The sequence below is a fragment of the Cygnus olor genome, chromosome 4, assembly GCF_009769625.2.
Source record: "Cygnus olor isolate bCygOlo1 chromosome 4, bCygOlo1.pri.v2, whole genome shotgun sequence".
NCBI classification, from domain to species: Eukaryota; Metazoa; Chordata; class Aves; order Anseriformes; family Anatidae; genus Cygnus; species Cygnus olor.
This window is the reverse complement of record NC_049172.1, coordinates 49,000,551-49,144,729: the sequence shown is the minus strand read 5'-3', so window position 1 is coordinate 49,144,729 and position 144,179 is coordinate 49,000,551. Positions and strand designations below refer to the sequence as shown.

The 144,179-nt window shown below is 39.6% G+C and overlaps 5 protein-coding genes and 2 long non-coding RNA genes across 21 annotated transcripts; 4 read left to right on the top strand and 3 right to left on the bottom strand.

Annotated features, from left to right (window-relative positions):
* Positions 1-27,538: 27,538 nt before the first annotated feature.
* On the top strand, positions 27,539-34,245 carry SRD5A3 (steroid 5 alpha-reductase 3). Its single transcript, XM_040554913.1, has 5 exons — positions 27,539-27,868; positions 31,097-31,248; positions 31,664-31,858; positions 33,234-33,356; positions 33,848-34,245. Exons 1-5 carry the CDS (start codon positions 27,660-27,662, stop codon positions 34,105-34,107), a joined length of 939 nt encoding a protein of 312 aa, XP_040410847.1. The 5' UTR covers positions 27,539-27,659; the 3' UTR covers positions 34,108-34,245.
* Positions 34,246-34,692: 447 nt separating this feature from the next.
* On the top strand, positions 34,693-44,622 carry TMEM165 (transmembrane protein 165). Its single transcript, XM_040554912.1, has 6 exons — positions 34,693-34,989; positions 35,958-36,183; positions 38,752-38,927; positions 39,729-39,911; positions 42,756-42,861; positions 43,686-44,622. The coding sequence occupies exons 1-6, from the start codon at positions 34,789-34,791 to the stop codon at positions 43,760-43,762; spliced, it is 969 nt and encodes a 322-aa protein (XP_040410846.1). The 5' UTR covers positions 34,693-34,788; the 3' UTR covers positions 43,763-44,622.
* Positions 44,623-49,384: 4,762 nt separating this feature from the next.
* On the bottom strand, positions 49,385-112,853 carry CLOCK (clock circadian regulator). Of its 9 annotated transcripts, XM_040554905.1 has the most exons (26): positions 112,713-112,834; positions 106,836-107,046; positions 103,262-103,364; positions 100,616-100,703; positions 95,464-95,525; positions 85,522-85,635; positions 82,962-83,052; positions 81,188-81,247; positions 80,635-80,783; positions 76,296-76,387; positions 74,767-74,856; positions 73,171-73,291; positions 72,487-72,600; positions 69,459-69,577; positions 65,680-65,762; positions 65,362-65,468; positions 64,556-64,703; positions 64,257-64,332; positions 63,237-63,378; positions 62,744-62,844; positions 61,753-61,842; positions 60,711-60,869; positions 58,924-59,130; positions 57,596-57,804; positions 57,038-57,314; positions 49,385-54,802 (listed from the first exon to the last, which is right to left on the bottom strand). In XM_040554905.1, the coding sequence occupies exons 7-26, from the start codon at positions 83,006-83,008 to the stop codon at positions 54,620-54,622; spliced, it is 2,574 nt and encodes an 857-aa protein (XP_040410839.1). In that variant the 5' UTR covers positions 83,009-83,052; positions 85,522-85,635; positions 95,464-95,525; positions 100,616-100,703; positions 103,262-103,364; positions 106,836-107,046; positions 112,713-112,834; the 3' UTR covers positions 49,385-54,619. The 9 variants fall into 9 exon arrangements, with proteins under 9 accessions (XP_040410839.1, XP_040410842.1, XP_040410837.1 ...); XM_040554908.1 differs by lacking the exon at positions 106,836-107,046 and having other exon boundaries at positions 103,271-103,364; positions 112,713-112,853; XM_040554903.1 differs by lacking the exon at positions 106,836-107,046 and having other exon boundaries at positions 112,713-112,851.
* LOC121069132 lies at positions 73,298-77,757 on the top strand. Its single transcript, XR_005819288.1, has 3 exons — positions 73,298-74,225; positions 76,160-76,259; positions 77,579-77,757. It is a non-coding gene; the product is annotated as an uncharacterized LOC121069132 (long non-coding RNA).
* On the top strand, positions 85,521-93,916 carry LOC121069131. The gene is made up of 3 exons (XR_005819287.1): positions 85,521-85,637; positions 89,640-89,642; positions 93,878-93,916. It is a non-coding gene; the product is annotated as an uncharacterized LOC121069131 (long non-coding RNA).
* A 2,877-nt stretch (positions 112,854-115,730) lies between the features above and the next one.
* PDCL2 (phosducin like 2) lies at positions 115,731-125,292 on the bottom strand. The gene is made up of 6 exons (XM_040556608.1): positions 125,068-125,292; positions 122,602-122,722; positions 120,834-120,924; positions 118,146-118,289; positions 116,348-116,556; positions 115,731-116,000 (listed from the first exon to the last, which is right to left on the bottom strand). The coding sequence occupies exons 1-6, from the start codon at positions 125,071-125,073 to the stop codon at positions 115,837-115,839; spliced, it is 735 nt and encodes a 244-aa protein (XP_040412542.1). The 5' UTR covers positions 125,074-125,292; the 3' UTR covers positions 115,731-115,836.
* Positions 125,293-126,525: 1,233 nt separating this feature from the next.
* NMU (neuromedin U) lies at positions 126,526-143,905 on the bottom strand. Of its 7 annotated transcripts, none has more exons than XM_040556401.1 (10): positions 143,224-143,905; positions 140,283-140,341; positions 136,542-136,589; positions 136,386-136,445; positions 135,207-135,236; positions 135,050-135,100; positions 132,939-133,013; positions 128,017-128,070; positions 127,420-127,459; positions 126,526-126,862 (listed from the first exon to the last, which is right to left on the bottom strand). In XM_040556401.1, the coding sequence occupies exons 1-9, from the start codon at positions 143,627-143,629 to the stop codon at positions 127,424-127,426; spliced, it is 819 nt and encodes a 272-aa protein (XP_040412335.1). In that variant the 5' UTR covers positions 143,630-143,905; the 3' UTR covers positions 126,526-126,862; positions 127,420-127,423. The 7 variants fall into 7 exon arrangements, with proteins under 7 accessions (XP_040412335.1, XP_040412340.1, XP_040412337.1 ...); XM_040556406.1 differs by lacking the exon at positions 143,224-143,905 and adding an exon at positions 142,849-143,111; XM_040556403.1 differs by lacking the exon at positions 135,050-135,100.
* Positions 143,906-144,179: the final 274 nt, after the last annotated feature.

Sequence of the window (144,179 nt, the reverse complement as noted above, 5' to 3'; positions counted from 1 at the left end):
GCAGCTCATGAAATTGAGTTATTTATGCTATTTTTCTTACAGGATCAATTTTCTGATGTAACTGGCTGCTGCAACGCACGCTGTAGAGCTCATATGAAAACCCCACATTTTTTTTGTTTCATGGCAGCTAGGTGTCAGAGCACAGCAATGGGGGTGTCCCTTGGGGAGCACAGAGCCAACCTCAACAGCTGAGCCTGAGCCAGATTCCTCAGCTCAGCCCAGGGACTGGAAACATTGAGCTTTAGATAGTTTTGCGTGATGAATAACAAAAAATAAAAAATAAAAATGAGGAGAGTTTAAAAGTAATGAGAGGTCCAGTATCCCCTGCTACCTGCAGCCCATCTCCTCCTTCCTGCTCTGCATGCCTGCTGCTGTGTCACAAGGCTCCATGGATGTGGTGTCTGCCTTGCAGCATGCAGTTTGCAGCTTACTGCCTATGCTGGAAAAGATATACCCCAACATACAGTTTGAGGACAAATCCGTGTTCAGAAATGCGTATTTTTTTCTGCCCAGGTGTTTACGTTGGCAACCATCAAGGTTGCAGTTAAGTGCTGTTGGCATCTTAACAATGCTATTTCATCTCTGTGTCATACTCAATTTGGATTAGAAACTTGCAATGTTTTCTCAAGAAAACGTTCAAATCTCCTTTGGGATTTCTGCTCTTTTGCATTTAATGTAAACTGCCCGTATGTTTGGATGGGAAGTGTACAGGATCCTTCTCTTTTTAAAACAAGATTAATTTAAGTCCAGCAGGAAGAGCTGAACTATGGAAGAGTCTATATTTAGAATATTTTCCTTTTGTGTACAGCTGAGTGCATTTCCAGATCCCTTCAGTGACCGTCATGTTGCGGACAAACACAAAACACGTCCCACCTTGAAAGTCATTCCAAAGTCAGGAGGAAGGCAAGAAAAAAATATTTAGCTTCAATGATCACAAAACTTGGGAAGAAGTTTCTTCCTTCCGCTGAATGCAAATATTCATTGTTTGATAGCACAGTTGTTGATCCACTTAGGATATTTTGTTGTGACTGTTAAAACTAACTCACAGATGCACAGAAACATTGAATGATTTAAGTTAGAAGTGACCTCTGGAAATCCTCTAGTTCCCTGCCCAGAGCAGAGTAAGCTTCTAAGTTAGATTTAACATAAAAATTCGATCACATTGCTCAGGGCCTTGTCTAGTCTGGTTCTCAATATTTTCAAGGACAGAGATTTCATGGTCTTTCTGGCCAACTTGTTTAAGTGATTGACGAGCCATGTAGTGAAAAATTGAAAAACTGCTTGAACTAAGTATAATAAGGAAAGGCTCATTTGGTGCTATATGGAGAAGAAAAGGTCCTCAAAAATGCAATGCCAAATGGGAAATTCAGTGTTGTCAGCAGCATAGAGCTACAACTTTTATAATTTAAAGAAAGACAGAAAGACAGGAGTTCATTCAGCACATGCTCATGTTTCTGCTTTCTTTTGATCCAGTCCAATAGTTCTAGAGAATTAAATTTGCAGTCGCCAGTGGTAACATTTTAAAGACCAAAATCACCTTAACAAATATTCCTCTCCTCTTTAACAGAAAAGAACTGGGCTCTTGAAAGAGATAATCCTGAAAAATGAAACAGTTAAATTTCTGTTCAACTGAAACTGATTTAGTTTTAAACTCTGATTTTTATGCTAATCATTGTGGTTATACTTTTACACACGCATTTTCCTCATACTTATTATGAATAATAAAAAGTATACTTGCTTGTACAACAAACAGTAAGACACAGCAGAATAAGTGTAATCTTTAATTACTTTAGATTTCCATGAATCTTACAAAATCAGTCAAGCACCGAGTAAGATGGTCAACTAGCAACAAAGTTATGAACATGTGAAATCCGAAGTCACATCCACTCCAAGGTGCCCTCGTTAGGTTAATTGTCATCTTGCATACAATCTTATAGCTTAGTGCTCTATCGCCATTTCCTGGCTATTTTTATTCTCGCAACTCTAGCACATTGGTTTTCATATACCATGCCACAAGTTTGACTGTCAGGATACTCACTTTTTGGAAGTTACTAGAAAAGAATTAGCTCTTTTCTTGAAGAGGAGAAAAAATGTGAAACGTGGTAAAGCTGAACAGGACCTCAAAATCTTATATCCATTTTTAGGGATTGGATAAATTGTAATTACTATCTGTAAAGAAAATAAACCCTTCTGTGAGAAGAGCAGATCCTCAGTCTACCAATTTATAAACATGTCAATAATGTTTTTGGAAGGAAAAATGTCATGAAAAGCAATTGAGCTATCCCATAGTGAATTGCTAAGGAAAGAAAAAGACTAGCAGGCACAGGCTGAAGACTGAAGGTCAGTTTTGATTTGCTTCTGGAGTTGAAGATTTCAGGAGCAAACGTCTGATCAGCGCACAGGTACACACAGTGGATGGGATGCTGGCCATCGCAGGCAACCACACTGCCTACAGCTATGGGCAGTGAGCGCCCAGCTCCATGCTTTGTGCTCTGCATGGCACATACCGCTGGGTGGAGAGGGGAATAGTTTATCTCAGCGTTGTTACAATTATGTCAGAAAGCGTGCCTGCTAATTAAATACAGACTTAAGGGGTGTAGTTAATAGGACACTGAACAATGTCTGACAATTTGCACAGTTAACAACAAACTCAGGCTGAGCAAGCAATTGAACTACTGCTTCTAACGTGGTAGTGTGCAAAGGGTCCAAGCAGGGATTAAATCCTCCTTCGGCTAGGTACTGTGCAAACAGAGAGCAGAAAGAGAATCCCTCCTCTGAGTTCACCACCTTGAGCAGAGCGCTGCCAATAACAGTATCGTTTGCAGCTGGGCCTCGGCCATGTTTTCCTTGTTAATTAGCAGGGAAGCAGCAGTCAGTACGAGCTGAATTGCACAAGAATCTGGAAGCTGGCACTTCAGAGGAAAGTACTGGCAAGCGAAAAGTAAAGGAACAGCTTATAGTTCGGAAGCCAGCCCTCACCGAAAGCTGCCAAAAATCATACGAGGTTAAGCTGTGACTGAGTGACAGTCCAGGAAGAACAGGTACTGCAAAGGAGAGCATGGAGTGGCACACAACAAGGAGTTCAAGTAATTAAAAAAAGATTGCAGAGAGGGAGATTGTTTCAGAGCAAAGATAGCAATTTTTTAAAACTATTATTCTCTTAAATGCTTAGATCTTATTATGGAAAGGCGTGAAAGGAGGACAAAAAATTCAACAGTCTGTTTCAGGAGCCACCTGGCTGTGCAGGGGGCGAGGGAGGCAGAAGCCCAGGAGCACCCAGCCCCAAGAGCACTGTGGGGCTCGCTTCTTGCTCAGCTCCAGCTTGCCCCCAGGCACTGCAGACCCGTCCCTGACCGTCTCGGGTCAGGTCCCCATGCTGGCACGTCCCCCCTGCCTGAACCAGAGCTGCCTGGGGCATCTCCCAGGGAAAAGGCAATGCAAGTGCAGCCAGTGCCGTAAGCAATGTCACTGCAAGCAATGTCAATGTCACACAAGCAATGTCAATGTCAATTTCTTCAGAGAAAAAAAAAAAAAAAAAAAAGGACATCCCTAAAACTAGAGAATAAAACTTCAAGTTTTCTTATCAGCTTGCTGTTCCTGTCCAGATGTTGTATTTCATCTACTTCTCTCTTCCTCCTTTTAAGGGGGCTGCTAGGCAGATCCCAAGGTTAGTACTGCTGACCCCCAAGTTTAGATTTTCCCTTGGACCCATGCGATTTTTGTTGCTTGTTCTCTAGTGTGGTTGCCACAGACTGCAATGGCTGCCCTAGCCGTTGAAAATCCAGCTCCATGCTTCGTGTCCAGTATGGCATCAACTGCCACACGGAGACAGAAATTGTTTGTCTTAGTATCACTGTAATTAAGTCACAAAGCAGATTCCAGTACGGGAGAGCTGGTGTAGTGGCATCTAAGTTCAGCCAGAAGAAGGACATGAGGGATCTCAATCCTGGTGATGATAGGCATGCTTTGGTCGTCTCCTGCATACACAGTTCTCAGGAAAAAAGCCTTTGCTCTGGTCTTTCTGGCAAAGCATCTCCTGCAGAGGAGTGAGTCCCAGTAGCCCAAACAGCAAAAAACCTTTCTGGGCAGTGGCAGGAGAAGGACAGCTGGAACAATTTCCATGCCCTGAGAAGTCTGTAAATATCACTGAGTATTTCTTCTTTGCACCATGGAATTGAATCCCTCTGAGCTGTTCTTTAGAGGACAGATGATTGAGCGTGCAGGCCATAAGGCTGCAGTCATTACCTGTGGCCTCTGTTCAAGGACAGAGGGTTTGTAGCCATTTTGCTGCCATTCTGCTGCGTTACAGGCAAAAAGTATTACTTCTACAGAGGTAGAGTTCATTGAGACGTGCTTCAAGAGGCACAGTGGAGACACTTCATATTACCTGCCCTTCCCTTGGCCCTTGTCTGGGGGCCTTCAGGTCTATCTTCAACCAGTTCCAGAGCACTGGATATGGTAAAAAAATATACACAACACCCCGTGAAATTAAATCTTTACCATAAACAGTAGATTCATTCATTCCTTTAGTCCAGTGTCAGATTTACTGTTCTATCTGCCACTGTTTAAAATTTTAGAAAGCATTTTATGAAATACAAGCCCACGAATACAGTCAGAGAGAACGCTACCTTCTAGGAGTGAAAACCCTCCAGCTACCATAAAGTCACAGAGGTCTGCTGAGCTGGGGACCTGCCTTGCATTTTAGCTGCTCAGACTGTGAGGACACAGATGGGAGCTGATGCAGGAATGATAACATTGCAGGAGCAACACGTGAAAAGCACAAAGTGGTTTCACAAGTAGTCTAGAGGGCATTTTTTACACTTATCTGATTAACGATGAGCAAAGGGCGTGAGATGCACTGGAAAAATTCCTCTCTGCTCTCCGCGGGTCCCTGCGGCGTGATTTAAGGGAGGCGCTGAGGACACGCCACCTCGCGAAACCCTTCCTGGCTGGGAAGGTGGAATCAATTAGCACGCGAGATGTGGACTTAGGGAGAAAAAGCCTCACTGCGAACACCCTGCAAGGGAGGTATGGGCAGGGCTGTTTGCTCACATGGAGCCTGTTAGTTACACAAACACGGGGAGGGAAGATAGTGTTACAGGTGAAATCCTGCAGCTCTTCTAATGAAAGTGAATGCGCTCCCCTTCCTGTTTTTTCTGCTTATCCCTGCTAGCTGGCCATTGTTGCACATCGACATGTACGCTGGTCGAATGCCAGTGTTCCCCCTCCTATTCAGCACAGTACACTTGCTATCTCACTCTGATTTTGACCCAAAGAAACTGCAAAAGAAATATTTTGACTTTTCCTGGGAGCAACATCCAAGGTAGCTCTTTGATGCGGATGAGGGCTGCTTTGAGAAACAGCTAGGGAAAAGAAACCCAGCGAAATCAGATCAAAAATGGCAATTTTGGAAAGAAAAGCATGCTTATTTAATTTTTTTTCCCAATGATCTTTGACCTTCCCATTTACATTTATCTTCCTGAGTTTAAGAAGGAAGCGGCGTTACCAATTCTGAAAAAGTAAAGCTCTTCAGACAAAGTCCTGGGAATATGAACCTCTGGGGAGAGAAGAGTTGCTTTATTGACAAAAAAAATACAGCCTCTTTGGTGAACGTTCATCTTAATGCAAAGCCAAGGAATGAAATTCTCTTCTCTGCCACGGGGTCTTGTGATGAATAAATATTAATTCTGTCTGTCTGATGTGGTGACACCCCTGAACACACAGGCTGTGAGAGAAGGGAAACAGATGAAGTCAGTGTTAAATTCCTTTTCGGAGGATGTAGTCCATGGGCAAGAGAGATCATCTTGGCCTTACTGGGGAGCAGAGTTTTTCCACTTCTTCAAGTGGCTGTCATAATTCTTAAAACTCAGGAGCTGGCAGTCAGTGCCCAGGGCACAATCTCTGCCAAGGCTCCCAAATGATGCAGGTGCTGGGTGGAGATGGTCTATGCCAGCAGCTGACACAGTGAGGAAAGGCTCCTCTGTACCTTGGCAATAAAGCCTAGATCAAATTTTCAGGTCATGGAAAGGGGATACTTTTCTGAAGATGTTCAATTTTCCCAAAAAATATCCCTTTTTTTTTTTTTTTTAATTGGACAAATATATATCTTGAATTTCATTCTTTTTTAAATTAGGGGGTGACAGTTTTCCAAATGAAACCCAGCACCTTAAGACTGGAAATAAATATATTATTGTCTTAGACTTGAAAACAACTAAACTGTTTCTAGCCCAGCATTTTTTTAAAAGTATCCTGAAGCAGACAAACATCCCGGACAATACCAATTCAAAAGACTGACATCTGCAACAAGGAATATCAAGAAACATTAGTAATAACTAATAGTACCAGGCAAATAAAACTGCATTGCTCCAACCTGTAAAATCTGACAGCAAGTAGGGTGGAGAACCCTGAAACATTCCTCTCACCACAGAAATACAAAGACCAGCAGTTTGCTTGCTTTTTGCGCGTGTGTGTGTGTGAAACTATACAAAGCCTGACATACTTTGAAAACACTAAGGGATTTTTTTCTCTGAGTTATCAGCATAAGCGACATTGACCTTAATATCACTGCATTTAAGCTTCAATCTTTCAGGCAGCAAGGGGGAAGAGCAGAGTTTCTTGAACAGAAAGCAAGAATTGAACATTTGAATACAGAAGATGAACACATTGAAGAATACATTAAACAGGGGGTTTTAACACAATCTCTTTTTATCTCTTCAGCTCCGTAACACAGATACGCTGAGATTTGGGTGAAATCAAACTGAAGAGAGGGTGTAAGAACCATGCTCCTTTGCACAGGGTAAGTACATGAAATATTTAGACTCTTGAAGGAAGAGAATGGGTTAAAAATTGAAAACATCCCTTAAAATATGGTTTACCTGCAAGGATTGGGGCTGCATGGCCCCAAGGTTGCACTGGGAGCTAAAAATGTGCTAGAAAGAAAAAAAATTAAAAAAAGGTAAAATGGACTGACCAAAACTACTACAACTCAGACCAACGGTGTGGGTCAGAAGAGGTATCATTAATAGTCTGAAAACTCTTGTTGCTCCATGGGGTATGGACCCCAAAGAACGGCTGCAAGTCTCATCAGTAAATAAAATTTCAACTAATGGCCCTACTTTAAACATATTTGCCTTTACTGACAGATCTTAAGTTGTGAAAAGTAAAAAAAAAAGACTTCCCATTCCTCCCAGAGCTGTGCAGTTGATGAAAGCATGAAAGTAAGAGCCACGTTCTTTGTATGACAATGCAGGAGAAAATAAAGGAAATGAAAAAAATAATATCAACTCAGCACCATCATTTCAGAACATTTTGGCATATTTTATTATTTCCTCTTAACCACGCCCCTTCCTTCTTATCTCATGTATAGGCCTATCTACGGTAATGTTTTAAATGAAAAACTTTTTAGTGAGCCAACTGCACCTTTCTCCAGGGAGTTCCCACTTAAATTCCTGATAACACCAAACAATGGGACTTTTTTCAAAGAGTAACAGAGTGTAATGAAAATGACATAAATTATCATTTAGAAACTGCATCCCTTTGAATGCATTTTTCCTTCCTCATTCATAGGCAATTTTTTTCTGGAAAAACAAGCTATGGCAGACCTTTCCACAGAGTAACTTCATTAAGCCAAAATATTAGCAGTAGAGGTGGGGTCCCTCAATTAATATTATTTTCTCTTTCATATTTAAATTGGTGTTTATAAAACAAAGAGTTAGGGAGCTGAGTGACTCAGGAGCCAAAGCTTTCTGGGTCTTTACAGCAATCAATTAAAAATGTAGCAGAGAGGGCCCAGATTAAGTTACTGCAGGCTTGATTCAGCTGTCCATAAGTCGCATTTAGTACCTCTCAAGATGCTCCAAAATATTCCAGTAGTCTTCTCCAGAAAGGGGTGAGTCTCTTGAAGGCCATGTGTCATAGCTGCCAACCCTTGGAGATGCCCTTGGTAGACCAGGGTATTTCAAACGGCACCTTAAACCTGTGCTATTAAATAGGAAACTCTGTCAAGCTCTTACTGTCCACATTAAGAGCACTATGTTATTCAGACAAAGCCGTAAAGAAGGAATACGTTTTTATCTGGAACCTAATTTTAAGAACAGCAAAACGTTAGACTTTATCATTATGATTCAGAAGATTAAACTGGTGTGGAAACTGGTGCCAAAGTATGATGGTAATATTCCTCCTATATGTCAGTGTGGAATTATGTATACTTGAAAATATGTCACTTGTGCTAACTTTCTTCATTCAAATACGAGAATTGGAGAGGTGTAATTGCTTAAACCCGTTCCTCCTAGCCTTCCTTCAAAGCTGTGCCGTGTGTCAGGGGTGCTGCTGGAAACCTGAAGGAGAGAAAGGAGAGATTTATGGAAACCAAAGGACTTGGTGTGGCACATCTTCACTTAGGAGTAAAGACAGTCTTTACCATGTTTTAGCTTATTCATTACTTAATTGAGGTGGCTAACTTAGCCTCAAAGTGTTAAAATCAGGTCCTCCAGACTTCACTGTACATATGATGGGGGAGAATGTTAACAAGGGTGACTTAGTCCTCTGAAAGCAGGCTTGTGAATTCCCTATGAAGGTGGAGGCAGGAGGAAGGTGTCTCTGAAAGCCTCCAGGAGCAGATCCTGACCAGTGACCCAGACCTCTCCTCCCTGTGCACTGCCTGCACCTGGCAGGAATGTGCTCCTGGTGGGCAATGGGCTCCACACAGGTTTGGTGCCCACTCCTCCACCATAAGGCCAGGGATGTCCACATGTCCCAGTCAGGCTCTGCTTTCCTTTAGGCAGCCCCCTGGTTTTGAGGGGTTCTCTGGCAATTTGATCATTTCAGAAAGGAGATAAGGCTAAAAGCATTGATGTAGGTTGTTAACACCATGCTTATAATTTCTGGCTTCAGCAGAGAGATTATTCCATCCAAGAGAGTGGGATCAGTGCAGGATTTAGGCAGACCGAACCCTATCCCAGGTCTTATGCTGTTTCAGCTTCTTTAGTCTCCTGCCAGGCCAGCACAAAGATCTGCAGGAATCCCTTTTTGTCTAGCTTCACACATGCTCACAAATGCCAAAATTAACAAATCAAGATTCCAGTAAATTCCAGATAAGCACATCTGAATTGCTCCGTCTTATGATAATATTTTGCATCTTTCTCAGAAGAAATACTTGCATATTTAAACAGCTCAGCAAAACATCTCCAAATCAATTTCTAGCTCACGTCTCGTTTCCTGAATCCAAGATTATGGATCCAAGTGGGTTCTCCCCATCACTCCCCAGTCAGTGTCATTTGGTGCAAGGGGAAATTAAGGAACTGGGCTTGAATGGTGTCAGGCAGTGGAAGAAAGGGACTGTGGGTCTCAAATACTATATATGCTGCCGTCAGAAATAGGGAAAGAGTTAGAAGAAGCAAAGGAAGAGAAAGAGAAGATACATTTCTACCCTTTGAGTAAGACTCCTGATATGTTCAGTGGGACAGCCTGTCTAGCAAGAACATTACGTATTCAAAGCATACCACCTGGGTGAGACCAGTGCTGAGAAATCTGTATTTTTTCAGCCTCATGAGTGAGATGTGGGCATCGTGCCCCTGCCAGGACTGAGTCCCTTTCTACCACTTGCAGAAAGAGCACTGGTGGAAGATGGGGTGTAAGATGGGGTGACTGGGGGAGCATTGTGCTCCTGGGCATTGGGGCTGGCAGTCCCACTAAGTCCTGTTAAGCCCTTCACGGGTTTGAGTTCTTGGTTGTGGTTTCCAGTGAGTCTGGAAAAACACCCTTCAACATTTTGTTTAAATGCTTCCCTCATTCCTAGCCTTCCTCCTCCAACAATTATAAAGGAATCACAAAGTAGGAACTTTGGAGTTTCTTAAAAATAGCTCCCCTGTGTTGGGGACAGTGAGAAATGCTGGGCAAATCACCAAGTGATGAAGACCTAAATCCCTAAGAGCTTATACATTAAAAAGAGTGGTTAGAATGTCAAAATAAATAAATATAAAGCTGATTTTGCACTCCAGGATTATGTTTGGGAGGGAAGGTTCTGCTCCTGTCTTACACAACCAAACTTAAAAAGAAAACTCCCTGTGAAACACTGCTGGGTTTCTGCAGAAGTCCAGACAACTCTGCTGGGCGGGACAAAGCTTTTTTTGTTTGAGGAAAAAGCTCCATTTGGAAGATTTGGAAGCAACTTCTGCTCTCAGTTTGCAAAGTGCAAATCAGGACAGTTTGTAACAACACCAAGCTATTGAGATGCATGGAAGTATTTACATAAGTAAGGTAAGCAGGATTTGACCCAGCGCCGTGAGCCCTGCAGATAGCATTGTCCTGTCAATTTTCACTCCCCACAGCAATGAAGCCAGATAAATGGCTTCCTGCCATATGGCATCACCTTTTTACAAGGGATCGTGTGGACCTCGCCACTGGCCTCTAGATGCTTTGGAGGGAAGATCCCACTTGGCTTCACAACGTAAATCTCAAAATGTTTTCCAAACCTGCCATGTAGTACGTGTTCTCTGCTGAAATTTATAAAGATGTCCTATGTAATGTACCAGGAAAAACAAGAATTGTGTGCTAGGTGTAAGGTTCAGTGTTTCAGCTCTCACCACTTGGAAGGACAGAGCTCTACACATGATCTGTGTTGTGATCGCTTGGGATCATCATTGCCTCCTCTCATGGGGCACAGACCTGTACATAGCAGTTTGAGATATTTGGGATGCCTTCACGGCACGCACCAGACCAAGTTTTGAACAGCTTATTTCATCGTAGGGCTTAGGCCACCAAATGAACAAAGTTTGTTGATAACAGTTTTGCTTTAGTCAGAGAAGGTTTTCCCCAGTATTTTCCAGTCTGTCCTTTCATCCATCCATGGACGCTTTCATCCTCTACTGCCCTCAACTATAACTTAGCTAGCTGTGATATATTTCCTGGCCATGTTACACCAAAGAAGATCAGAGAAAATAAATGGAGTGGTATTATTCCAACTTGACTCAAGAGAAGAGCAAAGCTCTAAGGAAAGCACTTTTCCCCTTTTATTTATGAAATAAAACTTGAGAGTTTCACCCCTCGGGGAGGGATTGCTTTATATCCTCACCGTATGTAAAATTTACCCTGCCAAGAAGCAGCTGATAAACTCGAATCTCTCCTCACAGCGTGAACTTCTTAATTCCTCTGCCTCATTTGTTCATCAGCACTTTATGAGAAAACAAACAAAAACACTGACTGTTTGCCCATTGTCATCAAGGGCATCTGAACACTTCCTGCCGGGAGAGGTGGTTGCACCACCCTTGGAGCAGAGGCGGCCACATCTTTCTTATGCCTCTTCATTTACAATGGCCAATCTACAAAGCCGGAATCCCAGGGAGCTTAATCAAAAGGCAGAAGACGCCCCAGGGTATGTGTTATTGTCTAATAACAGTGAGCTGTGCACGTTGTTAGCACCAGCACTGGCCTAGTGTCAGCATTTCTGCGCGCTCGGGCATCCCTCGGAGGAGTCTTGCTGCTCTTCCAGGACAGAAATTGTTACAGATGTAAAAGCACGCTATTACAGGAGTGCAAAACATGGTCTTTAACGAGATAAAAATCTAAAATAGATCCCCAGTGTTCCTCTCTGGTAACAGTTCTCTCGTGTTTGCAAAGAACATTTACGCTTTCTTCAGCTCAGACCATTAGCTGCTACAGAAAACCTACAGGCTTCATCTGAAGTTCACTAGCCAAAGTTTCAATGTATTTTCAAAGCACACTTCTGTGAGATGCTCAGCACATTTCCCATAAGCCATCCCTCAAATTAGGCAGCAGCATACATCCAGTTGCTGTATGATTAACGTGGCTTTATCTCTCCAAGTGCCTTCCTTTCTTCCTTCAAGCTTTTTCTTGCAGTCTCTGATAGTTTTTTGTCACCATTCCCCCTCAAATGTGTAATGTTTTTCCTCGTCACTTTGTCCATTTTAGCAGTCCTTTCTTTCATCCCTCCTTTTTAGCTTTTACTGTGCCCGTTTGGGTTATTCGATTCCACTTCCAAACCCTTGTGTTGAAGCACACAAGAAACAAGGCCGTTCTGCACCAGCACCAGGTACCGTGGAGCAGGACCCTGCAGAGCATCAGCGAGGTGTTTTCTCTGCATCTCCCCTTTACATCAATTAATTAATGAACAAGGATCAGAGAGGACAGACCTGTAACAGGACAGCCCAGTATCCTGGACAGACTCATAACAAATCTGTCAGTCATGACAGCTGAGTGCTGAGATGTGTGTCCAGTAAATGTGTTATCCTATTTCTCTGGTGCTTTTCCTCTATAGCCACAAAATGGGAAGACATATGCTCATGCATATGCCTCTGCTGATGCTGCCATACTCCTACAGTATACATACATACAGATAGCAAGCTGAGCTGTTCCAGCCTCACAGAACTGTTGGGAAATCTGGTGCAGAGAGTACTTTTTCCAGCTGACAGACCAGGTCAAATCCTCCTGTAGAGAAGGGTTTTTTTTTTTTTTTTTTTTTTTTTTTAATCCAAAGTCAATTATAAAATGTTTTTTAAGGGATTTTGCAGTATAGCTAAGTGGGAAACTGGGGCTCCTGTGCAGTTTTCAAATCTCCCTCTTTTAAAGTGTAGACAGTCTGGCACAGAGAGATTTTTGCATTTTAATATTAAAAAAAAAATCCTTGAACTTAAAAAAAATCCTCCTATTACCACCTACTAGCAACCAAATTTGCATACATACACATGCACACAGAGCCACAGGTATAAAAAATAGAGTACTAACAAATCTAACAAAAGGCAGGCGCAGCTCAGTCATTCTCACTAACTTGGTTTCTTGTGCTGCCAGAGACCATTTCAAAAGGCAAACTCTCATCAGATATTGGGGAGGGAGGGAAGGGAAGGAAATTCATGACAGATTGTGCTGTGAATTCCTAAGCCTGAAGTTTTGTTTGTGATTTATCATTGCTAAGCCTTATCAAGCACTGATTGAGTCTTTCCTCTCTCAGCCCTTGAGGGTGGCAGGCTCTGGTCTCCTGTGGTTCCCTCCCGGCCGACCAGCTTCTCTAAATGCTAATCAGATGATACGAACCCTTCTGTGATCTTGTGAAGGGCTCTATCAGCAGTTTGGTAGAAACACCGTAATGTAAAAATGATACTCCCCTGTCATCCCCGATAGGTGTCTGCCAGGAAGTAGGGTAGGAACACCACATCAAATGGCTCATATACTGTCAGCTCCTGTGGGTATCTGTCCTGGTTTCAGCTAGAATAGAATTAATTTCTAAATAGAGTTAATCTCTATGGAGTGTCAGGATGTGGACAAGTACTTACCTAACATGGTTTTGCAAAGAAAACAAAAGTTTATAACTCATGATTTATTTACTTTTTTCCTAAACTGAATCAAATTCAGCCTAAACCTATGCTGTTTCCAGACAGTATAAATTTGGGGCCAAGGGTCCTAGCAACTTCAGTTTTCTCTTGGAAGATACTGTAAGCATCTACAGGCATGAGAGAGAGCCATTTCCTGACACATAAGCAAGCAAGAAATTAGTGCTTCTACAAACACAGCTACACACCCAAACACCTATTCCTCAGTGCAAACTGCCAAGCTAAGAGCAATTTTTCTTCTCCTCTTGAGGGGAAACATTCCTTGTGAAGGGGATCTGGCTGGTAGGAGAGGTATAAATGTGTTCCTTCCCTGGCCAGCTGCTGTTCAAGTAGTCCTTGGAATAGAGAGTGGCCAAAAGCCACCACATGAGCCCAGCCACCACATGAGCCCAGCATCAGGTCTGCCCAGCATCCCTGCTGATGCATCCATGGAGGGCTTCCTTCACTGTGATGACAGACAGAAGATGGACAGGCTTGTTTGGGCACTGCCTGGGATGTAGGTTCTCTGAGGACTTCTCGAGGAGAGCTTGTGGTGGACATTTTCCAGGTGCCAGCCTCCAGCCTCCTCAACAGGTTGAGCCACTGTGTGCAGGTTTCTAAAGCTTTCAGAAGCTTTAGAAATGGGATCTGAAAAGCTCTGCCTCTCCTCCTGACAGCCAGAGAAACCCAGCACATGCCAGGGCTTCACATGCTGGATTTGGAGATGTGACTCACGGGCAAGCTCAGAAACTCCTCACCCTCATCCCCATCCTGCACAGCGATTCCTGCATTGCTGCTGGCTGGTGGGGTGGCTTCAGAGCATGGTCACATATGCTCCCACATGAGCAATAAGAGGGGCTTGGGCTGGGAGCTCCTATAGGCTTGGAGGTCCATGGCTCCAAGTCCATGGGGCTGGTTGAGTGTTCTGACCATACCCATATAGCCCCCATAGAACCGATATCCAAATTAATAATATATAATATAATCTAAACACTGGGCACTGCCTGCCCTCCCCAGCACCTTTGCAGGAGGACCGGATCTCACTCCAGAAACCTTCAGAGGCACCCACATCCCTCAGCTTCCTATGGAGGCAACTGCAGGCACAAGCAGGATTGCCTGTGTGGTCATTCCTTTACGAAAGAAGACAAACATCAGCAGGAACTTGTGATAACCCTTTCCAATTCAAAGATTAAGGTAAGTTTTCTGAGAGGATGGTGTTGGAAATGAAGCAGCTTCAACCTGCAGAGGGGCAAGTGTGGTGGCCCATAGCTCACAGTGCAGGAGATGCTGGGGAGAGAAGCCTGGCTCCATCAGCGCAGGCAGACGGGGTCCTGGAGCTCGATTTCCCTCCAGAGGTGTAATGCAACCAAGGGGCTATGAGGGAAATGCCTCACTAGCTGTGCAATGCTAGTCTTCATTCCAAACACAAAAATGCCACAAAATGTAATTGATTCCTTTTTGCTGTTCCTGTTCAGGTTAAAGCTAACTTGGCTTGCTTCATTGAACGTGTCGAAAAGTTTCAATCTGGGGTCAGTCAAAAATAATTTATTAATTCCAGTTTGTTCAGAGAGCAAACAAAACTGCCCCTCTGTGCACCCAAAAGTAATGTGACAGCCTTTGCTGGAGGAAAAAAAAAAAAAACACAACACATTTTCCAGTGTGGTAATACGCCCAAAATACCCCCCAAAAAATCAGCTGAATTTTAGCTATCCAAGCTTCATTAGTGGCAAAGCAGTTTCAGATATTAATTACTGCTGGCACTGCAGGGCCAAGTTCAGTTCCCTAAGCTTTATCCAGAAGTGTAGGAGACTATGGAGATACGACCTGATATGTTTATCTTTGTGAAGCACGCTCTCTGCCTCGGTCGTGTGCCAGATGTTGCCACAGCTGCAGGAAGTTGTTTATCTGCCCTCACGACCTTTCAGAAGTGTCAGGCGATGGTAAAATCATGTTTTTATTGAGCATCTCTCCTCTTTAACTGGAAGGTCTCCACCAGCAGTTAAAATAGATTTTAAATTCTATAAGGAAGTCAGGGACTGATATTGCAGAGCTCTATAATCTAATTATATCCTTTACTGTGTGCTCACTGTAAGAATTTTCTTTAGGGAGCCAGCTTGGAAAAAAGACTGACTGCTTGAACATCTGTGGTAGCTACTGTTACCTTTTCTAAGTCTCATCGGTCTGCATGTTTATTACTCTATACACCTCTAGATATTAGATTATTGTGACATTATTCTGGAGCTGAATTAGCCTACAACTGCGTTTTTCAGGACTCCTACGGCATCCAGTTGCTCAGTGCTCATGGAATATCATTTAGATGTGGACTCCAAGTTCTCCTTGATCCTTTGAAAATGTTAGTCTTTACAGGGTTCCCAATGAAAAGGAATACAGTGTGCCAGATAATTCTGCTGAAATAAGTTCACAGCTGCAAAAGACAGATCAAGAGCATTGTCAGCAGAGCTAGATACTAATATACATTGATTGATCAACGTTATGGTGTAAGTGATAGTCCTGAGCATGGGAGAAAAAGGATTAAGCAAAATACAAGTGGTATGTATCCATCAACCTTATCACTCAGGAGAAAAAATAACAGTGTCATTAGCTAAGTTTCCAAAATAGCCCAGTTTCCTGCTTGAAAGTCAATCCTTCAGAAACAGGTTAAGCCTTCATTTTGTTATGACATGCTGGTAAAGTCACAAGGGTGCCTTTGGTCTTTTTCTGTCAACATTAATGTGCTAAGTGAAAATCATTGGTCAAGTGAAAATCATTGGTCAAATGGAAAATACTCAGTTTGTTCATAATACTTTATAATTATCAATGTACCTTTGTAGTCAAACAGCAGTTGTATCACAGAAAGATCTTGATTACCAAAGAGAGTAAAAGAATTTGATAGTGCTTTGTTTTCATGTTTTCCATTCTACTTTTAATCACTTCATTTGAGCTGAATTAACATAAATTTTGGTAATTGTTTATCTTTTGCATTTTTAAGAATAAGCAAGGCAATTAATAGTAATGTATTCACTTGCATACTGAATCTTCCCTGTAACATTAAAATCAGTGCATGTTCATTATGCCTGCTGGTGCTGTATTCAATTAGCTACTTCTGACTTAGCTGGTAACTTCCAGACATTTGCAGTAGCCTTGTTTAGACACATTTACTAGGTGCTCGTGACAAAACCACAGAGCCTAAGATGTTTTAAAGCTCTGAGTATGTCCCCATAAAGATGCATCTGCTTCTGAAGGTTTTACACTGACTAGAGGTCAGATTTGAGAATTACATAATTCTTCACAGCAATCTCATTTGTTAGGGCCCAAAGTTAATCTGTTTACATTTGGATTCAGACCTGACTTTCTTTTAAGTTAATTTAGTGTTCTTGAAAGGGATCAGCTTCACAGGGTCAGGGGCAAATATCTTATTCAGCCACAGAGAAACGACAGCTCAGGTAGGAGCAGCATAAATTCCCCACCTGTTCCTACTGAGCTGCCTCATCGCTTTTACCGAGACTCATCCTAATGGGGCTAGATAGACAGATCTTGCTCTTTAGCCATTTTGGCCTTGGAACTTCTACCTAGCCTTTGGGAAAGGTGCCTGCTAGGAACAGCTGTGGTGGTGGAACCATGCTGTGGATACCTGCGGTATGGTATGAAGACACAATAATTCATTTCATCAAGGCTCCAAGTAACCACTAAATGGTCAATAACTCTCACCAGTGATACCGGGACAGAGTAAGCCTACAATTAAGTTCTTCCTCTAAGATCTTCTAGTTCCTGACTGGAAAATTCCTCACTATGGGAGACCAAAGTATAATTAAGTCCATGAAGGGAGAGGCTGAAGTCACACAAATTCAGCCTAGAGAAAAAGTGCCAGCTCTTCACCTGTGAGGATAACCAGTCACTGGAACAACTTACCCAAGTTGTGGGAATTCTCCACCACTGAAAGTTAACAAGTCAATAGTAAATGTCCTTTAATTACCTAAAAGATGTTCTAGTTCAAAATTCCAAGGAATCCACAACTTTGCTGGCATAGATGAACACAGCATCTTCAGAGTCCATGCCACTGTCAAAACTGAAGTCACAAGGATTCATTTTGAAATCTCTTTGCATGGTCCTGTTTGCAGGCACAAATTGGGCTTTCACTGCTGGCTTCTCTGCCTCACAAGATATAAGACTGATTTTTAAAAGTGCTCCTTTCCAAAATGGAAAATTTTAAGAAAAATAAATACCATAAAATAGTGTTTCAGACTGATCAAAACCTTTTGCTTTATTCAAACATAAAGTTACCTTTCTGATTAAAACTATTTGGAATTAATACTATACAAGGAAAAAGAGAAAAAAAAAAAATGAAACAGAAATGATTTACTCTTTTCTCCAATATCGTGAAAGTGTACATATTTTCACAAAACATTGCACATTCAATGCATCTAAAAAGTGTTCTTAAAAATTAATCATTGGGAAATTTTGGCTAGCTCTAGTTTCAAAAATACAGTTTGAACGCTCTGGACTTACTGTTCCTTTCTCTGTACAAAAAAAAAATAATAAATTGTACTTTTGAGAGCAATGCAAATTGTGATGCTAGCAGAAACTCAGGGCTGGACCTTCTATATGCAATTTCAAGGGATATTTTATATGCACCATTACTGATGTTCAACAACTTCTCTAAACATGAACCATTTTAAAAATTAGTGTTCTGATCTGGATTTTTGTTTTGTTTTGCTTTGTTTCATTAAGAAGCAGTTAAAAAGTTGAACAAACCCTTTCATGTCTCCTCCCGAGATTTATCTGTTCACGTCTCTATGGTCTATATTTCTTTTGTTCACACCGTAAATCTCGGTTCCAAGCCAGATATTTGTAATAAGTCTATAAAGAAAACAGAAAGAGGTGTGGTAAGTTTATCAGCTTGAACCACACATTTAAGTTTCTGGTGTACATAAAAATTCCAGACTTAAGTCTCTTGACTCTCCCTTCCAAAACATTTCCTGCTTATTTTTTTTAAAAAAAAGAGAGAGGGGGGGAAAGAAAAAGAGAGAAGGAGGTTTTGTACAGGAAAAAAAAAAAGTTTAATTAAAAAAAAAGAAAAAGATATTTAGTAGCAGAATTCATCAGATCTGCAGCAAGTGTGTGTTCATGTTAGCCCCAGCAAAGCTCCAGGCTGGCAGCAGAGCCCACCACCACCATCTTATTTCGGCGCTGCTGGTGGGCAGTGGCAGGGTGGCTCTGTGTTGGTCTTACAAGTGGGGATCCAAAACTCTGAGGTGGAAAAATGAGCACTACACAGAAAGCCCTTTGTTCTTCCTCTCTGGCATCTCAGAAATCCTGTATCATAACAGCTTAGCACTAGCCACAGAGAGACTTGAGGAAATAACAAAGAACTACACAGAGTTATTTTCATTTCTTCCTAAGTAGCCTCTTCTAATTCATCAGATCAGTTTCCAAGGCTCTTTAGATGTAAGTGGAAACAAATCCTGCATGCAGATAGAAGGAAGGAAGCCAGCAGAGAAAAGCATCCACTGGCACAGCATCTTTAGGTGTGACAATCAGCACAGCAGCACTCCAATGCAGGCGTTGTTCCAGCACTTGTACCTGGAAAATAAACTGTTCTGTTCCTGAAGGTCTCGAGCAACTTGGAAGCCCTTGGCTCCATTGGGAGGTGAATTAGGCAGGACAGCGGGCTAAAACTCTCAGTATTGGGGTAACATGAAGAAATAGAAGTTAGATGTGGGATTTTCAGAAGAGTTCATCGAGCAGGTGGAAGTTGAATTTAACTGAAGGCTGAAAATCCAGAATCTGACAATTTCCACCCGGCTCTCTGAGCACTGGCAGGCAGGGCAGGCACTGCTCAACCTGATTTTGGCAAAAGGCAGCAGCCTCTCCTGTTTAGATCTTCACCATGCTGTGCTCTGTCCTCCTGCCCAGCAGTGCACCTCGCCCAGCCAGCCCACCAGGCCCAGAGCCACCACGCATGATGCTCGGTGTGTCTGTCCTCTGCCCCCACAGCCCGGCCAGGACAGCAGGAGACAGGGCCACTTAGCTCTTTATAGAGGTATAAAAGGCCAGCAGCACAGCAGAGGTCTTCATCACTTGTTGCCCTGTGCTCGGCCTACTCTGAATGCTGCCTCAGACCACCCAGACGAGAAGGTTTAGCGATCCTACCTTGGCTGTATTTCTTCTCAAGTCTCTGCTGTTTATGCAATCCACAACCCTTAATCCACCTCTTTTGACCCTTTGCCTTCCTATGGCTCATGCTGTACGTATGGCACATGCTGTACGTATGGCACATGCTGCTGCGAGCTTCTGACACCTTTCTCCAGTGATCAGGTGCGACAAGAATCAGGTGTATCAGAGCCAGCAAATGCTATGTACTCTCAACATGAAGGACAGAGGCCTGTACAAGCACCGCATCCCTATTGCTACAACAGTCTTCTTGTTGCTCTCTTTCCAAGGGTTTTGAGGCCCGTCATGTGGAGACTTCATTATAACAGCAGTCAGATGTGTGGAGAGCACAGCCTGTGTCCTCCTAGGTACCAGAGCCAGCCCTGCGTGACCTTCACTTTGTTTTGAGTCCGGACAATACGAATATTTATTAACTGCTCTCTCGAGCACCCTGGCTGCTGAACAGCACACAATGATTCTGGCAAGCAAGATGTGACGTTAGCCAAAGCTGCTTTCAGTATCTGAACACAAAGGCTGAGATTATTTATTGTCGGAGACCCCACACGCCTCAATCATATCTGCTTGTTCCTAATGGTTTATTTTTCTAGCCTCTGGTTCAGAGAGCAACAGAGTAGTTTATGCCAGTGCAAATCTTCAGGCACGGCACTACAAGTAATTAACTCACACATGACCTTGTATTTGCTTTCACCGCTTACAGACTTTTTCTTTTTTAATCATTTTCCCAACTGTGTGCACAGACCCAAATGAAGTGGGCACTGGTATCCTTGCCCAGCTGCATCACACGCACCCCTCCTGGCCTCTCCCACGTGCACCGAACCAAGCAGGGGATTTGCTCTGGGAGAAGCTGCAGCCTAGTTTTCAAAGTGCAAAGAGAAGATGAGCCTGGACAGCAGGGCTACATGTGGCAGTGTCCTAGCTTCTTAAGATTGTCTCTGAAATCTGTGCCCCAACTCAGGCTTTAATCCTGCACCATCATGCACATGGCAAGGAGTGCTCTGCTCCACTACCTACAAACCACCGCAGAGAAATTATCACTGATGAGCTGCCTCTGAACGTGCTCGCAGCATGCAGGGCTCTTCAGATGCTGTTTCTGTCCCAGCTGTAGTCAGTATTTATCATACCTCTATACGAGTTTGTGGTGTTAATCCTCTGATAAATATTTATTGAGAAAATTATTAATACAACACTTTCCTGATAAATATTTACTACAGATATTTTGTCAGGAAGCACACTGGGGGAAAAAAAATCCTTTAAAGGCTGTTACAAAAAATCATTTAGAAAAGCAGGCCAAGATACAAATCAATCGAACAGCTGGCAAAAAAAAAAAAAAAAAAAAAAAAAAAAAGGAGTATACATATTAAGCATATGGCAGCAAGGGAAGTAGTACACAGCAAAGGAAGGATTTGCCAGTATAAAACAAGACGTGGTGAGCTGAAGTGGCACTGACTCTGTTTCCACTCCAGATTTCATTCAGAAGTAGACTGGGATTTGTAACTGAAAGCTCCAGATAAAATTAATTTCCTTTGAATAAAATCACATGCTCCTGCACAGAGATTTTCATTTGGAAATACTGAAAAGGGATGCTCTGTCTTTCGCAGCCAGCAGTAGTTTGTCTAATTTACAACCCACACACCAAACTTGAGCTCAGACATATTTAAGATCCAGATCTGCAAAGTTAAGCTAGCAGTTTGAAGCGCAAACCATATGATAGTATCTGTGCTATTGTCTTTTTGCCCTTTATCACAGTGTATGAATACTCGTATTAATAAGAAAGCAAAGACGTTAAATTGTCTTTCAGATATTGCACTGAGTTAATCAGGAAGAATTAATTTGCCACAATTATATTTATACAATATGAATAAATGAAAAAAATGAATATTCATAAACAGCTTTCATTTCCCCTGTGACATGTTTAAGTTTAGGAACACAAATGATTTTCTACAGCTGTTTTTACAGCTGTTAACTGTAGTTAGTAGTTGAAAACCTGAATTTCTTTCTAGTCCCAGGTCATGGACAGTGAGGGTTCCTTGAGCCTCTCTATCTTTTCCAAGGCAGAATCACCATTAAGTATGAGCAGATATATGAATGAAACTTATATCTTCATATTTTTGCAAAATGCAGCAAAACACTGATAGCATATGAAAAAATAAATAAATACATGAATACACATCTGAATTCTGGAATAGGAAAACAGTCCAGCGTTTCTATGTAAAGAAGAGCCAATATATAGCCAAGATTATTTTACAACACATTTCAGGGGGGGGAAAAAAAAAAAAAAGGGTAGTTTTCAGTCCTTGCTGCTGTGAATAACTCCCTTTAGCTAATGAGTGGCTGAAGACCCACTGCCAGAACTGTACTCTTTATGACCTCTATGGACCATCTTGCAGGCTCCTTAGGGCAGCCTCTGCAGAGCTTCTCCAAGCTGTGTACATAGAATAAGCTGTTGGTCATGCTTATGCACATTACAATATGCAGACTGTGCTTTCAGGCTAGCCCTCTGAAAGAAAAGCAGCCTCAAAACTGGAAAGGGTCATGGACTGGTCCTCAAGATGTGCTATAGACAAATTCACTCTCTGCAGATTGTACTGAAGCAACTTTCATCCTTCTAGAACAACCCCCTCCTTGTTTTCCAGCTGATTCTTATGAAATAGGCTCCAGCATTACATTACTTTCTGTTCAAAGTCCCAGAGAGGGTAGGAAAGGGCCACTAATTCCATCTATTTCCGCAGAGTGCATAAAGCAATGTACGGGTCTTTGCTTCCTTGAGGAAATTTTGACCCTTCCCAATTGCGAGTTCTAAATATTAATATTACATTTCTCTTTGCCTGCCAGGTTCACTTGTAGCTTTATTTCCAAATCTATGCTGGAGTCTGTCTGTTCCAGGAAAACCCTTTTCATTTTGCAAGCACAGACATTCTGGCATATTTCTAAAATAACATAAAATTATATATAGATGACAGTGACAGGTAAGCACAGCTTCCACAAATTCTTTGAAAATTTATGTGCAGAGATAGACAATTATTTGAACCCTCACTACTATTAAGGGTCTGAATTCTGCCCCTACCAAGCCCTGGGGTTGCATCATGGATCGGTGCCCTTCAACAAAGAAAGTAATAATGGTGCATCCCAGGGAATTGTAAGTTGCCTGACCTGCTCTCTTTTTAACCACCACTTACCTATAATCTTAACTAAAGGTGTATTTATTTCTCAGTAAGCTACTCTGCAAATCAAAATGATTCTATATGAGCTTTAGGTAGTTTTCTCCCTTGCAAATTTCCTTAGGTTAGGATACTCTTGTGAAACCTCCAATCCAGGTTCATACAGCAAACAGCAGCTCGCCCAGACTCAGCCTTCACAGCATGCAGCTAGCCAACGACCAAAACCATATCATACATCTTCAGAGCAGTAAGAAAGCCGGTTTTATTCCCAGGTTGAAACTCCAAACGGTCTCAGATTCCAAGCCTACCATGTTGGAAAGACACTTATTAGCTGTGATCAGCGGAAAATCATTAAATAATATAGCTGAATAGTGAGCAAGTCCTATTTCTTAGCATCACATCTCTAAGAGATGTAAAGTCACACCTTGAAGTCCATGGATTTATGCGTATGAGTTCTGCACTGAGAGCCACATAAACATAACACTACAGCCATTTCCTCACTTGAGAGTGACCATTTTGGATTTGCAGAAGACCGCAGGGCCTACCAAGCTGTACGTGATATGGAAGTGCAGATTTTTGCATCTCCCCGCAGAGCTGCTCACGCAGCACACTGCCAATGCCAGTCTCACGAAGTGCGTGACGTGGGCGCTGCTTCCTGCCCTCCCACGAGCCCGGCACCGATCGGGCATGGGACTTCTCGTCTTATCTGAGAGCAATTCCTGCTTTCCATCAGCTACTGAGAACACTCACGTTTTCTAACTGGAAAGCCACGGACATGCAGTCACCCTTAAATTGTGGGAAGTGCATTTTGGAGTAAGTTTCTCACATCTCGAAGCATGCCTTTTTTGTGTGCTCTGTGATTTATGTTTTCTTGGCCCCGCTATCTTGGTATTGTCTTCCAGCGATTAAAACCAGTAGACACAGGCCAGTATTTTAACCTTCAAAATGTAGCAAGCTGATGGCTTTCTTGGTTTATTTTCCCACAAATCACAAAAGTGCTGCTAATTAGTTGAGTCAAGGAATGTTTTTACTAATTAGAATCCCCAGACCTTCCAGTACTAAACAACTTTACAGATTACCATGTCCTGTAACCGAGTATCAAGATTTTAGGGTCTCCACCTACACTGGCTTTAAGCGTGTTCATAAATGTCTGACAGACCATGGCCTCAACTGGTACTTTCAAGATTGCCCTTGTCCTAAATTCGAGTTGAATCATGTCCCACAGAGATTATGAGGACACCCACCTGTAGCTATTTTAATCACAAAGTTTTGGGGGCTTTGTTAGCAAATTAAAATCTACCTTGGAAAAAAATCTGAATGAACCAACCAGGAAAAAGTATACTGAATAACTGAATAATTTCCCTATCCTCCCTTACAAATAATTAAAATAAAATAAAATAAAATAAAATAAAATAAAATAAAATAAAATCACCACGTAAAATCAGTTGGTTTGTCTATCGAGTCCAGAGTTGCAGTGAAATCTGCTCTGGGCTGGCCAGTGAACGATACTCATTTTTGTCCCTCACGGAGATGAATTCTTTGGAATAATATGATGGTCTGGGCTGAAAAGCTCCGAAGCAAACCTCCACTCTCCCACCCCTACAGGCATTTGATGAAGCGCTGTCAGACATTATAGCTTGCTGTGGTCCACATGAGTCCAGCTGTGGTACATAAATATCAGCCTCATCTGTTCTCTCTGGCATGTTCCCTACAGTTCAGCCAGCCACTGACCCTCCTGCCCACCTTCTGCACAGCATCTTTTCAGACCTTCCATCCATTCTCCCCGGCAAACAAATTTTGTTATGACTGATGTCTCACAGCAATGTATAACCTGTCAGGACAGGTCTTCTCTAACAGGCAGGCAAGTCAAAGCAGTTACATCTCAAGACGACTCTCTTGCATGCTCTGTGCCTTTTTGAAAAGTGATGTCTTCTAATCTCACTGAAGGCTTCTTTTCATGAAACACATCAAAATAACACTAGATCTAGGAGCATAAATAACTAATGGCCATTTTTATTCTGAATACTTCTCTTTCCATCAGGAAGATCTCCACTTGGGAGGACAATTCAGCTCTACAGCTCAGTTCTACAGCTGAAAGATGGCTGAGCTTTGGAAGGAAAACCCTGGCACTCTGGAGGGACCTGTCCCCACTAGGAACCAAGCTAACTAGTTTCATCTAGTTTCTGGATGAGTCAAGTTAGCTGAACTCCACCCATTGAGCTGAAAAAAGTGTCAAAGACCTGAGAAGAAATATTTTCAACCAAAAGCAGCCACAAACAACCGTACTTGCCCAAAGTTTTCATATGGTCACAGCATATGAGCTGCTCAGGATGTCCAAAGCCTGAAGCGACTGCGAGCTGACAGCTCCTGCAGAGCTTCAGGCCAAAGGATGGCTGGTTGATGGCACCTCAGGCTCTTGCTGGCAGTTGGGCAAGGTCCAGTGCAGGGCAGGTTCCTTTGGCACTCGAGAAACCAAAGGGTGTTGGTGCCACCTAGAGGGACCAGTTGCATAAAAAGTGTGAAAATCACCGCGCATGGACACAATAGTGTGCCTGAGATGTACAGTGTTAGGGAAAAAAATCCTAAAGAATGGTTCTTACCACTGTGCAAAAATTATACACAATAACAAGGAGTAGAAGAGTACAACTTATATAGAAAAGGTGTCGTAGTCCTCACTACAACTTGCAAATACAAATATAGAACATATACTTAAGACAGCCAACTGCCAATTTCTCTCTCCTTCAAGCCATTTCCCAGGCTCACAGCTGTACTCCTTCTCTTTCTTCCTCCACTTTCCTAAGCCCTGATGAAATAGCCAGCAATCTAACCACATTTTGAGGTCAGATCACGGTTCCCTGTGCTGCTGAAGCACCGTATGCCACTGGAGTCAGATGGCAGGAGTGGACCAAAGGACACAGTCAAGAAATCCGTGGAACTGCAACTTCACAGCCCTTTGCCCATCACCAGCTTTGCTGAAGACTGGCACCTGCCCACTTAAAGCTGCTCTGCAGGAGAGCAGGAGCAGAACAAACACCCACAAGCAAGGAAGAACCAGTGCATAAATAATGTCATCTCCTTTCCTCCTCCATTAAATCTGCCACCTGCAACCTCTGATCCACTACAGCAGTGATGATAACTCATGGGGACACTATGGGGCTTGGGGTGGGATGCTGATGGGTGGAATCTGAGGCTCTTTCATGGTAGCCTAAGCATCCACATGTGGGGTTGGAAAGTTTGGCATGGGATGGCCAATGTCCAGGTGACAACCATCTCCAGGGAATGGCAGGTGTACGAGCTCAGTCTGCTCTCAGTAAAACTTGTGGTAAAGTTTATGATGGATGCAGATAAAATCAGCTCTTGCCCTTACGCTAAAATATTCAAAAGTTAGTCTGATGTTATTATTTTTTTAATTTACAGGATTCTGAGTGAAGGTACCAGCCATGAGTTTTTTCTTAAAAATGAGAGTAACAGCAACATGTTATGTATTTAGTCATGTGTTTACCTTTTTCTCATGCTGTTTATCAAAAACAATTAGGCATGAAATCCTCAAACCAGACTTATGATTCAGTTATACTGAATTTGAAAGAAAAATAGACTCAGTCCTGAACTTTGACATAAATTATATTGACATTAAAATATTTATTATAGCACATTATGTGTATATAACTATAGAGCTACCATCATATGTTTTAGCATAAAATGTGAACTTCAGTGATTTTTTCCCCAAAGCAATATTATTGATGCTATAACTGGTTTAGCTGAGCCTGTGCTGCCTTGCAGGATCCACTGATAGGATGGATTAACACAGTCATAAATGCATCCTTGAAATTATTTAGGTTTATACCTCTGTTTAGGAAAGTGCATCAGCAAAATTTAATTTTTTTTTCTTTAAATTAAGCCTGATCTACACACATGATAACACATTACATGTATTTTGCACCTGGCTGGGATGCAATTAAAGTGCTTATAATGACATAATTCAATCCAGTATAGGAAAAAGTCATCAACATCTTTAAAGATAGCTTTTGAGGTACCACTCTACAAGCACCCAGACAAGGCATGTACTTCCACTGGGCAACTTCCACTCAAAGTCAAAAACCCGTGTGTACTCTAGGCTTGAATCTCTGTCAGCTACATGGTGGTTGCCATTGCTTTATCCTCCTGATTTATTGACTTTAGGATGGTTTGGAGTAGCACTAAAGACTGAAAAATTAGGCTAGCACTAAAGACAAAGAAAATTAGGCTGCTCTGTATTTAAAGGCCTTGAAATATTGTTCAGCTATTTCTTACTGACTTGTTACTTTACTCCAGATAATACCAGAGTGACAAAAAGAGGGATGCACAGAGGGGTGTGGGCAGGCCATCTTCGGGACGAAAGGGAGCTGTTTCCCTGTGGTGCCAAGCTGTTCTGATGTCTTCGTTTCTCAGAATGAAAGAAAGGCAAGGAAAGGCTTTTCACAGAACTACAGAACCGAAGAATAGTTGAGGTTGGAAGGGACTTCTGAAGATCATCTGGTCCAACCGCCCTGCCGAGCAGGATCACCTGCACAGGGTGGCATCCAGGCGGGTTTTGAATATCTCCAGAGAAGCAGACTCCACAACCTCTCTGGGCAACCTATGCCAGTGCTCTGCCACCCTCACAGCAAAGTGTTTCCTCATATTCAGCTGAAACCTCCTGTGCTTCAGTTTGTGCCTGTTGCCTCTCGTCCTGTTGCTGGGAAAAACTGAAAGGAGACCGGCTCCATCCTCTCGACACCCTCCCCTCAGATATTTATATACGTTGATGAGGTCTCCTCCCCTCAGTCTTCTCTTTTCCAGGCTAAGCAGCACGCCCTTGACCCTGTTGGCCACCAGGGCACACTGCAGCCTCACGGCCAGCCCGCATTCCCCCAGGACTCATTTCAGTCACGGACCGACGAAAATGGCGATATCCGCCTAAAACAGGCCGGGCTGGGCCGAGCCGCGCCGTGCCGGTGGGCGGAGCGGGGAGGGCCGGGGAGCCGGGGCCATGCCGGCGGGGCTGGGCGCCGCCTGGGCGCTGCTGGCCGCCGCCTTCCTGGCGGCGCAGCTGCTGCACCGGGCCCAGGCGAGGCGGCCTGGCGGTGGTGGCGGCGGCACCGCCTCGGGCCTCTTCCAGGACCTCATCCGCTACGGGAAGACCAAGAGCGGCGGCGGGCAGCGCCCCGCCTGGCTGCGCCGCTTCCAGGTGCCCAAGAGGTGAGCGGGGAGGCGGCGGGGCCGTGCCGGGGCTGCGGGCGGTGTGGTGGCTGCTGAAAGCCCCTCGGGGGCTTCTGCCGTGCTCCTTGTGGGGGCTGCGGGTGTAGGGGGGTGTTACAGGTCGCAGGAGAGATAGGGCACAGGCTTAGGGAAGTAGTTCAGTACGCAGTGAAATGCTGTGTTTTCTCCTATTGCGTGAATGCTATGTGCCTTATGCAACATGTATTTCAATTAACCGCAAAATAGGATATGCAAAATGGAGTGTTAATACTCAGGATATTATTAGAAGCCTAAGTTTGTTTATGTCCTTTTCAGGCGTACTGGGAAGCTGCCCACAGATGCTATGATATGGCTAAGTACATACGTTCTCATGGGATGCTGATCTTCTGTGAGGCTCTGAAAATCCTTTACTGCAGAGCAGAACTTGTTGACGAGTCAGCAGACAGAAAGAAGCACATTGTACTAGCATACAATTGTTTTGGAAAAGACTTTGAGCGGAAGGATGTGTAAAACTCTGCTTCAGATCAGGCTTGCTGAAATCTCAGATGTAAACTGAATGATTCTGAAAATGCATTATATGTTTACTCTCTGTCTGCCTCAGTGTTTAATGGCTTCTAAGGAGCACGCTTATTTTTACAGAGTTAGCCTCAGTTTTTTGAGAAATTATTATTCTCTGTTTATGGATAAGGAACATAGAGATGTCCTGGCTATACGTACAGACTGGGCGACGAGACGCTGGAGAGCAGCCCCGCAGAGAGGGATCTGGGGGTTGTGGTTGACAGCAAGTTGAATATGAGCCAGCAGTGTGCCCTGGCAGCCAGGAGGGCCAACCCTATCCTGGGATGCATCAAGCACGGCATTGCTAGTCGGTCGAGGGAAGTGATTGTCCTGCTCTACTCTGCGCTGGTGCAGCCTCACCTCGAGTACTGTGTGCAGTTCTGGGCATCACAGTACAAAAAGGAGGTGAAACTGTTGGAGAGTGTCCAGAGGAGGGCGATGAAGATGGTGAAGGGCCTAGAGGGGAAGACACATGAGGAGCGGCTGAGGTCACTGGGCCTGTTCAGCCTGGAGAAGAGGAGGCTGAGGGGGGACCTCATCGCAGTCTACAACTTCCTCGCGAGGGGGCGTCGAGAGGCAGGTGACCTGTTCTCCGTTATCACCAGTGACAGGACCCGCGGGAACGGTGTCAAGCTGAGGCAGGGGAAGTTTAGGCTAGACATCAGGAAGAGGTTCTTCACCGGGAGGGTGGTCGCACACTGGAACAGGCTCCCCAGGGAAGTAGTCACTGCACCAGGCCTGTCTGAATTTAAGAAGAGATTGGACTGTGCACTTAGTCACATGGTCTAAACTTTTGGGCAGACCTGTGTGGTGCCAGGAGTTGGACTTGATGATCCTTATGGGTCCCTTCCAACTTGGGATATTCTATGATTCTATGAGATTTTAATCATGCAGGGTCCATATGCCCCAAATTGGAATAAAAGCCTACTCTCTTGAACCCCAGTCCCATGCAGTATCTGTACAAACCTTCCAGCAAGACTAGAGCAGGGACCTGGAAGTTTGGCCACCTGAGTGTAAATGTGGCTATGCAAACATACTGTGGGATTGCTTTCTGAAATCAATTCTTGATCATAGAATATTCAGAGTTGGAAGGGACCCACAAGGATCATCAAGTCTGTTGTTGTCTTCTACCTTCAGGGTTTCTTGATAAAATATACCACAGGATACTGATAATAGCGTGTTAATATAAGTATCTGAGCGCTGCATGAACAGTCTAACAAGGCAAAAGAACTGTTGTGTTAACCAAACACACATTTTCCTGAAACAGATGCTGAAACAAACAAAGGAGAAGACTTCTCCTGTGAAGACTTCTTAATAGATATTTTTAATAGGATAAGAGAGGGAAATGGGGGAAAAATCCCCACCTCTCAAGCTTTTTATACGTTACTGGGATCTCATTGCTTTGATCACCTGAGATTCTTGACCAGAACTAGCCTTTGACTTGAACGTAGGCATGACAGGAGCTTGCAAGTCCAGAAGGACAGGATTGGGGTGCTGCTTAACCCAAAGACCTGATCATCCCTGACATAACTTTGTTATCACTAGCATAGTTTACATATGTAGCTTTCAAAACAAATATTTAAAAAGGTTTTGTGACACAACATATTATTCATGGAAGGGTTATATTGTCATATCTTGGTTATCAAGCTTCTGGTCCCAGAAAATTCCCCCAGATGCATTTAGGCTGTGCGGTATCCACAGCAAAAAGAAGGGTTCATAAAAGCTTTGGTTTAGGTGCGGTGTATTGCAAGGTGTGGTATTCTTGAGGTAGGATCTCATTTGGGTTGACCTTTCTTCAACAAGTTTCTAACCACCTCTTCTTAGGGAAGATGTAATCTGAAGAACATGGCTTTTTCGGTGAATTGGTCTCAGGCTCTCAACATCTACAAAGCGATTCTGTTACTGCGGTATTGAACCTGTAACCCTGCTGGCTGAATGAGGACAGAAGATCCTGAAACTAACTCCTGAGATTTTCTATTTCCACTCATCTGCATCTTATTTCCAAACAAGCATTGTATTTTCACTAGCCCAGACTTTTTTAAACTTTGCTATTCCATCTTGTCAAATGTTCTGATTCATTTCAGGTTGGTTTGGCAAACGCATAAAATTCCTCTCTCCTTGAGGGTTGACACGTAGTTACTGTAGTGTTGGATTGCTCTGTAGGTCAGACACATCCCCAGAATAGTTGAGATTGTTGAAAGCTCACCAGCTGCGATGGTCAGGTTGTTCTGGAGTGTGCAAGGAAACTTGCTGGCTTCTGACTTGGCTTCTGTATTGCTGTTGAGCAACAGCATGGAAATGCCCAGAAAATCATTTCAGATGTGCTTTCAGTGGTATAAACTATGAAGAAAATTTGTGTAAATCATGATTATTTCTAAGCATTGAGGAATGTCTTTGCAATGCATGGGTTTACACCTTCTCTTGGTGTAGCTACAGTTGCCGAGGTCAACTAAGTTAGACATATGCTGCCTGTTGTTTCAGGCAGCATTTAAGGGAGGCATGCTAGGCTTACACCTGCTTGGTACAGCTGAGTCCTGAGTTCTCTGCTCATTGATTGTTGAGACGAAAAGGCACGCACTGACCATCAGACGAGCATGTCCTGCAGCTACATGTCCAACTAAGGAATAATGAGAATATTAAGTTTAAGGAAGATGATTTTTGTTCCCACAGGTGGTTTACTCATTTCTATATAGTTTCTGTACTCTGGAATGGCTTTCTGCTGATCGAGCTTTTCCAAGCTGAGTTCCTCGGAGCAGTACTCCCACCATGGATTCAGCGCTTGCACAGTGCTTTTGGCAGAGATTTGCAGAACCAGAACGCAGGCAAGTATTCCAGCTATTGTGAAGCAGCCATATAAATATTACAAAACTGCACTACCATCCTTTGCTGGATAAGTATTCTTTTTGTGCTACTTCATCAGCTGCTCTTAAACTAGGCTCCAGGTGACGTTCCTGGAGTACCAAGTCCCTTTGTCATTAAGGTAGAAATCATTCTAATTTACAAATATAATAGCTTTCAGCACTCATTTTAGTTGGAAGGGCCGTTTTTACCTTCTAGATGTAATCTTGTGCAATCACTGTGGTCAGCAGTGCCTCAGATGTGCAAATATTTTTCCAAGTGTTAGGTTAGTTTAAAAAGAGGATAAGATTTTGCTGTGGGGAGGGGAAAATCAGCTCTTTTGAAGGGGTAAAATTGGTCCTAGCTATCCCTAAATCACTATTTTTCATTTGCAAGCAGATAGTGAACACTTCTCTGCACTCTTGGTTCTCCTGCTCGTTTGGCTGCATAGCTTTCGAAGACTTGCAGAGTGCCTCTGTACCAGCGTGTTTTCCAACGGCGTCATTCATATCGTGCAGTATTGCTTTGGACTTGGTTACTACATTGTTCTTGGCACAACTGTGCTATGGCAAGTGCCTATTAATGTCAGGCATGGTAAGTACCTGCTTAGTTATTACCAAAGTTGCATTTTTTGCTCCCTTTTCTTTCCATTGTGGCCAACGGTTCACTTGATTTCATAGAGGGCTTGTGTGAGAAGCATGTTAATTGGTGAGAAGTAAAAATAACTCACTGGCATAGTCCAAAGTAACTGCACTTCAGTATGTTGCATAATAATCAACTGGTATTACTCACACAGACTCACGCTCGCTTGCTTACTCATTTTTATGTTAACCACCACTGTTGTTCCCTGAAATTCACTGTTTTTCCATCTCATGGTAGATAATACTTTCAGGAGCATTACAGGTCAGTTTTGCCATTAAGATCCATTTGCTTTAAGAAAGAAAATAATTGGTGCCGGTTCTCAAATACCACTACACAACTCCAGTTGTCAAAATGGAGTTCGCTTTTTTGCTGTAGGCTTTCCTAGTAGGTGGGCCTACTGAGTTGGGACCGTCTTGGCCAACTCTTTTGCCTTCCACTGAGAATTCCCCACTGCTCTGCCTTACATCAATCAGTGTCATCTTTCCCTTGGTGCTGTAATGTCTGCATTAATACAGCAGTAATTTGAATTATATGACCTATGTCTGCCAATGCATTCCACTGAGTCTCCCAACTCAACTGCTATTTGCTCCTCTGCACAGATAAACCATGAGCTGCAACACTTCCACTGGCTGTAGCGCTTCTTCCATGACTGATTTATGGAAAGTGGTTGTTACCAAGTATGTAACTTTAGTGAAGTTTTTAACCACTTCCAATCACATCAGCTCCTGTTTAATCGGGTTATTTGTAAAAACAACCTTCAGGTCATCTATGAGTAGATAAAATCTTTTTTCATCTGCACCCGTTTTCTACTTTTCTCATCTTGTAGATTCTCAGAGATGGTATATTGACATGTACATTGGACCTGATCCTTAATACAGTGTTTTTGATGGTTTAAGTGTTTTACAGTGTGTGTGGATAGGTGAATGTATCTATGTATACCAATCCCTGTGAACAAGACGTACAAGTGTACTTATGTGTTGACCTGAGACATGACAACATCTTTTGTTAGAATGGTAAGAATTATAAACAAAGTTGAATACTGAGGTTTTTGACTGCAAATTACGTATCAGTTATATGTAATAGTATACTTCAAGCTACTGGATTAAAAACTAGGTCTTTGATATTTTTATTGTAGAGCAGTTAAAGGAAAGGAACTAGTAGCTGAGTACTTAAATCACACAGGACTCAAAAGCATCTTCCAAGTAATTAGAGGCTCACTACTAGAGTTTTGTAAGACAATAATGTACAAAATAGGCATGCAGTGTTTTGGGACAGTGCTTGGGAAGGTATTTACTGGCTTTTTATTAATGAAGCATATTTCATTTAGGAAAAGAAAGTTCCGTGCAGATCTGCTGGTATCACGTCGTAGGAATTGCGGTGTACATTTGGGCCTCTCTTCACCAGCACAGATGTCTTGTGATTCTAGCTAATCTTAGAAAAAGTAAATCAGGTAAGGTGTTTCATTTCTCTGAGCCATTTACTTTCCTACTTCTTTTCTGGTTGTTCCGATAGGCTTCTGTAGCTTCTAACACCTTAAAAACAGTATTTTTTAGTAACTGTAGTGTGGGAGCCTTTGTAAGACTTTCACTAGGTTAAGTGAAGCTGTTTGGAGAAGAGATCGGGCAGCTTGAATGTTCAGAGCTTAATTCGAAGGTCTGACTTATGCTATCCTAAAGACAGACAAACAGCCACACTTAGGACTTGTGTCACTCCTCTGAGATGTCACTTCTTTTTCCATGGGGGTTAAAAACAGGCTTCCTTACACTGTATTTATGCAAACAGCCAGAGGTGATACCTTATTTCATTGAGAAGTACAAAGCTGAGAGATCAGATGGAGCTGCATGATAATAATTTTAATGAGCGTGTTGTTCTGTAATTGTGAGTAGAAAAAATTGTTTAATGGATATTGTTCTTAACTTACTTCTTTCCGTTCGCTTGCAGGAAAGGTCATAAGTCTGAGCCACAGTATACCTTTTGGAGACTGGTTCGAAAGAGTTTCTTGCCCTCATTATTTTGCAGAACTCCTCATATACGTGTCTATGGCCATCACACTTGGACTTGACAATGTGACCTGGTGGTTTGTAGTCATGTACGTTCTTTTCAACCAGGCGCTGGCTGCTGTTCTGTGTCACGAGTTCTACCAGAAAAAATTCACCTCCTACCCAAAGCATCGGAAAGCATTTGTACCATTTGTTTTTTAAAATGTGGCTTCTAAAGTATTTTTTACAGACTGGAAATGTTTTCAATGAGGGAGTGAGCAATTTACGTTTTAATAAAGCCACGGTAAAATTGCACATTTTTCTAATTCTAAAATTAAAAGCTGATGATTTTTATGATAATCTGGTGCGTGTTGCTTATTTTTGTGGGGAGATGTAAGGTATATATGTATATCATGCAAGCCATGAAGAGGTTTACTGAAGACCTTAATTAAAATTGAGGAGTAAGGTATATATGTATATCGTGCAAGATATGAAGAGGCTTAGTGAAGACCTTAATTAAAACTGGAGAGAAGCTACTTGAGTCTTTTCTATTTTATAATTACATGTTGCACATAAAACATTTCTTGTTGTGTGGTAAGTGAAAATATTTATCTACGTGAAAACCGTGAAGAGAAGGGCGGGTGCGGGGAATCATTTGAGCCGTATTTCGTGCCTCGTGAGGTACTCAGGCGCATTTTTATTCCGTTTTTCTCCGTTTGTGGGCGTTCTCGGAGCGCCCTCCCCGTGAGGGAACCTGGCTGAGGGGACGGGGGCGGGGCCCGGCGCAGCCCCTCCCTCCCTCGGGGCGCGGTCGTTGCGGGCGGCGGTTGGGCCGCTCGGCGCTGCCGGTGACGCGGCGCCTTTAAGAGGCCCGCAGCAGCGCCGCGCCGGGCCTCGGCCGCCATGGGCTCCGCGGCGCCGCGCTCCGCGCCGGGACGGCCCCGGCCCCTGCGCCCGGGCCCGACTCCGGCTCCGCGGCCGGCCCCGGCCGCCCTGGCGCTGCTCGTGCTGCTGGCGGCGCCCGGCGGGCTACTGGCGGCGCCCGAGGAGGAGCCCGGCCGCAACAAGGTGCCGGCGGCGCAGGAAGAAGCGCAGGGAGCCGAGGTGAGGCGTTGGGGTGGGGGGGACGGATTTTAAATCCTGACAGAAAATAATCCGGGGGGCCGTTAGGAGAAACCTAACGGTCAGGGGATTCCTCAGCCAGATGATCACGCACAGAGGGGGGAAGTTGCATACGCACCGCTCGATGCATGATGGATGAAAAGTTTAAAAATCAAACCCGAAAATGTACAGCGCTGTTAAAAGCACAGAAATTCTGTCACGCTGCGATCTGTCCCTGTGCGTGCATGTGTTAACTTTCTCGGCCGCCTCTGGTCAAACGTGAACATCAGCCTCCTTGTTTTGGGTCCTGCTTTTGATGTTAGGTATCTCAATCTTCTTAAAGTAAACACTAATTATTAAGGAGAATCTGGAACGTGCTGGTCAGGTTTAGCCCCTGGGAAGTCTGAGAGACGGTTTTCAAGAAACAAAATACACCCAAAAAAGTTTATGCAAACTTGCATAAAATGTTAATGTGGTTGAGATGCTCGGGTTCAGCAAGAGAAGAAAGTGATCCTGACAAACATTCAGAGGACTTCATGTTTCTCCTAAGCTATCATAATTGCTCAATATCTGCTTGATAAGTTTAATTCTTACTATTTGCATCCAAAAATTGCTTGTTTGGTCGAGCATCGTAACATAAATAGGCACGCACTGTAAAGACAGCAATACTGGAGCTGAGCTAAAGCTGCTTTCCCCTCGTTTCACTGTAGTAGTGGTAATAACCTGCGTGCTGAAGTACTGCCTTAGTAATCAGAGCAGGATCTTCTGGCTGAGAGACTGACTCTTAGTCCAAGGCAGGTGGCCACCAGTAACGTGTTAATGATAATTAATGCTGCACGAAAGGTGCACGCTTGCAATGCCACCCTAGGCTGTATGATACGGCAGGAGAAATACCGAGCTCAGTACTTCCAGGAATCAGATGTTCAAGCCTAGTTAACCCGTCTTCGTTTTGTTTTGTCTCTCCCTTACAGAAGGGGTCCTCGGCTGTTGCTCCAGTTCACCTCGTCAATGAAGAGTCACCTGACAAGACTAATTTGGGCTTTATTCATGCATTTGTGGCAGCTATATCAGTCATCATTGTATCGGAGCTGGGGGATAAGACCTTCTTCATTGCAGCCATCATGGCGATGCGGTACAACCGTTTGACTGTCCTGGCTGGTGCTATGCTTGCCTTAGGACTGATGACGTGTTTATCAGGTTAGCCCTCGTAGTGTTTTGGTTTGTCTATTAAAATGTACAGGATAAGTATGTATTTATCAATACATCTTAACTGAAATTAAATTGAAGGTAGTAGGTATATGCTGTTTGTGGAGGTATCTTTCTGTTTTGAGGAGATTCTGAAGGGTTTTCAGGGGGCTGTAGCTCAAATCAAGTATTTAGGTTCATAACTCTAATTAGGTGTTTATACTTCCTAGACATATATATATGCACATAAGGAAAAGGAGTGGAATTGGAAGCCTAAAGTACTTCCTTGGGTTTTGTGCTACTATATTCCTTTCTATTTTTAGCTCCCGTGAAATTAGTACATCTAAAGAGAGTGTAGGGGTGACTTTTTTTCCTCCTAAGGTGAAAGATTCTTAACACGATGCCAGATTTCCCTCGACTGCCTTGTATCCTCGTATGTGTAGCTGGTTGGAAGCTGTGCAAGTGGAAGATTACATTCTGTCCTGATCCTTTGCGGTGCACGGTACTGACAGAGCAAAGAGCTGGAGGGGAAGCGAGGTGTCAAATGGCACTTGCGGAACAAGTAGCTCTGGGTGCTTACATAGCTGTAATTATAAAATGGAGCAGCCTTCAGGTATATCAGATGCAGCATGTAGTTTGTTGTATACGTGCTCATTTCTAAATATGCCTATTACAGAAATACTTTAAGTAGTGTTCTTTGGTTTATACACTCTGGAGACAGCCTATGAACTGGCTTCAGGCCTCTCTCCATTTTCCAGATGTATAGGCACTGCTCTGTGTTGCTGTATGCATTGCTGCAATTATCATTGCGGTCTTAGACCAGTTTCCATTCGCAGTGTGTAATGGCAGCATTATGAGAGTCTCTGCTATTAGTCACAACGTTCTCTGAGAATTGTTCCACTGCTGCACTGCTTGCTTCATTTAACTTTATTTAGTATCATAGGTGATGGTGCACCGTGTGTATCTTGTGAGCTCTCTCTGCCATCTGCCCATTACAGCCCTCCCTTTTTGTATATCAAGTCTTCCTTCGAATCTTCCTTTCTTGATGCTTTTCCATGAAAGCTTTCATTTCTAATTTCTTCCCTAGTTTAGGGGTTCCCAACTGTTTTTTTCTATTCAGACAGGAGCTGTCTTTCTTCCCTCTCTCTGCCCTTGTTTCTCGCAAACACAGCGAGCTGTGTTTAGAACTTCCTGGCTTTTGTTTTGTTTCTGTTTTTTCCTACCTAGATTTCATGAAATCCTGCTCATTTAAACTCACTAGCTCCAAATAATAAGTGTGTGGGTTTGTTTTTTTTATTCCAAGCTGTGCTTAGAAGCATTTTTACCCTTGTGACGTAACAAGCTGCCTTACCATTCTGATTATTTCATTGTTTTTGTGCTTTGTGTATGGTAATTAATGCTAAAACCATCTTTCTGTGTAGTTCTTTTCATGGCTTTAATACAGTATTTTCAGTCTTTAAAAACAAGTTTAGTTGAAATTCTTCTGTTTATTTGGCTATGGAACTTACCATGTTCTTATTCATATGTGTATGTACTGTGATCACTGATAGTACAGCCTAACTTTATTTTGGTCTGATAGTCATACTAGGGTTAGAGGCAGTGTGGATGGATTAACTTTCAGGTTGTGTAGTAACTTCTGAACCTGTTTTGAACTAAGGTGGCATGTAATACGCTTCCATGTAGCTGCACGTGCAGTAAAACAGCAGAGACAATTAATTTTGTGTGCGTGGTCCAAACAGCTGTTTCCTCTTATTTACACAGGCCTTTTATGTCCACAGTGCCTGAATGCACATTTCTTCTTTTTGAGAGCTAGTTTTGGCTTGGTTTGATCACCTTCGATACCCATAAAAGTAGATGCTCTGAGATGCTCTGTGGAGATGTTCTTTAGTCTTTGAGTGGGATCAGTGCTTTTATACTAAAGGACAATTGAATTTTGTCACCTTGCATGTTTATGGGGAGTGTAGGGGAGAGAGGAATAGTAACGTGTAGGTATTTGCACTTCGCAAAAGGAGAAATGAGTGAATTCAGGCAACCGGATTATTTGCAGGTTTGTCTAATAAATAAGAATAAGGTTTGTCTAATAAATAAGAATATATCTTATTCTGACTTTATCTGATAAATAAGACAGGTCTGAAATAAAAAGTGATTGCAAAGAGATGCCATCCAACATGTAGCCATATATATAAAAAGATTTAACTGGTAGTGTATACCATGACTAATCTAACATGGTGATAAATGAAATCTCTTGGCCTGCTTGGAGAAAAGCAGGATTTGTGTAGACCTTAAGTGGAAAGATAATTTTGCTTGGACTGACTCTTTTGAAAAGCAGCACATCAACTTTGTGTACCTTGTCTCTGTGTTAATAGACTTCAGTCTCTAGTATGACCAGTAACAGCTGGAGTTTCTAGAGTGTTGTTGTCTTGCAAAAATAGGAAATGATACGAAACTGTTTTTTTTTTAAAGCATTTGTTTATCAGTGGAAACTTGAATCTCAGACTTTGCTAGTGAGCATTTTTTAGGCATGGGAAAAATAATGATATTTATGCTTAATTTTGAAAATACACGTTTGTTTTCTTTCAGTTTTGTTTGGCTATGCCACAACAGTTATTCCTCGTGTGTACACATACTATGTGTCAACTGCGCTGTTTGCAATTTTTGGCGTCCGAATGCTTCGAGAAGGCTTGAAAATGAGTCCGGATGAGGGTCAGGAAGAGCTGGAGGAAGTTCAAGCAGAAATTAAGAAAAAAGATGAGGAAGTAAGTCAAAACTGTCTGTGAATTATGGCTAATGAAACAGTTACAGCTTTCCAGTTGCGGAACAGCAGTGTGTTTGGGGTGTTCAGCCATGTCTGGGATTAGTGAGAGTCTGCACAGCACATGTGTGGCCAGCTGGACAGAAGTGGGCCTCGGGAGGCTGTTTCAGCAGATGATTCTGGTTCTGTGGCATATCCTACTTCTGTGGAGAAAAGGGGTTTTCTCCAGAGAGCCCATTTTTTAAAAAGGCATGTGCTAGCAGACAGAGGGCATGAACAGTTGTTCTTTCGTCACTTTCACGGTCAGGTAAAATAGCATTGAGGTTTGTGGTGCTGCAGCAAAGGTCTCTTTTATAATAACTTTATAAATAAACTGGTCCACTTCTAAGGAACGGTGTGGAATAGTAATATTATTTCTGTTAAGATTTTTTTTGTCAATTTTATCAAATCCTAATTTGAGAGCCACCACTTTTGAAGTGGTGTCTGTACCTGTCAGGTTGTTGTACCTGCTTTGGAACAGGAAGGAATCTATAGTTTGAAGTCAGGTATTGTTCCTGGTGTACAGCAGTTACGAGCTTTAAGATGGACAACAAGTGGAAGTTAGAGGTGATTACAGATATATTTGTGTGTATAATAAGCATTTTAAAATGCTGTCTAATATAAATAATATGTTGCTAATGCTCAGTCAGTGGTAATAGCATTCCAGATATTAAATTACTAGCTTTACAGTTTAAGTATTTCATTTAGGTTATTTAGTTGATATTTCTAATCATATATATTGTTTTTTTCCCCTTGTCCTCTACAGCTTCAGAGAACTAAACTGTTAAATGGCCCAGGGGATGTGGAAACAGGGTCAAGCACCACTATACCTCAGAAGAAATGGCTACATTTTATTTCTCCAATCTTTGTTCAAGCTTTTACTTTAACATTTCTAGCAGAATGGGGTGATCGTTCCCAATTAACAACCATTGTCTTGGCAGCCAGAGAGGTGAGTGTTGCAGAATGCCCCCTGTGCTTTTGCTGTCTTTGGGTTGCCTGCAGATTAGTGGGGGCAGACAAAATATCCTTGCAGGAGGTGTCAGAGTCACACCTGCTGCTTTATTGTGCATTAATGTCACAGCTGTGCTGAGGGAGACCTGAAAATAAAGGCGTCGAGGCTCTGCATATCATTAGAGCTATTGTCGCATGATTAGGACTGCACAGGCATTTCTGAAAGTAGTTGTTTTATATCATGCAGCTGAATACAGTTGTTACTTGGTATCATGTAGAAAGAGATGTTACAGAACCTCTTTCTTTGATCTGTGAGATCATACAGCTTTAACACAGTAGCTTTAAAAGGAGACCTTCCTCATAGCAAACTTAAAACTGTTAAAAAGATACTTTTTAAAAAAGAAATAAATGAATTTGTTATGGTGTACAGAACTAAAATTCCAAACAGCTTTACAGTAATACTGTAAATGAAATGATACTCAGCATGATGATCAGAATGTATGTAACTGTAATACACTTATAGGAAAATCAAGGCTTATAGTCAGCCTTTTAATAAACTCAAATAGTTTGCCTGTGCTCTCTCCATTCATTGAGATGATTTACTTTTTTTTCCTAGGACTCATGCTTCTTTCAGCAGACTCTCAGACCTTCTCCTGGGGCTGTGTAATGAAGGAGGCTATAATCAGTAGGAACCTCTTGCCTTTACTGCAGTGTAGGGAAGGTGCTTAGAGTTAATGAGGCAGGGAACAGCAGAGGATGATCTCATTGTTCAGGCAGCTACATGCCATCTTGGGGAAATTAGGAATTATTACTACTGCCTCTGCCAAAGTTTTTATAAAGTGTTGGGTAAGTTGCTTAAGCCCATCCTGTCACAGGTAGTTGTTGAACTCTCTTTTGCATTTTTCTGACCACCCTATTAGGAAGTGTCCGTTGGACTCTGGTGTGATTTGTGAAGGTGCTGAGCATTGCAACTAAAGTCTGTGGATGTTGAGCTTTTAACCTATAAAGTCTTTCTATAAGTGGCATGAAAACAAGTACTACAAAAATGAATTTGAGATGTCTTAATCATGGCTTTCAAAACCAGTGAATGATTGTGATCTGGATCTCTTATGTTATCTGTGGGATCGTTTTTATACCCCTTTCGTAATGTATTCAGGTGAATTCTTTGTAAAGTACTAAGATATACAGTAGAAGTATTACAGAAATGCTTACGAGGAAAAAAATTATACAGAGATTGTGAGTAGTGTGGTAAATCAGCTGTGAACATACATTCTCCAATGAACTGAAAGCAAAATACTCTGACTGCTCATTAAGTGAGTAGCGTCCATCCTGTCACGAGTGAAACAGGGTTCCTTTGGAGGGGGAAGAAAAGTCATAATTTAAACTGTGTCAGTGCATAAAACAGGAGAAAGATTTAAGTCTGTCTTAATGAGCCTAATCCTGAAAAGAGTCCTTAAGAACTTCATTTAACACCTTAATAGTTTTCTGCATATAGGAAATGTTTGTCAGTCTAAGTGTTTGAAAGGGAAACCAAAGAAATTCTATCCCATCATGTTAGACTGACTTTCTTGGCAGTATCTGAGCATTTCTGCTACTGAAGATACTACACTAATGGAAGTCATAAACTATTATCTCCAGGGACCGCAGTCAGGAATGGGGTAGAGGGAGGGCACGATCCACCTTTTGCTAGAGGGCTGTCGACAGCATAGAAACGAGGGGTTCCAGGAATATTTGATTCTGTTTCCAATTATGGAGGGAAGTGTGTTCTGCTGGCTCAGCTCTACTTCCCTCCTGGGCTTCTTAGTCAGTAGCTTTCTGTTCTTTGTCCACTACTCTGTAGCTTCTCTCACTAGCTTCTGGTTTTTGATCAGTTGGTGTTTGTTTTCTTCACATCAGATCACCTCCTGGACAGTTTTCCTGTTCCTCTGTTAGAGGCTTCATGTGTTCCTCGTGTGGAGGCAGTAGCTTTTTCTGCTCTCCGAGCTGGAAGTCTCACTTTCCTTCCTGCAGGAGAGATTTGCAGAGGACTTGACTCCACTTTCCCTAGTGCAGCAGAAAATCAGGCTCTTATCTAGCCTCCTTTATCTGTCATTAAGAGATTCGTTTTCTCTTTCTAATGCTGAGTCTTCTGTTCTGTGAGGCTTTTAATATACATGCTGCCCTTAACTGTGCAATTTGTAAGCAGATCTCAAACGTCTTTAAGTAGTAATTTGTTACTGCAGTGAGAAGGTGCTCATTATGCAAAGAGGTGAAAGCATTTGTTGACAATACATTTTGAAAGCAGTTTGTTATCCTCCAGACCGAAATTTTATCCTACTCCCCACTTCAGTTGATTTGTATTTTGGGGCAGGGAGCTGCAGTATAGAGCGCACTCTTGTGAATCTGGACAAAGGAGCTGGAATGTTTTAGCTACTGAAAACATTCATTTGCAGTTCATGAATTATTTTTTTCCCCATTCTTTATAATTAGGTTGGTGTTCGTCCAGCTGATGCATATTGTGTTTCTCAACAGCTGCCACCTTACCTCTAGAGGTTACTTAAATCACTCTGCTGTACTTAAACATTTGTGGATCTATATTTAACCACTTAAAGATGCTTCTTGGTTGAAACATCCCACATTAGTCACGTTTCGATTTAAGCCTGTCTCATGAGCTGAAGTATACTGCTACTGTTCTTTAACACAACGATAGATGCTGGAGCAGAGTGAACACCAGGGAATGCTCCACATGCTTCATCCTGCCTAACCAAGCAGCCAAGTTACAGGCCTGTCATGGTAGGAGCTTGTCATGGGACTAGTAGGCTTTCAGTTGCACTGATGTTTCCCTTTTGTCTTTTCTCCTCAGGATCCCTATGGCGTGGCAGTAGGAGGAACGGTGGGACACTGTCTGTGCACTGGTTTAGCAGTTATTGGAGGGAGAATGATAGCACAAAAAATTTCTGTGAGGACTGGTAAGTGAAAACGCATTCCAACTGAGAAATGTATTAATGCTGGTAATGTCTATAATGTCAATAGTTACATGCTTGGGAAGAGTGTTTCTTGAAATTTCTGTGAATTCCTTCTGGGGTTTGGGTCTGTGTGCTTTCTGTAGTTCCAGAAAAGGTGAGGGGGTGGTGGGGTAAACATCTGCAAAAGGCGAAACGCATATTCTGCCTCCTTTGTTAAGGCAATAGATGATAGACACTAATCTAACAATGATTTAATGTGCTCTAAATAAGCTCAGTGTGGATCTATGGCTGTAGGAATGGCCTTATTAGGTTAGACCAAATACCCATCTAGCCCATTAGCTTGTTTGGAGTGGTAAAATGGGCCAAAAGCAGTGATATTGCCCCAGCCTCCAGCAGCTTGTGGCGCTGTAAGCAGTTAATGGTTTTCATACAGTCTCTTTCGATACAGTTAAACTGTTCTCAAAATGCTAATCACTAATATCACTTTTAACTGATGACTTGCTCCAGCTTGAGAATATTGGATCTTAATTTCCTCCATATAGCCAAATAACAGTAGGAATCAACCTCTCTTACACGAGCTGAAGTAATACAAGTCAAACAAAGCTTCCTTCTAAGGACTGAAATATATTCTTGTAAATAGAATTAGACAAGGGGGTGGCACATGGACATCCTGACACTGAGCTAGAAATAACGTCTACTGTTTGCAGCATAAATTGTAAAGTAAGATTGTTTTGGGAATCAGACGTCTTACAAATAAATAATGTGTCATGGAAGATACTTAACTTTCTCGGTGTCTAATTTCTTTTTTGTTTATTTTTCCTTTTCAGTGACAATCATAGGAGGCATTGTCTTCTTAGCTTTTGCATTTTCTGCACTATTTATAAGTCCAGACTCTGGTTTTTAAATTTTTTCATCACTACAAAAGAACAAGGATTGGAAGCATCGAGCAGCTATCCTTGTGTGGTTTTGTATATAATGTACAGAATTAGAGTTAAACAAGCACTGAAGATGAGACACTGAACTTTTTATAGCAAATGATCTGTGGGATTGACGCATTTATGGACAGCTTCTGCGGTGGAGATCTGCTTACTGTCTGGTTGTATATTCAGTGGTGCCTGCTTCCTTGGCAGGATTTGCGCGGCTCTCTTGTTTGCTGGACCTGGCTCAGCTGAGTTTTGAGGACCTACATCAGAAATGTTGAGGCTTCTTTTTTTTTTCTTCCTCTGTTACACACTTCCACCTCTCTTCAAGAGCTTGTTCTTAAGTCTTCTCTGAAGCAGACCACAAGTGTTTTGTTCCATATTGCTTTAACAAAGCATTAAAGAGAAAACGGCTGACTCCCTCTTCCGAGGACTTGGGTTCCAGAATGTGCCTGAGGCTGGATAATCTAAGCAACAAGAAGCCTGGGAGCAGTTCCTATACCATTGAGTGGCCGAGCCACCAACAGAGCATTTTATAAATTTAATTTAGAGGGCAAACTTCTTAATCAGGGATCTATATCAGGAAATCAGTGTCTGGTGATTAACAACCTACCATGTTCGATATGCAAGCTGTCTGAAGCTACTATTATTTGACTTTTTTTCTCCTTTTTCTGAATTTTAAAACATTAAGGTATGTGGAAAATAATGAAATGGTCCAACGTAACGATATTCCATTCCCAGGATTGAACAATAATGGAATTCTTAGATTTAGATGTGTTCATATTTTTCTTCTTAGGAATAGAAATGTAATCTGGAGGAGTATTAATAAAACATAGTGTCTCCATTTGAGTTATTTTCAGTATTGTTTTTGACAGTTCCCATAATTCTTGCCACAAAGGTTAAAGTAATGGTTATATATCTAAGGCTAGGAAAGTTTATAAATTTATTTTGGATACTGTTATAAATGCCAGTTATAAAGACTTTAAAAATGTTGACAGCTTAAGATGTGTGGATTACTGAAACGTGCTTTTCTCTGCTTTTCAGTGCCTGTTTGGGTTCTGAGCCAATAGCTTAAATAACCCACTTAGATCTGTTCAGTAGCAGTCTTGTGAAGTAGAAGATATGGTTTCTAATGGTATCAATCTGCCTTTTACTGAAGTTGAAGCAAGATGCAGCCTTGCAGATCTGACCATTCAATGTGTAGCTTGAGAACCGAGCATTAGCAGTCCTTCCCTTGGGTTTCTCTGCCAAGAGACAGACAGCACTTAGTGCCACCTTGCTGGAAATCCAAGGCTGTAGCAGCTTGCTACCTTTCATGCACAGCCGCATGAAAATGGGTTACAATTTCAGGCTCCAAGCCGAAATGTTCATGCCTTGACCTGAATGAAGGATGTGCTGGCAGTGCCCTGGTTAGTTCCTGGGTGATGTGCTGTGTTGTTTAGTTTGAACCCAACATTAGCCAGTCACTGCAGCCTGCTCTCTCCCACACCCTGGAAAGGTGCTGTTGGCAGCGTGTTTAAACTCATACCTGCAGGGGATGTGTCATGCAGGTTGTGTCAAAACAGGGAAGGAACAGGGAACCCAAAGCAGGGAGGAGCCTGAACTTTTAACTGCTTGCTGGACAGCTGCTCGTTTTATTACCCCGAAGTGGTGCTGCTGGATTACAGCGTGTTTGTAAAGTAATTATGGTGCTGCAGGCTGCTGCTCATCCTGCCAAAAACTCTTGCTCAAAAGACAAAGCCGAACTAGCTGGCTGTGTTCTCATGTAGAAACTTTCCAATCTTTATATGCGTTGCTTAAAGCTGTTTTGGTATTAAAACAATTATGACCAACAGAAAAACGAAGCTATTTAACATGGTGTTTGTAGAGGTGAATGTGAAGTTGCAGAACACATCCAGGCAACTTCTGCATTTACGTTTTACTGTTACAGACTTGTACGTGATGCAAAGTACTGCTTTTGACCACTGTCTGGCTGCTATCTAACAACAGGCAGGTAAGAGTTCAGTGTGAATAATGGTCCTGCTGTTTTTTTGTTCATTTTTTGTACAAACATGGACTTATGCTTAGGAATCTTTTATAAAATTAAACAGGTTCTGAAAAGTCAGCAAAAGTTTTAAAAGGCACTTTAGCAGTTGCTACTAACTACAGTGATTTAATGTTGTCACTTGCCTGCTGGAATTCTTCACAATTCAAAGAATCCGGTGCAGCCTCGTTATGGTGTCCCTGAGCCTGCTGAAGGTGATCGAAGTTCCCAACTTTTTTTTGGCAGCGCTGTGTTCACTGCCCTGTCCTCCCACATCGCCTCGTAGTGCTCGGACCCCAGCCGTCTCCCTCGACTGTTGGCTCAAACCCCAGCCATCTGGCTTGCGTTTTTGGCTGGTTCAGGGGCTGGGATTTTGGCAGCTTTCATCGCTGCTTGCTCATCCTACTAATGCACTGCTGTCGGAGGGGTGTGTGGCACTGTTCCGTCCCGAAATTCCGGTATGCTCCAGATACAGGTAACATCTTCGTGTGTGTGTGTCTATATGGATAGATATAAAAGATACCACACCTGTGGTGGCTTACCCTTTAAGGGCAGTCTGCATCATAAGCTTCTAAATGTTGCTAAAGCCTTTTCTTCGCCCATGCTTTCCTTAAAGGTGGCAGGTAGTAATCGAAGAGGTGGGTATGCTGCTGGCGAGATGAAGTAAATCTGCTTACTGCAGCTAAAACATATTTTGGGAGATGGGTCGCTGGGCTAAAATACCCTGTGTGGGAGGTTTTGAAGGCAGACCCTGAGACGATGCAGACTGGTGCTGCAGCAACTTGAGATGCCTTGTGAATTCAGAGGGTGAGGAGCTGAAAGGTAACATCATGGCGTGTGAGATGCTGACGTGCAAGCAGTCATTCATTCCTGCTCTCCCCCAACCTGTTACCTTACCTGCCCCCAAATTTGGCAGAAGTTACTGATCTCTACTTAGAAAAACAAACCTTATCACTGTCTTGCAACTCCCTGTGCCAAGAACTAAAGAACTGTGTGTCATGTCTGAATGAGTGGTAGCTCGTTTGTTGCAACTTTGTCTTATTTCCTCCTTCAACACAGTAAGTTGTAATGTGTTTAACAGTGGAGTAGGGCATATGAGAGAGGATTCCTTTGCCTTTTCTTGGAGATCCTGATGTGACAAGTTGTTTACCAACTCGCAGGAGTGCTCAGGCTGTGAGTTAAAGCACCAAGGGGGGGAGGTTGAGATGTCACATTTATAGAGATGCCCAAGCTATGGAATTTTAGCCACGCACTTGAGGAGGGTGGCAGGAAAATGTGGGGTAAGAAATCACCTGAAGTTACCGAAACAACAGAAGTCATCTTCCTTTCAGTTGTGTTAGAAGTACTCAGTAGTTGGTCTTAAAGTTTTGTGGATTGACGTACTTTTGCCTTATAAGCAAGAAGAGTAAGATCAGCAAGGAAAAAAGCATGGGGAATAGTTAGAAGTGTCAGGTGTGGTTCTGTTTTACTGCTCTCGGCTACGTCAGCGTGTTCACGTGGAAGGGGATCAAACAAGTGCATGTCTGTGCAGTCCTGCAGTGGCAGCGCTTGACCTGCTTGCCGATGGGGAGGAGGAGCCCTTTGCAGGGCTTCCCTGTCAGTTCCAGAGGCATTTCCCTGTCGGCTTCTAAAGCAGGAGCTTGCATGTCAGACTGTGTGCACAGACTTAAAGGTGCGTGCCGCCTGCAGCTACTTGTTTCCAGGCTTGAACATTAGAAACAAAATTGATATGATAGAGGCTGTTGTATTGGGATGAAAAAAATCCTCAGTCAAGTTTAAAATGAGAGAAAACTGCTGCTTGTTGTTTTCCAAGGTGCTTACTGGTTCACAGTCTTCCCTACGTTGCATGTGGCAAAGTGCAGTAAGCAAAGATTAAGGAAGACTTGTAATCTCCAGTCCTGCCAGTGCAAAGTTGTTCAGAAGAAACCTCGTGAACCAAAGTACAGGTCCAGTCTGACAGCAAGCCTGTTCTTAGGGCAATGCAAACGGGTGTGTGTATTCTGGGTTGCTGCTTGGGGGTGTGACAGGCATGTACTGACTAATTCTGCAAGTCTGAAAGCTGGCCAGGGGCAGGCTGTGTAACAGCTCCAGTCCTGGCACCGTTACTCACAGTCCTGCATGCTAAAAAAGCTCTCGGCTCTTGAATGAAGAGGACCATGTGGTTTCAGCCTCGTGCAGCCAGTTATCCTCAATTATTTGCATGGCTCTGGCCATCGTGCAGAGGCATTTGCCATGCTGGCCTGGCGGTTTTCCACAGCTCACCTTGTACTGTCCCAAAAGTCAGCACTCTTGCTGAGTTGCTGCAGATTTTATTGCTAAACTTAACATATAATACTTCTGTAAGGGCTGCATCTGTCTGTATATGACATGCTTCAGAGGTGTATTCCTTCTGCAGTTACATCCTACGTGAAAACAGCGGTGCCATAGGTGTTCAGTAGAGACTGTGCTACAAAGACTGGATTTTTTGTTCTTACTGCATGCTGCCTTCTGACAGCTGAAGTCTTCAGGAATTTGTATCGCCACTGGCTGAGGCCCAGAGTGCAGAGTTAACTAACCTTTGGATTTCTAATCTTCACAGGCACTTTACGGTTGTGTTCTCCTGTAAACAGAGGGTTTGTTTCTCAATTTGCACAGCAGCCAAATGACATTGAACGGCATTGCTTCAGGTGCTGCAGCAGTTGTAATTACTTGATAAGTTTATGGAAAAATACTTTGATATTTCCAAAGTTCAGCTCGAAGAAAACTGCTAAGCTTGCTTGCTGCATGCTATTAGTCTTATCACGGGCGGGTGTAGACAGTCTTTAACTGTGGCACTTCTGCAGCTAGTTTTGTTTTGGTTCATGGGGTTTGTGGCATCTGAAGGTTGTATACAGCTTGCACAAGGGCTACTTAATTCCCAAAGGCAAGAGATCAGTATCTTTACACGGGCATCTGGAGAGATTATAGAAAGAAAAGAACTGCAGACTGTAGAAATGGCTAAGCATATTTATCACTTCCTCCAGGCATTCAGCTTCAATTACAGGATCTCCTTCCCTCCCACCTTTCCTCAAGCACTTGGTTAATTTCAAATTATTAATTTCTTGTTGTTGACATTCTCACTTTGATCAGTGAGAAAGGATTAGACCACCCTGACAGGTTACGTTCAGAGCAGTAAGTGCCTGCCATACAGGCGTTGTGCTCTCAGCCAAGTCTGCTTCTTTTTCAGTGGTGTAGTTGACAGGTGAGATAATCCACGTGCCTGTAAAAGTACCATCCTTTGACAATCCACCAGCAGAAGAAACTCCCAGGGAGGGGAGTTTACAGGAGTTAAAGGAGGGTGCTTTGCCCCTGCCAGAAAGCAAGGGAAGGTATTCTTGAGAAGCTTTCCCTTGCGCCTACAAATAAATAACTTGCAGTGCTGCTCGATCACTTTGACAGAGCAGGAACTGTATGCGTGAAGATACCAACGTAGTTTTTGGTTGTGCACATTTGAACAAGTGCTGTGGGTGTAAATGCAAGACAATAACGTAACCACACAAGTCAAAGGCCTCCAGCTTTTGAAGCGGGCCATTGGTTTATGAAGAGATACAGAGAGAAGACAAGAGAAGAGTACAGTATGCGTTTTTACTGAGATCTCACAAGTCGTGTCTGGGTAGGGGAGAGAAGATAACATTGACATCAAGCAACTTCTCACAAGTCAGGTGTCTGGGTGGGAATGGTGAGAACGCGCTTCACTGTGAAACTGATCAATGTGACATCAAGCAACTCCGGAAAAAAAAATCTAGAACCTTAGAAGCTACAAAAAGCAAAATTTTAAATGAGTTACATTTATTCAATTAAAAAAAATTGACAGTTAGTAATGGTCACATGAACACCAGGGAACTGTATCTACATTTCCTGACGTCAATATGAGCGGCACTAGGGTTTTTTTGTTTTACGTATACAAATCTAATGCCAGTTAAAAAAATACAAAACAAAACTGAAACCCAAGACACTGTGAAATCAACACTGCTTAAAAACTCAATCTGATATATTTTAAAATAAATAGTTTTTACCTTTCTTCTTAAAAAAAGACAACTCGCCAACTGCTTTCAAAGCAGTAACATCTTTAAGACCATTCCCAGAAGTGTTTCATAAATAATTATCCCTTGATTGTCTATTAATGCAGCATCTCTCAGTCTTAGCTAGGGTCTCTGTATTAGGCCACACAGGATTTTGTTCAGACACAGTGTTTTGTTTTGTGTTTTTTTCCCTCTTTTTTATTTAGGTACAATTTCTTTGAATATAGCATATCATGCTGGCAAAACTCATGCAGATGACATAGCATGAAGCATAACAGAGCTTAAAATTACCTGTTTAAAAACAAATACAAGGAATGTAGTGTTAAAAATCATGATACTGAAAAAGCAATTATCCAGTCTCACGGACAACCAAGACAATTCCAAACGTTCTCTCACAGTTGTCTCATCTACTATGATTTGTTTAAATAAGTCTTTTTAAATCCAAATTCACTTACTTAACTCTTCAACTTTTTTCCACCAGGGATAAGTAAAAAAATAAAAAGTTAATTATTAAAACTAGTCTCTTTCCTTTTAATCAAAATAACCATTTTTCCAGCCCTCTGACTGTACATCTAATTTTAATAATGATTTCAAATAGAGAAACTCACGAATCTGACATTTGACATCGCCCAGTGCCACAACACTTACAACACTCATAACAATACCTGGGTTAAACCTCTGAACATATAAACGCTTTTTGAATCGACTTCAACATTTGAAAAAGGCCACATCTTTAAACCTTCAGTACAATTTCACGCAAATTATAATCCTAAGGGACACTTCGAATTACTGAGCAGGCGAGTAAGCCCCTAGATGATTCTCTCTCATAGGCAACTGTGCAACTTAAAAAGTCTCCTTCAAAGGAAGCTATAATCAGTAATCCTTTCCCCGTGCCATATAAAACACAAAGCCAACCAGTTTTCGAAGCCTTTTTAATCTTGCACTTTGAGCCTCAAAGGATCACCGTAGTAAAGAAACATTTTCCAGAAATGTCTCTCTTGACAGTTTTATGCATGTTATTCCTTGATGCCCCCCCCTTTTTAACAGTTTCACTGACTAAAGAAATAAACTGTTTTTCAAATAGTCTTTTCAGTAAAGTGCTTGTCATTACTCAAAAAAAAAAAGTGCTATTTGAATCTTAAGAAAATTTCTTTTTCTGTGAAAAACTGCCTGATATAGTTTTATTTTTATTTCTTTTTACATAAAGTTGAAATGAAACCTATCTGTTGTAAGGATACTGGGTTACTAATTTTGGTGTTTGGCAGCAGGCAAGATGCCCACAGAAGGTGGTGACACACTGGAACCGTAGTGCAGAAGGTAAACCTTCTAGATGAAATGGAAGGCATATGGAGAGCTCCTACTAGAATCCTTTCATATTTATATACAAATATAATATATATTAAATATAATATAAAAATAGCTATATTCTTTTTTTCTCTGAAATTATCCTAGAAGCTTTTCTTCAAATCCTCACCCATCGCAGGCAAACAATGTCTTCTAAACCCCATGCAACTCTGCTTTCTCACTCTGCTACGCGCCACCAGACCGTTTCTTCGTAAACACCATCCTCTCCTTACCAGACTCCTTCCCTTCTGTCAGAGTCATTCTGTAACATTTACGCTCCAGAACTGCAGCATCACAGTGTTCGTTATCATGCCCTTTATTAGGATGTTGCAAATAAGTCTATGACTGTCGTAAATGAGTCAGGCAGAAGCAAAAGGCTGATTAAGAAAGAGGCAATAGCCTGGTCCTCTTCCCGCTACAAATCAAGGACAGCTCAGCAATTGATTCAGCAACAGGGGAAGCTGCAGACACTTTAAACGTGCACCTTTCAGTCACTAGCTGTGAAACAAAGCATTTGCATCCTTGCACAGAATCTGGACAAAGTTCTACATACTTGCTTGTGTATAAAGTTTGCCTGATTCGTGGTAGGGATTTCTCAAACGCGTGCTCTGTTTTTCCAGTTTGAATTTCCCCATCTTCTAGACTTTCCCTACGAGCTGGTAGTTCTGTAACTGGATGACCTCTCTCTGAGGTTACAAAAAGCTTCTTGACCAAAGCGTACATTTCTACAGTTCTCTTTCAGCAGCCATGCTAATGTCGTCATCTAACTTCTCTCTCACCTAGTTGAGCCTTTTTACCAACAGACCTATAGCAGCACACCAGAGTTATTTGGGAAGGGGGAGATGGGAAGAGAAGTTTAAACAAAGCTTTATATAAAAAGCTGCATCATTAACTGCTGGGCTGGTATCTCTATTTCTTGTAATTCCCATATAATAGCTTAATACACCTATTTTACCACTATTCCAGAATTCTAACGGCACTATTAAAGCTCTCCCAGATTTTTTTTTAGTGCTCTGTTATTATTGTAATTGGTTAACAATTTTTATCTAACCTATTTTCCATTAACAGAAGTGCTGATAGCACAGACCTCTATAGTCAACGCAGCTTATTTTAGAAACTGGTGGAACGGTGTGGTAGTCAGAGTAGAGCAAGGCAAACTTCTTTACATCAAGCTTGACAGAAACAGGTTTCTGACCATTACTCCAGCTCAGAGGATGCCAGAAATCCCTTTAAAGAACAGGACTTTTTCCTAACTATGTTTGGTTTTGGCACCTGCTCCTCGCTCCAGGTTGAAAGAGGCTTCTTGGAGCAGAAACCCACCTCATTCTCTTTGGTACTGCATTTCTCCTTCCTTGTTCACTACTGTGCTTTTTGGTGCCAAACTCTTGCTTTGTAACTGGGGAATAACAAGGGTGCAATGGTGGGACACCTGCTGAGGCAAAGGCCAGCCTCAAAACGTAGCCAACGGCATCCAACGCTTGCTAAACTGGGATCACCTTCTTATGGGTTTGGCTCATCCAGTAATACAATCAAACTGTTCCATAGTACAAAATAGTCCACCACCATTTGGTTACATTCATTCAACTCCTCCGCAGTATTCAAGATTAATCCGGCTTTCTCTCCCTCCTACTAATTTTAACTGCTTTTGCTGTTTATTTATCAGATCCATCTGCATTTATTCATTTTCCTCTGAAGTTGTGGTTTTCACAAACTAGTACCATAAAAACCTACTGAACGTTTACTTAAAATAGCATATCGTATCTGTTGGAACTTTTTATTTTCTTTATAAAGTGAAATTGCCTTCTGAAGTCTTAGTTCAGTGATACCTCTTAAATCAATAGCCTAGTAGTGTTAAATGCAATCACGATCTCCCCCAAAATATGCTTTAAACACTACAACAATTATTTTGTTGTTGTTTTGTTTTAAATCAGGTTACTGTTCCTACTCCTGCAAAAGGAGTGCTCTCTATTTTGAGATCTTTTAAGAGCATTACCTTTAAGGTCTGAGATTCTAGAGCTGCCTCTGTTTCTGACTAGTGTTTGAGGGGGAGCAGCACTCAAAAATGCTCATGTTCTCAACTCAGACCATTATTAAAATGAACACAGTACAGAAATAGCTATGAAGCAGATACACAGATTTGGTTGACAATGTACTAAGACTTCAAAATTGAGAATGGTTACAGATTCAAGACATTGTAATTCAAGATGTTCAACATTATCACCTGAATTAAAATCAAGGCACTATGGGTTTTTTTTGTTGTTGTTGTTAAAATGACCCTGAATTAGTTCTGACTAAAGAAAGATCTAATTTTTGAAGGAGAATAAAAAGATTCCAACATATTTTAACAAGTTACAATTCTTACCACAGAGAAAGTGGTTAAAAAGTGCCCAAAAGGTTATTAAATGTAAATATATTTTTGTGCAAATTACTCCTATAACTGAAACATTCTTGAAAATTACTGTCATTTGTTTTAAACCTTTTACATAAATATTTCCAACTATGAACTATATCAAAAGATAGCTTTGGGGAATAAAATTCCAAACCATCCACAAGGAAGCAGTGCAAATTCCTATTTTTCAAAGAAAATGAATTAGTTATGAAGTGACGGATGATATTCATGAATCTGAATGTCCTGAACCCTGATGCATGATCACCAGTTCAAACAGCTTCATCAATAATTTAACCTCGAGAAGTCAACTAACCAACACACTATACCTCACCGAACAAACTGTGACATCACAGACAAAGCACAAACAGGAGACTTGTGCCCACACTAAGGGTGAAAATAATGATGCATCATGTTGTAAACAAAAGGGTAGAACAAAGAAAAACATTAGTCTGAGTATGGCGTAAGAATTTAGGGAAACATATTCAAACCTACAAATAACAGATTACATTTTCATGCATCATATAAAATATTTTGCTCTTTCTCCTTTTATGCAGACATATACACAATATTTTACAGCATCTGTACAACAGAGAACTGGATTTCACACAACATTTTCAAAATATTTACTGTCCCATAATCATCTGAAAAAATTAGATGTTTGTTGGACTATATTCCTGGCATTTTTTCTGCTAATTCAAACGATTGCTCCGTGTCCATTTTAATACTTTAAAAATGTACAGGACTGATAAAAAATACCAATATTTTCAGCATCCCTCTCATTTCAGTCACATTTTAAGATTTCACCTGGACAAATTAACACATGGCAGCAAATCCTTTAGAACACAAAAACTGGGGCAACTATCAAAGTTGGCCATGTCCCCGTCATCACCTTGTGGCTTTTCTTAACAGGTTCCAGAAGTTAGCTGTAGATCTCAATACCATGGTGTTAGAAAGGCTTTGTACTGCTACCTCTGTAACCTCAGTGCAACTGTTTATGGAGCAGCCCCTACCTGGTAGTTTGCTTCAAAAAGAGGCAGAGCCCCAGCTATTGTGGCTGAACTTTGGAAGGATCAGTCATCTTGTCAGTTCTGTGTCGTGAAAGTTGCTGCTGCTGTTGCTGAGATTGATGCTGCTGGTGGTGGGACTGAGTAAAAGTGCTTTGTTGTAGTGGGAAAGCAGCAGAGAGAATAAGCTGAGCTGACTGATTCCCATGAAGTAACCTGGATGTCTGAAACATGCAAACAGAAGATTGTTTTTCCTGCTGTACTGAGAAACAGGCCTAGCTGCTTTTTAACTTTTCAGAAGAGCTCAGTCACAACAAACTTCTGATTTGGTCAATTAAGCTGAACAAACAACACAAAGATTAGTTCATACTAATGAAGCTAATTACTGCATCTGACCAATTAATAAAGCAGCTGGTCTTCGTAATTTCCTGTAACAATGGGTAGAACACATGGCAGTTCATCTCCATGTCAAACCACAAGAGCATAACTGGATCTAAGGAATCTATTTTAACAATACATATGGCTGTTATTGCAGTCATGTAAGAAAACAGTACATGACTTGGCACAGATCAAATTTATCCCCAGATAAAAATTAACCATCAAAGAAACTGCCACGTTTGCAGAACCAAACATCCTCATTGAAAGGGATTAATCACTTTTGGAAATAGTACTTATTTTTAATGTTGACCTTCTTAGAACCAAAAGATGATGGTACTGAAGAAAAGCAGCTAATGTACTTGGACATCTCAACCCAGAAACATGTTCTGCAACTACATCAACTGCTGCACCTGCAGAATCAGACTGTAAGAAGCCTCAGTGAATAGAGGCAGAAAAAAAAACAAATGATCCTTTTCTCCCTTTTTTAAGACAAAATACATTTGGTTACTTTGAATCCTAGCATTTCAGTAGTTGGTATTAAAAATCCCAAACTTTTGCCTAGAAAAAAAATCCAGGACAGAAACGGACCTTTGGATATCTTCATCTTCCCTAAATCTTCTGCTTTTCATCAGAATGAAGTCAAAACTGTACAAATGTCTTAATTTAAAAACAGAGATAGGCACTACCTACCTGCTAAACTGTATTACTGTTGAAGTACTTATCTGAGTTGTCAAGAGAACACATTCAAATCTGCTCTGGTTTGATTCAGTTCATAAGCCTCAGACTCCCACTACATAAATGAGTGCTGAAATTCAAATCACCAGGCATTCTTCATCTCTCTTGAAGGTCTTTTCCAACCTTAATGATTCTATGATCCTCTTTTTGATTAGAAATGTCAACTTGCAGCTGAAAAGCCTCTGCCTGATGCGTGAAATTGTATGTTCCTATGAAAAATGTTTTTAGCTAGTCAGTAGTTTCTGCCAATGACCTAGTCAAAGGAAATTTTATTTAGTCCTAAACCGAACCTTAACTATTCGTTGTGCACATAAACATAGATGAAGCTTCTTGTTACTTACTCCACTGTATATATTCCACCTACACACAGGACCCCTCTTTTAGTGCAAAGGGGAGACTGCACGTAGCAAGAAAGAAGAAATACTGATTGCAAAATAAGGATTTTTAATTATGTACACTCTTTAAGAGTAAAAAACAACCAAAAAAAAGAAGAAAATATTTCCATAGTAGTTAAAGAATGTTAAGAATGTGCACAAACTGCAGAGTGGTAGTTGGATAGTTGTATGGACTTTACCTTTCTTTGGAGAAGGAACCATTGGAGGCCGAACCCACACTTTCTTGGAGGCACTTCCCCTCTTCTGTTCTAGCTACCACTGTGTCTCCTTCACCTACATTACCTTCTGGGTGTGCTATATGCCAGTGGTTAATTAGAATCTTAAAACAGCAGCAGATTTTCCTATTCATTCTTTATACCTTCTTACCTTCTGATTTATTTGGGGGAGAGGGGAGGTACATTTTATCTCTCTCTCTCTGAACACCTTGAGTGTTACTTTCCTTTTCTTTTAATCCAATCTCTCCTCCTGCTCCACTTAAGGTTTTTCTCTACTCTCTGTAATGAAGTTACTTGCTGCTCAGCCTCCCCTGTACCCTGGAGAGATGTTCATGCCCCATGTCTTGCTTTGGGCTGCATGCTGCTTTCCAGAGCAACCTGTTCTGTTCAAGACCATCTCTCACACTTTCTTACATTGATATGAGAATGCAAAGAAAATGCAAGCAGTTTTGAAAGGAAACATCTGTCTCTTCCTCCAGTTCTCAATCAAGAGCAGCAATTCAGAGGGAAGAAGATAAAAAATAGGAGCCAGCACAGAGTGAAATTACAGGAAAGAGTACTTCTCGTTAAAGAAACAGGGTTTTAGAGAATGTCTACAGAATAAACTTATCTCGTGCATCAGGCTTTTTTGGAGGTTACTATTTTAAGAACTCTGGTTTCAGACAAGTACCCCTAAGAAAAGCTAACAATGCTGACAGTGTCAGGACTGAAAAGTTTGTAGAGAATGCGGCATTACCTGTAGGAGCTGCTGTGGGTGCTGGGTCAGCTGTGGCTGAGCTGGTTGCTGAACTGTGGTGACCTGCTGCTGCTGGTCTTGCTGACTTTGCTGCTGCTGTTGTTGCTGCTGCTGTTGCTGTGTTACAGACAAAGTCTGTGGCTGCTGCTGTTGGGCAGCAAAAGTGGGATAAGCTGTCACCACCTGTCCCATAAACATAGTGCTCGGTACCATTACCGCTCCACATGCTACTGGGGCTGTGACAAGTTTTGTTACGAGTTGCTGACCTTGAGAAAATCTGTTAATGGAAAAAGACATTGGAGTCCCTTAGGAAAAATATATCAAGTATCAGGTGCTCTTGACAAATGCAGATTTTGTCAGGTTGATACCATTTTTTAACACCATTAGTTATAAGTCTGCAAAAATGGTATCTTGGGCAAAGTTTACTTAAACAGCTGTATCTAAATACATAGTTACAGTAAGAAATCATATGATTTTTATGCTACTTCTATATATATGATGTAGCTGTGTAAGCATATCATTATAGCAAATCACCTGAATATGGTCTCGAAGACTTACCTGATTTGTCTATCCTGCGCAAAAGTAGTTACTGCAGCAGCACTCTGGTTATTGTTCTGTGGCAAGCTAGAAGGAACCTGGACCACGTTTCCTGTTGTTGGCTGAGAAATCACCATAGTGTTATACAAAGGTGCCGACACTGTGCTTTGTGACTGACTGGCAAGAGAAGACTGCTGATTGTGTCCACTAAGTACATTTTGTTGATTATGCTGAAAAGGAAGAACATTTTATGAATTAGTCACTTGAAAATAGCCAGGTACTACAACTCTCCTCCTCATTGTAATTGCCCAAGTTTTACAACTGCCAGTGCTTTTCTATTACATACGAATTCTTAATTTAAAGTAGACAGGTATTTCTATCAATTGAGGACGTGGATGTGTGGCTTTAGGGCATCTGAAAATCCCTTAATCTCTTCTCCAGAGTATATGTTTCCTTATTATTTCAGCTACTTTCATACTGTCTATTCAAGAGGCAGTCTTCCATCTCTTTAGCATTTCTGTGCCACACTAAAATGTGCACATCACCTCAATCAATTTCATACTTCAAATTTGGAATTAGTTTAACATTAAGGTGATAAATTGTCCACCACTAGTGTACCTATGGAGATCCATATGACAGAGCACTTTGACATTATGCATGACACAGATGAAAAGTGAATAACAACTCAATGTGTTTCTCAGTACAGGAGCTGGATGAAAGGTTCAAAAACCAAGCATCATCATACTTCACAGGAACTAAAGCTGCAGAATTCACTCCAAGATACTGCGGATTTCAAAAGTTTACATGAAATCAAAAGAAACTGGAAAAACTCATAGAAGAAAAATCCAGCAAAGGCTATTAACTTGCAAAGGTATCACCTATGACATCTGACTGAAATTGCCGAGGTGTAGAAAAGTCAACTGCAGTAGCACCAAAATATGCATTTCCTGTTATTATGTTTTTCTAGGTATTTACTGTAGAGATCAGTGTCTGGACACTGGGTTTCAAGCTCACCTAGCTCAAGTGTTCTCATGCTGTATGTTCTATCAACAGAAAATTCACAGAAATTCAAAAAAGGCTAGCTGAGTATTTTCTTGACATTGGTCTTTCTAAAAAGCTACTAGTTACTAATTATTTACATTTGTAAGTTTTAAAATAAAATCAAGGTTTGAAATTGCATTAGCAAGAACAGAAGCACATTTCAGTCGTAAAACTTTGAACACAGAAATTAACTTGATTCAAAGGACACTTGCAAAAAAATTGGGAGGGGGAGGAGTCAGGGAAGCTACTACTGTGTTTCAGCTATGGTTTTGAACTCTATCCAGCAAAATCACTAATGAGAGTTTTACCTGTGACGCAGTACTCTGCAAAGACTGTTGCTGTATCATGTGCGGTGTACTTGTATGGCCCGTGTTCATCCCACTTTGATTCTGATTAGTCTGAACAACTTGACCTTGCATGTTTATTGGTGCAAGTTGCTGAACATTTGAAGAATTTCCAGAAGCAAGCTGCACAGAACTGAAGTTGAGTCCAGAAGTTGACTGCTGTAAAAACATCTTAAAAAAAAATCCAAAAATTAGCTTTTAAGAAAAATCTGCTAATTGTTCAAGATCTTAAACAAAAAACGTATTTAATTACTTTTAAATCAATATAAGATAAAGTTTCATCTTAATTATTAGAGCTGTTGGAACAGTATTGCAACCACAAAGAGCAAAGAGTTAACTCCTGTGTAGGGTCAGTATTCAGAGACTCTACTTTAACAGCTAAGAATCAGAATCCTGAATTTTAGAGCCCTGAACATTGACGTTTAATATTTGTTCTTAAAGAAAAAGTACTATTTAGAGACTAACTTACAATGTTGTCTATAACTGTCTAAAGATAAATTTTACTTGAGATCATGTTTCTGTCTGTAGGATCTCCAGAAGTGAAACTAATTCGAACGAAGAAAATCTCACAATCAATAGATACAAGCATAGCGCTATGAATGCAGTATTTGTTGGCAATCAAGAAACGATATTGGCTATACTGTATTTTCCAACATCACTCCATTTTAATATACTGAATTCAGCACAAAAATATTTTTAGTCGTAACAAAACAGTAGGCCCAAGACTACAATGAGACAAGGTAATAACGTGCAATCTGCAGCACTTGGATTCCATCCCCTAGTTTCCATAGTCCTGAATAAAGTCCCTCCACAGTGTCAATCTCTTCTTTCAAGCATCTGTAAGTCAGTCTACTGCTGGCAGGCTTGCATGAGACACAGTAAAACACTGGAAACAGTTCATGCCAGAAACTCCTACTCCTCAAAAGAACTTAAGCAACGTACTCAATACTTCCAGGAAGTACATTTTTCTACTATTTATTCAAAGTCCACACTGAAAATATTTAGATTCTTTCCTTATGGTACATTTTTTTGTTAGGTTTTTTTTTTTTTTGCTTTTGTTTTTAACTAGAAAAATTCAATAGGGTCATTCTTTTCTTCCAAAGATAGCTGCCGGAAAGAGAACTACAAAATTTAAAATACACATATCGGCTAAAATACAGAAATTAGGTAGTTGGGTCTTTGTTACTCACTCTCAGCTGCTAGACTGGGGAATGCATCCTCTAGACTTTCTGTCTTTGTGGCTGACTAACTACTTCAGTATATCATGCAAAGTAGAACCACTTCACCAGAAGGGTGTGTAGGAGGATCACAGCCTGATAGTTAGCCAATCTCCTAAGAGATCTGAAGAGGCAGGAATTCATTCAAGAGGTAGGAATTTTACACCCTTGAGCTAAAAGGGAAAATAAATGCTCATCCTGCACGTTTTGAGCGAATATTCTAATGGCTGCAAAACTATGTAAGAAGTGAAAACCACTACATCCTCTTACATTTAGATTCATACACAAGCTTGGCTTGAGCTGCTCAACACTGAAAGGATACACTGGGGTACGTCCAGATACATTCTGGAGCAGAATGGTAGGCACCTCAGGAACAGTAGCTTTAGATGCTATTAATTTTAGGCACACAAGGTAAAGATAGATGGTAGCTGACAGAGGGCAGCGAAGATCATACTGTGAAATTAAGTGCCCAAATCTCACTTTTGATACTTAAATTCTCTACAGATCATATGTGCAAGAGTTACACTAACTCACCTGGAGTCCTTGACCGTGGACAATTTGAAGCTGTTCTTGAATCTTACGCAACTCTTCCTGCTGCCGATGAATATTTGCCTCTATCATGCGTGTTCTTTGCTCTAGCTGGTCCTTTAGATGCTGCATAGCTCCTAATTGAGCTGAAAACTGAAACACAGGCTGTAGTGCCACGTATAAATTATAAGATGAGCAAAAGCAACATTTAATTCACGAGCAGTAAATGTACTTCTTCACAGCAGCAAAGAAATCAAGAACTGCTTTTTAAACTGCTAGTAATCATCATCTAAGGACAAATCTGTCAGTACAAAAATGTTACAGAACTCACATTTAATTGACGCATCAGAATTAGTGAACTAAAAAAAAAAAAAAAAAACATAGCAAAAGAAATAGTCTGGCACCCAAATCACTAAGACACTGTAAAAGCTTTAGCAATAAATGGTACTGTGAATGCTAAAGCTTTCACAGGTTAAAAATGGTAATTGTACCAGTTTACCAAAAAAAATCACTCAGAGCTAATACACACAGATAACTGGGGTATACTCTCAGCAACCAACTGTTGAAAACTAAGCCCACAAAGAAACTGTCTGCCACTTCTATTCTTCCCTAAGTATCTGCTACTGGCCGTAAGTCAATATAAGCTCTCAATGTCTATACAGTATCTACAGAACACAGACAGATCTTCGGTCAGACCTGATAACAGCTGTTCTTATTTCATAAAAGTGTTTCAAAGAGTAAGTTAACTTGTGTTACAAGCATATGTGTAGAAAGTTATCACGATCCTAGATGGATTCTTAAATTCATACCCAAAATATTTTCTCTTAAATTGTGTTTACATCTATGTTCTTAATGGCCAAAAACTACTTCTACACAAATAATGGGAAGAAAAATATACAGAAAAAATGCCAAATCAGGAAATTTCCTCACTTCGAGAGAATAACATTAAAGGTAACTTTGGCATCAAAGAACTGATTTTTTGAAAGAGAAGTTAACCTTATAGTCAGACCAAGACTGTTTGAAAATAACAAACCAACTTAATCCATACCTGGGACACGCTGGACTGGAGCTGTAAAGTTGCAGGCTGAGACATTGTTGGTTGTGTTACTGGTTGTCCAAGAGACTGGGAGCTTAAAGACTAGGATTTAAAAAATTGTTCCGTAACTGGAAGAGAATGAACTTCACACTTGACATATTTCTTTACATAAACTCTCAATTCCAAAACAGCATCATATGAACATCTGATGAAACATGTACATTTCCTGAAATATCTAACCCTAAATATTAATTAAGAACATACAAGAACAGTTGATAATATACATAATCTATATATAACTGTTCCCCTGCTAAAAATATATAAGAAGCAGTAGGTATAACACAGGAAGAACAAAAATTACAATCACAGCTGTCTTCAAAGTCTTATTTGTAGTAAGGGCAAAAACTTTTCAACAAGTTTGGAAGTTGACAATTTTGATTTATTCTTACAATAAATTACACAATGCATATTTTAATATGCATTCTATTTTTGAAATAAATGTATTAGTTCAATTGGAATATGAGCACCAAGCATGTGAAGCAAGACGTTTTCTCATGTTACCAAAATTTCAGAAACTCTGTGAAAGTATTCACTGATATTCATAGAGACATAAATCTATATGAATGCTCTGTGGGGAAACACAGTAATATTTTAGCAATTGCATATATATATTTATATATACACACAGGTATTTACATACATATATTAAAAATGCAGAATCATATAAAGAAGTTGTGTATGATTGAAAGCATAGATTCACATACAATCTTGTAAACCCTAAAGCCAAAACCATAAATACTTACACGCTTAATTACTGTATTCTCTTACAATATAGTATACTGAAGGTCCATATTGATGATTGTCAAATACCCCAAGTGAAAATGTTACATTTAAAATGATGTGTTTTCAGAGGAAATAAAATGAAGATTACATGGATTCAATAATACCTTTTAAAGGTAAATTGCACTGATTTAAGTACAAAAATTTTTCTTTGAAGAGTTACCTGACTACTCAGAGATGATCTTCTTTGTGTAGACTTTTCATGAGCAGATAAGCTTTGCCTTGGAGGAGTGCTAGTGTCCACTGTCATTTTAGTTGGTGTTGCTGACAATGTTCAGAGTTACAACAGAAAGAGATGTGTTAATAGTAATCTCAATTCTGCAAATGCAATAATCAAATTACAGGAGGCTCTTCCTGAATAAAAATAGAGCTTAAGGCTCGGACTTTTGTTTTTCCCTGAATATCCAACAATAATGTGACCTGATGGAGTGAACTAAGGTATTGAAAGGTCTGCTCTTGTACTTTTAGAAGTAGAAATCATTATACAACCTCTGAAAACCTGAGTGGCCAACAGAGATCTGAACCATCATAAAGGACATTCTCATCTGCACACTTTTAATAAAATGATGATTAACTGTTAGATATGAATTTAAGTAAAGCAGGGAAAGTCTTCACTTAGAAGGCTTTTTTTCATATTTTCAACAGTTGGTGCTTACATGAATGATCTGATACTGCAGTATGTGAAGATTTTCTTGAACTTCTGGAGGAAGCAGATGGTGTGGGGCTGGTATCAAACCTTTCCAGTGCTTCTTTGAGACTCACTGTGTTTATGTGATTGTCAGATCCAGAGTCCTGACTCTGAAGAGACACACAGAAAAAGCAACTATTTTATCTGATGCAGCACACAATGTACATTTCTGTTAACAAATATGTAAGACCATGCTGTGGTTAATCAATCCCCTTAACGCAGTTAACTGCAGAAGTAATGTCCTGTTTGATACCTGTGAGCTCAGTTTCCATTGGCAACCTTTATCCTTGGAAAAGAAACCCCCCCAAAAAACAAAAAACCACCATATAAGCCTAGTAACCAAAATGCATGCAGGCATGGCACAAACTGACTGCTCAGCTAACCTCCTTCTGTAGCAACTCAGTTTGGTCTAAGCACTTGTGTTACAAGTGAACTGCTTATCCTTTTGAGGAAGGATAAGTTAATTCCACTAGAAGGAGCACTGTCAGATGAAACTTGCTGAACTGCCAAGGGAAAACACCACAGAGTATCTGCACAAGCTCGCTCATCTAAGACTCACTGTGCTTTCAAGGACATTCAAAATGAATTTTGCATACGTCTAAGAAGTGGGAGAGAGTCACATCATGGAACAGCTCCTAGGCCTCTTGTGAATTCCTTTAAGTCATCTTTTTGTGTTGACCTTGTTTTTTCAAAATGAGGGTGCTTCCAGTAAGGAAGAATATTTATGTATGAATCTAACTGCAGAAATCGGATCTTGTTATATATCATGTTATAATTACATGCATATGAACTCCCAAGAAGAGGAGCAGTAGAATTACAGTTAAACATCCTTCCTAGATCTCTTTGATCATTTTAAATAGTCATTCTATTTAGAGATGAAAGTAATTACTTAAACAGGACAAACACTTCCAGCTAGTGTGTATTTGCTTACGTATTATTAAGTAAAGACAGAAAGAAGAGGTAAAACAAAATGATTGAAGACACTCACTTTATCTGTTTTTATCTCTGGAAGAGACTCCTCAATACCAAGTTCTCGCCGTCTTTCTGCTCTAACTTCTGCATAACTAGAAGAACAAACCAAGTATAACTGCTATATCCCTGGATGATTTTAAAAACACATCTCAATAAACGAACTCTTCAGATGTACATTGCTTACAAAGTATCTCAGGAAGCTTTGCAGTGATGCTTTATTATTTATTACTTGTACTTTCTACCTCCAAAAACACTAGCAGTACAGCTCCCATACCATTAGAATTTCCCTAATATAGATTTAGGAGGAAAACTTACCTTACAACAGTGTGCGTACAGACAATAAACTCTGGCCTGGAATTCCACTGGTGATACGTGATATAGTAATGTGTTTGAAGCCAAATCCACTGTTGTCCCTTTGTAAGGAATCTATAATAACACGATTTCCCCTTCCCATATTGCATTACTATAAAAGTGAAAAATAAATTTACTGTCTTTCCAGTCTGTAAATATTGTAATTACATAACAAACTCTATTTCCCAAGTCCATGCATCCCAAACCCACGTCCAATCTGATACTATGCTAGTGACTAAGAACAGGTTTAAAACTGCAGTTTTCTACCAGAAAGAATCTACACTGTATTTGTCTGAGAACTGCAAAATTCAAACTTCTATTTTTGCAGGGTTTTTATATATTGTGAAATATTTACATGCAAAAAATATTAAAGAAAATCAGAAGAAAAGAAAAAACAATATAAGAAAAAACAATATAAGTATATGATAGCTAAACCAAAAGCTTATTCTTTTACATCTTTAGATATTTTTATTTATTTATTAAATATTACAGAGCCTTTTAAATGCTCTTACAAGAATTGGAGACATATTAGTCATAATGCTCCAATCTACCAAAATCAAAAATCTAAATTATAAGAAAAAGTTACACCTATTTCGTAATTCTGTATCAAAAGAAAAAAAAATCAAGATCAGCAGTACAATGTCAAATGAATAGGAGTAACAAAACTTTAACAAAATACATCACAAAATTTCACTCCAACCATTTAACAAACTTTAAAGTGAACACCTATAAAGCAGATTTGTTTATGTTAGCAACTTGGTCATACTCACAATGCTCGTGACATTTTGCCAGATTATCTAGATCATCCACATGATAATAATCATAGCCTGATGTTCCCAAAACTTCAAATGGAAGATAACCTATTATTGGAGGTGCCCTAATTAATAAAGAATTAATGTCATTTTATTTTCACAAGAAAAAAAATCATTATATATGTTTTCTTGTTTACAGTACATGTTCTGAAAAAAATTTAAAAATTAAACCCAACATAAAGCTATGAGTAGTTAATGCTGATTAGTGAGCTCTAAATATTATAACCATCACTGTGATTGAGCTACTATTGCTGCTATACAGAGAAGGAATTGCACCTGTGATCCAAGAATAGGAACTTCCATTCTAAGCTATGTCTAGATGTGAACTCTTCATTCGGTTCTTCAACAGTGCACATTTCCTAAGAAGTAAAAAAAAAAACAACACAAAAATCTCTCTCAAAACTGCTCTAATCTAATTTATAAGTTCTTTTGAAATTCAGGCTTACCTAAATTTAGTAGATACCTCTACAATAGATATAATATTATTTGTATTCAGCTTCATTGTTTTTGCTTGTTTAGATGCACGGTACTGAGGTGGAATCTAAACTCAGCTATGCCAGGCTGACACTCAGTTGATTTAAAAGGAACAACCAGACATTAAACTCACACTCAGTATCTACAAGCACAGCAGCACAAGCAGAAATCAACAGTTCCTGCAGTTACACTTTTAACTCATAAAAAGGAAAAGAAGAGGTGAAACACTCCCACCAGACACACTGACTACAGTACATGCTCATAATGGGTAAAACGCAACATGAGGAAGATGCACACCTCACTTTGACTTTACGAATAGGATAGAGTACCCTAAATCCCTTTGACTTGCAGGTGCAGACATGTACTATAACAACACATTATTCTTATGTTTAAACTCATGAACAAAAAGAGAACCATTGTATTTCCACTATTTCAACAAATCTTCAAGGTGTTCTGTACATCTTTTCAAATGTCCTCCACTCAGATATCCAAGCAACCAGTGTGTGACAGCCAATTTCTGTCATCCCCTACCCAAGAGGTAAAGATGCCCCACCAATTGCTGTGCCTCACGCTGAGAGAATAACAGAGCCCCGTGCCCCCTGCCAGTCAGTCCTTGGCCAACTCATCTCGTGCTGCCTTCCAAGAAGACACACGATGGGCTACTTGCATACGTACAGACACACCCACCCCTCAAAGTATTGCAATAAAATTAGAGATCTGTACATCCTTCTTTTTTGGATGCCCGCACGTTTGTCACACTTGTAGGAGCTTGCAACAGTATTCCCATTGGCAGGAAAACAGCAGAGTCCAGTAATGACCAGGTACCACACCAGCTTCCTAAGGGCTGCATACGACACAGAAGCTGTTGCTGCCCTGGTTAAATATGGACAGACAAGCACACTGCTGCTCTGTAAACATCTGTAACTGAAATAGTTCTGAACAACAGAAGACCAGCAGTTGTTCCTACGAAGGGACCAGCCTCTTTTTCATTCTTTCAAGTTGGACAATGCTCTCAGACACAGGGTCTGATTTTTGGGTGGTCTTGTGTGGAGGTGGGAGTTGGACTCGGTGATCCTTGTGGGTCCCTTCCAACTCAGGAAATTCTATGACACTATGAAAATACGGAGTGGGTATTTTGCAGTTTTAAAATAGATCTTTTAAAGTTTTCTTTCTATGAAAAAAAAAAAAGATGAACATAACTAGGTAATGTCTTTTCCTCGCCTTTGTTGGTGTAAAATTTAAAGACAATGACTAGAAAGTGAGTTGCACGATGAAGGTTATGAACAAAATCACTCTGTGCACAACGTTGTGACTCTTGACATGACTACAGTTAGCAAGGCCTAACCTTCAAAACTGACACTACCTTTATAACCCCAAACTCACCTACCTTGCTAAGGCTACAGGATTTAATAAAGCACCACCACTAACAGCAAAGTAAAACAAATGACAAAGCAAGCATATATCCACGACATATACTTTTGATTTGTTTTTTCTTTTAATCTAATTACTTTGGCACAAGTCAAAACAAAAGAAAAAATAACTTAAGTGCAGGCAATAAAAGCACAGTAAAAAGACTACTGTTACAGAGGAGCCAGCAGCAGATTACCCAATGATTTTATACTCATGATTTACATATATCCCACTGTAAATACCCCAGGCAGAAGCTGTCTTGTTGAACAAGACATCTTATTGAAGTTGTCAACAGGGCATCTAGAAAAGAAAAGACTTTCATTTGCACCAAAAAGTTTTCTGGTAGAATCCTTTTGGTGAGATTAATCCTACTTTCTTGATAGGATTCAATCATTTTCCAGCCAAATTGCAAGACAGAGCGTTTAAAGAACGTGTAGAGCCAAATCCCACCATTGAGAAGGTACCAAGAGAGATAATCTCTCTGCAAAAATTATGTCACAAGTTATTACAAAAAATATCAGTGGTGGAGTCCTATGTAGAAAATACACCTCAAAGTGAACTTTCAGAGATTACTTTAATTCTCATGCATATTATGGCTTTCTGAGAAAGCACTGTATGTCCTTGACAAATGACATCTTAGGTCAAAATAAATAAATAAATAAATGAGTAACTGTAAACCATCTGAATTAAAGAGGAAAGGTGGCAGATGAGTGGGCAGTCAGGCTCTACCTTAAATATGACAATGCAGTACTAAAATACACATCTCACTGCTGGTGTCTCAGTCACACGTCTGTTAGTAAATTTACTGGGATGGTAAAATTCCTGACATAACGCTATTTGCTGAAGTGTAGTCAATGCTAGCCTCAATAACACCTGAAGGTATCAACAGAGTATGTACAAATATTGTCAGATTAAAAATCTTCACGCTAATTTTGGTCCAGAGGATTCACAAGGAGATTTCTCAGATGAACAGCATTAGCTGCAAGTTTTGAGAAGATCTTAAAACCTCTGTAACGTGAAAGCTTCCTTAGGCACTAAGTTCAGATAAACAGGAATGAATGGCCTTCCTTTGGCCTGACTATAATATGCAATTCAATGGCCCTCAAGAGACTGAGGGAGACCTGAAAGATCCTCCTCCAGAAGCAGGAGATACAAAAGTTTTACTATAGTAAATTCTAAACTGTGAGACTTCAAAAAATCAAAATATTTGCAAATACTGCCATCTTTTCTTGCAAGTCTTCATGAAGCATGAAGTCAAAGTGCAAGGTATAGACCATGTCTTCTGAGGCTACTACTAACAATCTTCAGCTTAAGGTAGCAGTGCATTCAATTTACATGTGGAATATTTAAATATTCAAAGAGTTCTGCATAACAGACAGCAGGTTAACCACGTGCCACATATATTTCATGGCATTTCTTTAGAACTGAATTATAACAACAAACATGGGATAGTAGACTATCCTATACCTTCATGAATATATATTTGTATAAATATGTAATTCAAATTGCAATCACAGACTGTCCTGTACTAAATCCTATTCATTTCGACAGATTTTGGCGAGGAACGGGCTTATTCTTAGTGAAGTCTTACATTTCATCCACATCAATTCTAGACTTGTACAGACATCTTCGTTGTGCATTAGCAGTTATGTGAAATGTTCTCTTTAAAAAAACAAGTTACTGAATAACAAACAGTGCTGAAACAAAATGGAAGAGGTCTATTACCTCAAAGCTAACTCTCAGTTACTGACAAATGATACAAGCTTTAATTAAGCCCTACAAGATTTGCTTCTATGTCCAACTAGAGCAAGACCATCAGCAACATCAACTCAAATCATTAACTTTTTCAGTGAAAGAGGAACCTCAGTGTTAGCTTTCACTGTTTCAACTGAACTAGCTAAATTATATTCTTATGGACTTGCAAATTTATTTTTTGCATATTATTTTTATGACTATTTAGAAATGGCACTCACCATAGCAACTTCATTTGATGCTTTGCATAACATTTAACCTATCTGTATGTGAAGTAAGAAACAGATATTTTCAGTTTCACATAATGAAATTCCTTATAGTTTTCATTAATATTTGAAGTGTTGTATGCATTTTCTCTAAAGTTTTCCTGTTCAGGGTACATTTTAAAATGATATAAAAGTGATTTCAATTGTGCATACCTTGATAAATTGAGGTGTAGCTAATCTAACTGTGGCTACAAAGCAAACTTTGTCTTCATATGAAGGCCGGTGTGATCGCTGAATAGTTCCTTCAAAACCATTGTGTGCCGAGTTGGGAACTGAGGGAAGACAGAGGACAAGAGGCCAACGTAGATTATAGTATAAGCATCAAGGAGAATGGCATTAATAACACAAGACAAAATCATGAGTATTTATCTAATGCCATTTCTTTAGAATTTATACATTATGAAAAGTGCTACATGTAATACATACACAGATATGCACAGGAATAATAGCAATGGGAACACAACCATCAAGTAACTTTCTCAACGAAAATTACAGTTTACATATTATCTGTGACAAGCAGTTTTTAGAAACTAATAACAATTGCAATTCTTTTTTGTAACTACTAAAAATTACTAGAATACATCGTCTTTCAAAATACCTTAAGGTTTCTTTTGTATCGGCTTTTGCTAACTTTTCCTTTTGACTCTGAGCTAAGTATTTCTTTTCTAGGCTTTCATCACCTTCAAATGACACAAGTTGAAGACAGAAATGAGTAACAGAACAATTAAAGACACAATTATGTGTGTGAAAGAATCTGGAAATCAAGCTGAGAACAAAAAAATTTCACTTATTGGATCATGGAGATGGAAGGAGTCACAAAAGGACAATAGACTAGACTTCAAAACAGATTAGCTTCATCTTTTTCAGCAGACATCCATTTAGTGTATCTTTAACAAGCTCCAAAGATGGTGACCCCAAAACTTTCTCAGGCACTTCCAAGCTGAAGTGGTTCTAGTTCAGCTCTAGACTAGAAATTCTACTCAAGTTTCTTCATGCAATTTAAGCTTATAGCTCCTTCCTCTTTCCATCAGAAAGCGAAGAGGCAATTTCTCTTTTCTTTCACAGGATCACAGAATAGCTGAGGTTGGAAGGGACCTCTGCAGATCATCTAGACCCCTCTGCCAAGATGGGTCACCTCGAGCATGTTGTGCAGGATGGCATCCAGGCGGGTTTTGAGTATCTCCAGAGAAGGAGACTCCACAACCTCTCTGGGCAATGTGTTCCAGAGCTCTGTCACCCTCACAATAAAGAAGTGTTTTGTCATATCCAGCCAGAACCTCCTGTGCTTCAGTTTGTGCCTGTTGCCTCTTTTCCAGGCATCACTGAAAAGAGGCCGGGCCCATCCCTTTGACACCCTCCCTTCAGATATTTATGTACATTGGTGAGATCCCCTCTCAGTCTCTACTCCAAGCTAAACAGTCCCAGCTTTCTCAGCATCTCCTCCTATATCTTTACCTTATCCCTTCTCCTTTCTTCTTCAGAGTTTATCTTACCTCATAGGTTATATTTTCACATTTCTGATTGCTTTTGCTCTGAACATTTTCCAACTGCTTCAGTTATTCCTGATATATAGTGTCCAAAATTGGACACAGTAACCCAGATAAAGAGATAAGGGTGCTAAAAAGTACAGAGGGATTATTTTATGTGTCTTAGACTGCTTCTTGGAAGGGCTTTTGCATTTTCACAACAATTCGGTGTTTTGTCACAGTACCTTGGCCATGTTCAGTTCACCTTCCACAGTAACTCCTTTTTCTAAAGGACTGCTATTTACCTGACTGTAACCTTTCTTCCCTGTTTGTACAGCTAGTTGAATAGCTCCTGAATGCAGTGTCTTGCATTTGTTCTTACTGAATGTGTCTGTTTTTTCACCAAAACCAAATTATTTTCTATATTTGGGGCATTAGAATGTTTTTAGCATTCTTGCAGGTTCTTGCATCACTGCATGACTGCAAACTACATTCCATTACTCATGACATTAATGAAAATACTGATGAAATCCAGCAGACATTCCTTAAAATTCCATTTTTATGGTGAACAGGGATAATTTTTCCAACCAGTTCGTACAGCTACTTTCTAGCAATTTCAATTAACTTCCTTTACATGTTCATGAGAATGTAGTATGATAACTGTCAAAAGCTGAATTAAAGTACATGATTTGTCCTCTTATTCACACAGTGTATTACTCTGGTAGAGTAAAATGAATTGATGTGAATGTTATTTGTACCTGAAAGATCCACAATGGCTCCTATTCTACTCTTTGTTAGCTTCCTGAAGCTCCTATATAGTTCAATTATTTGCTCTGGAATATTTCCTGATACTGAACTGCAACTGACAAGCCTGCAGTTTCCCAACTCCTCTTTCTGAGACTATCATATTTGGCCTTTACAGACCTGCTTTTTCTTGTCTCTCCTACAGTATTAGATACCTGCTTTTCGCACTAACACTCAACCTCTCCCTACCTCCCTATGGGAAAAATACTGATATCACATTAAAAAAAAAAATAGGTAAGACAATGCTTTTGATAATTTTTTGGGGGGTGATCTTCCTGAAGACTACTGACCATACCACACAATCCATTTGTCTGACTAACCAAATAAACACGCCTATCAAGTAGCTACTCAGAACAGGCTGGTCAAAATAACTTGAAATACTGCAATACAAAAGTGGAAATCAATAAAAATAACTTCGGTGGGAGAGAGAAGTCAATCAGTGCAGAAAAGTCAAATTCTGTAAAGGCCCATCCACTCATCTGAGTGGTAACTCCTGTCATTGAAAAGTACAGACTTGAAACGGGGGAAAAACAAACATTTTACTTCCCAGCTCACTGCAACAATAATGAGAACTGTGAATACTCAGTATCAGCGATCCTTAAGTTACTTAGTCATCTGCTTAAATACGGATTATACTTAAATTAATTTGGGCTCTTATTTTAAAGCACTGATGTAAATTTTTTCTTACACTCAATTTAAAAATGCTTTACAAGATGCATGTAATACCTAGTAGGCAGTTTTACTTAATTTTCATTTAAACAACATAAAAGTGATATAACTGTTTCAGACTCTTCTTTTAAAAGAACAAAGAACAATTTTAGCTCCTCCTTAAGTTTAGCACAATCACCCCAAGCCTGCTCAGTTATGAAGCTTCCTAAGTATTCCACTCCAATGTGGTGGAAATTACTCACCATTATTCAAACACTTGAAATTTCCTATAAATTTTACATATTCATATGTAGGTTGCTCTTTTGGGTCTATTGTTCCTCGCAGCATATGGCAACAGAATTCTAGCTGATTTTTTGCTGAAAAAAAAACAAACAAATTAAAACACCGCATGGTTGATGAAGCACACAGGCAACATGAAATGGAAAGCAGGAATAATTAAGTTGCATACTTATACTGAGATACTGTAAATGTGGTGATTACAAACAGCTACAGACTCTGCTTTCAACCAGCATGATATTAACTAACCTAAAGAAAAGGAGAACTTCTTTAGAATTTATTCATGAAGGACTGAATGCCAATGAAACAGAGAACCCCTGAAAAATAGAACTATCTTAAAGCAGCAGCTGCCCTAAACATAACTTTATGCACTTCCAACACCCACTGACCTGTTTTCATTCTTGTAAACTGCTAGAATTGTCGGAATAGAAACTATGTGAACAAGATGAACATTTCTAATATAGAGAGTGAAATGTAATGCAATACTGAAAATTTTACTCTTCAAGGAAAAAAAAAAAACCACCTTCACAAAAAGTGCTTCCATTCAAGCTGTGTATTTCATTCTGCAGGCCTCACCCATACATTTCTGCTTTAATAACATTGGAAAAGGAACTGATACAGTGCAGATTGTTTTTAATGCAACTACTTACATTTTAAGTATTCTGGTGTCAACGAATCACTTTCCAGCAGATGAGAAGACAGTATTTTATAGATTTCTGAATGTTCCCCCTCTGGGATAAAATTAAATACACTCTGATCCACAAGATCAGACTGAAAGAAAAAGATTTAATAAGCATTAAAATAATGCAATGCATGCATGCAATATTAGAAATCCTACTATTTTCATGCAACACAATGCCACAGATCAGAAAAATATCTATAAAATACTACTGACTCAATAAAGCCACCTGCTGGAATACCTAAGAACATTCTGCAAGTAAAAAATCTCATTTTGATTTGTCTTGACACTCTGAACCACTTCATGAAAAATGCCATCTATGAAGCAGATAAACACACACGCTGAAGTACGCTGGAGCTTGTATTAACCACCCCGGGATGCAACAATTCCAAGTAAAGCAGCATTTGAATTAGAAACTATACAGTGGTGTTCTAGGGAATTACAACCTGTCAGTGGCATCCAATACAACCAAACAGTATTTCATAACAAAAGACAGCATGTCGCTACAATAGTTTACTGTATTATCAATAGCTACAGCCAATTGGAATTGATTTTATGAATATGTTTTATAATCAGTTCCACAACTATGTACACAGGACTGGGAGTTTACAGATGAATGCAACAAAACTGAACAAGTGTTTAAATGCATAAATGTATTTGATTAAGTATTCAGAAAAGAGACACCACACAATATATGTTTAGAATACATAAATCACATCTAAAAGTAATGGATAACTGTGCCTCCGAGAACTGGCTAAACACTAAATTTTAGAAATCACAATTACCTGTATATTTTTCAAAATTCTTAAGCTGGTATGATGCATACCGTAGAGAAATTTGTTTGGAAGAATCATTTTAAAAATATGTCTCTCCAAGTTGTATGAATTACTCTTAATACAGTATGACAACTAACCCATACTAATAATTTGTCCATCTCTTCTAGAAAAAAAAGTCACCATTCCACTCATCAACTGTTTTCATCTTTGAGCACTAATGTTTTGCATTTCACAGTAGCTTTATTCAAAGGTAACTTCAAAAAAATAGAATGTTGAATTTACCAATGAGCAATGCCGCCAAGATTAAAAATGAGTGAATGTAATAAAATACAAAGTATATACGTAGCCTAAAAAGCAGAATCGGCAGCAATGTATTTCTTATAAAAGTTCTTTGGCAAATAAGCAGTAAAAAACTAGTTTAAATATATTCCAAGATATTGTTCCTTAGCAACATTCTTCTAACTCATGTAGAGGCTACGATAGGTGTGAACTCTAAAGGGTCTCCTACAGTCAGATTTGTTGTTTGAGTTATGTTGAAGAGTCAAGTCTGAAGCTAGTCTGGTACTTCATAATCCTGCATAAATGTGCTGACTGTATTCTGCATTTCCAAAGGAAATGTTTAATATAGGAGACAGACCAGTAGCAAGGAGTTGTGCTGAAGAAAAAGCAGAAGCATTAGAATGCAGCATACATCTGTTCTATAAGGTCAAAAAGAATAAAGATATTAGTACTCATAGCAAAATAGCATCCGCAGACAAGCTGGTATGTTACAGAAAGCAATTCATACTTACTGGCAAATGTTCAAGTAAGGGAGTTATACTTTCAGACACATATATTATATTTCCATCTGTCATAATTGCTAAAAAAAAACCATCAAGAGCCTGAAATTAAACATAATGGGCAGTTAAATAAAAAGAAACAGCATTTCAAAAATGTTAAAGTTATATTCAACATGGAAAAGAATTTAGGCCAAATTTAGTTGAGTTTATTATAAAAATGAGATTACTTTTCACTATTAAAAGTTCTTAGTCTTGCATTTACACTACGAGCATTACAGTTTCCATATCGTTCTTTTCTTAAATACTATGACTTCAGAGGCCACTATTTCCTCCATCTCTGTGGCAACCCACTCTGCCGGCCTGTTACTTTTAATTCTATCATCACTTTCAACATCAGAAAACTCAAGAAAATGAGCTAGAGGCAAAAGCATGAAGAGGTGGAAAAATGATCATAAGAAAAGAACAAGTCAAAGAGGTGGTGAAATCCATGTATTTCAGTATTTAAAATCCCAGTAGCCCCAATCTCCATAAAAGAAACCTGTACCAGGATTTTATTTAAATTTGAAGACTGTGAGATACAGTTCTGATTGCCTTATCTTCTACTTAGCTCAAACTTATTCCTGCTTAAAATAACATGACAGTCTTTTGGTGGAACATTACCAAACAGAAAAGCATGACAGAGCTTCTAAATAGGAAATTTAAAGGTCATGTCTTCAAAAAATATTCTTATATCGCTTTCTTCTAGCTTTAAGTCATTAGTTGTGGATGCCTATTTTGTCAGGGGACTGGAGAAACACCAGAAACAGCTACAAAACATCTCAAAAAGCAGAAACAACTATTTCACTAACTTACTGTAAAAATACACAAACCAACTACAAAGGATTTGGGGCACGTTTTTAAGTACAGAAAACTGAAACTTTAAATGTTTTTAATCTGCACCTCAAAGAACAGGTTTAGCTATGGAATGAAAATCAGTAAGTGCTTGCTCATTTACTTTGTTTTTCATTCAGCTATTATTAGAACTTGTTTTACTGACTTATCCTCGTTTTCAAGGAAATGATAGCTTAAACTGAAAGTTTATTTCTAGTAGTAATCTAACTATTTAAGCAATCTTCTTTAGCAAAGTAAAACTCACACACCATTTTTGGGAAGTGAATCAAGTAAATACATTAAGTTCTTTATCCCTCAGAAGTTACAGTGGATGTGTTGAGCCTTTTTCTAATTAGAACTTCAGTTTATGTGTAACGTTTCATTTGACTAGTACCTTCCTTATGTTGATAGTTTAAAATATCAACTTTACTTTTATGGTAAATATGTTTATTTGTAGACTTGTTCTGTTACGATGTTTTATGTCATTGAAAATGCAGTTAAAAGAACACAATTATTCATTAAACTGTATGCACAGAAAATTCAGCTGTTTACCTTCATGAAAACAATTAAAATATGAAAATGAAAAGACACGCCATCAATCTGAAAAACATCATCATGGAATCACTCCCTGTGAGGTAAATTCTACTTCCAAGAAAAGAGAAATAATGTACCTCTAACATTAACTGTGTGAATTCTTCATTACTAAGGAATGTCGGTTTCCAGTCCTGTCGAATCTCACTGGCATCTGATTGTGCAGTAATTTCTACAATCAAACAAATACAGAATATAAGGATTTACCCAACAGTTAAGGTCATTAAATGCCCAGTGCCCAACTCTCTTGTCCAATTCTGTTCATTCTAACCATTACACTAAAAATTGTTAGCTCTTTCTCTTCTTCCCACCTTTTTCTGCTGTTTATAAAGATATAAGGTTACATTAAAAAAGGGTAGGTTTGGAACAAAGACTGTTACGAGCCGTATGACAGACTCCAATCCAGAATCACTGCAAGTCTGATTTGTACACAGAGACAAATTTGGAAATGAACAGATTCCTGTAACAGAATGGTTGAGGTTGGAAGGGACCTCTGCAGATCATCTGGTCCAACCCCCCTACCAAGATGGGTCACCTAGAGCACGTTGCACAGGACGGCATCCAGGCGGGTTTTGAGTACCTCCAGAGAAGGAGACTCCACAACCTCTCTTGGCAATGTGTTCCAGTGCTCTGTCACCCTCACAGTAGAGAAGTGCCCCCTCATATTCAGCTGGAACCTCCCGTGCTTCAGTTTGTGCCCGTTGCCTTTTGTCCTGTCACTGGGCACCACTGAAAAGAGTCTGGCCCCATCCTCTTGACACCCTACCTTCATATATTTGTAATATATTGGTAAGACTCCCCCTTAGTCTTCTCTTAAGTCTTCTCTTAAGTAGCACTTAAGAGAAATATATAGATTAACTTTCCATACGTAAGTGAGAGAAGCAAAGGCTGCTGAGCAAAAATAGACCCTGGGTTGTGAAAGCTAATGCTTCTTTTTCAAATGATAACTGGAACAACAAGAGGCAAAACTGCGTAGTACCTCAGTGCTGATGACTAACAATGGCATTACAGAGGTACTGGTTGTAAAAACAACCTTGAACGAGTAAACGTGAATCAAGCATTTAGATGAATCAGAAGAACAAAAATTTGTCTTTATGGCTTTTGATTTCAAATGGAGAAATCTGTAGGAAGTTCATAAGCTAGTTTGTTAATTCACATGGCTCAAAACCTGGAAATTCACATGACAGAAAACCTGGAATTGACTTAAATATGCAAAAGGCTGGAAAATTTCAGAATTTTGTTCCTCAAACTGGGCAAAATTTCATGAAGAGCCTTATACTCAACTAAGAGAAGAGGGAACAACAGGGAATTATTTATTATATGTTATGCAGGGAACTAATATATTATTATATATATTATACAGGGAACTGGCAACAAGTGGAAAGCTGCAAGGAGGAATTAAAAAGACTGGCAAATAAGAAGGACCTAAATATTCAACGATCAGATTTCACAAAATGCATAACTTCATCAGGCCTTCGCTATTCATTTTGAAATGGTATCATAAAGCAGTAAGAGTGGGCTATGGAATAAACAAAATCTAAATATAACCCCAAGCCTAAATTTTCCATCTGAATAAATACATTGCACACTGAGTGGGAAGTCAAAGGACATGAAAATAAAGAGCTCTGCCATCACCGTAGAGGTGAAATCCAAGAAGCTTAATGCATTCAGTCCCCAAAACAGAAAATCGTCATTTTAGAACTGGAAAAGCACAACTCCTTGGCTCGTTCTGACCCATACAACCAACCCAGTGCAGAACTAAAAAAAATCACTTTGGTTTCCACAGTAGACAGAATTTACGCTGAAGAGATGCTGAAGTTTATGCTTTAACAAACGGTTCTGAATGATCTCACCACAACTATGGGCATTCTTTTTCATGTCCCAGAGAGCAGTAAATGTAACATTAGAAAACAGAGTGAAAGCAACCTGGAAAAGAACTTTCACTTGGTAACTTTAGAGAAATGCTTTAAAATGTGTTAAAAATGCTTTAAAAATTGTGTTAAAAGATGAATGAGACTGAGGCCGCATTCCTGAGCCAGGCACCAAACACAGGAGCCCAACCAAACCTGCACACATTCAACTCACTCAGCCCTCAGATTGTGGATCTGAAGCAACTCGGCATTAGTACTGAGCGTCCTCAAAAGAAATTGCCAACTGGGCCAAGAACTGTAGCATTTATCTGTGGGCTGTATGACTATAAATCTACTAGTTGTAATTGTAATAAGCTACATTTTTCAGTATTTCAGCATTTTCACACTTTTCTTGTTTAGCAATTCAAAGCAAGGTGCAGGATTCAAAGCTGTACTGCCAAGTGAGAAGCTGTCAGTAATATAATTTCAGAGCGCTTATCCTGTTGGTTTTTACAATAAGAAACAGAATCCACTCTGGCCAATAAGCAGATAACATAGTTCATTTGGACCTGCTTCCGGTGTACCAAGCTCAGCCAAAGTGGAAATGGTCCAGAAAGAACCAGAAGCAACACAGTTAATCAAAACCTGGTGGCTGAACACAGTAGGATTTTCAACAGTAAAGCAGCTAATCATTGCTCAAAAATTTATTCGCTGCTAGGGTCACTCTATTTTAATGTAACAAACAGATCCAAGAGCCTCAGGAGGCAAAGAGAGCTTCTGACCTTTGCCAAGATTTTGTCCCAAATATTTTAATCTAAAAAAGTGCAGAGCGATGCTGGTATGCACTTGTAGGCAGAGCTTCAGAGACCTTAATATGAAATGTGCAGTCACACAAAGCTACATTCTGTCCCATCAGGTGAAGGACAAAAGCTCCAGGCCTTAAAAAGCATCCATCTCCAGTGCTTTTTTTTTTTCTTCCTTTTTTTTTCCCTTTTATCCTCAAAACCAGAAACAACCAAGCAAAACCACATAAAAAACAGCAACCAAACAATGAAAATAAGAAGGCCCTTCAAAGACAAAGAGTTACAACTAGTGCTGCTGGCTGACAGCTGTCTTCGTTCTATGCTTTATATTACAGGGAATCACTAATAAAAGATAAAGTTGTTTTGAAACAGAACAAACGTTTATGAAGACTTTAGAGCCTACAGAACTTTTACAGGCAAGGAGCTTTCATGCTATTCTATTTGTTATGAGAAAAACTTATCTCATGGAACTAAAACAGCATAATCAGCATTTATTTGGCAAAAAAAAATCAACCAACTTATGCATTCTTGCACAAATTATTCCACTTCCTTTTCCATTTTAATTATTATGTTTACCCTTCTAATGGCACTATTCAGTACACATCTGGTGCCACTTGAAACGTGACCATAATACTAATTGAAGAGACATATTCGGGCATGGAAAAATATTTACCATACTGTAACATACCTTAAACCGACAAACATACTGTTGATAATCACTTACCTATTCACACACTTAGCCTTACCTAGGCTAGCTTTATCTATTGTGGTTTTTAACCTAATGGTAGCTTATTTTGTCCTTGCTGCCTTCTAGTTAGTATACATGCTTAGAAATTCCTCAGAGAAATGAGTTAACTGTGAAAGAGCTTGTTTTCTTGAATTTTAATCTTGTTTTTGGCAGTGTGAACCACAGGGTGCCATATTAAGAACAAGTGTAGGAGCAGGAATACGGATTTTTCATATACAGAAATATCAGCCATAAACAGTGTAGGCTTAGTCAAAGAATTTTTTGGTAACAGAAGTAATCTGTAATGAACATCAGTAAAACATATCTCAGTATATCCAACCATCAGCTGATGCAAACAATCAAAACATAGCGAAGATGTTCAAAACAAAAACATAGCGAAGATGTTCAAAGATATTCCTAGTTTTCACAGTTAGTGTTCAAGTTTACAAAACACACATTCGTTGGCTTATGTATCAATGGGTATATCTTGGAAATCAGAAAGTTCAGCTGAAAGCATTTACAGATTTTCTGTGTGGTATTTTTGTGTGGGGGCTTTTTTTTTTTTTCCCAGTGTTTTAGCTAAAAGGCAAAAAAAAATGCCCGTGTTCCAGGTCTGCATTACCACTGCATAGCATGCTCTCTCATTAACAACCTAGCCCAATAAAGCTTGCTGGAGACAACAACATTTACAACCTGCACCTTGCAAAGCAGCTGTATTCTAAAGGTCTCCATCTGAACATAACAAACAACTTCAAGGTTACTTCAAAAATGCACGCTTCTCTTTATGAAACAGACTTGTTTGACAACTATGGGATAAAAACAAACAAAAAACACACACTGATTTTGCAAAATACCGTCTAAAACAGTTATACCTCTGCTACCTAAATTATAATCATATCTTTATTCAGGAGCCCTTTACATTTTTTTGACAATTTCCTTAAAGGAACTGCAGAATTGTTAATGTTTTTATGTACCAAGTGAATATCATAAACATTTTTAACAACTTGGAAATACTTTTCTTCTCGTTACAATTAATTACCTTTGTGCTTCCGTAAAAAGTCAATGCTCTTCTGCAGTACAGTGGATTTATCCATCTTCCGAGCATTGCCTGGAAGCATGGAACCCAGCTCTTTGATAAGTACATTAAACTGATCTCGACGTTTCTTTTCAGACTTGTTTCTAGACACTCTGAAAAACAAAAGAGAAAACGTTTTACAGCAACTATGACACCTACTTAAAATAAGATACGTTCTACTGCCAGGTTCCTGATGGAAACAACCCCTTAAGAATCTCTGCTGTGAGAACTGACACAGAGGCACCTACTCGAAATCATAGACACCAGTGTGTGAAGAATGGTTTCTTCATTCATGGAGGGGTGCACCTGAGCCTTCAGAGAAAAGCTCCCTTAGACAAAAATACAAATAACTGAACCATAGTTACAAATACACAACGTATCTAGAGAATAACAGTAAGAGAATGCTGTTAAATAATGTGGTTGATTACACAAAAATCACATTTTTATTCTGTTTAGGAATCTTCTTGGTTGGTCCAAGTATACAACATTTTTTAGCATAGGTAAGCTAAAATATTACCTTTTTGCTTTATCTTTGTCATCTTCTTCCACCAGCCCATCAAAAATGCTTCCATCATTTCTGAAAGATACAGAAAGAAATAAATGTGAGAGGGTAAAATTTCTCTCTTCTGGAGTGCAAACACAAAAAGGAAAAAAAAAAAAAAGACCTCAATATTCATCACTCATTCATCTACATCAAGAAACCGAAGAATTGTTTTACTGTGATGTCTCACAAGGGCAATCAGCAATAACCTGAAACCAAGACACCTACAAGTTCTTCTTGTAGGAAATTTACTAAAAAGAAAGAAAAAGGACGTACATTTCTGACATGACCCAAAGTATTTTTAGGCTTGTAATGAGAACTCACAACCCTGTGCAAACACTTAATTGAACACTATTTAATTCTATTTTTCCATCTTTTTGATTATTTGCATTACCTTATCCTTTTGAAAACATCAGAGGACAAAAATAATTTGTTACCTCTACTTATTCACAACTTCTATTACAAATATTACAAGAATTTACAGTAAGAAAGTACATTTTACTTAAGTATTGAAGTATCAATAATGGAAGAGGGCTGAGAAATATGCTATACCTCACCCATGCAAGTAATTTTATAAATATACAATTAACTCAAAACAGTAACACTAATTATTCATTGTATTTGGTTCCTAACCAAGTATCGTGTATTTTTTCCTCAACTTGACAATTGCCACTGTACTGCTAAAGAGGTCTTAAAATACCAAAATCAGAACACATTTTCCTTTCAAGATACCTCTGCATACTTCATACAACACCTTTGTCTGATTTCCTTTTAAAAGTCAAGGCAAAACTGTTCTGTTTTCTAAAACTGCTGTTTAATGGACTTTTACATTTTTTTTTGTCCCATTTCTTCTGCCTGCTTTCAGCCTATTTAGTGCTGTCCTCTCACTGACTGCTTTGTGTCCACCCATTAACATTAGGTTAATTTTTCAACCTAGTATTTCCTTCCCTTGAGGCAAGTAACTGTCCATCTAAAAAGCTTACTTCATCTCTCTGATTTGTAACTGATAAATCATCAAGCAATCATACAGTACGGTAAGCAGTGATGTTAGGAAGTAACTATTTTCTATGTTACTGCATAAACTTTCAGAAGGAATTCATATATTCAAATGGCTGAGGTTTCAGTGAAAATCAACAAACTTCACTAAAAAATGAAATGTCAGATAAACTTTTTAAAAGGTTTGCTGTTCATTTTTTATTGTTATTTATTCAGAATGGGGTTAACATTCTGTAAGTTTTATGCAAGTTCCATTTCCTGAAGTCTCAAAACCAGCATATTAAGGACCTAGTATCACCTGAGCTGCTAAGGAAGTCCAGCGCAAGGAATCAAGTAGAAACCGTGGCTCAGCTATTACTTTTCCCTTGAAGTAGGTTAGCAGGTCACTTTACTGTCATCTGCAGCATCACTAATCGTTTAAGTGTATTTGTTTTCCTTAATCAAATATTGAAGTACTTAAAAAAAAATAAAAATCAAGTAAACATAAAAAATCAACTCAACTTGCACAGATGCTGTTCCATGTCTGAAAAGTCATACATTTTAAGATTCATCTCAAACAATAAAAACACTATTTCCAATGACTACAACACAATGAATCTAAAAATTATAAAAATAACTGTATCAAGGTAGCAAAAAACTCACTCCTTGTTTTTGCATAAATTACTGTTCAATATATTTTAACTATAATAATACAATTATTAAAGAAAACATTGAACACTAATGCCCCCCAAACTCTCAGTGTCTCTTAACATACCTGTCCGCAATGGAGCTCATCTTATGGGTGCTTATGGTAAAAAACATAACATATCACACTTTAGTCTTGTGGTAGACATTTGTACGTTTGCCTGTAAGAGAGGAAAAAAAATCAAACCGTGACTCCGGAGGAACAAATGTGTATTTCAGCAGAGCATACTGAAGTTTTTATTTGCTCTATAAACTGCTTTTAATCTTCCTCTCTATTCCAACCATCTGCTCTGCACTCCCACCTCCTTTAATATAGCCTACATTACCTTTATAACCTGGACTTTAGTATTTTATTTTACATGACAGAGTTTAAGAGAACATTGTTTTCTTAAATGCTACAATGAACAAATTTGGACTAAGCCAATAGAACCCTTTTTCTGACTCTAAATTCAGATATAGCTTTTTATTCTTATTTTAGCCATTTTATCTAAAAGACTTACATGATTTTGAAGGCTGAACAGATGTAAAATAACCTCCTAGGTAGTAACACATTCCATTTGGAAATTGTGCAAACAGAAAGCATTTGGGTAATAGTATTTTACAGCTGTTATTTATTTCTTACTATAATTTCTTTTTGAGCAGATTTTTATATTAGACGTGAAATTACAATATGATACTTACTAGAAAGTGATCTTTATACTGAGATAAAGTCATAGATAACCTGGCCATTTCTTAAAGCAGTCTTTTATTCATTACGAAGCTTCAGTAAGAGGTTTCTGCTTGCTTTTTTTTTTTAAAGTGTATATATTATTTTGAACAAAGAATGTGAATTAAACATTAATAATGAGAGAAGGGGTTTAAAATTAAAATAAGGATTTAATTCAATAAGTACCTATTCCTAGATACCACAAAATTATAAATATAAAATTGCACAGATATATCAAAGACTGAAAGCCAAAGATAAAACAATTCAATTAAGCCTCTCCCTTTGATATAAAAAGTCAGGGAGCAGCAGGACTGGAACACTGTCAGCCATTAAGGAACAACTGTGTGCAGCGAAAAGTTTTATATAAGAGCTCGATTTGCAGATCTCCAGGAGTTTTTAATATGCTATAAACTTAATAGTATAAAGGCATTATATTTATTTCAAACGAGCTGGTTTTAGTCACTTCAGTGACTCATAGTTTCTGATAAGGAAGGATTTGTTTGTTTCTGGAAGTGCCAAATCCAGCGGAACTTGCAGTGTTAATACCACAAGAAATATGGCAGCTGCTACTCCAAGGTCCAGACAGCCTGCAAAATGTTCCAGGAAAATCTTATCCCAGTTTTTGAATAGATAGGGAAACTGAGGAAGAAAGCTTATGTTCCAACCAAATTGCTTCATGGTCTACAACAGCCACATATTAAGAATGTTTCATTCACAAAATTAGCCCTTTTTTTTTTTGTCCACAAAGTTTCAGAACTGAGTGACGCAGGGAAGTAAATGGGAAAGCTGGGCTGTAGCACAATCTCTTTCAAGGTGCATCACAGGGTGTGTGTGCTATTTTGCCCCAGAGTCCCATGAGCCCTCTTGAGCCCCCTTACCTGCTTCTTCAACTAATAAGGCCCAGCTTTGTCTTGCCTTTATTCTCCAGAGACACTGGAAGTAAACCACTCCTTCACTCCAATACTTCAACATAGCAATTGTACTGGCAATTCCCACAAATTAAATTCCCCAGATTAGTTGGCCATGGTTTATAAAGTCACGAAGTTGTACCATTTGAAAACAGCCAGAAATAGCAAGATAAAAATAAATTACGGAGAATTGTTTGTTCAAATTCTTGTCAAAAGCAATCAACAGGGAGGTTAGGTTGCTCAGCAGTAAAAGGAAACTACCATTACTGGCAGAGAATTAAGTTTAGAATCAAAAAGCCAATTAGAGCCTTGTTTTTATAAAGCTTGTAAAATGTACACTAATACAGATATGCACTAACTACATTTTCAGCTCTGCATTAAGTTTTCAACAAATTTGGGAACTGACATTATAGGGATCAAGAATAATATGAAATTCCATATGCTAAATGATATACAGTTCCACTAATATGCAAAAGAAAAATCTGTGTGTAACTAAACACAAAAAAAACTTTTATCTTTGACATAACTGACGTATTCATTATGCAGAATCAGAATTTAAGAATCAATATTCTCCACTTTAACAAAGTACTCAATTTCTAGAATTCAACAATATCATTCACTTGTTACTGTATACAGATCCTATGTCAGAACTGGTGACCCAGATAGATTTGGTACCCAAGACAGTTGAAAGAACTGATAGACTATACGAAATGCACCTGTAGTGCATTTTTTTCTCTCTTTTCAAGGTCTGATCATTCTCTCTTTGCATCCAAAGTTGCAAGAGGCTAAATATCCTCAGTGGTTATACATGTCAGTGGATAAGACTGCAGAGATAAATCCAATGAAATCAGGCAACTTTAATGCAAACAGTACAGAAACCAAGGACTATGTCTAAGAATCAAATTCTGTCATTTTCTGCAGAATAAAAGACACTACTTTACCATTGCTATTCAGCCCTTCAGTGTTGATGACAGGAAGCCATAGGAACTTTATTAATTACAAGAATACAATTTTACCTTTTATACTTTGGGACTTGTAAATAGAAGTTTCAGGGGTGAAACACTGCTTCTTCTGAAGAATTATGTGGAGTTAAATGTATCCTCTTCTGCAGAAAAGCATTAAATTATGAACTGTAAAAAAAAAAAAAGAAAAAAAAGGAGGGTTTAAAATTGGTAAATTTTATAAATATTTTTTAAAATAAAAGAAAAATAATAATTCCAACATGAGTAATTTATAAATGCGATATTCTGCCGACTAAAAACACCTCAATTGTTTTGCTATCAGAATTCACCTTGCTTTAAAGCTCTTTTCGTTGTTAAGCAGTACATTCTGAAACAATTTCAACTCTGCTTCAAGAAGCTGTCATTTTATGCCAATCTTTAATCTTGATGTCATTTTTACTTTTAAATATGGTATCAACAAACCATCTACGTCTTCACTTCCACATGCCACCCTCAAAGAATTTCTATATGCCATTAGTTAAACATCCTTTTTGCTGAAACTCTTACTTGGGCTTCTACTGGCTTTCTCAGTGATGTCTTCTCGTCTCCAAACTTGCTACTCTCAGGACTCCAGAATGTGCAGAATGCTGCTGGTGACTAGCAAAGTTGCCCAGCTGCATTATTGCTACTGCCTCAGACACAGCCATTAACCCCTTCTTTCAAAATCCAGTTCAAAAATCCTTCCAAAGATTTATTCCAAACTTACGTCACAAATGCAGTATTCCCATAAAAAACCCACCACCAGTTTAAATAATCACTCACTTCTGACTTCTTTATATGATTACTTTTCAATTAAATCTATTTTTATACACTTCTTCCCTTGAACCATGCTACGTTCTACATTTCTAAGTCACCTGAAATCAGCTTTTTCTCCCATCACTATCTCATTTCTCTGTGCCTATATATTCGCTATACAATATATTCATACCATTTTCTACAAATGTTATTATAAAATGAATTAAATTTTCAAAAGAAGGTGGGTTCTAAAACTAAACTTACACTACTCTTAAATTCATTAATGTTACTGAAAACATTATATCTAATTTTTTATCTCTCTTTTTTAGAAAGTATTTGATTAGAAAAATAAAATTTCTCCTTCCCCTGCACCTAACAGAGGCTCTTAAGTGGTTAAAATAGAGATGTAAATATTAACATAGGAAGTTAAAGCACAGCAGACCAATCTGCCAAAAAGAGAAAAACAATTACAGCATGATTCAATGAAGCCACTCGCTCTTTTCTGGCCAAATAACCTGCTGGCCCATTGACCTACTTTTTTAGGTGCTCGCAGACTCCTCTCCGCTTCTGTTTTGTTCCATTTGACAAGTGCAAACAGTAACAGTGACAAAGAGTCCCAGGAAGGCTAGGTTACAGAGACTGCAACATGAAACCTATGTTTTTAAACTGCCTTGAGTTGAAGAACTCTGCCAACTCTCGCCCAGCTCCTAACGGAGCTCTAATGAGGAAAATTTTAAATCTCATCTCTGCAGTCAGTAGAGGTGTATTTTTAAAAAAATCTCAATTAAACACTTAAGATAAAACACCACAGACCTTAGGCACAGAACTGTATTTGTTAATGTCTAAAGCAGAATGAAAAAAGAGGAAGTTTTTAAGGATATTTCAAAAAGGGATTTCAAGATGAGGAGGAAAATAATATGTTTATGTTATAAAAGAACATAGGCAAGCTCAAACCAGACCAAAAGGAAAGCTAATCACAGTGGAAAAGGTTTTGTAACCAAAACCGCATAGATCTCTAACTCAGTCGAAATGGCATGCATGTGAGAGCTAGCAGAAAGGTCTAGACGCCTACACAACAGCACTGGGAGCCACAAGTGTTCAAAGGTCACAAGTCTGTCTCCACAAATCATGAGGGTTTTTTTTTAACATAATGAATTATTTGCATTTGTTTCTATCTCTTGTACACGTTCAGCACAAGTTTTCAAACTTTTCTGCAATCACAAAGGCTAGAAACTCACTATTTTTAGGAAAGCTAAGTTCCTCAATCAAAAGCTTCAGCTGCTGCCATGGATATACAAATTATTAATACACAACATTGCCCAATCTGCAGCAAAATCACAAAAGCTAGCAATGATGCAGCCTCTGGGCTATGCTGACTTATCACTCACAGGGAAGCACGGAGTTATCGGGTGGCCAGTTATTTCATGGCCAAAGAAACACGGTTCTGAGTAAGTCCTAGGGTAAAAAGCCACAATCCAACCTCAGGTAATAGTGAAAAGTTTGCATCACCTGATAAAATGTTCTGTGTTACAGACTGAAGGAGTTTCAGCAACTGCAGTCCAATTTTGTCATCAAGGCTGGTTTGCACACTGACAATATTAAATCTCAGAAAAAAGTTTAAAGATTGAACAAAATGTGAAATTACACTACAGTCTTGCTCATGACAAATTTTGCCAGAAGTAGACTGGAAAATAGATGAGACAACAGCTAGTGCATTGCTTCTACTTAATTTTCTGTATAGTCAGTGACAGAAGCCTTGATGTCTCCAGGACTTCATTTTCACAGTAACTCAGCTAAATATTTTTGAGAAAGAATCAATATTGTCCTTATATCGCAACAAGTTTTTATATAAATGTCTTGATCTTTATACGTAATGTTTTCATGACTTTACAGATTGCAGCCCTCAGACAGAATTAATGCAAATTAACTAGGAAAAATATAGGAAACAATTCAGTTTTCCGACAACGCACTGTCTGCAAGCTGAAGCTGATTAACATCCTTAATACAACCTGATCTCTGTGCCATAATCCTATTTTGCCAGGGGAACAAACTAGTGATTATAATCACCGAGGATTAACTTTAGAGATCTTGTTTAAAGAATCAAAATCACAGGACAGCGGTCAGCACCTCCACAGCACCCAATGCCCCAGAACAGCAAAGTACTCTCAAGTAACACACCACAGACGCAAGCCAAGGAGCAGGAGGACCACAGCGAGTCAGTACCTTCCTCCCAACACTAGCATATCACCAAGAACCTAGTCATTAAACTGATTCTGAAGATAATTATAAACCTTCTTGATACTCCTTTCCAGGAGCAAAGGAATATTTACTTCTGTTCGTTTGCACTAGAGACTTCCTGGGTTTTACTCTAGTGGAACATCCTACCATAGGGGGCAAGCAGAGATCTGTGCCTCATGCCCAGAATAACGCATCGCTATCATTAATGCTTTGCACTTTGTTCTTTTCTTCTTGTTCTTCCCTCCAGCCCAACCAGTTTTCTCTTTAGCCTTTTCTTTTTTGGGTAAATAGGTAGAGAGGAAAAGGGGAAGAATTTGCTTTGTATTCCTCTGTAGTAAGCATGGACTTCAGGAGAGAGCAGGAGAGCTTTAGACAGGTAAAGCACAACTTGCTCTCTAATCTGATAATTTTGGGCCTAACTGAGCCAGTTAGAATGTTTTGAGATAGTTCTTCTTTGCTTGCAATGGTATACACACCAACAGAAAGCAAATTAGGAGAACATGAACAGCACTATTTAACATCTTTGTCAGTGACATGGACAGTGGGACTGAGTGCACCCTCAGCAAGTTTGCCAATGACACCAAGCTGTGTGGTGCAGTTGACAAGCAAGAGGGAAGGGATGCCATCCAGAGGGACCTGGACAGGCTGGAGAGGTGGGTTTGTGTGAACCTCATGAGGTTCAACAAGGCCAAGTGCATCTGGGCTGGGGCAATCCCAAGCACAAATACAGGCTGGGAAGAGAATGGATTGAGAGCAGTCCTAAGGAGAAAGACTTGGTGGTGTTCACTGATGAGAACCTCAACATGAGCTGGCAATGTGTGCTTGCAGCCCAGAAAGCCAGCCGTACCCTGGGCCGCATCAGGAGGAGCATGGCCAGCAGGTCGGGGAAGGGATTCTCTCCTTCTTCTGCACTCTCATGAGACCCCACCTGGAGCACTGTGTTCAGATCTGGGGCCCTCAGCACAAGGATATGAGCATATTACAATGAGTCCAGGGGAAGGCCACAAAAATAATCAGAGGGCTAGAGCACCTCTCCTATGCTCAGACAGGGAGACCTTATAGCAGCCTGCCAGTTCATAAAGGGGGCTACAGGACAGCTGAGGGGGACTCTTTGTCACGGAGCATAGTGATAAAAGAAAGGGATGGCTTTAAACTGAAAGAGGGTAAATTTAGATTAGATCTTAAGAAATTCTTCACTCTGAGGGTGGTGAGGCACTGGCACAGGTTGCCCAGAGAAGCTGTGGATGCCCCATTCCTGGCAGTGTTCAAGGCCAGGCTGGATTGGGCTTTGAGCAACCTGGGCTGGTGGGAGGTGTCCCTGCCCATGGCAGGGGGTTGGAACTGGGTGGGCTTTAAGATCCCTTCCAACCCAAACCATTTTGTGATTACATGATTCTGACTGATTGACCCTCTCTTCTTCTCATTAATCAAAATTTGTTAAAAGGTTATGATCTAAAACTGATGCATGTCTCTCATTTTCTACCTCAAAATAACATAAGTAAAGCAAAGTGAAGATAGGGCTGAAAGGAATTTCAAGAAATGCTGTCCAAACTTTGCAGCTGAAAACATTATTCTAACAGCTGGGAACAGTCATATATCCATCTACCATGTGAAACAATCCAACTGTACTGTTGGTCTGTACTTGTGCAGAAGAGCTGAAACATCCCAGAAACGTCCTTTCCTGTAGATAAACATGCTTTAGCAGCAGACATGTATCTCTACCTGCTCCACAGCAAACCAGAGCAGGATAGGGCTGCTTCCACTACAGACATCCACACAATTTCCTTTCAGCTGGCCTTTCAATAACGCATCCTGTGAGAGGACAAGGAATAGCCTGCTGTGGCAGAGCAGCTTGCTTAGGTCCATTACTTTTGCAGAAGACATGTACACATGTGTGCAATATAACAAAGAAAGAGCAGTAGGATAGCTGACTGGTGGTGTTGGTTGCCACTATTAGAGTAATTCATCCTATCTTAAGTCTGTTCCTGTGAGACTTTCAGGAGATAGGACAGCTCCAAGCAGGCATGAACTGCCTGGCAGGTCTATTGTGGCAGTGGTCAGAGGTGTCACAGTTAGACCAGTTATGGTGGCACTTGGATGACTGCACGCTGTTTGCCCATAGACCTATCTGTACATAGCCCCCACAAACAGCAACAGTTGGAAGAGCCTACAAATCACCGTGACTGGGAGACAACAACGGAGCATACACAGAAGTAAAACGGGGTTTAAGTCCTTAGATAGGGTTTGTCACATCAGATTAAGAAGTCTGTTTAAAAGTCACTCTAAGTACCATCCTCACAGAAACTTGGATGATAAAGATTAGAGGAAAAAGCAATTCTCTTCTGCATTCTTCACACGTTAGCCTGTCCTGCTACTGGGAGAACACTTTGCTCTCTAACTTTGGCCTGAATACAGTTTGCAACTCCCGTCTCTCCAGCTCATGGTTAGAGGAAATACCCATCTACCATTTCTCTGTTCAGACCATTTGCCTGACCACCTGTTCTGGGGACACCCTTCCACCTCTTTCCTCTAGAGCCTGCCTCTCCTTCTCCGTCCTCACCGTGGAGATTGGCATGCAGCTCCTTGCCCTGTAAGGAGTTTTGTGCTCCAGGCCAGCTCTTCGACACAGTGCGGCTCTCTAATCTTGGTTCAGACTCTGACTCATCAATTTGACTTCCCAGCCTGTCCTTAGACCTGACTCCTTGTCACGAACTTGCCTGACAATCTGGGCTCTTGCCTGAACCTGGTTACCCGCCCCAACGAGCAGCCTGCCCTTTCAACTCCCTGCAGCGGCTGGGGAAGAGCTCAGCAAGTTGCCAGGCTTCGGACAAAACTGGTCATTGACAGGGGGTAACGAAGGCCTCTTCTGGAGCTCAAGCACTTCTCAGTCTTTTTCCATCTCTTCCCAGACTGCCTATATTATCTTTGCCCTCTAGGATCTGAATTAACCAAATTAACTACAACTGGAGTTTCAGTGTGTGCCCATTGCCTCTTGTCCCATCCTTAAGCACCTGGCTATCGGGTCAATATTCTTCCATACTCTCATGTAAAATATTTTTCTCAGTGCTTTGTATTCACAGATCCTTGCTGGAGATTCCTTCACTTAATAATAAAGCCATGCAAGCGTGACAGAAATAATGCTTGTAAATCCTGTGCAACTAGTCTGTACAAGAGGAAGACTGCAGCTACATGTTACGATTCCACTTGCACCAGTTTTTGTTTATAAGGCTCCTCCCTGCTTCTTGTCACTCTTCCTGGACTTTTGGGGGGGGGGGTTGCACCCCTTCAGCTCTGGCCACAGTGAAGCAGATTTGTGAGATGATGTGCTTAAAAAAACCCACATACCACACTCACAGTTTTAAATACAACCTTTATTGTTATGTTCTGATTAAAAACTGTGGCTTCCTGTACCTTTGAAAATTGGCACAGCTGCGGAACAGTACAAAGGGCAGCAGGAACCTCTTAACTAAGTCTGCCACTGCTGGGTCTCTAACAAGGAACCACGGGTTGAGTCTTGAGAGTACGCACCATGTTTGCACATTGAAAATACAACCCAGCTCATAATCAACACTGTCTGAAAAATACAACTAATGACTCCTTCAACAGTACTTAACAAAAAACAGTACTTCACAGCACAAGTTTTAATCAAGAGAAGCTAATCTGTTTATTAGAATTCAAAACTGAAAATCGTCATGCCCCCGAAAAACTGTTTACTTTAATGGGATTCTGGGCAGAAACAGCCTGCAAACAGTCAGCTCAAGAACAGAATCCAAACTTGTGTTCACTGTGCAGAGGAGTAAGTGCTCTAGATCGTACAAAAATCTTGACATTCTGCTATTCATGCTCACATGAGGGAACTAAACTTGATATATTTTACAATGAACAAAAAATCTCACGTTCCTTCCTCCATTCTCTTAAATAAAACAGAATTTATGTAATTGACAGGTTTTTTTTTATTTATTTTTTCTTCCCATAAGTTCAAAGGAGTAAAAATACCTCACACATGCTCAAAAGCTGAAATCCCTACTGAATATCGTTAATTACCCCATAAAACTATGTGCTAAGTACAAAATATTTTATACAGAATAAAATTACCTGACAAAAAATTATTTTCACTTGCTGATTTCTCAAAATTAGCTGAAATTTAAAGAAAAAAACTTTAAAATACAGTACCAAGTCGTCTATCCCCAAGTCAGCACTTTGAGATGTTTCATCCAATTACAAGTGTACATAATTATGACACATTAGCAATTTTAAATGTTTCATTTAGGTCGAACGCATTCAGGTGCTAGTGTAAACAATGTCTAAAATGGTTTGTCACATTTCCCTTAGAGGAGAAATAATACTAAGAATACTAACCAAAGAAAAAAAATTTAAACACTTCATTACTACACTAAGAAATAGGACAGATCAAAAGCTAAACGTTCTTTTTTCTCAACCTCGGTAACAGGAAAAATTGTCTAGATATAGAAAATAAACTACTTTTTGCAAACTCTCCTGGTGAAAATCTGTTACCAAATTCAACAGCTGTAATTATTGCACATCAAAGAAAGATAATGTAAATTAAATTCTTCCATTCCATAAAACATTTCTGCTCTGTTTTGATAGAAACCCATGTTTAAATGTAGAAAGTGAGACCTTACAATTATTATTACTGCAATAAAACCAACGCTTTTATCTGCCCACTATAATTAATCTTGCTGAAAAACCACAAACCTACAGGTTCAGTGAGCAGTTTAAGTGCCAGACTTTTATTAACAGCGCACATCTCTGCTGCAAGGTAGGCAGAGCAGTTTAAAACAGTTACTGAAATGCACACAAATGAACCTTTCCAAAATTCTACCCTAGGCCAAGAAAATCAGCCCAAGGAAGACTTAATACTTCTTTATAACCCAAATGAACATGCATAATTTTACATAAAGAATCAGACTGACTAATCTGAAAAAAAAATAAACATTTCTTGCTGTTATCACTACTGCATTCTAAAATCTTTAGAGATCAAAGAAGTCAACAGATGGCCAAGAAAGTCTGTAAGAATTTAAGTTATGCAAGTTATTTCTGCACCCAATGCCTTTACAGTCTATTTAGAAGAAATTTTAAGGATATAGCTACGAATCTCAAGTCAGTTTTGCTTGATTTACAACTCCCCTTACCTTTTTAAGGGACAACTAGCTCTTTCATATCAACCCAACACCTTAATCCTTGAAGATACCATGATGTACTACATCCAGAAACATCTCACCACTTCTCAGTTATGCACATATTTAAAAGGGATGGAAGAGGTTGAGAGCGAGCCACATGCCACGCTAGGCAGCACAACAAAATGAACTCAATTATTTTATTTATTTATAGGAGACAAAGACTTATCCCTAGCAGCTGCATAGGGCACTCAGCTAAGATGTGGGATAAACACACTAAGTACCTCCTCCAGCTCAGTCTGTAAGTGAAAATTACCACATGTAAGGTAGCAGGTACAGGATATACATCAGCCACACGGGTAATGGTATGGCTACGGATAATAGTGACTTCACAACTAAATGTTTATTTATATTTCTAATCACCTTTACCAAATTCCTTGGTAAAGCTGAAAGTTTTCAAAATAATATGACCCTTTTTTTAAAAAAAAAGTTATTATGGACACTCATTTCCACAACTCTATTAAATTCCCTCTTCTTTTGCTAGCATTACTATCTGTGATCACACAGTCAACACAGCCTGAAGCTGGACCAGCCTAAAAGTAACCCAAACAATGTTTCATTCAGCTAAATCAGCTAACTTTGTTTCACCATACAGCTGCTCAAAAGCAATGTTGGCACAGGGCAAGGGGAAGCAGTGAATCACCAGGTTAGACACATCTTTTGGCAACAATGCCAGTTCATTCTGACCTACCTCATGCGTTAAAATGCAACTAGAGAACAAAATTAGGAGACATGAGATTCAAATTTGTGCTCAGAAAAATAACCTTTGTTGTTACTACTTGAGAAGCCTGCTCCATACTTTAGATGAAACATTTCCCTCTCCCATGCATTGCTGTATCTCACGTGGCAAACTGTGCCACATCAAATTTCTGGCAGAATGAGGTTTGTATACATACGCTGATGCAGACACATGAAGAGTTTCTGGATATAGAAACAAACTCCAAAGTCAGCTTTGGAGTCAATGGGAAACTCATGCAAAATGCAAAGCACAGGAGTAGCTATGCCTGGCATGTTGCTGGATAGTTATCAACCTATCTATCAAGCAACACAATTATCATGAACTGTGACATTTCTAAGATGATCATCAGCATGTATACATATATATGATTATTCATCTGGACGGATAATATGAAGCTAACAAAAAATAATGGAAGAATGACTTCTACCAAGACCCATTATTTGTAACTCTTACGGTTGTGCAAGTGAACCAAGAGGACATATTAAAAAAAAAAAACAGAAAAAACAAATAGAAGTACAGTCGAAAACAGCAACACCCAAGAACAAATGGCAGGTGTTGTAGAAAGCTACCAGTACTCAATCTAAAACTTACTCATCTCATGCAGAAATGCAAGCATGTAAATAAACCACCGTAGAACTATTTTGTGATGGGCACTTTTTTTTCCAAGTTGATTGCACAATCCTCGATCTGTGCAGCTGTGCAAGTGCTTCTGATGCTTAGATTTCCCAGCATGCGTGACTCATGCACAACTAAATCATTCTGTAAAACATTTGTGAAGAGTAGACTGCTTCACTGCCTGAAGAATAGAGTAGGCAGTGCACTTCATTGGAAACTGCCTTAAAAAGAAAGAGGAACTGAGAATTCACATTCATGTTACCATGAAATGAGAGAGTAGAAACATTTTTCTGTTCAAACACTGAAGGACATTCCAAGTCAAAAAAATACCAAACTAGCAGCTTCTCTCTGCAGCTCTCTCTCCCCCTCCATCTGCATTAGCAAACTTACTGTTATATTGCTAAGATCAACAAGATTTAACAGAAGACTTACTTTTTCTAGAATTCTGGTGTCTGTCAGTGGGTCCTTCAGTATTTCCTCGCCAGTACAACTACCTGTTATAGAAGGAGCAAGTTTATACATTAAACAAGAATTCCGTGCTATAGTTACGAATTCCAAACACCCGCTCTGCAGTACTCTCCTTCATCTCATTACACAAAACACTAGAGTTTGTCTCATGTCAGAACCTTCAGTATAACGATCCAGGCTCAACTGGAATTACAGTGATTACAAAACCTGAGATACAGGACACGTCCTTCATATTACATACGCAACAAGTGCCTTAACAGGAAAGGGGAAATAAATAAAAAAATAAAGCTTTACAACTGGTGCACAGAGGAAGTGCCTGTGCACACTTCAGCATGTTAGCTGAAATGTCAACTCTTGTCTTAACTGACAAATAGAAGGGTCTTTCTGCCTTGGATTTGTCTTGTCCCTAGAAACCCTTTGCAAAACAATCCGTAACCACTTTTCGGATACAGGTTAAGGCATCCTTTAGCCACCTTGCATGCCTTAAACAAGAACTGAAAGGAAATGGAACATCAACCAACATTTAGTCAATAAAAGGACTTGTTCGGACAGGAAAGATGGTACATTATAAAAAGAACCGTACTGCATGAAGTAAATAACAGCAATGCAGCAATAGAAAAAGTGTATAAAGTCGACTCTAAATTTAATCTAATTTTACTGTAATTTTACTCTAATCTTTCCTTATACACATGGAAATAAAGGAAGAACATGTTTGCTTAAATATTCAAATGTCAGAGTACTCAACATAACTACATTTCTGAAGGTACAATTAACACCATCAGAAGGAAAACCATTGTAGTTTGAAGTAGCACTGTTACATTTGACCATTTTTAGCCTTCTACATTTCTAAAGCCCTATCATATTATGGAGATACTGTGTTCGTTCAAATTCCTTGTTCATTCTCCTGAGCAGTAGAAGCATGTGCTCCTTTTTTGTGGATTGCTATTGACAGAAGCAGAAACTTTCAGAGGCTGTGCTCAGTAAGTGGAGCTTGGAAAACCCACTAATTCACCTTCTGAGGTTCACCAGAGAAGCAGCAATAGCAGACCAACAAATTCCTTTTCCCATAAATCACTATGGTCTGCAAAAAAATAGAGTCCAGTCTACTTAATTGTATATGAAGTTGATGATTATGACAATATTACTCTTCATACGTCATTAATTTTTTTACTAAGACTTTTTAGAGCTTGCATAGTAATTCAACATTCACAACAAAACTTCTCAACCATTTTCCACTCTCTCAGTGCTTTCAAAAATATTTTAAGATCACGTTTAATGAAAGAAAGAAAACAATACAACTGTAGAATTCTTAAGCCAAGCTTCTTTAAGCTTTGCTGCTACCACATTTCAGGTAAGAACTTTCAAGATAGGTTGTAGGGAAAAAATGTTATTCCTCAAACTCAGCTCCTCTTTGTGTTTTCAGAAATTCAGAATCTGTCCCGATACTTACATCTAAGCTTTAAAGAACTTCAAGTGAGTGCTCAAATGTACTTATATCAGAACTACTAGTCTCCTGTGCTATCTACTATATTCAACACCAAACCATATCAACTATTTGGGACCACACTCACTATATTTGCATGATTCTCTAAACTCTTTGGGCTTCCATCTGCATTTTTTCTTTGCTCTTTTGCCACTCATCAAGGTTTTCTTTCACAGAATCATCAGACCACACTACTTCTATCTACCTAAACATGTCTCAGTATGCTTACTTCTTGCCCCCTTAAAGTCTTCTCTGCACTCTCAAGTTCTCAACACCTCCCAAATTAGTATCACCATATTTTATTAGCAAAGACTTAGAACCTTCCGTTCCAGGTCATTACTGAAGACGCTAAAATTAGCACTGCTTAAAGACTGCCATCTCAAATAGCAAGAAGGATCTAGTTAAAAACCAAGTTGCACTAGATGTATCTTACAGTTAATTGTTTAAATCACAGCAAATGAGGTAGTACACTCCATATAGGTTCATTTCCCACTTTATTAACAGAATCTGATTCAGATCATCGAGGTACTAAGAAGTAACATGAAGAAGGTCCTATAAAGATATTATAGATATACAGATATAAAATTTCCATTAATGAGGTATCAAAAAGTGAAACTACTATAATCAGGTTTTGGTTTAAATAACTCTCTTCTGCTAAGTAGAGCATTGTGAAAATGGTTTCAATGGCCTAGGCTCTTGCTAGTAGCCTATTTAACAATGGTATCAAGGAAGAGGATTCCAATAGCTATCAGGATTCATAAGAAACCCTGAAACTACTATAAATCAGATGTTGAGGCCACATGCTAAGAGGCTAATGAAAACAGCTGTATTTTATTTAAGCACATGTTAAGGCTTGAAACAGTTTAGTTATGCCTAACACATTAGCAAATTTGCAAATAGAGTGAGAATGAAACACACACTTCAACAGAAGACAACAATATTCCTAAAACAAGATTACTTAAAACAACGAGGACTCTTCCTAACTTGCTGGCTTACAGTTTTCACATTTCGACTCTCAACATTTTTCTTCATTTTAAAGTGAAGTTTGTTCTTGCCTCAACGAGGCCTCCTCCTGAGGCTGCAGCATGAAGCAGCTAAGTACTAAATTTTGGTTTTTACTTAATGTGGGTTTTTTTGGTAGCCAAAATCCTACAAACTCATATGGCAGTAATAATCTCTCTTTTAGAAAGGATTATACAAGTTGAACAGAGATGCTTAACCCTAGTAGAACAAAATACGGTATCTTTTGTAATATGCTTGTGCTAGTTACAATATGAGATAATGGTGTGAATAAAAAATTTAAATTACACTGCAAATAACTTGGCATGTAAATAACACCAGCCTTAATACAAAAAAAAATAATTGAAGTTCTCCAAAATGGTGCTGCTATCTGTGTTGCTACAACCTTAGATTTGCTTATGTTAAAGTGCCCTTGTTTTCAGTTGCCCTATCGATAGAGTCTTGATAGAACACTTGAATCGTGGAAAATTTCAGGTGAAACAAAGTGCTGAACACTAAGGCCTGGATCCTGCAAAGATCTAATAAACAAGAAATAGGAGTTTATTCCTAATCATCGTCTTAGATTGGCAGGGTATTACATTAGCAGCAAATGTTCAAAAATTCTTGGAAATCTCCAAAAATTAAAGTTATACAGCACAGCTGGAGAGAACTCTGACGACTACTAATTCAAGATGAAATGATTTAATACTGGCAACTAAATATTACTTAAATTTTCAAAGCATTAACAACTGCCATCTACAACCTGAAACAGAGGAATTTGGGGAAAAAAATCTGCCTTGATTGATGACATCAATGTACAGAAAAATAGCAAAAACTGCAAACACTTGTGAAGACTGCCTCCTTCATTTTGTCTTGCTCAGACTTAATGACTGCAACAGAACCTGTACTTTTTTTTTCTAATGCAGATTAACAGCTCAATCAAAACACGTGGGAAGTATACAAATTTCAGAATTCTATATAAAAAATATGAAAGAAATCGCAAGACTACTATTTTTAACAATTTAAGAATATAAACAGGGAACAAAACCAGATTAAACAATCAAAAATTTCAAAAGGCAGTTGTATCATATAGTCATTTGATTCGTGCCATTTTAGATTTTATTTCCTTGACAGGTTGTATTAACAGAGGTAGTGCAGGAAATCTGTGGAGGTTGTGTTGCTCAGTACCAATGCACTGAAACTTGTAACTGGATTTGGAAAACAGATGCACAGAGATGTTCATTGCCCTCAGCTACTCACCAATAACCAAAGTAAATAATTTTGGCTATGTCTCCACTAACAAATAAACTGGAGCAGCAGAAATGGATCAGTAGATCAAAGCAGCTGGTGCTGACACTAGCTGTTCAAGTGGGTTTACTTTGGATTAGATTTCCATCTGGTCTCCAGAAGCAAATCACCATCACACAGGCCACTCAAAGTTTTCCAGGGATTTAATAATTGATTCAGGCCTGCATATTCCCAGTAGAAACAGAAGAACGCTTTGCACCTGCAGCAGAACTTAAAAATCAGTTTCCTGGGAAAGGAATGTAGCTCAAACACATTAAATCAGTAGGTGATAAGAGGAAATAGTTGAGAGTTTCTCTCCAAAGCAGTATTAACAACTTAAAATGGTAATGCTTATGCTTCAATTGTATCATCCTTTCCAAAACAGACCAACCAAAGAAGGCACCAACTCACAGAACAGAATATTTGAGGGTACAGGCTCTAGAAGAATTCTGTAAGCTTTTCTTAACTCCTCACCACAGTTAAAAGCAAACAAACAAAAGCCACACTGCATGGCAATCTACTGGCTGCCACAAAGATTTTATCTCCCCTATTCCATAATTCAGCAGAAGACACAAAACTTGGTATCTACTACCACTTCACCTTCATGCATCTTTTCTTCACTTTTATCTTCTATGCCCCTTTCCTTCTTTAAATATTTTACTCCTTTTCTTGTTTTCCAACTATTCCTTTCAGATTTTTTGTCTCACTAATTTATTTCCTCCTACCTGTGCTACTAAATACAGCAAGTGCAAACTCAAGATTTGACATCTCCAAACTTTCAGAGTTGGCAGTATTGTATTTCATTTTGCAATTTATATAGTTTAGACTATGACAGGCCCTGTAAGCACTACCACTGTAATTCAACTTGTCCAAACTCAATTTAAAAGGGCTAAAGATGACCATGTGCTTGCTTCCATCATTCAAACACATCTCAAAGTCCAGAGGTAAACAACCACATGAATTGAGAAAGAAAAGAGATTAATGATATAGGAATATTTGTTTAGCCTGAGGCTGAAATTAGTCTGGTTCTAAACATCATCAGAGAACAGCCATAAGAACACCATGGCAAATACGTTAAGGAAAACTAATCAAGCAACCGATGTTATAAAAGAACTTTATTACAAACATATTTCGCATATACACAGCCAAAGAGAAAATCCAGGAATATATTGCATAATCTGCCTTCCTTTTTCTGAGCTATGTCATTTGTTTATCTAATAACTTAATCTTCTAGATTTTAGGTTAAATGACAGAGCATGTTAGCATTGTAAGTTATAAACAGGATTTGGTCTCACACAATTAACTCATTCATTGCGTAAAATAACCAAGACATTCACAGAGACTCACCTAGTTTCACTGACGCTCAATATACAGCATCCAAATAATTTTCCAGAAGATTTTTGCAAATGAAAGAATGGGCTTCACACTGCATTTGCTGAAATTTAGATGAAAAGGAAGTGAAATCTCTTTCAAGCAATGCCTAAAAACCCCCAAATGTATAGAAACTTTCTCACATACATAAACTGAATATTTTTTAAATGGTCAGCACTATATGTATTTCAGAAGCCAGCTTCTGCATGGGTCTGGGCTTAAGAGCAAAGAACAGAGTTTGCAAGTACCTCTCTTTTCAATAATAAAAAATTCAGGTAATGCTAATTTTCATCAACAGTAAATACAACTATCCCGTTGAGTTTTTAATCCCTACTAAGCAGCCATGAAATTTTAATGCAAATTAAATACTACATTCTTCATCTATAAAAATCTCAGAAGTAATCATCCCATTTATTCCTATAATGGACAGAAATTCTGTCGTCCTGTAACTCATGAACATTTTGGGGTCACCTCACAAAAAATCCAAAATATTTGAAAAAATGCTCAGCACAGTCCTACAACAAACAGAAGAACAGGAAACATTAAGACCATCCTCCAAAACATACATTCTAGATTCAGCAAAAGAAAGTGGAATGACAAGCCTCCTGCTCATCTTGTTTCTCTTACTCTGCTTCATAATTTAAACCTTTAGACAAACAGAGCAATGATTTCTCCCACATAGCACCTCTCCGCCTGGCCAAGGCACAGCTTTGCTTTGGTCAGCAAAGCTGTTCTATTGCTTCTCTATTTGATTAATTTAAGTCAATTCTCTGATCCAACTGTAAAACTGGGATAAACTCTTAGCTTGTTCAGAAGCAATTCCTTTTTCTCCTTAAATCTGTTAGGAACCAGGAGACCATTTTCAGATCTTTACCTCTTTATAACCTGTTAAATTTTTTTTTTGATTTAATGAGTTGCAATTTTTCTTCACTGCGACAGGCAGAGCAGCCCCAATAATTATGACCAAGATAACTAACTGCCCTACAATACTACATTTCCCATCTCCTATGGGTTGACTCTGATTATGCCACCATTCCTCCTTATTGTACCTATTGGGAGGTGCAGGCAGACATTAAGGAAGAGCCCAGAAGAAAGCCTCCTTACTCGGTGTTTGTGACTGACATTACAACGGAGAGCAGCAAATTAGGCCTCTTTACCTCTCTCAGTCCAGCTAGAACATGCTCTGTACCTTTGTCTGATTATAACTAAAAGGATTTGGAACATACCTACCTCATCTGATTTGGACAGATGAAACAGATCTAGGCAAATCACTGAGCTGGGACAGACCTATTTTTCAGAAATCCAAATGGCACAAAACAAACAGCCTGATACTGCAGCACAACAGTTCTAGTTTTCTCCTAAAAACTCAACTTCTCTCTTAAAAACCTCAGCGTATGCAGGTCCTGCATCTTTCCTGTGGTAAGATTAACATCGCAGCTTGAGTCAACAAAACAGTAATCCTCCCCCCTGCCCCACCTCATTCTCAGTCACAGGCTGACTTTTGGTGAAGATTGAACTGAGACAAACATACGACGCGAAGAATTACTGCTCACTGATTTAAGTCCTGCTAAATTACAAGCAAACAAAAGCAAGGTCTTAGAAGGCATCAAGCATCATTAACTACACATGCTGCTGCCTACAACTCCATTCACTTTCCTTCATGCACCACCAACCATCCCCAACGCATGACAAACTACTAGGAATATAGGGAGGGAGTCTGCCAGCAAGACAAAATTATCCAGTTTGAGAAGACTGGCACAAAGCCTGATACATCTAAATAATTTTTATTTTTTTTAATTTATAGGGCCACCTGAAAAAAAATTAACAGTAATATCCTGCTACAAAGAAAAAGCATGTAAACACATGCATGAAGGCTACCAGGCCCAAGGCTGTGATCCTCATGAAACATCAAAATAAAAACCCCTTGTTGCTCAGAAGAGGAACCTCAAACAATCTGCCCTATCTCTTGCATGCCTCTCTTTGCAAGCCCATGGATGTACAAAGCAATCAGTAAACTCACTGCACGACAAGATATGAAGAAATCTTGCACCACTGGCCCATCTTCAGCAGGACAGTACACAGTGCTATATCTAGAAAGTGAGGGGACACAACCCTTTCACAACTAAGACGACAAGTGAACAGAGAGATTGCTTCTTGAACCTACTAAGATGCATTGTTTTCCTTTCTATACATTCTTATATTAATGGGGTATTAAGTCCATCACCAATTTAGCAAGAGCTCTGCAAAAGAAGACCCCAAGAAGCTGCAAGCATAGCAACACAAATGCTCATTCACTGAACATATCCCTGAGAGAGACATTAATTCAGGCTCCTGAAACAGCAGAGCCACATTAGTGTATGGCATTGCTAAGGACGGTGCCATCGTGGGTTGTTTTTTTCTTCCCTCTGGTTTCCAAGGCAGCTCAGGTACAATTGTTTTATTCCAAGCTCCAGTGTACAGGATGGAAGCTTATTAAAAGCTTATTTGAAGTCTATTCTTGCCCCACACAACATTAATTTCAATCTCAAATTGAAGTGGAATGTCTATCTTGCCTCAGGTTGAAAAGAGATGCTTCTGTTTAAAGTATTACTGTTCTAGCAGCAATAAAATCTACATACTTACTTAAATTACCTAGAAATCCATAGTGCCTTGTAGAGTGGGTGGATAGCATTAGTAGTCCAAATGTGACGTCATCTGAGCAAAAGAGGTTTTTTGGCACAGTCTTCTGAAAAACAACAACAAAAAGTTCTATAAAGATGAATCTATTCAAAACAACTTTGAGAGATGAGCCCTTGATTGCTGCCCTGTTTCCTCTCCTTTCATATTATTCCTACCCTAGAGCATCCACAACTTCACACCCCAACTCCTTTATTCCACATAAAGGAGGAAGGAGAACTTCAGAGGTACATACCACCTTCTACCTAGTGCAAATCTGCAAGACAAATGCAATGGCTTAAAGGTAACATTGCAGTTACAGTTCTAACATTGCCTACCAAACATTAACATAGTTTTTGCTGTATATTGCTTTGCAGAGGATATTTGCTTCCAAAACATCAATAATACACCAAACAAATGTCTGGAAAGAAAATATATCCACACAATCTTAACTTTGTGTATTATAGGTCAAACAGGACATGTGATCTACCTCAGAACACAGTACAAAACTCTCAGGGAACATGACATACAACAGCATAGGAAAGACTCAAACATCTTCCCTTACTGATGACAAACTTGAATTTCAGTGAGCTCTCATAAGCAGAAGCTAACTACACACCAGTATTTTTATACACAAAGACTCTACTCCACAAAAGCAGCTCCCCACTTACTACAGATCACAATGCTGTACTCCTATATACAGGGCTATATACCGCTATATATCCTCCAAATGTATATTTTATTGGACAAGTCTAACGTGAGAAGAAAGGCAGGCCATTATCATAGAATGGTTTGGGTTGGAAGGGACCTTAAAGATCACTAAGTCCAAGACCTGGCTGCTCAGAGCCCCATCCCACCCAGCCTTGAACACTTATCATCTATTTATCTACTTTTCTAGACATTCATTCTATATATTTCTATACATTTCATTCTACAATTAAATATTCTAATGTTAGAAATCAATAAATTGAATCAAACCCCAGGATAATGTATAGCTAAGAAAGGACAAACTATGCTCTACGGGGCAGTAAAGATGTCTAGGTGACATTTAAAAAACAGTCTACAAAAGTATGAGAGATTATTTTTCATTTCTTATGTCAGCAACACAAACAAGATTAAATTAACTGAAATTCATTTTCCAAATTATTTTAGTTCAACTGGCACTACCTTTACATGGAAAATTAGATTTACGGTTGGTTTGTACGAAGTTATTTTAATGAGAAAAAGTTTCAGGTCCTTTCTGACTTAGATAAAGCAGTAGTGCCTCAACCACCTCTGGTATTAGATGCTTCTATAATGCCACCTCAACTGGACTGAAACTCAGACAGAAGTCCTTCCACTTATACAAAGGCTGGGTGCAACAGCACATGGTGACAGAGCAACCCCAGTGCCCCAGACTTAGTTTTCAGGCAGGGTTCCTGTTGTTTTGCCACTCATCTTAAAAGCAACTTAAACTGACAGCTACATTTCAGGGTGGGCTGGGGGCTAAGAGAGTCTTGGTGCTAGAATCTGTATCCTGGCTTTCCTGCCAAGGCGATCAAACCAGCACATTCTCCAACCTTTTTCCTGTCTCCTTTTTTTTTTTTTTTTTTTTCCCAGAAAAGCCAAACCCACAAACATAATTTATAAGTTTCTACATATTTTTCTCCTGTCCTGTTTCCTACCACCTTCTAGTTCCTCTTCATCTTGATTCTACTCACTCTTCTGATTTTATTATGCTTTCCAGATCCTGCACTACAACATGTATTCCATCTCTTCCTTCAAATGTTCTATTTGGATTTGTTTTATGCTGTCTTTTGCTTCTATATTCTCAACTTCTTCCTTGCTGATCTACCTTATTCTGTTCCTAGAAACTACAATTTGTTTAATTCTCTGACTCACATTCATTTGAATCCTTGTCCCCCTTTCTGAGGTCACTTTCCTCATTTTCTATGTCAGTGAAATTTAGATCACAAGCTCTTCAAGGCTAAAACTCTACCTTATTATCTGTGAAACATCATGCAAAGCTTTAGTGCAGCACAAAATGTTTAATTCTTCTGGGCTGGAAAAAAAGTACAGTCTGAAGGCTGGTATTTTAACAACACAAATATTTTCACCTGAAATTTTGCATCTATTGTAGTTAGGTCAGAAAACGTATTTTAAGCAAAATTACTGAGATGCTAATGAATTATCATTGAAACTCGCACACTAGTTCCAAACTGTACTTTCACCCCCAACCATGCAACTGCTAGTAGCAGCTTGATTGCATATAATAAGTGTTGCTGCTGCGGATGGCAAGAAAAACTTTATTAAACCACATTATCACGTTAAAATTGACAGCAAGGAAAGTGTGTGTGTGTGTGTGTGAGAGAGAGAATCTGCATTCCTATTCTGACAGTTCTTGGAAGCTGTGATTCATGCTGCTACTTGCTTTTCTACTCGCAGTCAGAGGAAAATCCGGTTTCCTTTAGAATATTTGTTGTTACTACGAAAACTGCTTTAAAATAAGCACAAGTCAAAGCCACATAACTACACCGCAACCCATTATGTTATTTTAAAACCAACACATTGTAAAAGTGGACATTTCTGAATTAACATTTCTGAAGACTGTACGATTTGTAAACACTCAAAGTGTTACTGAAGGCTTGGAAAGTATATCTGACATCACTGAGCAGGGAACTGTCTAGAAATTAATAGAAGCACACTAAAAAAGTTTTCTTCACTTTCACCGTTACGAAGTCTATCAGCAGTTTCTGTAAACCTACCCGCAGGACAGACTAAATTCTCCACTGAGACCAGACAGAATCTTGCAAGTTGAACATTACGCTATAAACTTCAGTCCAACGATCACCACAAATAAGAGGTAAGGCAAATACAGGCAAGACAGAAGAACTAGAAATGGGATTCTAGAGGGAAGTCCAGCTCCCCTTGCTTTTCAACTGGTAACTCCATGTTACAGAGAGAGGAGCAGGCTTGCAGGAAATCCAGCCTAGGAGGTACTTTCTTTTATTCTTATGTTGAGAAAAACGTCTTATCTTTGGCTACAAATGGTCATACTTCATACAGCAACTGGAATAAACAGAAATCTTTAGACAGCACCCTATCAGTTTTATACCTCCACTACAAAAAGCACTGATTTTCCATGGCCGGTCAAATACTTTCAAACAGAAAAGTCCCATTTCTCAGACTCAAGTTACACTTTCTTTTGCTCTTTACTACTGAAAGCAAAGTCTAAGTTTTGGCCTTTTCCACGAAATATGCCAAAACTGTATTTTTTTCCCCCAAAACATAGGGAAAATATGAATTTAATCATGGCTTTGAGATATTCTGTTAATTTCAGAAGAATTTATTTTACATACTAATGGAAAATAAGAACCAGGCAACCCTGCAGTCAGCAAAACACAGCATTAGCTAATTCTGATCAGTAATTCATCGGTTAACGGCCACCATATCCTTTACCAATTCATCACTAAACAAGTGCGTTAGTGGATGGCAAGGCACAGTTCTTAGAGCTCTACCTTTTATCTACTCTCTTCTCCCACGCTGTAACAAGCCAGCTTACCTACAAGCACCTCCTTTCTGTCCAGCAAAGACCCTGCTCACGCTGAAATGCAGGTCAGAGCCAAACTTGCATTTCAGACTCTCTCTCAAGAAAGGGGATCGAGGGTTTCTCCCTATCCACTTTGCCTATCTTCCCCAAACTGGAGGAACACGACAGTCTCTGAGATTGCTGTCCTTTCAACACAGTTGAAATTTGTCCGTGACTTCAAAAGCTGCTGGCGAAGACATAGGGAAAGAATGAGAAAAAGGGGAAATGGCATAAATCACTTTCCTTAGGAAATCAGGCTAAAAAAACCCTGCAGCTTTCAATGGAGAAAAGTTCTTGCTTGCTTTCTGAGCCAAGGGAAATAAGCAGATTTTGGAAAAACATTTCCTGATTTCTGTGACTTCTCACTTCTTCACACTTCAGTTTCAAATACACTTTTAGGGGACTGAGGGCTTGACAAGCTGCTCCACGTGCCAAGATTTTTCCCCCTAACGTACCCTGAAGCTTTTGGATGACCAATGAAAACTAAAATAGTCTCAGGCCTTTGGCATTTCTCTGACAAGACCCACGTGAAGAATCCTGAACCTCCTACCTGCCTGCACCAGCTGGAGCTCCCCCTCTCAGAATTACCAACCACCTGCCTGCCAGCAGCCACCCAACCACAGGAACATTACTCTGTCAGCACAGCTTTTCCAGGGTGCACGTGAATAACAGCAACAACTCACAAGACTAACACCAGTCTCTGACTACTTCACTGCACCAGAGAAACATCACCAAAAACATCAAATGCTTTTAAATGCCAGAAACACACGCTTACTAGATCATTACAAACTTTTATCATGCTGGATGTAATTCACAAAATGTAAAAATTATACCTTATGTTTTATTTACATTTATTTAAGGCATTTATTTACATTTATTTAAGGCAGCAGCAGCCTTAGAATTGGAAATATGAGATTAGCTGTACTCATACAATTTACTTTGAAGTGTTCTTTATTTTTTATTATGCATTTTAGTATCTCATACATTCTCCAAGATCATCATTTAATATGTAAAAATGTATGTTTCTCATGTATTTTGTTGTTTTTTTTTTTAAATGTCTATTTCAGGAAATCCAGAAATTATTATTCCTCTTTCTACCAATGGCCACTTGTTGCAGGACTGTCTCTCATACGTTCACAAACGCTTATAACTAGCAGGTCAGCAGTTAATGGGATGCCTATGGGATCTGAGACCAGCCTTCTGCAAGCACCTGAGACACATTCACATGCTGAAGGAGCTGCAAGCTAAAAGCTCTTGTAAATTTTATCTACAATGTTAGCAGCACTACGTTGTTAACAGAAGTGCACCCTACTACAAAGCATCTAAAATTCAGACATTGTGCTGGATGATCAGCCTGTTCCCAGGTATTATACCTCTTCCAAATGTCCCAGAGCTCCACCAGTACCCTGTGATATTAGTGCCTTCACCATCACGCGTCTCTGAAGGCCTGGGACACAGGCAAGGTGAGTACTCACAGCCCTGGACACACACAGCTGAGCTTTTCCCATCAAAACACACTAGCAGGAGGAAAAAGACGTGTTCTCATTTTGTCCAGCAGACCGAGTTACAGCACAGTGACCCCAAACAGAGATCTGAGAGACAGTCTTCAGAAGGGGTTCAGATCCTAACCTCTCTGCACACACCATGCTGCACTGGAAGCTGGATCAACTCCTAACCTCTCTTTTCAGCAGCATTCCTCAGAGCATGAGAGAAGAAAAAAAAAAAAAAAAAAAAGAAGCAGCTTTGCTGGACAGAGCAGAACCAGCAGTGTGCATACCTCTAGGGAGAAGGGCACCCAAATCATAGAGATGAGTTCTGGCTTCAAATCCCTAACAGCATTAAAAATTTTAAGTGGAAGAAAAGACTGCATCGCTCCTGGAACAGGCCACAGCACAGCTGCCCATCTCCGAGAAAACAAGTGGCATAGTATCTCTCTTTAGTCCAATTAAACTTTAATCACCTTATACACGTTGAAAAGTGGATTTTTAGTGTCTGGGTGCTGTTTTTGTTGGGAGTGTTTTGCATGGTTATTTGGTTTGGGGTTGGTTGGGGTTCCTCTTGTGTTTTTTTCAGGAGGCAGACATCAAAAACCCTCTCTTCCTCCTCCCTGCTTTGTGCTCCTGAACAAAAGGGAGAGTCACCACGTTGGTCCGAGTCCAATCCCATAGGTGTGCCTGAGGTGTGGTTTCAACATGCCTTTGGACAAGTGAATGCCTAATTTACAGATTGCTTAATTTATGAATGCTAAACAGATTTACATGCCAAGATGCTCGGTTTTGACAAGATTGTTAAGGATCTCAGAATAAAACTTCAAAGTGCTTGGAAAACTTTACTAAACAGAGGCTCTTAAAATATAGCCAACATACAGCTACAATTTTAGTTTGGACTGGATATCCAGAATCCATCTACACCACAACTTTGACTCCTCTGTATTCTGTATGGATTTGACCATACACCAAAATAACATGCATCACTGATACCTGCAAATATCCCTTTTACTGGGACTCTAGAAGGACCTCTATTGAACAAGGCCAGGTATAGGTATTTTAAAAGCCACTTAAAATAGATCTCACTCCAGGAACGGTTTCATTCTGTTTTAACATAGGGATGTTATTCTAATCCCAATTATTCTGTGGTAGCAGGCTGTCATAAGTAGTAAAATGACTTCAGTTTCAGTTCTGAAGCTTTCTCACATATTTTGAGATTTTTAAAGGCAGTTAAAAGGACAAAGCATTTATGCAGCCACTTTTATGCCTAATTTAGCTATGTTTTTATGTTGAAGTTGAGGAATGCCCACAGTATCTGCTAATTTTCATGAGATTAACTCGAAACACAAGTCTTTACCACTCTTGAATCTTAATGGTGTATCTACTTTTTATGGATCTATATTTAATAAAATATTAATACTGGAGATGATTTTATGATATACTCAGCATTGTTCCTCTGAACATCACTGCAAAAAAAGGAAACTAATTCAGTGATGTTAATGACAAAATGTAACAGTTGGAAAGAGTCCAAAGCGTGCAAATGACTACACTGAGGCAAGAATCTAAGCACAAATGAAGCCTCGCTGCTTCCACATAATATGAAATATATGGGAACTGCGGAGCATGGAAACTTTTTAAATATATGATTATATATTCTGAAAGTGGTTATAATTAAGAATTTATATTATACTCAAAAAGTATGGTGAGAGAATATTAAGGCTATAAAATTAAACACTCAGGCATGAGGCAAGCCAAAATTAAAGCAGCCTTTGCATTACAAAGGAATTTTGTGGCAGCAGTAGGGGTTGAGAATTCAATCCTTCAGGGCAGCACCCAGCTGTATTAACCGTAAGTTTCTTTCCTCTGCCACAATTCTGCATTTCACATCTTTAACTCCTACAACAAATGAACGGGGGAATGTCCGAGTTTCCAATTCCCACAGAACCCCATTCACTGAGCTAACAAGATGAGCATCTTCCCAACGGATACAGCTGTATTTCCCTGTGCCAGTTCACTGACATCTTCCCCTTCAGGCTCTGCGATGTGACCAAAGGTGCCCTTCTTACACCTCTTTCTATCCTGAAACACTACCAAATTCAGAATAACAATGCTACTGCTAGTAATGCAGGACCAGCAGGAGACGAGAGGCAGCTGAATGGTCTGGCTGCCGTTTGGCTGCAGTCTCACAGAGCCATCTTTTCCCCCGCAGAGACAAAGCCACCTTAGAAGAGTTCCTGCTCTCCCAGCACCCTGGCAACTCACTCCTGTTCCTGTGCCACCAGTGCAGCTCCTTACAGGGTCACCCAGCTCGATTAACAAAGAACGGATAAAAACACTCTGCAAAATAAGTAAGGAGAAGGTAAGAAGGGCAGGAACTACTACTGTCTTTGCTCAACTCAACTACCTACTCATACCATCTAGCCAAGGAAACGTTTCTAGACCTGCTTTATCACCTGGCCTTTGCAATTTCTAGCGTTCATACAGAAATGAGTACTTCAAAAAGGCTGAAATGCAAAAATGCACTTTTCTTTACTTCAAACCTCTTCAAACATCTACCAGTCTTCTACTCAAGAAAAACTAACTCATTATAATGTGCTGAAAATGAAGACACCTTAGCTATGACCCCATTTTTTCATACCTATATGGTGTGGTTTGCATTAAAAACATACTAGGGTACTAATTTTATATTCTAAGAGAAGGAATATCTATATTCTTCAAATTACAAAATTACACAGAAGCTATAAGGCTCCAGACAGCAAACCATGCATCTCTCCCCAAAAGGGTGCATAGCTAAAGAGGGGCTGTTTTCAAACACATGAAATTGCACCGAGGGGGGGGAAGTCTGTTGTTTACCAAAAAATTCAAAACCTTTCAAGTTGATACAATCATTTCATATAAAGAACATGCTGGGGGGCAGGGGGTTATTGATATCTCTATTGCTAATATGCATCTTCAACTTTTTGTCCAGAAGACAGCAAAAGCTTGAACTTCTTGGAAGCAACAACTTCCCTGAGAAGACCAAGCTATGAAGATTTCAATGAAATTCTATACTAATAAGATAATTAGCCAACACTACAAATTAAAAGTAATTACCACTCAATTTTTAAATTGTTGAGTGTAAAAAGTGGAAAAGAGGGAGCTTACAGGCTCCTTAAAGCATTAATAAAAAACCACTCATTGCTTTCCTCGCATCCTTTTATTTTACCTATATTTGTTAAACTTTTTAATGTAAGAACGTGAAGCAGAACAAACAAACAGAAAAAGACATGCCTGGAAGAGATCTTAAAATATCAGTATCAACCTTGGGGTTATTTTTTTGCTGTTAGGACTGTTTCTTATAAAGAGGTAAATCTTGCCCAACCAACAGAACTCTTATCCCTTAAAAGCACTAGCACTCAGGTCCACACAAAAAACCCGAACACAAACATTTAGTATTTGGTATATCTAAAAACAAAGTCTTCAATGATTTTGAGAAAGTATCTTAAATTGATATATATGAAAATCGGTAGCTTCTTAAAAAAAATAAATTGCAAAGTATCTTGTCCTGTTGAATAAAATTCCTCTATTGTAACAACCAGATACTGTCTACAATAACAGCCCCCAAACCCTAAATGTTCATAGACATTATCAATTTTGTTCCTGTGTGACCGAAGAGAGTGGCACAGCTGCTCACACTGCACTTTGCCAGGTCTACCAGAGTTGAGGTGTGTTTCTCAAGCATTTCTTTCACCAGAGTGTTTGTTTAAACAATCCTCTTGCCTTCTGGCACACCTGTCACCCAGAGCAATGATCTAGGTTAAATATAACCCCATAAAAAAAAAAAAAAAAAAGGTAGTTAATTTTAACCTGGATCACTTCCCCAACCTAGTTATGGGACACAGTTCCACGAACCGCTGTGCTGGCACAGCTGAGGGGGGCAGCAACGAGGTGAGCGCAGGGAGCAAGGAGCAGCCGGGCCTGTTCGAGCCAACAGTGCCCCCAGAAGCACCGCCTGTCAAAGTGTGTCACCGACAAACCCCTTACTGCACGGGGCTGGGGGCTCGGGGCTGCGCTCAGGTGCTCTGCGCCTGGCTGTCGCTTCACGTCGCGGCTAGAACTGCACCCCACTTCGCCTGTTCCTCTCAGTCGGTCTGGTTTTATGTGAGAACAGTATGGTTATGAAGGCGTTAGGGTGCATACGGTCAGTTAGGGGAAGACAACAACGTTTTTCCCAATTCACACCTGCGGCGGGGGCCCCGCCGCCCCCTGAGGCCCGCCCGGGGCGCCGTGACGGGAGCAAAGTGGGTCACCGGGCCTAGCGCTGCCCCCCGCACCGCAACGCCCCCGGGGCCGCCCTGCCGGCCCCTCACGGCCCCTCACGTACCGGGCTGCCGCTCGCCGTCCTCCTCCCTCCTCCTCCTCCTCCTCCTCCCTTCTCCTCCTTCCTCCTCCTCCTCCTCCTCCTCCTCCTCCTCCCGCCGCCGCCGCAGCCGCCGGGCCCGCCACTGCCCCCAACCGCGCCTGCGCCGCCGCGCACTGCCAGCCGCAGCGCACCCCCCCGACACAGCCCGCCGCCTGCGCATGCGCGGAGGGAGGGAGGGAGAGAGGGTGTGGGGAAAGGGGATCCCGCGCAGGCCCGCGGGGAGGGGAGCGGAGCGCGCAGGCGCGGTGGGAGGCGCGGGGCCCTGACCTGGGCTCACCTCGCCCCGGCTCACCTCACGGAGGGGAAAATGGCGGGCGGGCGGTGCTGGAGCCCGACGCGGGGGGAGTGCGGGGCTGGCGGCCCCCTGCGTGGCACGGCGCTCCTAATGCCGGCTGGGGGAGACGGCCTGACGGGAAAACCCGGCCGTGGCCCCCGGGAAGATGCACACAGGAAGATACAGCTGTAATAGGAGTTTGCAGGAGGGTCTGATAATAAAAATTGGCATCCCTGTCTTTGTGTAGGTGTGTGTTTTAAAAACGTATAAAAACTGCAAGATGTGGCTATCTTACAGACTTTGCAGACTAAGTTGTGAAACACGGTCCAGCCAATAAATGCAAACAGTGCCACAGTTAATCAAACAGATAACTAGCTGATGCTACGCAGGCTTTACATATAACTGTAACATGTTCCAGACAGTATTGCGTACTGCCTGATGTGGGACTGGAAGATGCTTAAAATGCGCAGTGATTATTCTAGCATAAACCTGCATGCATAACAAACTACCTTCTGTAAAATAAAACATTGCTTAGTGGCAGAAGTATGTAACTTTTCCCATTTTTCTCAGTTCCAAGGATGTTTATTTTTCAGTTGATCTTCCAGTGATATACCTAAAACTATAATTACCAATATGTATCTATAGAAGTGTAACTTGTGTTTGTGTCTGGAATAAAGAAAGAACTTGATTTGGCTGCCAAAATCTCATAGATCTTCCTTTCTGGATTACTTTTCAGGTAGCTCAGTTTCCCTGTTTGATTCACCTTGTGACCATACACAAAGGTAGTGTGGGGACACAAACCTTTTTTAGCTGTAATGCTGCCAAAGAATTAACCACGAGCCAGATTTTTTTCTGCCGGAAAAACTGTGAAAAGCATTAGTAAAAAACACTTGAGTTTTGATATTTACTGATATATAATACTCTATTTCTAGCCTTCAGTTGAGGAATATTGACATAAACAAAACTAATGATGTAATTACTTAGGGAAAGGAGTCATGCTGCTATGATGAAATGCAGTAAGGATAACACAGCAGGGATGGAAACTCAAAGGAGAAAATGCAGAAATGTCTTCAACAAAAATACATAATTGCCAGGAACAGAATGTGGCCAAGAAACCCAGAGGCTAAAATTAGCATCAAGCTGTATGTATAAAATTTGCCACAGGATCTTTAGTCACCAGTAGTAATTCTTCAGAAAAACACAGCAGAGATACTACTACTTATCTCTTGACCCAAAGTATACCTTGTAGGTATGGGGGAGCAACACCAACCTTCTGCAGTGCCGCAGCACCAAATTGCTCTTGGAAGCTTGCAAATCCCTTACCTTTTGGGATCTGTCAAGATCAAAGCAGGCAACACACCTGGGCAGATCACATACACTTGTGTTTGCGCCAAGGTTATAGCCTAACTGAGGCAATGTTTTTTAATGCATCTTCTCCTTTTAAAGTACTGTAAGGGCTTCTGAAAGAACAGGACAGAAAGCTTAGAAATTGAATAGTAGTTTTGTGAAATTATTTCCTTCTAGAAATACTGTGTTCTTGAACCTTACTGTCAACGTGAGTTCCCTCCGATGGTTCCTTGGGGGGCAACATAATGTTCAGACATTGCCAAATTATAAGCAGTGAGTATTGGGCTTGTGCTCCTGTAACTCACTGCAGCCACAATGGCAGGAAGGAGGTTTGCTGCAAAGAGCAAGTGGGTGGTAGTGCCCCTTTCACACCAACACTGGTATTCACCTGAAGCGATGGGGAAGTCATGTCCCAAGTCACTGATGACCTATCTACATTTAAAACACATACTAGTTAGCCTTCGAGTTTTAGGTGGCAGATGAGACATTAACTCTGAAGTACATCTACCAGTTCTCTTTGAATCCGCAAATAAAAGCTTCTAGTACACTTGTCTGTCAGTACATATCTACTTTATACTCCTGGTTAAAAAAAAATAAACAAGCTAATGTTCGTTTTCTTGTTTTCCTTAGATATCTAAGTGCCAAGAATTAAGTGAACCATTTCTGTTTTGTTTCTGCATCCTGATGCAGTAACCCATGTCAAGTGTGTATAATCCTCATTAGCATGTTAAAACTTTTATTTTTTTAGTCAAGTCACTGGAAAAATAACAAATACTATGCAATTTGATTCACTACTCATAATGAATAAAAATGCTGAATCAGGAGTGTGATCTCTTCATTCACTCGTGTAGTTTTGTTGTGCTTATATACACATGGACTGTAAACTGTTTTACTAAGGATGTACTTATTTCTGCTGGGAAGGAACAACTGATCCAGCCATCAGCATTAGAAAAGAGTGGGAAGATTATCCTTGACACTGGAGAAAATGCTTGTATACATGTCAAACAAGCAAAAGTATTAGTCAATAGATTCAGGGCTAAATCCTGTTTTCATATCACTGTACACATTCTTCAGCTTCCCAATGGCAGGAACTGAAAAATTTCTTAGAGCAGAGTCCCACTACAGTCATTTCACTGAGAATTACAGGTGTTAAACTTGCACCTCTGCTGGATAAAATAAGAAAGTATAGATTACAGCCCCACAGCTAATACCTCTCCTTCCTTTTCCATTTAAGCAGGTTGTATGAAAAGAAGAATTCAGGCTCTCTTGTCAATAGGAGCCATCTCTGTTTCCAGAGGATAAGTAGGGCTTTTGTTTACTGCATTAGTTTTCTTCTAAAAATCACAAATATACACAAGTGGAAGAAAAGCTCTCTTTTATTGTTTCAGGTCTACAAAGGGAATTTAAAGGCTATATTTCAGCTAGTTTAAGTTGGAACAGATTATCCACATTAAAAATTTCTTCTCAAGTAATATGTGGTTTCAGCACATCGCTGCTTTTTGTATTGGTGTTTTCACGAGCAGAAGTATTTTGCTTTGACAATGTCATCATATTTATAGTTTCCTTTTTGGGGTTTTCTTCTAAGTCAGTTTCAATTGCTCCAACTTCTGCTAGTTTCCATTCAAGCTCTGTAATAACAAATGATAATTTATGCTGATAACTGCTATAAATTCTCGGTTAAGAATAAAAGAATTTTTATTAAATATTAGGCTCCATCTCAACAAGAAGAACAGAGCCTTGGACAACCCAGCTTTATCCCAGTAAAACATCTAAACTGAAACTGCAAAATATCTTTGCTTACTATATATTCTTATCACTGTAGGATTACACAAGTCATTCTTTGCTATTTGTGTCTTTTTTTTTCTACAAAATTATTTAAAACTCTCTTATCTTTAAGCAGCGATCTTTAGGTCTAATGATTACAAACAGCATAAACTTTTCTATAAAGTGAATTATTCAAAAGCATTTCTCTTACCTTCCACTTTAAGATATATCCCCCCACATTCAGCTACTCCTATGAATCTGCCTTTTATTTCACCAGATTTATATACAAGTATTGTGGGTAAGCATGTATCATCGTAATCCTGAATGCAGCTGTTCACAATGGCTTTGACAAACTTGGCTTCTGGAAACTTTCTGGCTAGCTGGCTGAGATGTTCATTAACTAGTAAACACATTGGGATGCTAGGAAAGGATAAGAGAGTATGATCATACTTCCAGTGTACATGACTTGTAGAACTAATGTTATTTAAAACAGAGCCTTTGAAGAATAAACATACCTTTCCATTTACTGTTTCTATTTTAATTTGTAATGAGGTTTGCACCACAGATTTTTTGTAGACTCTTCTAAGATCATTTGATTTAAAGAGCTGTCCAAATAAAAACTGTCAATGCATATAATAGGCACGGTTTATGAAGCATGTCTGTAAAGCTACCAGATGACTCAAGCAAGCGTTGTACCTCAATTTTGTTATCCACTAAGATTTTAAAGCTCATTTTGTCCATTTATTGTAGACTTCAAAAGAGACTTTAGATCTCTAATATACATTTCACTCGAATTTATTTGAATAGGTGTTGAATTTAACACTGAATTACCTCTTAATTCTTTTAGTAAAATCTAAATAGTGTCAGGGAAATCTTTATGTAGTCATATTACCACCATAGGCCTGTTCATAACTTTCATAGCTAGTATTTGCAGCACAATCACCATATAAGCCTCTGTAAAAACAACAAAATTCGTAGTTTGTTCCCTTCTGGTCTGTTAACCTTTGCGATGTTCAGATTTTTGTTGAGACTGAAGACGATTTAACCTATAGACCGTAAAAGAGCTCCACCAGCACCCTCTGGTGGCCAAAGGCAGGTGAGGTTACAGTTCTGGAACAGAACTATTCATTCCTAAGGAATTATGAGGTTTCTCACAGATTCGTATGTACATAATGATCCAGTACAGAATTGATTCTCCAGTAAACAAAAACAATGAGAAGGAAGAAAACATGCTATTTTCTTTCAAGTCTGTAAATTTAAATTACTGTAATTTGAACAATTTCATTTGATTGACCTACTCCTTCCTCCTGGAAATAATGCTCGATTCCTGACAATTGAAAAGAATCAAAGAAACTTCCTTCCCACATGCTTAAAAAGATGGAAAAGAGAAATCTAGTCTGAATTTAAACAACATGAAACATTCCATATTAATTCTCAGTGCTTTTGAAGAACATGCTAGAGTTGCTAACGTATGTGGTAGTTCTTTGACATTTCTGCTGGATTCTGTCACAACTCCTGCTACCATTAGAGAACCAATATAGGGAAACCAATAAACTAACAAATTCCCTTAGCAGTCCTTGATTTTCAGAGCTGAGACTTTCCCTGCTGGGCTTTTTACTTGCTAAAGGAGAAACAAAGGTAGAAAAAAAATCTGTTAAAGGACTCCTGTTGAGCAATGAGTCTTCAAAGGAACTTGTATTAGCCTAGACAGTCAACAACAGTTTCTCAGTGAAATTCAGAAATCTCAGTGAGATTCAGCACATAAGCACACAGAGCACAGAGGCATACACAGCAAAAGAAATCTTTAATACAAATGATCAAAGGCAAACTAATTAAAGTGAATTAACAAATCAAGAAGGTCCCACGCTCCATGCTCTCTATTCCACTGCCTCCAAACAATTGCTATTTCAATAGTCTATCATATTTCATTTTTCTTGGTATTGCTTTTTAGTTACCAGTTGAATTCTCTGTTTTGAAGTACTTAATACCTTATACTAGAAAGTAATTACCTTGACCGATAAAGATGAATTACGACCCAAACATCCTTAGGAGCATTTGTAACTTCCTTTACATATTGATCTCCACTAATTTCTCTTAGCTCCCCATACTTTTGCCTCCTCTGAAGACATTTCCATTCCTGGAAGCGCTGCTGCCTAATTAAAAAGCAATAATAAAAATAAGCACATTTGGAACATTTAAAATGCATCTTTTAATAATATCTACTGCATTTCTCTCAAATCCTTTAAAAAAATATTTTGAGAAATACTCTAGCTCAAGGTCTTCTTGTATCATTTCAGAGTTAGAAAGGCTGCTATACTAATCTCTGGTCTGTAAGATAACATTAAAATACATTTTCATAGTTTTATGCTTATATATCAGTATCAGATCTGGGAAACTTAAGTAAAAAAACACTAAACAAGTGTCTTGATCATTTGAGACAAAGCAAGAAAATTTTACAAGGTACAAATCGTTTCTGTAATTCTGAACATTAGTAGTTTGAGGAAGAACTACCAGTACTTAAAGTGCTAATATTATGCAATTTAATATTAAAATAATTCATGAAATCTGGAATGTAAAACCAGTAGATGGCGGTCTTCATCTCAAAAATAATCGCAACATAGAAAGTGAAAATGCCTTACTGAGGTGGGTTGAACTACAAGCAGCTATTAATTTTACTGACCGAAAACCACTATAGAATTGGCAAGACTAAATATATGCACAACGTTATTATACTCTAGCAACAATACTTGATTATTTACAGTCACAACTTTCACTTAATTATGTGAAGGATTATCTTTCTATGGGAATACAGTACTAGATTCAGTGTTAGGGCTAGAATTATTTTAGTCATTTCAACACTGCAAAAACAGCAAGTACAGGTAGAATCTAGGCAAAGGAAATGTTCTGATCACATTGCCACTTTTATTCTATCTAAACCGCTTATGTCTCATTTTTCTTAGTTACAGTACTAAGCTCTGCAGAACATAGCAGAGTACTTTGAAAAATATTTTCAAAAATACACACGTGAATGTCCCACACAGCTGGAATTACTAAGTCTCCATACAAGCTGCTGAGATTTTCTGAACCTGAAGTCATAAAATGTATTGACACTGCATGGTATGGTAATCATATTGGTGTACGTCTATTAACAGTTGGATGAGAACCTGGGTTGTATTACACTTATGCCTAAGAACATTACATGGTATGTCACAGAACTACAGATGAGGTCAGAAAGAACCTCTGGAAGTCATCTGGCCCAAGCCAAGTCATCTGCTCAAGCCAGGACACTCAGAGCAGGCTGTCCAGGTGGCTTTTGAAGATCTCCAAGGAATGAGACTCTACAACATCTCTGGGCAACCTGTACTAGTGCCCAGACACCTTTGCAGTCAAGAAGTGTTTCCTGATGTTTAGTGGGAACCCTCTGTGTTTCAGTTTGTGCCTGCTGCCTCTTGCCCTGGCACTGGACACCACCGAAAACAGCCTGGCTCTGCATTCTTTATTTCTTCCCTTCAGGTATTTATATACATTGATGAGCTCTTCCTTGAGCCTTCTCTTCTATACAAACTTCAAAAGAATATTTTCATGTAGTAAAAAATAGAAAGGCCATTAAAAATAATCTTCCATAAAAGTCAAGACACAATAGTTATGTATAAGGGGCCCACAGCTGACTTTCTTTTACTTTAAACAGAAAGTTTATCAGCTGTCAGCATTACAGCATATGATACAATTAAGCTGTAATTTCTAATAAACTTCACTCTGCATTTTTATTTCAATATATTTAGAAAGCCTACTATACCAGAAATTAGTGCTATCCAAAAGGCAGAGAAGTGTTTCACTCATAATACTCAGATTAATTAGTTAGTTTTCAACTATCAATACTGAACAGTTAGAGTACAGCACTGAAATACATTTTTCTTCTTTAATGGCATGCTGTCCTGAAGTAAGAGTCCCTTTATAGGTAGCATGCACTTCATATGCAAAAACCCCAAAAACCCATACGCAAAAAACCTCTTTCACAAAGATGGGGCCATGTATGTTGGAACCATGTACGATAGGACTTTGTTTTTCCCTTAATGTTCTTCTGTAATATTATAGACCAAGCATACCCATGACCAACTCTACATTTCCTCCCAGTCTGAAATCCACAGAAAATGTTATACAGAAAATGTTATGCAGAAAAAGAGGGAAAATGGGCTATATAGAACTTCTCCTTTCTCCAAATATTTATCAGCATTGCTCTAACTCCTGTATCTTCAGAGTGGTAGGGTGAGGGTCATCGTTTAACCAAAGAGACACTTTTGTAAATTGTTGACTACACAACACTTCAAATATACAACACTTCTCTGCATGCAGCGGCATGGTACAGCTGAACTGAGAATGTGTAACAGTGGTTTCCACTGTGGCCCCTTCTATTTTCCTTTAAATATGCAGCTTTGAGACTAAATTTAATATTTTAAAAGGGGAATAATTTGATTCTAACAAAACCTCAAAGCAAAGTATGGTGTGAACTGCCTCTCTTTGTCACTGGCTATTGGGAAGATGTAGGACAGTAACATCAGTGCTATCAGCAAAAGAACAGAAGGTAAAAGGTAGAAGTTGTGTCAGCCAACGTTACTATTCAAAAGATTCTGAGCTTATGTTTCAGAATGTACAATAGTGACACCATTGTTAATTTGGCCAGGAATATCTCACTATACCTGTACATTTCAACAGCCTTCCTATCAGCCTCATCAAAGTCATCTTCAGCTTCCTTTAATTCTTTAAGATTCATTCTTTCATATGGTTTCACTAGAAACAAACAAAATTGGTCACCTCGTGTTCTCTGGAGTGCCTGCACATGTTTTAAATGTATGAAAATTATTACTCAGACATGGAACTAATGAAAGGAAAATACATACTGATTTCAGAAAGCAGCCAACTTTGGGTAACTGGTAAGAGAGAGAATTAAAAAATGAATCTATTTAACCATACTTGGTTACTTAGATACTTGCTTGCATAGTTACTTGCCATTACTGTTTCTATGGATCTAACTACACCTGTACTGGGTTCAAATTCTGTCCTACGCCTGTCAGCTCCACCAGTTCGCCCAAAGCAATCCATAAGAGTCTAGATGATAGCAAAGGAATGATAGAAGAATTAAAAAACAGGAGTTAAAACTAAGTCTTAAAAACCCAAAGTTGTTAGCAAAACAAAGGACCTGTTAGATCAAGTTAAGAGGAAGACCACAGAAATGATCAGAGGTTTGGAACAACTCTTATGAAGAAAGGCTGAGAGTTGGGTTTGTTCAGCCTAGAGAAGAGAAGAGAAGGCTCCAAGGAGATTTTATTGCAGCCTTTCAACATGTAAAGGGGGATTATAATAAAGATGGGGAAAGACTTTTTACCAGGGCCTGCAGTGACAGGACAAGGGTAAATGGTTTTAAACTAAAAGAGCGGTGATATAGATGAGAGGTTAGGAGGAAATTCTTCACCCAGAGAGTGGTGAGGCACTGGCACAGGTTGCCCAGAGAAGCTGTGGATGCCCCATCCCTGGAGGTGTTTAAGGCCAGGCTGGATGGGACTTTGGGCAACCTGATCTGGTGGGAGGTGTCCCTGCCCATGGTGGGGCATTGGAACTGGATGGGCTTTAAGGTCACTTCCAACCCAAACAATCCTATGATTCTAACAGTAATTAAAATGGTGCCATATGCAGCTGTTTGCAATGCTATCATCTTTTTTAATAATCTGGTGTATTTTAACTTTATTTTTACGTAAAAAAAAATATCCTGATCAACACTGTCTGCAAGAATTTGGCAGAAGCTACTACTGAAGACACAAAGATGATATATTTTGCTCTGTTCTGTAATAATCTAGAGAACTCAGCAGAATCTGAAGACTCCTGAACTAGCTGTAACATGCCTTTGAATTTGTAAGTCTGACACTTGTCAGAAAATGAGAATTACTAGAACATATTTAAGCAAGAGCCTTAGTTGCTCTATGCAAAACTGTTTGCCTTCAGGAAAATAGTGTGTACCAAGAGGTACAGTTTTAGATGTGCAACTTCTAGTTCCTACCATGTTTGCGACTACAACTTCATGCTTTCTGTTCTTCAAATGGAACTTACAGAAAGCCACAGTAGTAATTTTCTAGTACTTAGAGGTAACTGCAAAGAAAATGAGAATACATTTTTCTTCATGCTTTCTGTGAAAAAAGTTTTAAAAAAATGATTAAATGAGCATTTGTTAAGACTTAGGTATGTATCCTGTGTTAAGGCAAAATAAACTAGATTATTAGATTATGTTCTTTCCATTCCTGTTTCTGTTCAATCTGTGATCTATGAAAATCTCTTAATTTTGAATGGAAGGAGATGGCAAAGAATGGCTCTTGTACTGGGGAAGATTCCCACTCCGGAGCTGGACCTTGCACTATACACTTCAGCTTTTCAAATCTTGTTGCACTAATGTCATATATTTTTAATTTTACTTGCCTTCTGCTTCCTTCTGCAAGTGTAAAACCATTTCTTCAATTTCATCTTTCGGTTTTTCTTTTGGAGGAAGAATTCCAAAATTTCTCAGTATCTCATTCCATTCAGTATCTTCATTTGGATCCTGTTTTGATATTATGGAACAAAACTAAATTGACAAATCAGTCTTTCATGACATTTTTAAAACAAAACAACAACAACAACAAAAAAAGCACCTTTTTTGTTTGAAAACATCCATAAATAAAACACTGTATAGATATTTATATATCAGAAATACTTAATATTCATAATAATGCTGCATCAAATGAATAAAAGGTGCATTACAAAAATTTTACCTGAGGAAACTTACAGGATTTGCATTAGAGTGCTACCATGCCCACGAGTGCTACATTTGCCTTTTGAGCCAGCGGCTGCCTTGCTTTTATTCAACAGACCTCTCACACAGAACGTAGCATGAGTATAACAACACAATTCTAATGAAGATCCCACAGACCAAATGCTAAGATATACATACCTCCAGGAATTTCATAAAGACAAAGTAAGCCCTTTTGCATTTTGGATGTAAACATACTTAGAAAACCCACAGAGTATAGAATCACGCTATTACTCACAAGGCAGTCAAGTACCGTGGGTTTGCAAGAAGACTTTTACCTCTTCCAGTTTCTCCTGGCATGAGTGAGAAAGTGAGGTGTTGCAGGGTTGGAGTGGAAAGGAAGTGGCAGCAATTTCTGACTGTTCCTGCACCAGTCCTGCACGGGCTCAGCAAACCGTAGGCACTGCTACTGCTAACGATATTCACTACTAGTGGAGTGTTCTGGCTTTGCAAACATTTAACACCTTATTGCTAAGATAAAAGAGATTTTATATCTGAATACTTTAATTGATGCCTCCTGCAAAGCTCTGAGATCCACATTTTAAACAAGGAATGACAACTCCACTGTAAATAATCAGTGACATTATTTGGAAAATTTTTTTCTGTAGAATTGTACTGCTAAGAACAAGGTTATTTTATCAATGTCTTTCAAATATACTATCAAACTTATTTTAACTTTATTCACATATGAAAATATAAGTAAAGAAATAAGTGATGTTTTCTTCTTGACTGAAAAACAGTTGAAATAACCCATTGAATAAAATAAAAGTTCCATGTAAGATTATATGACTTAGATGGCCACTAAGGGGTCTAGAATAGGAAAAACCCAAAAGATGATTTTGCTATAGTGCAATTCCCCAGCATTATTTTAAGTAAATAAATAATAATAATAGTAATAATAATAAAAACTTACAATCAGTCTTACTGCAAGTTTTCAACCCTTCACTGAATAAGAATTTGACAATTTTAACTTACATACAGTGAGGGTATCAAAAGGCCCACAGAACTAAGAGGACTACTTCTTCATGGGTACCACTGAAGAAACATGGGTAACACACAAGTAATTTGGCCTCCACACAAATGCTTTAGTGTATGATTTGCAGTCTTAAGTCGCTATCAGATTTCCCTGCTTCACAGAATGCAAATCTTTCTTTGTGGTGTCAGGATTGCAAAGAATTATGAGGCATTAAAAAACAAAATTAAACTAAAATCATTATCATAACAGAATCACAGAACAGCTGAGGCTGGCAGGGCCCTCTGGAGGCCACCTAGTCCCAGCCCTGCTCCAGCAGGGCCACCCAGAGCTGGCTGCCCAGGACCACATCCAGGCGGCTTCTGAAGATCTCCAAGGAGGAGGAGACTCCACAGCCTCTCTGGGCTGCCTGTGACAGGGTTCCGTCACCTGGCACCATGAAGTGCTGCCTGGTGTTTAGATACAACCTCTTGGAAATTGGATCAGGAATCCTCAGTCACGGTAAACGTACCAGAAATAGGTCTCATAACACCTCAGCTCCAGTCTCAAGCAAGAGAAGATCAGAAACTAGCAAACCTTCAACAATTCTTAACAAATTGAGTTAAACCAACGTTCCAAAACTTGGCATTAAGCTACTCATTCAAGCTTGCTGTAATAGTTACAGATTAAATAAATGAAAATGTGTCAAAAACTTCCCAAGATATAAAGGTAGAAATGCAAAGGAACCCCACAATGGCAAAAATGATACGGGATAAATTGGTCTTGGTGTGAAGCGGTATTACTCAACTAGCAGGCCACAATACCAAGCAAAAAATAAAATAAAATCTTCTCACAGTTGCCAATGATAATGTTGGTTACCACTAGCTTTGACAGGAATGGTACGTGTATCAAGTTTGGGAATGCACTGGCTAGATAACTTCAACAAAGCGCAGTCCTTTATTATTCTTAAAGGGCATATACGAGGGTTAATTCCTAACCACTAGAAACTCAGAGGTGCATCTGCACAAAGGAACTGCTTGCCCAGGACTTCTCCTGGCCCAACCGCTCACCACCGCTCAGACTCCCCATTTTCCCTGCAGTACCCAGCCCCAACTCTCTCATCGCCCTCGGTCTCTGTGCCCACCTGCATGGCTCCCCCTGCTGCCCTGCCTTTCCTTGTAGAGGCTGTTATCTTGACCCGTTATCTTGACCCACCAGCGGCTGTTGGGACCAGGCACCACCAGTTCTAACGGCCACACTGGGCCACTTGGGCCCACACTGTGCCTACTGCTGACTCCATGCTGCCTGCCATGACAGGCAGGACCTGCAGCCCATGAGGCAGCCTTCCCGCCCCAGCTGCCCCTCGTCCTTGTAGAAGAGATCTTGAAGCACAGTCTAATGATGACCCAGCTTCAATATACCTCCACAGGAGGCAGCTGGTACAAAGCTGGATCCTCAGATCACAAAAACTGTCCCAGCTGCTCACCCATGCTTGCAAGCACAAGGAGTAGGGCTGAGGTCACTTCAAACTGTGGCCAGCCGGTACTGTATTAGAAACAACAATCCATTTCTACACAGGATTATTAGTTACTGTCAATATAATTATACCCTCAAATATTTCAACACAACTCTGGTGTGAAAGCAAACTCAGAGCAAGAAGCTTGGAAGACTGTGAGGCTAACTTACTCTTCTGAGAAGAACTTCTTTAAAACTACATCAGAACCAGCTGAGTTTTCAAACAGATCTTAAATCTGGAAGAATGCAAGTAATGCAATTAAGTCTTCTGAATCAGAACCATAGTGTATCAGTGTTCTTAACAGGTTAAAAAAAAAAAGAAAGCCATTATGTTTTAGTTGAGTTAAAGTCAAGGTATTTCTTCAAAACATACCATTTATTCAGTTTCCTTTAGTTAAGAGAATAGAGATTCTCAGTTTTTTTCAGCCAATTTCAGCATTATTACCATTAAGACATGCCCTGAACTGCCAGACACCTTTATCATCAGTGCAATTCAGTAGACCACCTGCAGACCACTTGTCTTGGCTCTACAGGCTGCCAGAAGTCCACAGGCAATTGTGAAGGAAGTGCAGGGGCAGAGGATGTCATCTTGAAAAGCAAACCACGCTTTTTGTTTGGCCTTTATAGAAACTGCTTATGAAAAGGTTCTAGCTGCATATATTTTTTTTTGCTGATTTTTTTTTTTTTTGACGTGTAGCATTTTCTCATGGGTTTTCATTCTCTGTTCCCTTAATTTTGTTGTGAGGTGGTATTATGTGCTGTTACAGCAGAGAAAAGTATAACACATGAACTAGACTTACTGTACTATTTTATCAAGCAGGTATATGAAAGCTTGGCTTCAATGTATGTCTTTTTTTGTATGACTGAGTTTACTCATATTGAGATAATGAAAGGATGAGTTTCCAATAAATGTGAGAACAATCATATGCAAATGTAACACTTTGGCTACATAAATGTGCATAATTATCAAAAAGGACCTTGCAAATACAATAGAAAAAAGTAAATTAAGCTGCGATTCTAAAGACTACGCAAGCCACGTGCAAAATATTCTGAAAAAAAGCAACAGTCCACACTGCAAACATTCCCATTAAAACAATCCTCTCAGGGCCTTTATTTATAAAGGCAAATAAACATACATAGCAATGTTGTTAGAGGCAATGTCAGTTGCATGCATACATTGAGATATTTTACAGTTTCATTACACACAGTTATAAACATCATAACACTAAGAAACAAATAATTTTGATATGCTTTTAATATAATCAAGGAAGTAAAGAAATGTTTGAATTTTTTACTGAATCTAATGTAAGAACATTTACATTGTAGTGATTTTTAATTGTACATTAGTAAGGAATTATTTCTGTAAGGAAAACACCATGCCCAGCATTCCTGCAGCATAAGTTCTAGGTCAGGAGTCTAAAATCCTACAAAATAAGAAAAAGTTTTAGCTGTTGGTATGGTATAGCACAAAATACTTAAAATATGACAGAGGTGTAAGATATATTACAAAACAGGATATCATAATATTGGCACAGATTTATTATTTTTTCTGTCCAAAGACTTGCATGATTTGAAATTAAATCCTGAAGTCCATAATTAATTTCAATGCGAGGGTGGCTCTTCTTCTATGTAAGAATAGTAGGATTAACACCAGGTCATCAGTTTACTTCTCAGTATGTATTTGGCAGGAGGTTGAATCAGTTTTTCCTGATGTACACCTATCATCATTGGTAACTTTCCAAACTGTCTACAAATCTGGGATCTATTCCATTTCTTGCTGCCTGAAACACCCCTGTGTTCTCTGTTCTAGGAACTGAGTAGCTACAGCTTCTACTCACTTTAGACAAAGACAAGTGAATTTAACACATCTGTTAGAAGTTTGTCTCCAGAAATCTACTTCTAATCATAAGTACAGTGGAATATTTGCATAAGAATAAAGTAATTTCTGTATAGGTCACGATTAAAAGCATTAAATAAATACCTCCTTAGCGAAAATCCACTGATCTCTTTCCGTTGCGTGGCTGAAAGACAAATATTCAATAAGCACTGCATAAAACTGACTGGGCTCAGTAACAAAGCCCCATGCAACTTGGTATGTCTAACCTCGTTTCAAGCTCTACATTACCAGGGAAGACTGAAAATCTTCATCAGTCTAATACAGTGGTTAAGCACTCTTCTAAAAAATCAATTTCTAAATACTTAAGAAATTGTTATTTTGAGGTAAGTTATCTTAGAATATTGGTTCAATACAAAGTATCAGTAGTTAATCTCTTTTGTTTTTCTAATACATTTTTGATACTTCAGTTTCACCAAGAAGTTTCAAACTAGCCCAGCTATTCTGATTACTTTGCAAGGACAGATTCTGTGCTATACAAAATGTACCTGAAGTCATTGGATGAGTATTTCTCATTATTTACAAAGAAAGCAAACGATTCTAGTGGAATTGCTTATAGCAAGGAGCTCTGACTGCAAATGTAAGAGCAATTCTTACTCTAATTTTCTCTATGTTTGGTAATACTCAGAGTGGAGAAAAAAAAGAAAAAAAAAAGAAAAAAAAAAAAAAGAGAATAAACCATACCCTGAAGAAAAAGTAGCCTCTACTTTGAATCCCTCCAGCTCCTTGAAGGTCCTCCTGGAAAAAAAATAATAGTATTTTAAATCATATCTACTCTTGTGAATGAATCCATACAGAAAGGTTGCTTATGTACTTATTATAAGTATTTCTTCAGTACTACTATATAGCTTGCCCCCTTAAGGCATACAGTATATGTGTTCCTCCATGTCAGTAACAAGGAAGTTTATATCTTCATGTAGGAATTGCAGAAAACACATGAATGAGGGCCAAAATCCACCTAAGGTCTTACATCAGTTCAGATTGCTTTAGAATTATGCTAGTAATGATAAGCAGTCTTTGCCTTTGACTTTCCAGGTTTCATCACTCAAATACAACCAGTCTCCGTAGTAATGGAGTCTCTACATACAAAATAGAGTTGGTCTTTGCACCTCACAGAATGACAACGATGTAAAGCTTAAAAAATGTAAATATATTGGCTCCAGCCAAGGAATGAGATCCCAGACTGATCTCAGAGATCTATCCTGATCACCCATCTCAGAATTATTATGAGAAATCATTTTTTTCAAAGACCAGTGCTTGTGGTATTCTATCCTACTCATGTTGCACACACTGAGAAACAACTGTCTGCTGATCTACATGGAAAGGAGCAAAAAAAGATCAGTGAAGAAAATAGAAATTCTGTTTAAATGTAGCAAGTACAGAGAATGAAGTATCCATCTGTTTTAATGAGACCTTCATGATTAGACAAGACATAAACTTAATCATGGTATTTTCATCCTCTATGTTACAAGACAGTGAAGTGTCTGTCCTGTAGAGGGAGACATAGGCCAATTCAGAAATCAAATACTTCAAATCTTGTGCTTAGCAGAACATAAAATTTAGATGGAATATATTTACTGTATGCTCCCTTAGCAACGATAGTTTCTCAACTAAAAACTGAGGTCATGAAATCTCTTGGGTAATAATAATAACCAGAGTCGTCATAGGGAGAATTCACTTCATGCTCTATTCTAATGCTGTAAGAATAATGTAAAACAGGATGGCGCCCATCATTTCCAAACACGGGAATATCTTCAATCCAAGAAAACTTTCAAAGGAAGCAGGGCTTAAACTATAAATAATTTTTGAGTCTTGCTTTTAATTTTGACTTCAGTTTATCAGGTATGCCATTATACACAGTTTCTTTGCTGTATGTAAAACGTGTGATTTTTATTTATATTGTCCACCTCATTCTGATGTTACCTGAGTTTGAAATGCCCATCTCACATCTACAATCCATTAAATATTATAGGTTTTTAAATTTTATTTTACTGTTTGTTAATGGAGCTTTCTACATTGCCATATTCTGTCTTTTCAGATACTTGGAGTGTCTTACAGTATTTATATTTCATTATTTTTCTACTTGTATTATTATTTGGAAAAATATCCCTGTAGTTTCCTATTTGAGCTCAGGTGAGAAACTCTCCACTAAAAATACAAGTGCCCTGAAGAAGCTGAACTATGTTAGAGTATGCCAAATATGCTATGACTTTTAGGTTGTTGTCTTTTAATTAGTGCATTCATCCCGTTTCTATGAATTGTGCCACCATCCTCAATGGAAGCAAATTCAGGGTATTAAAGTATTCTAGCAAAAGGACCTTAATGGATTTAAAAGCCAGATTGTTTTTACCTATAGTAATTTTGTGTTCTTGCATTTATGCTGTCCTTCCCATTCTTTGTCTTATTTAGCATATATGGTTATTTTGAAAGCAAAAACATCAGCTCTAAGAATATTCTCTGGCAGTATGAAGGTCTAACAGCAGAGGGTAAATTTTACCCTGTATTTTCCAATTAGATGAGAAATGGATTTTTTTTTTTCATAACAATTTTAGTCCTTGCAGAGTGTTTCATGAGTAGATGTGCCAACTCTTAAAGTTCTTATATGTAGCCAGGTTCTGTCACCGGACTGACATAAATGATAAGAAAAATGTGTCTAGTTTTTACACAGTTCCTCCTCATTTAAAATGCTGTAGAAATCAGGAAGAATACTACACATATAAAAGTAGTAGGGGCTGCTTCATAAATTGGATCATATTTTTACATGCCTTTTACTGCATTTTGTCTTCTACTGTTTGGTGGGTTAGATATATGTGTATATATAACTGCACTGTTAAGGACATCCATGTTATGCTATTTTTCTAGACAAATTTGATAATACAAATTTAGTTTGATTTATTATTATTATTATTATTTTATTTTATAATTTGGCTGCAACTGCTCATGAGGACCTCTGGCCCAATATTACCCTGTTCCTCCTCCTCACCCACATGAGGAAAAGTAGAACTACATTCAACTACAGAGTGAGCAGCTATCCCCTGAGGAGGGCTGTGTCCTGTTCCTGTTCATAGGAAGATACTGAAAGGAAAAAAAACTAAGCCCTTTTCACTCAGTGTCATAATGGGAGAAGTCTGACTAAGACTAGCAATTACAGAGATTTTTATTTCACTTGAAACTCTGGCACCAAACACTTAAAATATCAAGGAATTTGATCATGCCATGTATCACCGTTTCTTAGCTTTCTATTTTTTAATCAATGATTCACCTAATCGTGTTGAAAAGAAATTGCAGAAGCATTTAACTTTGTTGAAAATAATCAAAACATTTACCTCACGCCACAGTGGTTTATATTTACAATCAAATAAAAGTTAGTCTAAGCTTTGAATTTCATTTACTACCTCTATTACTTCCACCCCTGTTTGTTTCCATGTTAGATTCTAGAAGATTTTAAAAAATGCTTTTGTTTCATGAAGTTTTTTATGTCTTAAGACATAAGATCAGCAGAGACCCATGTCATGGACTGGGAAACTCTGAAGGACCCAAAAAATCAGAGCAATATCAAACAAGACTATTTCTCCTTTCAGAGGTCAGACTGGACCAGAAACATGTAATAGGTGGAATAAAGAATTTCTGAAATAACTCACTGTCCTTAAACCAGGAACTGCTCTTTATCTCTTTATGTACCCTTTAAACCCTAAATCAACCCCTCAGAAGTTGTGAAATGCCAGATTTAAGGTCAACTGCGTGTGCCTCTTTATTGCCTTGCCCACTAGTTCTCACTGTCCTTGCTAGCCAGAACCATTCTTCTTCTTGCTGGGTCCTCATCAAAGAGACCTAAAGTATCTGTGCCCATCCCAATCGTGACTACATTTCCCTTCCTTCCTTCCAGCTTCTATTTCCAGTAACCTTGGCTCTTCAAAGCTCAGCTCACAGTTTCACTTTTCCACTGGCAGGGCTTTTCCTGAGGTTTCATTCTGTGCTGCTGTGACATGGGCTGTGTCAGTATTGAAAACATAAGTCTCTGCATAAATTCTAGTATTGCCTTTTTCTTTTCCGTGACATTTTTTTCCTCCATATCACCTTTAAAATAATGAAGATTTTTTGTTGTTGTTGCTGTTGACTGTATTTTTTTCAAATATCCATTCTGCCTTAGTTGAACTTCATGAGCTAAAGAAACCTAAGGATGAGGGGTTTGTTTCTGTTTTTGTTTTTGTTTTTTTTACAGTCTGAAAAGGCTGGAATCAGGGAGAGTGTTAAGTAACTGAAATCATACTTTCAAGAAGAAAAGTCAGCTATTTTTATCCAAAAGATGGCTCTGTGTGCATACATACCTTTTACCACTCTTCTTATACAATGACAATAAAATGCATGCTATGGTGTGGTGCTGCATCCATGCAAAGAGCATTAATATCCCTCTGCTTTTTGATTTTTGAAATTGGAAAGTGTATTTGCTGCAAAAATACCCAAATTTGATGATATTTTGGAAACAATGGGTCTATTTCAGTGTACGGGAAAGTTTTGCTCCCAAACACACTACTTTTCTATGAAAAATTAGTTCTACAATGCCTCCAGAGGTCAATAATATGTAAGTATGAAAGAGTTAGACTTTACAAAGCACTGAGATACTTAGCTATATTCATGACAGTATGAAGTTATTCTGCACCTTTTAAAATAGGGTTCAAATTGTGTATCTAATGGTTTTAGAAAAATACTTTAAATTCAGAGCTTTTACATCTGCTAAACAGCCGGCGAGCGCTCACTCTTTATTCCCAAACTGAAAACTCCAAAATAAAAGATGTTCCAAGTTTTGTGCCCCTCTGATTAATGCCTATTTTATTCTAAAAAAAAAAAAAAAAAAGTCTTCAATTCAAAAGTTTATCTCCGTCTATGATACTCAAAGTGAGAAGATATATTTCTTTTCTTGTGTTTTGTTTCTGCAGATACTAAATCAGGTAATAAGATAATTAAATGGTAACTTAACATCCCTTAAAGGTTGATGAGAACAAATAGAAATAAAAGCTCCGTAGAAAGAGATGTCGTTATATTCTCAAAGGGCTCATTTTTGTAGCTTTTTCTTCAGAAAGCTAAAACACTCTGGGCAAAAACTGTAACAAAGAAAGAACTTTCTTATCTGCATCTTAAATTAAATAGTGACACTGATTATAAATTGCTCGGAAAGTCTTAGTGCTATACGTCGTAAATAATGTGTGTAAGGAGTAAATATGGTTTGAATTCCATCTGGGGAGAAAAAAAAGAACCCACCCCTAGAAAATATAATTCAACTGCAATATAATGGTACTGATAAATTTGAAAATATTTTTCTTTTTTAAAAGCAACTGACAGGTCCATTTTGATATCTAAGCTCTACCAGTGTTCTATGTTAAGCATATATTACTTCAGAGTTTTAAATGTTAATGATCAGCAGGATTATTTTTCATTAATTAAGGAATAGAAAAAACAATGCACATTTCCAATGAAAACACATCAGTGTGACATTAAACTCTGAAAATAAAAGTGCCATGAGCAGAAAGGTCTACACGGACATTTTAGATGTGCTAATGAAGCACCAAACATGAGAATGCAAGCATGCATAGTTTAATATTACATACGTCCACTTTGTGTCTCTTCAGTCTTCTCTCATTAAGCTGGGGAACGAGTTGCAGCAAAGGATGCAGGACAGAGGACTGAGAGGACACGAACACAGACACATGAGCAACAATGAAATTCTGACCTCATGATGCAAAAAATGTCTATTCCTGCAGTATTGGCTTATAGACCAATCATGTACCAAGAAAGGACTGAAGATGTTAATTGAGAAACTTGTTTCTGAACATTCTGAATTGACAATAAGCAGGTACCAACATTTATATTTACAATATGAATGTGGCTCACACAGTGATGGAGGGACAAAATATGCATCCTCACTTTTACTCACTGAAAGAACTTTTTACAGTCTTCCTACCCAGGTAACTGCAATTGTTCAGACCTTGATCAGCCTCTGCACATGGCACAGAGAACATTCCCATACGCTGTGCTTACTGACTTTTCTGTGATTGTCTGCTATGGAAGTTAACATCTTCAATCTCCATTGTACTGAAAAGTTAATTTTAATTTAATTTAAGGAAGAAAGAAAATGTATTTATTTATTTATTACTGGAAAACAGTTCAAAGGAGGGATCCATCCTGAAGTAAAATTTGTAACCATGACACTGGTCACTCTCCCTAACAGACAAACTCCAATCCTGAAATTTCTCATGCTTGACAAGACTGTATGCTCATACACAGCCTGAGTGAGTGCAGCAAGATTGTGTGCACTGCCCCAGGCAGTGACTAGCAAAACAGAAACTTGTGGGCCTGTAAAGAGAGGCCCACAGTGAGAGAGAAAGTAGAAAAACCTATGTGCCATCAACTAATTCAAACCTTCAACTCATGTGAATTACTTATAATTAAAAGATAATGCATTTTTGATACAATAATTCTTAGAAAAGTAATGAAGCAAAGAGAAATGTAAGTTATGGAATAACTAGAGTTACTGAAGTTATATTTGATAGGTAAAATGAACTTGCCTACTTGGAGTCAATTTTGCACTGTCTGCCTAAGGTATTCAACGAAGCACCATAATATCTAAAGTGAAAGTCTGACATATTAAAGAGCACCCCAGCTCGCCAGCTGGGCTCTGTATTGCACTTTGTGGAGAGAGATTAAGGAAGCCAAAAAATTATTTAGCTCATCTAGGTTACTGTCTCTGAGAAATGGGCTAGAAGATAACCCAAATAGCTAAACCAGAAGTGAGAAAACAGTAATCTCTGTGGGCAGGCAGGGGCAAAGGTGTTCAGCATGGGGAAGAAGGGGCTGCAGTAACCTCTTAAGCAGAAGCAGCAGCAGAAATAGCTAATTTCCCTGTGCCCTGATTACCATGAAAAGCTCTAGAGCAACTCTATTGTGAAAATATTGACTGCAAAATCAGCAGTATTCTCAGGAGGCCTAGAAAACAGTATCACTTTCTAAGAAATATACAGCATATTTCTTAAGAAATTTAAGCAACAAGGCAGTAATGGACATAAACATATAAAAATGACTGTTAAGAAATGAGAAGACATGAACAGGTTTAACTTTCTCAAAGTCCTGTGGTGCACAGAAAAAAAAATAAATAGATGCACAGAAATAGCAGATTATGTCTTCACTTTAAAAGCAAGGGTGGATCACACATAGTTTATTTGTTGGCTATGAGAATATTTTTATAGCAAAAATACTAGGCTCTGTTTAAAATAATGGTATTTCTCATTTATAATATACTCCAAAATCTGAGTGATCTCTTTTGCCTGATATTTGTGACATGCACAAATAGATACATACCTTTTAATTAAGAATTAATAAAGATGCATTGAGAGTTTTTAATATTTAGGGTCATGTGCTCAACTTCTATATATCAGAATTGTTTCACTGCATGTGTTATGTTCCAGAAGCAAGCATTTGATTTTATTCTTAAATGTTGAAACTACAAGGCTAAGATGCAGTTGGGATTCCCTAAATGTTGTTTTCCATTTCCACACTTGTACATCATTGATGATCCTCTCCGTGTTATTAAAACACATTCTGTATTTTAAACATGAAACACCAAATGCCGAGCTTCACAGATGGAGCGATTACTGCAGAAAGGAACATCTTGTTTCTACGGACAGGCACACATGTATTCACAAGGAGGTGCTATGCCACTTACCATGATGTCTGAGTTGCCTGAGTCATGAGTCTTAGAATAATGAAATAAGAACTGTTCAAAAAAATTAAAAGTGGGGTTTTACTACAAAACAAGGCAAGGGAGTTAGGATTTTCTTGACAATTTTAAAGTGATCATAAAACATACTTAGAAGTCTTACCCTTTTGGTGTTGTCTTTTTCATCTAAACCCTGTGGGAATAATAATCAGTAGAGAGGCTTTTATTTATTAAATATATATATGCATATATATATATATTGGACAGTTTTAATTCATAGAATCATAGCATATCCTGATCTGTAAGGGACCCACCTTGGAAGGACCATTGAGTCCAACTCCTGGCCTCACACAGGACCACCCAAAAAGCAGACCCTGTGTCTGAAAGCGTTGTCCAAATGCTTCTTGAACTCTGGTAGGCTCGGTGCTGTGACCACTGCCCTGGGGAGCCTGTCCCAGTGCCCGACCATCTCTGGGTGCAGAACCTTTCCCTAACACCCAGCCTGACCCTCCCCTGTCCCAGCTCCATGCCGTTCCCTCGGGTCCTGTCGCTGTCCCCGGAGAGCAGAGCTCAGCGCCTGCCCTTCAGCTCCCCTCGTGAGGGAGCTGCAGGCCGCCTTAAGGCCTCCGCTCAGCCTGCTCTGCTCTGGGCTGAAATTATATTTTAAACTTCAATAGTGGATTGAAATATTGTCCTTCCTTGACAGATATACCGTGTCTTTGCTTATCAATGTAACTACTCTTTTGAAACCTTGCAGAGAGCATTGGTTATTCTCAGAGAGCTCAGCGCCTGCCCCTCTGTTCCCCTCGTGAGGGAGCTGCAGGCCGCCATGAAGCCTCCCCTCAGCCTGCTCTGCTCTGGGCTGAAATTACATTTTAAACTTCAATACTGGATTGAAATATTGTCCTTCCTTGACAGATATACCACATCTTTGCTTATCAATGTAACTACTCTTTTGAAACCTTGCAGAGAGCATTGGTTATTCTCTACTAGAATTGATGGGGTTAGTGGATGCTCCTTTGTATCTCCCTAGCAGTGGCAGCAACAGATTCTCTTAAGTACATTTCTTACTCCATTGAGAGCTCATAAGTTTTCTAATCTAGAGCAATAAAAGAACTGAAACCTTGTCTCCAAATTGGAGATTATTTTCCAACATTGGACTCTCCCAGTTGTCCTTAATACGCATTGGATTAGGACACACAGCATTTCAGCATAAGAACTGACATATTACTTCCAGAACTGATGGGCACTTCAGGTACTGGGCCCTCAGAACTCACTGTAGGCACTGGCACACTGAGCGATCAGGCTTCAGAAATGCTAAGGAGCCTTTCATGTGTGTTACCTGTGGTTTCTCGAGAAATCCCATGACCAAAAAACAAAGTTCTTCCAGTGCACTGGACACCTAACGAAAAGAAAACATGAACTCAGGTATCGCACTACCAATCCTACTGCATACGACAAACATCATAAATAGTAAAGCAACCTCTGTCTGACTCACCTGAGGCTGAGAATCTGTGGACAGGTAGGTAGAACATGCATCGTCTATCTGTAAAAGTTGACACGATCCTTTTTTAAAAATGCGCATTAATATAAAAAAGTTAAATATCTATATTCTCAAAAGTAGTTTGTTGCAATCAGGGGCATGGCAAGCTTGTCCACCAGAAGGAATGCTTATAGGAACATTCATGAAATATTTTGAATGCAAGGGGGAAAAAAAAAGCAATTTTATATATGCTTGATCTCAACAACCACGTGTATGTCATATATGTGTCCTTTATTGTCTTATACCGTTCATATCCCTGCTAATTGAAACTATCTCCAATAAGTCATATTTTAAATAATGATTGTAAGCATCTGAGGCATGGGCTATCAACGTAAGTATTTTCTATGCTATCTTTGGATTACATGAAACTGCAAAGAAAATGACAAAACTAAAGTAAGTGATTCAATACACAGTCCTCAAACACTACTCTGCAAATTGTATTCCAGCATCCCTGCAGGTGTATGACCCACACATCTCTTGAGTGATTATGATATGTGCCTTATATCTTATGCATGCTACTCAATTTGTGTGAGTCACCTGGCAGCCAATATCTGAGGTTTGCACTGATTTCTTTGGCACATGAGGGGCCTTTACAATATTTTGTTTAGAGGAGATGGTTCCCAAATTACAATGCTAGTAAGAAATACATTCGATATATTTCAAGGGATCTAAACTCAAAGTGCACTGTTGAAGAAGATGCTGTCTTTGAGTTTAAACTCATCAGCAAAGAGAGGAACATGAGGTGTGTAGACATACACACAAGCACACATAAATAATAAAAAAATTCCACAAAACAAATTAAGAAGACCCTGTCTGTTTAGCTGTGTGGCTTATCCCTAAAAAAAAAAACAATCAGCACTTGGGAGAGAATCTAAGAAGAAAACCATGGTTTAATAAGGTCCATATTATGGACCAACCACCAGCAAACTGTAGTGCAAACACTTTGAGATGGAAGTAGTTCGTTTCTCATGAAGCTCAGAGGATTTCTGGTTGGTGAGCTTGAACAGTCTCTGTGTGACATGCTGTAAACTTTTAGCATCCACATCATCCTGTGGTAAGGGGTTCCTGAACACCACATGAAATAATATTTCTGTTTGTCTTGATCAGTCCTTCCAAAGCTATCTTCATTCAGTGCTATCATGATCTTGTCTTGGAAGAAGTAACAAATAAGTGATTCATACCCATCCTCTCCCTACTGTTCATGACATTGTATGGACAATCATATCTTATTTCTATTGTCTCTTTTCCAAGATGAAAGAGTCTCATATTACTGAATCATTTTTGATGGAATTATCGATCAGGTAGGGAAAAGTGGAATAAAGAACATTTGAATTCATGGAAGTAATTTTACAAGTGCTGAAAGCTCAAAGTATTCTGTAAGGAAGAGGAAAAATCTCCAGTGCTCCAACAGAAGCTACACAGTTTAATAATAAAAAAAAAAAAAAAAAGACAACTTTCAAATTGTATCAATTGCAATCTGCATTGGTATGCACCATTTTTTTCCATTAAATATTTGATACTGTTATTCTAGGTGCCACAAAGCTTTGCCAATCATTATTATGTTCACAGACTGCATCAAAATGTTTGGTTTTAAAATAAAGAGTGGGCAATGCAACAGGTCTTATGATTTTATTATAGGTACAAAGCCCTAAACAGCAGTCTTTAGCGAAGAAAACATTAACTGAAAAAAGCAATAAACAAATAATGCATATCTGAGTACTCCAAGACAAGGGGTGATTCATTTCTCTAGAGACAACCTATGAGAAAGCATTAGCAGAGATAGTGGGAAAGCTAATAGCTCACAAGATTCCCCCTCAAATAGTTTTTATTGGTAACACAACCTCCCCGGTCTCTTTTCCCTTCATCTTGCATTTGATTGTCTCTGGGTATATTTGTTCAGCTTCACTACTTCCAGGATAAGAAAATGTAGAGGTAGAAGTCAGCAGTGAATGACATAAACCAAACTTAAGTCATTTTGGAAGCCTAAGTTAAAAATGTCCTGTTACTTGTGGTTGTTCATTTGTTGGCTTATCTGCTTGTTTTTTAGTTGGAGATGTCAACCAGAGATCTACTGTAACTCAACGGCAGGACAAACCAGAGACTGCTTTGCGTTCAACACAGTCCAAAGCAATGCATCTCTCAGTTAAAACCTGCATGGAAAAAGCAAGGACCAAAGGAAAGCCACAGTTTCTGTTGATTCCTTCTTTTCAAATTAATATATATATATATATATATATTTAATTTAATAATTCCTATAGTCCTTGATGCTTCTTTTCAGTAACTTTCTCTCTTTCCTCAGAAGTGTAGCCTGAGGGTGGAAGCCTGTCAGTTATTTGGGGTTGGTTAAATAACGTAAAGAAATGAAAGGATGTTAGAAAGCTCCTGTATTTCTAAAATTGGAATCATTCCTGGAAAATACTTGTTTAATTTTGAGGCAGTGCTTCTCCTGAGTGATCAACTAATAAAGTAACAAGCAGGGAAGAACACTCTAAGAAACTCCTGGTTTTGTAGCCAGGCTGATTTAAAGTATATGCCTACACATCTAATTCTCTTTTCTTAGTTCTTAGATCCTCTCCAGTCCTGTATTACTCCTGTTACAGAACTGAGTTTTACACTGTTTGTGTTACATAATTTTGCACAGAATTTAGTATCTCATGCATACTTTTTTGTTCACCGAAATCAACAGGAACCTTGCGTTTGCCTCCAGTAAGCATAGGGGTTAATCCTATATCATAAACAGCAAATCCTAGCAATAAGTGCAGAAATATATATATTTTAAAAAAGCATATATTTAATCCGGAATTTAAATAACTCATTTTCATAAACTCCTTCTAGCTATTAGGATCTTGCTTCCCAAGAGATCACTTTCTCCCAGGAGGAAAGTACCACCAGGGCTTGTGCAAGTGCCAGTCTAGGAACAAGTCAGTGTTTGAGTCAATACTTCCGAAACAAGCTGACAAAAAAGGCAGCGTGTTCTGTAATGGCCTCAATTTGAAGAAATTTACTCCGTGCATCTGCACCCATGGTGAGTCACTTGCTTTCTAATGTTATCAGAAGGTACAAAATTAATGTCAGCAGCACACTTGAAGATTACGGCAATGCCAGGGCATGCATCTTGCGGGATGAACCCTCTCTCTGTTATGCCCTGCTGGTCTGTCTGTTCCAAAAAGGCACAAAAAAGCCCATGTTGACACACATGTAACATCCTAGAATCAAAAAAATGCAAAGTTCAAAGATGGGAATGGAAGTTATAGTTGCAATAGGTATAAAAATGTTAAAGGTGCAAACTGCAGCAAGATGTTATCCTCTATCTAGTAAATTAAGATGCTAGGATGTGATTAAATGCAGTGTCCCAGCCCCGGGTGCAGAACAGAAGAAGCAAGAGGTGGATTGGACAAGTTGAAACAACTACTGCCTGTCATGCACAGACTACAAAAATACCAGGCAGGACACAGTATTGCTTCCAGGGACAGGGTTTGTACAGGAGAAGTAAGACTGGAAGAAGAAGGACCTGAACTCCATGCAAGAGAAATAGTGGAGAGTGAGGTGTGACCATAGTAAGGACTGGAACAGAAAAATTTTTGATCTTGTATCCCTGCTCTAGTAGCAATAAATTGTCACAGACATTCCCAGCTCTCACCCCACAGCCAAGGCTTTTCCCAGGCATGGCTGAACCAGCTTGCCCGCGATGCTCACCTCCTTCCACAGCTGCAAATCCTGATCTGCCTCGAGTGCTTGGGATGGCATCGGTGCACCTGGAAGCACAAACACTGCTTAGCAATACAGTACAGCAGGGGTCATCTTGTAAGTATCCCATGTCAGTGGTGTAAATAAAAGCTCTGAGTGTGACATGGTCCCCAGAACCTGCAAAGCCAAAATACAGATACTCACATCTCTGAGCAAGAAGCAGTGTGGAAGCCACACTGCTTCTTTCATCATGAGTCAGGCTGGCATTAATTTGTTCTCAGTGATAAGCAGTGATATTTTATCTGGCGGCATAATCCTAGTAATATTGTGTTACCAGAGTCTCCATCTCACCCAGGAGGGGGCTGATGCTGGAGAGGAAACCCTGAGCAGTCATCTGATTTCTCCTAAAGTTACTGCCCAGGATACATGCCTGACAGCTCCATACACTGTTGTAACACACCTCAGGTGAACAGTTTTTATAACCTCCCAGACAGTCTATTATTAACTGTGATTGCTTTTTATTTTTTTTTTCCAAAGAATTGCACCAAATTAAACACAAAAATGCTGAAGCTAGACATAGCTAGAATGGCCAGGTGAGCAGGATGTGAAAGCTCATCATGCCCACCTGTTTTACAAGTACCACAGATAACAACAGGAGTAACTTCCAGGCATGAAAGAGTAAATTCCAAAACCACATTTTGGTACTGGCACAGACTTAAGATGGCTAATTATTATGGATGCTTGTTCTCCCCAGAAAAAGAATTATAGAGCAGGTCTTGATTTCATCCTGTGTAGGAGCAGGTTTTTGAAATCTCTGGAAGATTTACATGAAAAGAAAACTGCTGTCCAGTGAAAAAAAAAATTGCTTTTTGATGTTTGCTTTAGTTCAAGGAAAAACTCCCAAAAAATTAAAGGTGCTACAACTCCCTTTTTTTTTTTTTAAAATTTTGTTTTGTTTTCTATTCCTAAGTTAGTATGATCACAGTGGAGTATTCCCTGGGGCTGGTGTCTGGGTTGCCAGGAGTGGAACATGGCAACTCTTGAAGTCACCACACCATTAAATCTTTGCCTGCCCATCACTGATGGCAGCTCCTGCCATGCCTGGCTCCCAAGGCCTTCCAGGGGGAAAGCAGAAGAAACCAAGCAGCCCCTAAGGCCTGGAGCAGCAGGCAAGGAAGCCTAAATATGGCACTTGTGGGGCTTTTTTGCCCAGAAAATAAACTTTTGAACAGAGGAGATGCAATTGTTTCACCAGCTCATAAGTTTCCTTAACCTTTCTGCACTTATTCACAAAACTTTTATTTCATGTGCTGACCCCTCTGTTTTGTGCTCACAGCAAGGACCGTGTGCCCTCCAGTGCCAAACAGCATCCCCACATCGCCCCATCCAGAACACTGCTGCAGCCTGGAGGGAATTCATTAATTTACACACACACACACACACACACCCCAGCACAAACAAGGAAAGATGAAGTTATCTGGTAAGATACACAAAATATCCATGGCAGTCCCATTCAAAAGTAACATAGAGGAGGAAGCCCTCCTACAAAATTGACACAGTGACATATCTGTTCACTTCAGTTCTGCCAGCTTTGAAAAACCAAACTTCTTGCAAGGCAGCAGACTGCCAGGTGCACAGTTTCAGTCACTTTTCAACCTGGGATCCACCTCTTAAATCTTCTCTCCCCACCACTGCTCTCCATACACAAGCTCCTTGCCATCATTTCTATACGAACGATGCTAAAATACTGTGTGCCACTGCCATTCCTTGCCTTCATTTTCCTTCCCTCCCCTCTACCACATCTCCAGAATGTATTTTGAACACAGTATGAAGTATACTCTACTTAGATTTCTTTGCTTCTTGATATCAAAAAAAATCAATTAAGGAAAATATCAAAAATTCAGAATGAAAGCTCCCAATGAAAGTAAATCACTCATAATAGATGCAAAGCAGAACTACTCATTGCACAGCAACTTGCTGTGCTGTGCTGCTTCACAGGGTGTAAGGATTTAATGCATCTGGAGGGAGAAAATAGAATAGGGAAGACGGTGCGTTTTATTGTAATGCCTGTTAGCTGCACTTGCTTCACAAAGCAAAAATAGCAACTTTCAGGTGTAACTCAGCATTCCCAATTAAATCAAAGGTAATCAGGCTCTGTGTCTAAAGCAGCCTGCCAACTCTGTCCTTCCCCACTTAACCCTTTAGTGACTTCGCTTGGAACAAAAGCCACTTCCCCCAGCTGCCGGAGCGCGGTTTGGGCAGGACGGGGCAATCCTGCCGGGTAGGGGAAGGAGCCCCCCACCTCCCCATCCCAAAACGTGCTGCTGAGGTGAGCCCCCCCGTCCCAGCCCCAGCCCCCTTACCCTCCCAGCCTGCCGTCTCCCGAGCATCTCCGCATCTCTCACGGCAGCATCCGATCCCACCCCGGCTCCACAGCAGAGCACTGCGGGGATTTTGTTGGGCTAGGATTTCTCAGCCCCCTCACGAGGCTGGAGGGATGATGGGGTCACCCCTCCAGCCCCCAGATTTGCAGCGGTGGCCGTGCAGGAAGGGGTTGCGGGGGGATGCTCCTCACCTTTGCACGCACACATGGAGGAGGCAAGGAGGAGGAGGAGGAGCAGGAGCAGCGGGGACCCCGGCAGCCCCCCGCTGTTCCCCAGGCTGCGCGGCGGGGTGGTCGTGGGGGGCTGCTGGTGGCAGAGCTGTCCCATGACCGCGGTGCCCTCTGCTCTGCCTCCCCGCCGGCTGGCCATGCCCTCGCTCCCTTCCCAAACTTTTTAAGTCTCCCTGACACGTGGACCAGCATCAGCTTGACTCACGGAGGACACGTCACCCGCCCTGCCCACCCCTGCCCGTCTCCCCGCCACCCACCCACCCAGGCCCAGACCCCCCTCATCTCCGCCGGTGACTCAGCCCCGCTCCCACCTCGGGGGCAGATCTGTTCCCGAACCTGCTGTGATGGGTGCGTGGCCCTGCTTGGCCTCCAGACACGGGGCTGGGCAGCCTCTGGGCCCTTTCTTCACAACTCCCCTCTTAGAGAAAGATCTATGCCTTAAAAAAGGTGTGTAAAAGCCCCCCAGCTGTGCTGGCAGCCTCGTGATGGAGCACAAAATGGCTGCTGCTCCCTCACCGCGCTTGGAAGTTGAGGGTGATGGCTTGGGGTGGCGAAGGTGGGCTTTCGGGCACTGCCCAACCCCAGTGTGCTGGGGAGAAGGGGCACAATTTAACACTGGGACATCCCACCTGGTGGCCCCAGAGGTGTGGGCACCTTCTGGTCTAGAGACGGATGAACCCAGTTTGTGAGGAAGCCACCGGTGAAGCACGGGTGTGAGCTGTGGCCACCTCTTCTTCCCCATGTATGCATCTTCCAGAGCAGAATTGCAGATCACTCAAATGTGAATGGAAAAGAGAATTCACTGAAAAGACAGCACTGCTGATGCTTTTCATCTCCAGCATGGTGGTAGAGGAAGCTGGGGGCAATTCAAAACGGGTTGTCAGCATGGAAACCAGCTTCATAACATGAAGCTGAGTGGCCCCTAGGACACAGGAGAGAACACACATACACAGTGCTACATCATGAAGCAAAACTCAGTAATATGGTGGCATTTGGGGATTAAAAACTTAATACAGGGCTTAGCAGACCTGCGGCCCCTCACAGTCAGCCAAGCAGCAGGGGCTGGCTTTCTCCAAATGTGCATTTTAGGGCAGCATCTCACAAGTCACAGTCTAGCTTTACAATCTGTTTCCCAGGTTTTGTTTTTCCACTCTCTCATATTATTTACTTGGTTGTTTCTTTCTGACTTGCAAAGGAAATACTACACAATGATCCAGCAATGACACATTGGTACAATATTAGGGACTGTTATCTTCTCAAAGCAGCGTGAAGTTCTTTTTGACCATCTTGGT

What these genes read in the sequence shown, in the direction of transcription:
- SRD5A3 (XM_040554913.1), top strand. Translation starts at nt 27,660, where the DNA reads ATGCCGGCGGGGCTGGGCGCCGCCTGGGCGCTGCTGGCCGCCGCCTTC. An exon ending in CGCTTCCAGGTGCCCAAGAG is followed by an intron (nt 27,869 to 31,096) that starts GTGAGCGGGGAG and finishes TTGTTCCCACAG; the next exon opens with GTGGTTTACTCATTTCTATA. An exon ending in TCTTAGAAAAAGTAAATCAG is followed by an intron (nt 33,357 to 33,847) that starts GTAAGGTGTTTC and finishes GTTCGCTTGCAG; the next exon opens with GAAAGGTCATAAGTCTGAGC.
- TMEM165 (XM_040554912.1), top strand. Translation starts at nt 34,789, where the DNA reads ATGGGCTCCGCGGCGCCGCGCTCCGCGCCGGGACGGCCCCGGCCCCTG. An exon ending in ACTGATGACGTGTTTATCAG is followed by an intron (nt 36,184 to 38,751) that starts GTTAGCCCTCGT and finishes GTTTTCTTTCAG; the next exon opens with TTTTGTTTGGCTATGCCACA. An exon ending in AAAAATTTCTGTGAGGACTG is followed by an intron (nt 42,862 to 43,685) that starts GTAAGTGAAAAC and finishes TTTCCTTTTCAG; the next exon opens with TGACAATCATAGGAGGCATT.
- PDCL2 (XM_040556608.1), bottom strand. An exon ending in CTTGCAGAAGGAAGCAGAAG is followed by an intron (nt 120,925 to 122,601) that starts GCAAGTAAAATT and finishes GTTTGTTTCTAG; the next exon opens with TGAAACCATATGAAAGAATG. An exon ending in ATTCATCTTTATCGGTCAAG is followed by an intron (nt 116,557 to 118,145) that starts GTAATTACTTTC and finishes ATCCTTTCCTAG; the next exon opens with CATCCCAATGTGTTTACTAG.
- CLOCK (XM_040554908.1), bottom strand. Translation starts at nt 83,008, where the DNA reads ATGTTTTTTACCATAAGCACCCATAAGATGAGCTCCATTGCGGACAG. An exon ending in ATGAGCTCCATTGCGGACAG is followed by an intron (nt 81,248 to 82,961) that starts GTATGTTAAGAG and finishes TGTATCTTTCAG; the next exon opens with AAATGATGGAAGCATTTTTG. An exon ending in TCACACAGTTAATGTTAGAG is followed by an intron (nt 74,857 to 76,295) that starts GTACATTATTTC and finishes GTTTAATTTCAG; the next exon opens with GCTCTTGATGGTTTTTTTTT.
- NMU (XM_040556401.1), bottom strand. Translation starts at nt 143,629, where the DNA reads ATGGGGAAGAAGAGGTGGCCACAGCTCACACCCGTGCTTCACCGGTGG. An exon ending in GATTTCTCGAGAAACCACAG is followed by an intron (nt 135,237 to 136,385) that starts GTAACACACATG and finishes TTATTCCCACAG; the next exon opens with GGTTTAGATGAAAAAGACAA. An exon ending in GAGGCTACTTTTTCTTCAGG is followed by an intron (nt 127,460 to 128,016) that starts GTATGGTTTATT and finishes TTTGTCTTTCAG; the next exon opens with CCACGCAACGGAAAGAGATC.